At 40.2% G+C, this 139,206-nt stretch overlaps 1 protein-coding gene and 1 long non-coding RNA gene across 5 annotated transcripts; one reads left to right on the plus strand and one right to left on the minus strand.

Annotated features, from left to right (window-relative positions):
• Window positions 1-57,743: 57,743 nt before the first annotated feature.
• On the minus strand, window positions 57,744-72,064 carry LOC106845851 (potassium channel, subfamily K, member 16-like). Of its 4 annotated transcripts, none has more exons than XM_014864287.3 (6): window positions 71,303-72,064; window positions 69,759-69,937; window positions 66,292-66,406; window positions 63,904-64,070; window positions 60,913-61,081; window positions 57,744-58,590 (listed from the first exon to the last, which is right to left on the minus strand). In XM_014864287.3, exons 1-6 carry the CDS (start codon window positions 71,337-71,339, stop codon window positions 58,346-58,348), a joined length of 912 nt encoding a protein of 303 aa, XP_014719773.1. In that variant the 5' UTR covers window positions 71,340-72,064; the 3' UTR covers window positions 57,744-58,345. The 4 variants fall into 4 exon arrangements, 1 of the variants encoding a protein (XP_014719773.1); XR_011504616.1 differs by adding an exon at window positions 65,390-65,499 and having other exon boundaries at window positions 57,745-61,081; XR_011504615.1 differs by adding an exon at window positions 65,195-65,499 and having other exon boundaries at window positions 57,745-61,081.
• Window positions 72,065-111,610: 39,546 nt separating this feature from the next.
• Window positions 111,611-121,250, plus strand: LOC139045695 (uncharacterized). The gene is made up of 4 exons (XR_011504617.1): window positions 111,611-112,629; window positions 113,269-113,405; window positions 117,991-118,146; window positions 119,036-121,250. It is a non-coding gene; the product is annotated as an uncharacterized lncRNA (long non-coding RNA).
• The last annotated feature ends 17,956 nt before the right edge of the window (window positions 121,251-139,206 follow it).

A 139,206-nucleotide genomic window follows, 5' to 3' on the forward strand; every position in this document is an offset into this window, starting at 1 on the left:
AAGCATGAATCTGCTGGGGTTTGTTACAGTTACTGTATATCAAATTAAAATATTTTGTTTCTATTTCTAACTTACAAAATATTTCTCTAAAATTATTTTATTTTACCTCTTTTTGTATTTATTGAAATGGTTAATATACGGGTTTTCATCTTTCTTACATTTTTAATGATTTCCTATTGTTACACATTTATTGCATTCCTTTAGTTATAATGTATTCTTTTACAATTCCACTGGATTTGATTTAATAATATTTCATTTAGAATTTGGAAATCTATATTTACAGGCACTCTATAATTTCTCTCCTTCCTTCCCTCTTCTTCCTCCTTCCTTCCTTCCTTCCTTTCTTATACCTGTGCTAATCATGTCTGCTTTGCATATGTTAGTGTCAGATTCATTCTAGCACTCTGCAAAGAATCAGGAAGCATAGAAAACATCTTTTCATTATTTTGCTCACTGTACCACTTTCCACTCCCATTTTCCTTTCCTCCCGACTCTGTATTTGCAGTTTCTCAGGGGTGTTTAAGGAATAAAGACATCAACGTCTTGAATAGGTCATTACTATTACTGTTTGTTTGTGAAGTTATTTGGCCGAGGTTCTTTTATTCCCAGAATTCCATGTATTGTAGACTTTCCGGAAATTGCTGGCCCTCTCACTAACTCCTTTCTTATTCTCCAGTGATGGGATAAAATTGCTGTGTTCTTCTTCTTTTATCGCACCTCTCTCATGATTTCAGTTTGCTTCAACTGGAGGTCTCCCTGCCGCTGTCTTTGACCCAGATTTGCTAAGTTTTTGAAAATAATTGAACTTTATTAACATTTTAATCATTGTACTATATCTATACACATCATTCTCACAAATTTCCTCAAAAAGTATTGTTATAACCACGTATTCAACCCATGTACAACTTCTAAAAGGGTTGACACCACTATAACAAATAAGGCTGTCCGTTATAAGTTATCAGACTAAGCATTTCTAGTTTACTTGATCCTCAGGCAAATTTACAACTTGACCCAATTAGATGTGGGTTTTGGTTTTAATCCAAATAAGTGGGACTAATTTTCTTTAGTGTTCTCCTTGAAGAAATATAAATTAGACAAGCTCAGACTTCGTTTCTGTTTTTTCTCTTATTTTAATTTATAGATGATGACTTCTCTCATCTTGTCAGGAATACCTCCCCTAGGAAATAAGACTAACGCTCTCCTTTGGACTTTTGGAAGCTCCTTTACAACTTCTCTAACTATCTTATCCACAATAGGTAGGTATTGTGCTTTTTTTTCCCAATTAGGATGTTAAATATTTTATAAATGTTTTGCATAAGGTCCTGTCTACATACTGTTCATACCTGTATGTGGCATCTTAGACTTAATGAAATGAAGTAGTTAGTTCAAAGGGCAGCAGACCTTGTGGAACTGTCTGCTGAGATCAAGGAGGGGAGCTGGCTGGATTCTCGGCTCGCTGTGAAAAGGACAATTTTTCTTTTTCCCTGCACTTGGGTCCCTTAAAATCTTGGCTTGAGAATATGCTCTTTGAACCAGGAAGTGTGGGGAATAAGAAAAGCTTTCCCCTCACTCCATTTCAACAAAAAGTGTCCCAAATCTAGAAAAATGTCCCCAAATAAGTCAAATGGGACTGACTTCTCCTCTCCCACTCCCCAAAAAGCTTCATCACCAACTCTTAGGCATAAAAGGGCCCATGACTGAGGTAAAAAAAATAACTTCTTAGGATAAGGAGCTTCCCAAAGGGCCAGGCTGTAGTTGCGGAACAGAGGCTAATTTTATCATAGAGGGTGATGAAAAAAAAAAAAGAAACCAAAATGTGAAATGACGAAGAGATGAGGGAGAGAGGGAGAAAATAACAGGGAGGGAAAATACTCTCATCATACAATGTCAGGAATCAAGAATTTATAAAGAAAATTTAAACAAAGCTTTAAGAATACTGTTTAAAAGTATAAAGGCAAATACAGAAGAAAGAAAAGTAGCAATATACAGTAAATATCAAACATGGAGAGAAGGAGGAAGAAGGCGATTAAAGGAATTGAATCCCTATCTTCCATATCAAAAACATGACATAAAATTGGTAAATCAACAAATGGACGTATAACCATATTCATCAGTCTAACCCGGAGGACAGCTCTGGGCAGAAATTGCGCCCTGTGTCAGGTCTGGCCCTTTGTATCCCCTGCCGGTCAGCTGTTGGTACTAGCGCCTTCCAGTTTGAGGTGGGGCAAACCGCCAGGTGAGGCAGCTCCGCTGGGCAAAGGACAGTTCTCGAGAGAAGGAGGCAACTGCTTCCTCGGCAGCTGATGCTCATGGCACCTGGGGGTGGGTGTACCAGAGGGGTCAAGGGAAGCTGAGTGAGGGCCCGAGAGCATCCAGTGCCGCGTGCATTCTTAAAATTAGTCCACTCCGAAAGTAAGTGGTCTTCACTTTTTGTTTAACTGCAGGAGTCAAATGTAATAAACGTAGAAAGCTTGGCAAACATGGAAACACATAATTTTTAAACAATTAACCATAATCTCACTGTTCCACACACAATAACTCATAACCTTTTGTCATAGAAAGTTCCTCATATATGTAATGTCATTATGCACTTTTAGACTTCTTTCCCAGAGCAATACATCATTAGTATTTTCTGTCATGCACATCACACTATAATTCTTAAAGCTATCACAGTAATTCATTATATTGATACACCATATTGTACATGTAAAGGAGATCAGTCCCCTTTATTATTGAACATTGATGCTGATTCCAATTTGAAATACTGATACCATGAAAACCCTTTTTATTTTAGCTCACATTTCTTGATTATTTTCTTAGGATAAGATCTGGTTGAGTCCTTGTTTTTTTGTTTTTTAATGCGTGCAGTGTGTGCCAGGGCTCTAAGAATACCAACAACTGAAAATTGGCCCTCAAAGCCTGACGTCAAATGTGCCCCTTATACCAAGGTGCCGTGCTGAGAGGGCTTTGCATTAATCTTTTTTTCTCTTATCAGGTTATGGGACAGTTTTTCCCAGAACTCCTGGTGGGCAGATGTTTTGTGTTGTCTTTGCTGCGATTGGAATCCCTCTAACTATCGTGTTCTTTAAAAACATCGGTAAATTAGTTTCTCTGCCATTTGAAAAACTTGGAAACTGCCTTAAACATAAGGGAATAAGTGAGGTAAGTTCTCTCTCGTTCTCTCGCTGTCTCCACACAATCACACACACAACACACACAAAATCACACACAACACACAAACACATGCACATACCTGGTAGAGAAGTTTTGTTTTTTTAAAAATATATATATTATGTGTATTTACAACCTTAGATTGACTAGGCATAGGACACTTTATAAATACTTATTGAACTCATGTTGAATGAAATTTGTAGGAGTAGAAAAAGCAAGTTGTCCTGTGTTATAAAAACAGAAGTGAGAAAATCCAGTGTTCAAGAGACCACCTAGTTCCTCTTGGGTAATTTGCCTTTAGTCATTTAACTTATCATAAGATGAGCAGAGGTGAGTTGTGTACAACCTGAGCGTTCTCAGAGGTCATTTAGTCAACCCCTTTGTTTTAGAGAACAGGAAAACGTTTCCTAAAGGCTGGCCGGCTTACCCAGGATCACCCAGAGAATCAGCTGCAGTGCTGGCACCACCCCCAGAGATGCCTGGACCAAGGCTTTGTCCACATATCAAGTTGAGTCATGTGTGGTCAACTGAGTAATTAGCACAGGTTTTACACTTTTCAAAAAATTAGAAATATCGTTACTAAAATGATTGAGAGTTTATTACTAAATCGAATTGTAGACATTCTTCAAGAAGCTGTTTTTATTTTCTGTAAAGGAATATAAAGAAGGGGTCCCCTTCAGAGAGCCCATGGGAGCAGGTGGGCAAGGTGAGAATCCCATTAATCGTTGGTGTAAATAAAGTCCTCACCCTGGAGCGGAGCCCTTCACTCTGTGGGGCTCCGCTTTCTGTGTTATTTCTCTGTGTCCTTTTTGGCAGTCTATGATTACTGTAGGATCTACTCTGCTGTTCTAATTAGAGTTTAGTCCAGTGGTTCTCAACCGCAATTACACACTAGAATCACCTGGGGGAGCTTTTAAAAATCCTGATGCCTAGGCCCCACTCCGGACCAATTTGATTCAAATCTTGGAAGGTGGAACCCTCAAGAGCGTTTAAAACTCCCCAAGTGATTCCAATGTGCAAGAAGTTTGACAACCATGGATCTAGACGAATGGTTCTCAAGTGGAGTGATTCTACCTTCCAAGGGGACATGTGGCAATGTCCAGAAGCATATTTGGTTATCACAGTTCAGGAGGAGACTGCTACTGGCGTGTCATGGGTAGAGGCCAGTGATGCTCCTAAACATCCTGTAATGCGTAAGATGACCCCTCACAACAAAGCATTAATAGGTCCCAAACATCAGTAGTGTCAAGGCTGAGAAGCTCTGATCTAGACCAGTGTGCTCAAAGGATGGTCCCAAAATCAGTGTCACCTGGAAGCTGTTAGGAATGCAAATTCTCAACCCCCACCCCTGAGTATAAATCAGAAACTCTGGGGATGGGGCACATCAAGCTGTTTTAACAAGCCCTGCAAATGATTAAGATGCACACTAAAGTTTAAGAAACACCGAGCTAACCAGGGGAAAGGTGGGGTGGGGGTGGGCACAAAGGGTGAAGAGGTGCACCTACAACACGACTGACAAACAATAATGTACAACTGAAATTTCACAAGATTGTAATCTATCATTAACTCAATAAAAATTAAATTAAAAAAAATACAGGGCCAGCCCGGTGGCACAGCAGTTAAGTTCATGCATTCCACTTCGGTGGCCTGGGGTTCACCGATTCGGATCCCGGGTGTGGACATGGCACCGCTTGGCAAGCCATGCTGTGGTAGGTGTCCCACATATAAAGTAGAGGAAGATGGGCACGGATGTTAGCTCAGGGCCAGTCTTCCTCAGCATAAAGAGGACTGGCAGTAGTTAGCTCAGAGCTAATCTTCCTCAAAAACAAAAACAAAAACAAAAACAAACCAGGGGAGAGCGTATATACATGTTGTTTGTACACACACAGAGTACCTCAGAAAAGACACTCAAGAAACTAGAAGCGGTGTTTGGCTCCAGGAAGGAAAACTGGGTGGCTGGAGACAGGGTAGGGAGGGAGGGAGTTTTTACTGTATACGCTTTTGTGCCTTTGGAATTTTGTACCATGTGAATGAATTCCCTATTCATAAAAATAAATAAATAACAATTTAAAAAACAAAAACAAAAACACCAAGCTAAAGCCTAATCAATACTTCAGCAAGATTAAAACTTCACAAAGTTCTGCTCTTTGAAAGAAACTGTTAAAACAAAGAAAAGACTAGCTACAGACTGGAAGAAAATATTTGCAAATTATATATCCAATAAAAGAACTTGCATCCAGAATATTTAAGAACTCTTAAAACTCGATAATCAGAAAATAAACAACTCAATATTTTTAAATGGGTGAAAGGTTTAAACATACCTTTTGCCAATAAAAATATACACAAGGCAAGCAAGCATATTAAAATATACTAAGTATTAGTCGTTAGGAAAACGCAAGATAACACCACCATGAGACACCAATACACGCTTAACATAGTGACTCACAATAAAAACATTGACCACACCAAGTGTTGGTGAGGCTGTGGAGGAAACGGAACTCTCGTATGCTGCTGGTGGGCGTGTAAAATGGTACAATCACTTTGAGAAACAGTTTTTGGCAATTTCTTAAAAAATTAAACATACACCTACCTTGTGATCCGGTCATTTCACTCCTAGATATTTACTCAAAAGAAGTGAAAGCATCTGTCCTTACAAAGACCAGCACATGAATGTTCTTTGCAGCTTTATTTGAAGTAGCTCAAAACTGGAAACAATCCAAATGTCCATGAAGAGGTGAATGAATACACAACCGTGACCTATTTATATATAGGAATATGACTTATCAATAAAGTGAGTGAACTATTGATACACTCCACAACGTGGATGATTTTCAAAGTAATTATTCCAACTGAAAGGAGCCAGACAAAAAAGAGTGCCTAGTGTATGACTGCATTTATAGAAAATTCAGGGAAATGTATGCTAACGTAGAGTAACAGAATGCAGACCTGTTAGTGCTGGAGGTCCGAGATGGGAACAGCGTGAGAGGGAGCATCCAGGGGCATGAGGAAACTTGTAGAGTTGATGGATAAGTTCATTATCTTAATTGTGATAATGGTTTCACAGGTATATACATATGTCAAAACGTATGAAACTGCCCAGAGTTTATTTTTGTCAGTTATACCTCTCTTTAAAAGTGGGAGGAGCTTAAAAAGTACATCGAGTTAAAACAAATAGGCAAGGTAAATTAAAGTGTCTAGGGATCCACATATGGTGCCATAATCAGAAAGCAGTGGTTCTCAGACCTTTTGGTCTCAGGGTCTCTTTCCACTCTTAAAAATGATTGAGGGGCCAGCCCCGGTTGCCTAGTGGTTAGGTTCAGTGTGCTTCACTTCTGGAGGCTGAGTTTGGTTCCCGGGCATAGGACTACACCATTTGCCCACGGCCATGCTGTGGAGGTGTCCCACACACAAAATAGAGGAAGATTGGCACAGATGTTAGCTCAGGGCGACTCTTCCTCAAGCAAAAAGAGGATTACCAGCAGATGTTAGCTCAGGGTGAATCTTCCTCAGCAAAAAAAAAAAAAAAAAAAAACATATTGAGACTCCCCCAAAGGGCTTTTTTCATGATTCTTCTTTAGGAAAACTGCAATACCTCAGTAAGCAGCAGAAGTGCTTTAAGCATACTTTCCCATTTTTTTTCCCCAGAATATTAAATTAGTGTTCAGAAAAATTAATTAATTTTACAGAATATTAAAAATTCGTGTACTTGAGGCTTATGATTTAATAAAATTAATTTTTAACTACTTCATTAAGACATTCTTAAGTGAAGCTGGCTTCTTTTTTAACCGTGAGACCCCGGTGCTCCAGAATATGACGAGTGCTGCTACAGTCAGCTGCCACCGCCTTGATTCCTGGGAAGGTGGCAGCCATTTTACCCACCGTCAGTGCAAATGGCAACATAGTAAAAAAGGCAAATCATGTCTTAGTATTACTATGAAAATACTTTTGATCTTGCAGATATCCATAAAGCTCTCAGGGCTCCTGGGAGTTGTAGATCACACTTTAAGAACCACTGCCATAAAGAAACGCAAGGAAGTCATTCCTGTCTAAGTCAGTTTAGGAGTTACTTTTGGGAGAATGGAGGAAAGGGGCACGTGATTGGGATTCTGACATATTAATACCTTATAATAAATCACTAAGCTTTAAAAAAGTTCATTATATATCTTTCCAGAATTTCCTGTATGGATATACAAAGAAATATATCTACAGGATTTTTTTCCAGCTTTATTAAGATATAATTGAGATATAACACTGCGTTAAGTTTGAAGTGTACACGATGTTGATCTGATATCACATAACAAAATGATTGCCGCTGCAGCCTTTGCTAAAACCTTCCTCACGTCACGTAATTACCATTTCTTCTTTGTGGTGAGAACATTTAAGATCTACTCTCTCAGCAATTTCAAGTATCTAATGCAGTATTATTAATGATAATCATCAGGCTGTATGTTAGATCCCCAGAACTTATTCATCCTGTAACTGGAAGTTTACACCCTTTGACCAACATCTCCCCAGTTCCCCCACCCCCAGTCCCTGGTAACCACCTTTCTACTCTCTTCCTATGAGCTCAACTTTTTTAGATTACACGTGTAAGTAAGATCGTACAGTGTCTGTCTTTCTGTCTGACTTATTCACTTAGCGTAATGCCTTCAACTTCTATCCATGTTGCCACAAATAGCAGGATTTCCTTCTTTCTCATGGCTGAAAAATATATATTTATATATATAATTTATATTTAATTGTAATATTTATGTATATGTACCTCACATCTTTATCCATTCATCTGTCAGTGGACGCTTAGGCTGTTTCCATGTCTTGACAGTTGTGAATATGCTGCAGTGAACATGAGAGTGCAGCTATCTCTTCGAGATCCTGTTTTAATTTCCTTTGGACATACACTCAGAAGAGGCTCACTGCATCATAGGGTAGTTTTATTTGTAATGTTCTGAGGAACCGCCATATTGTTTTCCATAACGGCTGCACCAATTACACATTCCCGCCACCAGTGCACAGGGGTTCGATTTCTCCACACTCTTGTCAGCATTTGTTTTCTCTTGCCTTATTTTTTTTTTATTGAGTTAATGATAAGTTACAATCTTGTGAAATTTCAATTGTACATTAATGTTTGTCATTCATGTTGTAGGTGCACCACTTTACCCTTTGTGCCCACCCCCCACCCCACCTTTCCCCTGGTATCCACTAAACTGTTCTTAGTCCATAATTTTAAATTCCTCATATGAGTGGAGTCATACACAGATTATCCTTCTCTAGCTGGCTTATTTCACTTAACATAATTCCCTCAAGGTCCATCCATGTTATTGCAAATGGAATGATTTTGTTCTGTTTTGCAGCTGAGTAGTATTCCACTATATATATGTACCACATCTTCTTTATCCATTCGTCTGTTCCTGGGCACTTAGGTTGCTTCCATGTCTTGGCTACTGTAAATAATGCTGCAATGAACATTGGGGTGCATAGGACTTTTGGGATTGCTGACTTCAAGCTCTTTGGGTAGATACCCAGTAGTGGGATGGCTGGATCGTATGGTAGTTCTATTTTTAATTTTTTGAGGAATCTCCATACTGTTTTCCATAGTGGCTGCACCAGTTTGCATTCCCACCAGCAGTGTATGAGGGTTCCTTTTTCTCCACAACCTCTCCAACATTTGTTACTATTAGTTTTAGATATTTTTGTCATTCTAATGGGTGTAAGGTGATATCTTAGTGTAGTTTGATTTGCATTTCCCTGATGATCAGCGATGATGAGCATCTTTTCATGTGCCTATTGGCCATCTGTATATCTTCTTTGGAGAAATGTCTGTTCATGTCTCCAGCCCATTTTTTGATTGGGTTGTTTGATTTTTTGTTGTTGAGTTGTGAGAGTTCTTTATATATTATGGATATTAAGCCTTTGTCAGATATATGACTTGCAAATACTTTTTCCCAGTTAGTGGGTTGTTTTTTTGTTTCAATCCTGTTTTCATTTGCCTTGAAGAAGCTCTTTAGTTTGATGAAGTCCCATTTGTTTATTCTTTCTATTGTTTCCCTTCTCTGAGAAGGCGTGGTGTCCAAAAAGATCCTTTTAATATTGATGTCAAAGAGTGTACTGCCTACGTTTTCTTCCAGAAGCCTTATGGTTTCAGGTCTCACCTTTAGGTCTTTGATCCATTTTGAGTTTATTTTGGTGAATGGTGAAAAAGAATGGTCAATTTTCATTCTTTTACATGTGGCTTTCCAGTTTTCCCAGCACCATTTGTTGAAAAGACTTTCTTTTTCTCCATTGTATGCCCTCAGCTCCTTTGTCAAAGATAAGCTGTCCATAGATGTGTGGTTTTATTTCTGGGCTTTCAATTCTATTCCATTGATCTGTGCACCTGTTTTTGTACCAGTACCGTGCTATTTTGATTACTGTAGCTTTGTAGTATGTTTTGAAGTCAGGGATTGTGATGCCTCCCGTTTTGTTCTTTTTTCTCAGGATTGCTTTAGAAATTCGAGGTCTTTTGTTGCCCCATATGAATTTTAGGATTCTTTGTTCTAATTCTGTAAAGAATGTCATTGGGATTCTGATTGGTATGGCGTTGAATCTGTAGATTGCTTTAGGTAGAACGGACATTTTAACTATGTTTATTCTTCCAATCCATGTATATGGAATGTCTTTCCATCTCCTTATGTCGTCATCCAATTCTCTGAGAAAGGCCTTGTAATTTTCACTATATAGGTCCTTCACTTCCTTAGTTAAATTTACCCCAAGGTATTTTATTTTTTTTGTTGCGATTGTGAATGGTATTGTGTTCTTGAGTTCTTTTTCTGTTAGTTCGTTATTGGAGTATAGAAACGCTACTGATTTATGCCAATTGATTTTGTACCCTGCAACTTTGCTGTAGTTGTTGATTACTTCTAAGAGTTTTCCAATGGATTCTTTGGGGTTTTCTATATATAAGATCATGTCATCTGCAAACAGTGAGAGTTTCACTTCTTCCCTCCCTATTTGGATTCCTTTTACTCCTTTTTCTTGCCTGATTGCTCTGGCCAGGACCTCCAGTACTATGTTAAATAAGAGTGGTCGTAGAGGACATCCTTGTCTCGTTCCTGTTTTCAGGAGGATGCGTTCAGTTTTTGCCCATTGAGTATGATGTTGGCTATGGGTTTGTCATATATGGCCTTTCTTATGTTGAGGTAGTTTCCTTCTATGCCCATTTTGTTCAGAGGTTTTATCATAAATGGCTGTTGGATCTTGTCAAATGCCTTCTCTGCATCTATTGAGATGATCATGTGGTTTTTATTCCTCAGCTTGTTGATCTGGTGTATCACGTTGATTGATTTGCAGATGTTGAACCATCCCTGTGTCCCTGGTATGAATCCCACCTGATCATGATGTATGATCCTTTTGATGAATTGCTGAATTCTGGTTGCCAAAATTTTGTTTAGAATTTTTTCATCCAAGTTCATCAGTGATATTGGCCTGTAGTTCTCTTTTTTCGTGGTGTCCTTGTCAGGTTTTGGTATCAGCGTGATGTTGGCCTCATAGAATGTGTTAGGAAGTGTTCCATCTTCCCTAATTTTTTGGAATAGCTTGAAAAGGATAGGTATTAAATCCTCTCTGAAAGTTTGGTAGAATTCCCCAGGAAAGCCATCTGGTCCTGGGGTTTTATTCTTTGGGATGTTTTTGATTGCTGTTTCAATCTCTTTCCTTGTGATTGGTCTGTTCAAATTGTCTGCTTCTTCTTGAGTGAGCTTTGGGAGATTGTAGGAGTCCAAGAATTTATCTGTTTCCTCTAGGTTATCCATTCTGTTGGCATATAGTTTTTCGTAGTATTCTCTTATAATCCGTTGTATTTCTGCAGAGTCTGTTGTTATTTCTCCTCTTTCATCTCTGATTTTGTTTATTTGAGCTTTCTCCCTTTTTGCTTTGTAAGTCTGGCTAGTGGTTTGTCAATTTTATTTATCTTCTCAAAAAACCAGCTCTTTGTGTCATTGATCCTTTCTACTGCCTTTTTCATTTCAATAGTATTTATTTCTGCTCTGATTTTTATTATTTCTCTCCTTCTGCTGACTTTGGGCTTTATTTGTTCCTCTTTCTCTAGTTCAGTTAGGTGTAGTTTAAGATTGCTTATTTGGGATTTTTCTTGTTTGTTAAGACGTGCCTGTATTGCGATGAATTTTCCTCGTAATACAACTTTTGCTGTATCCCATATGAGTTGGTATGGCATGCTATCATTTTCATTTGTTTCCAGGTATTTTTTGATTTCTTCTTTAATTTCTTCAATGATCCATTGCTTGTTCAGTAGTGTGTTGTTTAGTCTCCACATCTTTGTGCCTTTCTCAGCTTTTTTCTTGTAATTAATTTCTAGCCTTATAGCACTATGATTGGAGAAGATGCTTGTTATTATTTCAACTTTTTTAAATTTGTAGAGGCTTGCCTTGTTTCCCAACATATGGTCTATCCTAGAGAATGTTCCATGTGCACTTGAGAAGAATGTGTATTCAGCTCTTTTAGGGTGAAGTGATCTATGTATGTCTATTAAGTCGAATTGTTTTAGTTTTTCATTTAGCTCCACTATTTCCTTGTTGATTTTCTGTCTGGCTGATCTGTCCATTGATGTGAGTGGGGTGTTGAGGTCCCCTACTATTATTGTGTTGTTTTTAACATCTTCCTTTAGGTCTGTTAATAGTTGCTTTATGAGTCTTGGTGTTCCTGTGTTGGGTGCATAGATATTTATAAGCGTTATTTCTTCTTGATGAAGTGTCCCTTTGATCATTATATATTGTCCCTCTGTGTCTCTCTTTACCTGTCTTATTTTGAAATCCACTTTGTCTGATATAAGAATTGCAACACCTGCCTTTTTTTCCTTGCCATTAGCTGAAGTATTGTCCTTCACCCCTTCACCCTGAGTCTGTGTTTGTCCTTGGGGCTGAGGTGTGTTTCTTGGAGGCAACAAATTGTTGGATCTTGTTCTTTAATCCATTTTGCCACTCTGTGTCTTTTTATTGGAGAGTTCAATCCGTTTACATTGAGAGTGATTATTGATGCATGTGGACTTAATGCTGTCAATCTGTCGCTCATCATCTTGTTTTCCTGTGTTTCTTTTCCTGTGTGGTTTAGCCTACCCATTTAATACTGCAGTTTCTTATGCTGGGTTTCTTAGAGTTTTCCTTATTTATGATTTGTGACTCTGTTCTGTATTTTATTTTAGTGTCTACCCTGAAGTTTGTATTTTAGAATCTCATGTATAATATAGTCTGTTCTCTGGTGGTCTCTTACTTACTTGACCAATACTGATTTAGACCCTTTGCTCTTCCCCTCCTAAATAATTATTTTCATTTCTTATTCCAACTCGTCTTATTAATTTGTACTTAGAGTGATAAGATCGTCCTTGCTTTGGTAGTTTCCTTACCTTTACCCTAATGCTATAGTTGAATATTTGCTATTCTGTTCTGGTTCTATCCATCGGTCTCCCTAGTCTGTGGATTGTGACCCCTTTCTCCCTTTTTTCTTTTTTCAGGTATGAGAGCCTTCTTGAGGATTGCTTGTAGTGGAGGGCTTTTAGTTACAAATTCCCTTAACTTTTGTTTGTCTGGAAAAGATTTAATTTCTCCCTCATATCTGAAGGAAATTCTTGCTGGATAGAGTATTCTTGGCTGAAGATTTTTATGTTTTAAAGCTTTGAATATGTCACTCCATTCTCTCCTAGCTTGTAAGGTTTCTGTAGAGAAATCTGCTGAAAGTCTGATAGCGGCTCCTTTATAGGTTATTCTCTTCTTTTTTCTCACTTCCCTGAGTATTCTTTCTTTATCTTTCCTTCTTGCCAATTTTACTGCTATGTGCCTTGCTGTAGGTCTTTTTACATTGACAAATCTAGGAGATCTGAAAGCTTCCTCTACACACATTTCTCCGTCAATCCCTAGATTTGGGAAGTTCTCTTCAATAATTTCATTAAGCACACTTTCTGCTCCATTTTCCTTTTCCACGTTCTCGGGAATTCCTATGATCCTTAAGTTCTTACTCCTCATTGAATCCACTATCTCTCGGAGATTTTCCTCTTTTTTTTAATTCTTAGTTCTCTTTCTTCCTCTGTCTGGAGCCATTCAGCCTATCTATCGTCAGTTATGTTAATTTGCTCTTCTATGGTGTCTACACGGGCATTCAGGGAATCCATGTTCTGTTTTATCTGGTCCATTGTGTTTTTCATCTCTAGTAATTCTGTTTGATTCTTCTTTATGATTTCAATCTCTTTTGTGAAGTAACTCCAGAACTTGGCTTGTTTCTCTATCTTTCTCTCTACGTCATTGAGTTTTTTGATTATAGCTGCTCTGAACTCATTATCACTTAGTTTACCTAATTCCAAGTCCTCAGGACTTAATTCTATGTTTTTATTGTTTTCCTTCTGGTCTGGGGCTTTTATAAATTGCTGGAGGGTAGAGGAGCGGTTTTTTCACATGGTGGTAGAATTCGGTTGCAGTTACAGCCTGTCGCCACTAGATGGTGGTCGAGAGCCGTGTGTTATGAGCTCTCCACCTTCGGGCAAGATGGCTGCGCCCAGTGGCTTTGCCGGGAGGGAGGGGCTGCTATTCTCCCATGCTGATCTGGATTCAGATCAGTTCTGTTCTCTGGTCTCCCGAGGCCCTGGGTTTATGGGGTCCCTGCGGACAGAAGCTTTCCCCCATCAGCAGGTTTCCACTGAATCAGCGGCAGGAGTCCTGGATGATCCCCGGTCGTGTGGCCCCTCCCCTTCTCCTTCCCGACCCCACGCAGCAGCGATTGCAGACTCTAGAGGGGGAGCGACATTGTCTCCTACCGTTCCAGCACCTCCAAGGCTGTAAGCAAGGTTTATGTTCTCCGCCTTCTTGGTATTGTAGGTCTCTAACGTGTTGGCATTAGATTTATTCTCTGAACTTCAGTTTTTCCAATCCTTTGTTGTATTTTGGAGGGGAGAGAATCCCGGGTCAGCTCACCCTGCCATTTTGCTCCGCCCCTTCCCTCTCTTGCCTTTTTTTAAAAAAAATTCTTTATCTAGTAAATTGCAAATCTCTGTGACTTTGAATTTGGCTACCAGGAAATTATTGTGATCCTTTAGCGGTGTCATGTCACCTTGATTGTTCGTGTTCTTTGGAGTTGGCGTCGCTGTCTTTGCATTTGAAGTAGCAGTCACCTCCTCCAGTCTTTGCTGACTGCCTTCAGGATACAGATATGTTCCGTCTGCCCTGCTGGGATTCTGAGGCTGTCTCAGACCTTCTATGTGTACACCGGCTCCATCCTTCTTGCTCTCTCTTCTCAAGCTTGTATGCCTTCTCTGGATCCTCAAGGCATCAGGCCAAGCACTGACACCCTCTCTTGTTTTCCCAAAGGTGGCGCTAAAGCTCAAGTTTGTGGTCTCTCTGGTAGGCATATTTGGCTGACCTTCTGCACTCACTCCTTAGCCAGCTGGCTCCTGCTGCTGTCAAGAGTGCACACAGGGAGCTGGCCCCAGGGTAGGGAGGCATGTGGGTGAGACACACAGAGCACTGGGGGTGCGTGGGCCAGTGAGGCATTCCCAGTAGTTCATGGGTGGGCTTCTTGATGGAATCTGTGAGGCAGTAGGGACTATGACCCTTTAATGTCCCCCAAGAGTGTTCCTGCCACTCTCCCTGCCTCTTCCTGTGCCACAGGCCGCAGTCGTGTGGCTCTCAATCCAGCACTCTGAATGGGGTGAGAGAGAAATGAGCCCCTTTGGCAGCATCCTGTGAAGCTGGGGAAGCTGGGTGCTCACTCACATGCTCTCCCTTCCCCTACGGGACAAATCACAGGTCGAGGAAGAGGTTCCCTGGCCCTAAGCTGTGCCACTTTGGGGGAGGGGTGATGCAGGTAAAGTCAAACTGTCCGTCTCCCCCTCTCCAATGCATCCAAACTTGTATCTGTTTTTTCTCCAACGAAGTGCTAGAATTTCTCCTCTGGAAACCTAGATTTCCACAAAGGCTCTCTCGCCCATGAGTGATTGTCAAAGTCAGTGTTCACCAGGGCCTCTCAGACCGCAGCCAAGAGGGCAGGAGATATTTCTAGGCCACTGCAGGGTCTACAGCCGGGACCAAGTTCTGTCTGCCTACTACCTGACAGCAGGTGGGCAAGGCTCCTCCCGTGGCCTGTAGTGCTGGGTCCCACAGCTCCCTCCACGGCACTGTTGTGCACGGGTGGCTGCTTCAGTTCATGCAGGAATTTCTCCTGTCGGGGGGACAAAAACAAGGGATGCCTCATACCACCATCATGCTGACATCACTTTCTACACAGGATTTTTTAAAATAACAGTTAGGTCATATTATCTCTTTAGCTCCAAAATTATTATGGACACCTCTCTGTGATGGAATTTTAAAGAGCTACCTAATTAAATCTAATGACTTAATTATATTCCATTGTATTTTTCATAATTTACTTATCATGTTTAAACTAGTATCATAATGTATCCTTAATTATCACATCATACTAAATTATACTTATATTAATAATTTAAACCACTCACAAACTTTTAAACAGAACTTCAGTAGTGGTTAAAATAGATTTGTCATGATAATGAAGCATTTTAAAAAGAAAAAACTATGTATATTGCATACAACTTCTAATCACTTTATCCGTTTTGGACATCTAGTAAATCTTTAATGTTATTGGAGGTGCATGTGAATTTTTATTGTCTTTAGCATTCATCAGTTAGTGTTTTTTTATTGCTAGTTTTATGTTATCGTATAAAGAAGTTTTATTCCCCCGTGAGGGGCCAGGGATTCTGCCCTGTGCATATTGTGTATTGCCCCATCCTCAACTGTAATATCTCCCTGGCCTACAGAACACTACTTTAGTCACTGTAAAAGTTAAATATGTAAAAACTGATTTATTGGAATCTTGTTTCATAAATGGGGATACAGGGACACAGCGAGATCAAGAAACTAAGTCTGAACATTTTGAAATAATTGGGTCCGAGAGATGAGACCTCAGCAGACAGCTATAGGACTTGCATCTTTCTTTTGGAGAAGAATACAATATCTGAATTTCTTTAAAAGTCACTATACGAATAAATATTTGTTTGGAGATTTATAGTGTGTAGTTTAGTTTTACAACATCATTGTCTGATCCTTGTGACAACCCCGCAAAGCAGGCGGGGATACCAATACTATCTGAAACTCAGTGGAGAGCAACTGTGAGGGAGCTGGGACCTCTACCATCAGAACCTAAATCTCTCTCACACGGTTCTCTGTACAGTAGGCACAGATACAGGGCTGTGTCTCCTGCCTCTGGAATGAAAAAGTGCTATGTGAATTGCGTTGAGCTTAAGACAAGACATACAATTAAAAAATTGGGGAAAATAAGCCTGCCTGAAGAAACTTATCCATTTTTACTAAAACCACCACTCCATGATGGCTCAGATAGAGCCATGGGGAAGGACCAGGAAAGTGTGTGCTTTATAAAACTTTGAAGTTTTTGGACCAAATGGATGTAGTCTCGTATTGACTCAGGATAGACCAGAAAAAGAACTTTAGTCAAACTTAAATGGCTTCTTTGTTTTCCATTCCCCTGGGCCCACATTCATGTAAAGCTCTGATGAGAGGCAAAGACAAGTTTAGACAAATGCCTGTTAGGGAATGGCAAGCCCCCAAAAGAAGAATGTTTGCCTAAATACTGAGTAGAGAGCTAAGACTTCTCAAGGCAGTGTAGCCTCCAACTCAAGGCAACATCTTCCAGCCGTTGTGTCAGGGAGACACGAAGAGGGAGAGAAGAGCGGGAGAAAAGAGCCTGTATTAGTCTGCTAGGGCTGACGTAGCAAAATACCGTAGACTGAGAGGCTTAAACAACAGAGATTTATTTTCTCACGATTCTGGAGGCTAGAAGTCCAAGGTCGAGGTGACCTCAGATCTGGTTTCTCCTGAAGCCACTTTCCTTGGTTTGCAGATGGCCGCTCCCTTGTGACCTCTTCACATGGTCTTCCTTCTGAGGACGTGGGCCCTGGTGTCTCTCTGTGTGACCTAATCTCTTCCTCTTATAAGGACAGAAGTCAGATTGATTAAGGCCAGCTCTAACGGCATCATTTTAACTTAATCACCTCCTTAAAAGCCTTATCTTCAGGCAGAGTCTCATTCTGAGGTACTCAGGGTTGGGGCTTCAATATATGAATTTTGAGGAGACGCAATTCAGCCCATGCTAGAATGCAGAGAGAGAAACTCCAAAGAGGTAGAAACACTGACCTCACATCTAGCCCTGGATGCTGGAATGTTCCTGAACATGACTCAATGGTAGGGAAGAGGTGGAGTGGGAAGAGCACTTAGCCCTCACTGGAAGCCAGCTTTTCTCAGTGTTTTTGTTTCTTCTGTTAACCCAGTGGACACAAAGGCATAAGGTATGGTCAGTCAGGGATGCTGATGTGCCTCTCAGGGAAATCTGCCGTGACCTCAAGGGACCTCTTCAGCAACCTTTCTCCCTTCTCCCCCAGATCCACCTAGTAACAGAGACGGGCAGGTCCCCACCTTCGAGCCTCTCTGACGTGGTCCTCAGAAACCTTGAAAACAGATCAAGATGGTCCATAATCAATGACAAGACTATGTCACAACAGTGCCAAATCCAACTTATTCTATTTCCCCTCTCAAACAAAGCTCAGCAATCTTGCCCATCCACACTCTCCAGAGAGGCCTATAAACACTGTACTAGGTATTAGCAGAATTCAAATAAGACATTCCCAACCATTTTAAATGCTCAGCTTCTGCCTGAATGTGATTTAATCTAGTAAAATGAGAACATTCTCATTATGCTTACAGAGAAATGAATGCTTCAACACAATTACTCCTTGATTCCACAGAAAAATAAAATTTGCAAAATGTATACCAAATGTCTGTCTGCTGCCCTTTTCTCCTGATTTTCCTTTGTACTATCCAGGAGGGTTTTTTGGGGGGTTCCCAGTTGGGACCTCTCCAGGGTTGATTGATTCCAAAGCCCTGTTCCTCACGTATCCCCCTTTTCTAGTATTCAGGATAATCTACAAATTCTATTAGAATATTGTACTGCCACAAAAGAAAACACAGTATGCCTCAGGCTCTAATGTGACCAGTACAACAAATTACTATCAAAACATAAATCTCCATATGCAATAGTATTTTTAAAAACCACCCCTGTCATTATGTTACTTAGAATTCACAGTCCCTGGTGTTGTGAAGTAAATTATATGTAAATATAAGCAAATGATATTTACACATGTAAATGATAAACACATTTTCTAAATGTTTATTTACTTATCAAAGCTCAGTGAAGGCATCAAATATGTCCTTTATTCCTTTGTTTGCCTTGCATCTCATATAACTCTGGACAGCAGTAAGGGTAAAAGATGCTGGATGAATGATAAATTATAACTTTATAATAAATGAGTAGAGACTTGAATCACATGATAAAAAGAAATTGATAAATAAGAAATTAAATTATGAGATGATGTCTTGATTTTGTGTGAAAATGTAAATATAGTTTGGGGCTCTCTAAACAATAAATGAGATATTTACTGATGCCAATAGTGCCCTATCTTCCAGGTGACAGTTGTCTAACTTACCTTATTATGCAAGCAGACAGGAAGGTGTGGGGCTGTGCCAGATGGGGTATCCTGGGCTAGGCTGGAGGTGTGTGGGCACAGCCCAGAGCAATGGGAGCTGTGGCCTGATATCTAGCCAAGGGCATTCTTAGAAGGAATGGGGGTCTTGAAGGGTCACATGGAAATTAATCTTAAATCATGGTCTAGATTTTGAGAATAGGAAAGAAAGAACAAGAGAGAAGACAAGAGAAGACAGAGCAAAGGATGATAGGAGGTAGAGTGGTAGAGCCTGGGCGTACTCCCAGAGGCAGGATTATTCAAAGGAATGATCCCTTTGTAGGGCTCCAAGCCTCTGAGCAAGGAAGGAGTAAATAACACTAAGCTAGTGGAGCAAACAATAGTTTTTGAATGCTGCTGGTTTATGATATAACTGCTAACATTTTATCTCTTTTTCTAATATATTTTAGAAAAATAGTTCTCTTTCGAAGAATCTGTTTTTCATTATGACTGGAGCACTTTTGTTTCTGGCATTACCACCATTTGTTTTCATGTCATTAGAGAACTGGACTTATATTGAAGGAGTTTATTATTCATTCACCACCATAAGTGCTATTGGTTTTGGAGACTATACAATAGGTGAGTCTTAATAATCTTGAAATAAGATTAGCTATCACAGCAACACGTTGAAACAGGATGTAAAATAAAGGATAAAATAGAAATGTCAACAGATTTCTTTGAGACGTAAGATAAAGGCCAGGCTCTTTTACATAAATCCCGATGGTATAAATAAACCCACCCCATCCACATTCCTCTCTCCTCACACCACGGTGATTGCTGACTATGGGAATAAAATTCCTCTTAAACTAAATATCTCTGCTTGATCACATATTTTTTAAAAAGCATATGTAATCAAAACACTAGGCTTAAGTGATTAAACCTGTATCATGTGCCTTATATAAATTTTCCAAAAGGTATTTCAAATTCCTCCCTGAAATAAAGATAGGAAAGGAGGGGGATAGAGCCATACAGACATTAAATGTTTCCATAAACATCTGTGAACCAAGATTAAAATGGCCCCTACAGCATTTTGGGTATAGATTTCTAAATGTGCAGTTATTTTCTTTCAGTACTTTAAAGCTGAATTCCATTGTCTCTGGCTCCATCATTTCTGATGGTAAGTCAGCTGTTAGTCTTATGCTGCTCCTTTGGGTGAGGAGCCTTTCCCTCACACCCACTGTGACCTGCTTCTAAGCTTTTGTCTTTGTCTTTGGTTCTCCCCAATTTAACTATTATCTACTTCAGTGTGGTTTACTTTGTATTTATTCTGCTTAGGAATCTTAGGTCACAGAGATTATTGAAATGAGGAAGTGAAATTTTTCATTTGTTTTGAAAAGTTCTCAGCTACTAGCTGTTCAAATGTTGATTGTCCCTTGTTCTCTCTCCTGCTTCTGAGAGTCCAATTACACGAATGCAAGGCCAGCTCACAGGGTTTCACATGTTCTAATGTGCTTTCTGTAGTTTCCATTTTTTTCTCTGACTTAACTTAGGATATGTTCTCTTAAGCTGTCTTCTAGTTTACTAATTCTAACTTCTGCTATATGTAAAGTGCTTTTAAATACATTTAATGAGTTCTTAATTTCAATATCATATTTTTTTAGTTCTAAAATCCCCATTTAATCTCCCCCTTTTTTGGTAGATTCCAATTCTCTGATGAAATCCTCATCTGTTTTTCCATATTATCTTATATTTTAAAAACATAATAATCATAGCTATTTTAAAGTTCTTATCTACTACTTACAATATCTGGAACATCTGTGGGTCTATTTTATAGTCTTTTTTTTCTTGTTATTTTTGGCTGTATGGTTCTGTCTCTTTAATGCTTGATAATTTTTATTTGGATGCCAGACACTGTATATTTTAAAAATTATAGATGCTCCAGGTAATATTATTTTCCTCCAGAGAGGTTTTACTTTTTCCTTTGCTAGGCATATAGAGGTAGGAGGGAGTGAGGAGTAGAATTAAACACCTTAATTCAGTCAGGGAATGATCTTATTCGAGACTGGATTGCAGATTTGGTAAGGCTTAGTCTCCCTTTGGTTTCTTTCTGTTTCTAAATCTTGGTTCTTCAAGACCTTCAAATGAAAGCCTGATGTGTTCACAAAGCCATTCCTTAAGCTGGTCTTGAAGTCAATTCTTTGTTTCTTTGTACTCCAATCTACTGAAAACTCTGTTCTGTTCCAAAACCTCTTAAAGGTTTTTGGCTTACCTTTTTTGCCTGCCACCTCGTGCAACTTCAGGATTTGGCAATGTATTCGAGGGTGAAACAAGCCATGGGTTTGAAACCCTCAGATCTCCAATTTTGTCAATCCAACCATGTAGGACTACCAAAAGCTTTGCCAATTTCTCCATTGCTCAGCAGTATCCTTCCGCTTAGACAAAGCCCATACCCATAGCCTCTTGCCTATGCCAAGAATCAGCAAAAGATCCAAGGGAAAGAGCAGCTGCAGAGTCTCTGTCTATCTCTCCTACCTGGAATCTTAATCCTTACAGCCTTCATTACTTTAGCAGCTGTAGTGCCTTTAAACATATGATTTTGTTTTATATTGTTTTTAATTTATCTGAGCTTTCTAGTTGTTCTCAACTGGAGCATTGTTCCATCACAATGGTGCTCCATCCTACCCAGAAATGAAAGTGTCCCTATTATATCTATTTTTAATCTAAATAGCACTAAAAATTAAATCATGAATATTTAGTATATACCTGATAATTTTGAATAAATAAACATATTTTGAGGATATAGGCCTAAAAATCTAAAAACGTTTTTTAAATATCACTCAGAAGAGTTTCTGTTACATTTTTCTGGATTCTCAGAGTAAAGATAGTGGGTGCTTTCTTGGCATTCCTGTAGAAATTTGCTCCTAATTTTATAATAAAACTTTTCATCTTATACTATGAAACTTAGAACTCATCTTTTTTTAAATCACATTCTCTTATCAGTAAAAAGAATGACAAATAAAAACATTTTCAAAGACATAGAAGTTTCCAGTGCTCATTGAAGAAATTTTAGAAAGCATAGCTTGGTGTAAATAAGCATGAAAAAAATCAAAATGTAATTGTAGTAGCTCCTGTTAACATGTTACCTGAATTCCATGCATTTTTTAAAATCTTTACCTGCTTGACATAATTAGCATATGTAATTCTGTATCCTTTTATGTAGCTTTATATCCTCAGGCTTTCCCTAAGTCATTAAAAACTCTCCAAAAATTGAAATGCCTGCTATTTTAAATAAAATTTCAAATTTCATTTACAGCTGATTTAAAGTCCTTATTGGGTAATTTGATATTCTCAATCATTTCAGAGTCTACTTCTATTGATTGATTTTTCTTCTGGAGAGGGATATGTTCCTGCTACTTTGCATGCCTGATGAGATTATCTCTGATTCAAATACACCCTAAAGATATGGCCTGTTGGGATCCCAACTTAGTATAAAGAGTGTTTCTGTTGGAAATTGATTTAAGTTGCTTTCACCACACCACAGGAGGCTGCCAAAATCAATGCCCTAGTGTTTTAGAATAGCGAAATACACTTAAGAAAAAATGACTTAGGTCCTCTGGTGCTTATAATGTTGTCTAGTAGAGTCCCAAATTTTTGTGTTTTCTGATGCCTTTAACATGAATCAAACATTTCTATTAGTTTTCAGCAAGGAAAGTTGGTCCAAATATCCATAGCTGTGAATATCATAAATAGAAGTTTCTTTAAATATTCTCCCTTTTAAAATTGGGGTATAATTTACCTATAGTGAAATACACAGATTATAATTGTTCAGTTCTATGAGATTTGGTTATTGTATGCCTCAGTGAGCCATGTGGACAACAAGATGTAGAATATTTCCATGTTGTGATCACTCTTCAGAGGCAGGATATACCTTGCAACCAAAATTGGTTTGGATGTTGAGATGATGCCACATACACACACACACACCCCCCCCCCCCCCCCCGCCAAGAGTGTAGGTGGGCAGTAGTGGTGTAGTGCGGTATGTAGAGTAGTGTGCAGTAGTGGTGTAAAGACATTTGTTATTTGCATAATGAGGCTTTCTGAGCAGAGCAGGATGACTTTCAAGTAGGTCTGAAAATTTCTTGAGAGAGCAAGAAAGAGTGACTGGATTTGGCTTTTACTGTGGACTGGGGAGCTGGGAAAGGATGAGAGCTCCATGCCTGGACCAGGGCTTGCATGGTTGCATTTCCCACCATCACCAAGGAAGGGAGTATGCGGGATTTCTTATAGATTTGCCCATCTGTGGGACAAGAGGGAAAGAAAGAGGGATAATGCTGAGAAATGCCAACAATGAAGTTACACTTTATTCCATCCCATCCCTCAAAAGTACCCTTGTGATCCTATACAATCCATTCCTGTAGTAAGGTCAGGAGATTCCAGAGCTGATCAAGGAAGAGAATATGACAGTGCAGGAGCATACAGGAATTTTATTTGGGGTATGCTTTGATGAGTTTCCATGGGGGGTAAATCCCTCACAGCATGAGACCATCCAGAGACTACAGCATGGGGGCCTCTACCCAGGAGGAGAGGAGGGCAAGGGACCTTCTGAGGCAGAGAAGAGTCGGAGGTCTCCGGGTCAGAGAGCTCCAGAGAGCAGCAGGCATGCGGAGGCTTTGAGAGCCCCGGGGCTTACCTCATCTACGACTTCCAGAGGTGAGGAGCAGCTTCGCGGGGTGTGCAAAGCTGGCACTTCCAAACGGCTAAAAATCTACTTATTTGGGCCATTTATAAAACAATTAGATATGGAATACTTTGAGTTTGGTGCTGGTGGGCTTTTGAGCCAGTGGCCCAGCCTTCTGTGAGGAAATCAGCAGCACAGGGCCGGTCCGCAGAGGCCATCTTTGGCTCATTTATGCAACAGTTCCCTCCCATTCAAAGAGGCAACCGCTTTCTGATTTCTACCAGCATTGCTATTTTGTGTGTTTAGGACTGCAAAGGAACAGAAGCAGAGAACACGTGTTCTTTTGTGTTTGTCTGCAGTTGCTTGACATCTTTTTGAGATTCATTTGTGTTATTGCTTCCGTGGTTCATGGTTTTTCTATTGTTGTGTAGTATTACGTTGAGTGACAATACCACAATTGTTTCTCCTCTTGATGGACAGTTGAGTCATCTCCAATTTTTGGCTTTTATAAATAAGGCCACTATGAACATTTTCATACAAGTTTTTGTGAATCTATATTTTCATTTCTCTTGAGTAATTAGGCAAGAGTGGAATTATTGGATCATAGGTTGGTGTATATTAGCTTTATAAAATAAAGCTTAAAATGTTCTCCAAAGGAGTTTTGCCATTTTATTCTTTCGTCAGCAATTTATGAGAGTTCCCATTGTTCCACAGACTTACTAACGTTTGATATCATTGTTTTAAATTTGACTGTTACAGTGGCCATAAAATTGTGGGGTTGATGTGCATTTCCCTGATAACTAATAAGGTTGAGTGCATTTTAATGTGCTTATTGGCCATTCACATATCTCCTTACATGAATTCTTTTTCAAATATTTTGCTTATTTTTAGGTATTTCTTCTTTTTTAAATTTACAGACAGTAAGATTCACTTTTTTATGTACAACTCAATGAATTTTGAAAATGTATGGAGTTGTGTAACCATTACTACAAAAAAGATACAGAGTAGTTCCATCACCCCCCTACACACACACACAGACATCCAAATTTCCTTGTGGTAACCTTTTATAATCAAACCGCCCGTCCTCCCATTAACCCCTGGCAACTACTTATTTGTTCTCAGAATGTCATTTAAATGGAATCATATAGTATGTTGAATTTTTAGTTTGGTTTCTTTACTTAGTATAATGCATTCGAGATTCATCCTTATTGTTCCATGTATCAATAATTCATTCTTTTTTATTGCTGAGTAGTTTCCATGGTAGAGTATATACCATTTGTTTATTCAATCCCCAGATGAGAGATATTTGGGTTGTTTCCAGTTTGAGACAATTATGAATAACACTTTTACATTATATAAACATTTTACATTAAATAAACACTTACATATAGGTTTTCATAACAAACATAAGTTTCCATTTATCTTGAATAAATAGCCAGGAGTGAAATTGTTGAGTCATGTGATAAATGACTGTTTTCCAACTGTTTTCCAAGTGGCTGTAACACTTGCATTCCGATTAGCAATGTAGGAGAATTCCAGTCATTGTGCAACCTTGGTATTGTGCCATATTTTTTACTTTAGCATTTTAATAGATTAGTAGAGTATCTGTTAGTAGTTTTAGTTTGTATTTCCTTAGTGGCTATGATGTTGACTGTCTTTTTATGTGCTTATTTGAAATCTGCATCTTTTCCTTTTGAAATGTTGTTCAGAGCTTTTATTCGTTTTCTTGTTGAGTTTTAAGAACTCTTTATATATTCTGGATGCAAGTCCTTTGTAAGATATATGATTTGAAAATATTTTCTTCCAGTCTATAACTTGCCATTTAGTTCTCTCTTCAATCTCTTTTGCAGAGCAAAAGCTTTAATTTTGATCAGATACAACTTATCATTTCCTCTTGATGGATAACGCTTTTCATATCATATCTGAGAACTCCTTGCATAGTCCAAGGTCCCAAAGATTTTCACCTGGAGATCCTGGAAATCCTGTTCTTTTTTATTAAACTCTTTTTTCTTTTTGTATTTAATTACGGATAATTTCTGTTGGACTATCTTCAGTTTTATTGGTGATTTCCTCTGCTCTGGCCAGGCTGAGCCCCTCACATCATTTCTTCACTTCCAATTCTGTATTTTCATTTCTAGCATTTCCGTTTGCTCTCCATTAGTTTCCATCTCTTTGCTGAAATCCCCTCCAACTGTTCCTAATGTTATCCACTGTTTTCACTATATCCTTTATCATATTTGTCATAGTTTATTTTAAATGTCTATTTGATAATTCTAATTCTTTGTCCATCTCTAAGACTATTGACTGCATTTTCTTTTGAGCATGTGCCACATTTTACTTCTTCTTTCCTTAGGTTTTTATTTTATGCCACCCTGTGTGTAAAACAGCAGTGGAGACTGCAATGTTTACCTTCAGAAAAAGGCACGCTCCTTCTTCTTCCCGGCTTCTAGTATGTTCAGGCAGTGTGCGGATGTGATGGTTATTGAATCTTTAGATGTTGAGGATCTGAGCTTTGTTGCAGCTTCAGTTGGATTCCGTTCATCACTGGCTTGGAGTATTTTGAGGGTTGAGCGAAGACAAACCCTTCAGCAGTCTTGAGAGCTGAGTACCGGTGAGCCGCTACACCATCATGGGGTGTTCTTTTTTCAGCTTACAGCCCGGCCACAGCTATTTGGGTTCCTGGAGTGTTCTCTTTGCTCTCCAGTCCCCTACTTCCCCCCTTTGAAGCCGGATGCTCTTCAGGCAGATTCCTCAGCCCTCCTGCCCTGCCTCCAGGCTTCGGTGGACAGTCTCTGCTGCACCTGGGATGCCCACCGTGGGTCTCACTCTACAGGGAAGCAGGTAACCATGAGTATCTTCTCTGCCAGGAAGGGCTGCTCACTTTCTAAAATTTCATTCATTTAGGATTCTTTTTCATGTCCTCTGCTCTCTGACTTTTTAAAAATAAAACTATGATTTTGTATCCTATCATTTTCTTCTCTTGGTGACTGTAGGTATGACAATCTCTTCTGTCTTTCTACGTAATAATGCAGAAGTTCCTTACGTTTGCTTTTTCGTTAGTAACATACACACTCAGATTATGGCAATAGATTGGACTCACAGTCTTAGGTATATTTTGCTTTTATTGATCTGTGCGTGTGTGTGTTTGTGTGTGTATGTGTGCATGTGCCAGTGCACAAGCACATGCTTTTAGGGAGGTGGTGTTTGGAAGAAGGTGCGTCAGACAGCAGTTAACCAAATATCACTTTAAACAAAAGTGCATGTGGCCTTCCAATTAGATGCCTTCAATTTATTCTCTGATAATTATGCTTCGTAAATCTTTGCTGGTTAATTTATGAAATTATAGATGAATATGGAATAATTTAATGTCTGATAATTTAAAATATTTCCTGTTATCTCATACTCTAATAAGCACAGTTAAATTGTGTTCTTGTGATAAATCGCAATGTGTTCACTGTGTTGTCTCTGTTTACTTCTCTTTGACTTCGAAGTTCCTGCTCTTTCAGCTACCCCTCCTCATATGTGTAGATTGCAATCATAAAAAATAAATGACAAGACCTGAAGGGAATGTGAAAGTTATAGTTTGCCATATTTGGATGAATGAATTATGAGTGATTGTCTTTCCCTTCTTCAAAAAGTTCTCGCAAGATTTTTAATGACAAAGGCAATGAATTTATAGAATTTTAAACTCAGAAATACAGACAAGTGGCACAATGAAAAGTACTGTAGTTTTGTCAACAAAATCTGAATCCCGTTTTAAACGGTTTTGTATTATATATTTTTTCTTCCCCCATTTTAAAGGTTTCCTAGCAGTAGTGATGATAAATAAATTACCTCATTGCGAAGTATTGTATTTATTGTGATATTCAAAAGGATAATTTTCAAAGAAGAAGAGAATTTTTCAACCTCCAGATGTGATCTAAAAAATGAAAAGAATCTGAATATTTGGAATTTAAATTATATTTTTTCCTTGAAAGTAGAGATTATTTTAATTTCTAATTTGTTTTCAACATCAGACTCTAAAAGGAGGCATTTTTCTAGGTATCGATGAATGGAAAGAAAACGTTATGGGGAAAAGTCACCATCTGATTATTTGCATGTTATTTGCTTCCTGTCTTTAGTTTCAAACCCAATGAAAGAGAGTCAGAACATTGCTTACTCAATCTTATTATTAATTTGGAATCTCCATGGTCTTGCCTGGATTGCTCTTGTATTTCATTTGATAACCAACGTTTTTCAAGAAATGGAATCAAAGCTAAATAAGAACATATCTGAAATAGAAGTTGAAGCAGAAAGCATGAAGTCAGGCGCTGGAGATCCACACGGTCGGTAGGTTTCCTCGATCCAGACAGCAGAGGGTTTCCACAGAGCCCTTTCAAAGGTGTCAGAACAGGAAGGAAAAACAGAAAAACACCCAGATGTCTCTCCATAAACCTCTTATGTGAGTTACATTTCCTCAGTGAAATTTATTGATTTAATTTTGTATTGTCATTAAGAAAAATAATTTTAAAATATAATGCAAATCTCAACTTTACTTGTTAATTTTCCCCACATCAGCTTTGCCCCATGTGTAGATTAACACTGCATTTGTGTACAATAGTAGCTATTCTGAAAGCTGTGTTCTCATTTTTTTCCACCATGCATTTCAATAAAAGTAGAAATACGCATGTACAAAACTATGGAGCTATTTTTATTGGGTTCTTGTACACATAATTTCTAATTATCAATCCAGTGTTTCTTGAAGTTTTATGCATTTTTTTAGCCCTATCAAACAAAAAGCATTTTAACCCAAAAGTATGGCTTGAGAGATTTGTTTGTTTCATAAGGTATGATTTGTACCTTATAGCGATATCTTTTTTGGACAATGAGGAAATTTAGCCTTTGACATTATGAAATATTTCCCGATGTGACCTTTTTTAAAACCCAAGGTATGAATTCTTTCTATATAGGTATAGATATAGACATAGATGTGGATATGTGTGTGTCTGTAGTTAATAGATAAATGTCAGAGCCAGAGGGCCCCTCTGTACTTACAAAAAGACCCTTATCTCCCACAGTGGACGGTCATAGCTGAACAACAGGCTGGAAACCTCGTTCTTAGAGTCACAGTGCTCTAGAGACCTTTGAATGTTCAGTCAGGGCACGTCTATAACGCGAAAACCAGGGCCCTAGTGGGCATCCTGAAACAGGGGTGGGGAAATCTGGATGGATACTTCTCGGGATATTGACTCTGCATCCTTCACCGGTGGATCCCCTGGGCTGTAGCGATGGCTCATCTCTCCCTGGCAAGAGCGCGCGCTTGTGCCGTGCTGGAAAGTGCTGCAAAAGCCTCTTCCCCACGAGCAGCAGAGGCTCTCCTCAGAAGCAGGCCCTCCCTCCTCTCCTGGCTGCCAGGCCCATAACTAGAGTTAAACCCCTGAACCAGCTTCCAGGGGCCATGTTGGGCCTGATATGGGAGAAAAGATATTGTGCAACAAAGAGCTGGAAGAAGTCATTGGCTGGTGCCAATGAATTGAATTGGGGTTTGTTTGATTGATTGGGGTTGAGTATGGAGGGTACTTGATCAAACTGTACAGAATGTAAAACTGGTCATGCAAGAATCGTTGTTTAGGGACCCTTGTTCATGACTTGGGATTTAACTCTGTATTAGCCTGGGTTTTCCAGAGAAACAAAACCAATTTTTATACAGATTTTCTTCCACTCATGATGGGGTTAGATCCCGATAAACCCATAGTGAGTTGAAAATATCGTAAGTCAAAAATGCACAGAGTGTGTGGGGTGCGCCCTGCCTCTTTAAGCATCAGGGGTTCCTTGAGGCAGCAGAGGTGGCCTGAATTCGTCTTAGTTTTCCTCTGGGCTGGAAGAACCCGGGGCCTTCTGAGACCTGTACTGAACCAGCCTCGTGGGCAGCACAGAAGACTGTGGGGGCTTCTTCAAGCAATTTTGAAATGAAGTTTCCAGTCGTTCTCAGTTTTGGAGTTAGAGGACTTGGAGACTCTGGGCCACAGGGACCGGATGCACAGTCCCAGTCTCTAACGAGGATTGAATTCCCTTCTCCCGAGGACCTCTTGTCCAGTGTCTTCGGGGTGGCTTTCTGCTCTGTGCACTGCCACAGGCCCCTGTGGGGATTCCTGCCCGAACTGCAGCGGATCTTCAAGGCTTGATGGTGGATGAACCTCAGGCCCTTCACCTCTACACCCTCAGGACTGTGAGGTGATTCAGAGTGAATCTGGCCTGGGCTCTAATACTACAGCACTCCGGAGCCCAGGAGGGTGTTTGGGTTCCCTGCGCTGTGCCTGCTCTTCCACTGGGCATCATGCAGACACACAACCATGGCTGTTGGCCTTACTTAAGTGTCACCCTCGCTGCTGACTTCTGTAATCATGGTGCTATGGTCTGAACATTTGCGTCCCCCCCAAATTCATATGCTGAAATCCTAACCTCCAAAGGTGACAGTGTTAGTAGGTGGGACCTTTGGGAGGTGATTAGAGCTCTTGTGAAGGAGACCCCACGGAGATCCCTAGTTCCTTCCGCCGTGTGAGCGCACAGCGAGAAGGCGCCACCATGAGCCTGGAAAAGCAACTGGCACCCGGCCATGCTGGCTCCAAGGTCTTGGACTTCCAGCCTCTAGAACTGTGAGAAGTCAATCTCTGTTGTTTGTAAGCTACCCAGACTGTGGCATTTTGTTATAGCAGCTGGAACGGACTGAAACGCATGGGTCAAATCTGACCAGAATGCCAGTGAGAGACCTGTTTGTCCAAGCAGATGCCCAGGATTGGGGAGGGGGCAAAGAAGAACACTGTGGCCTTCTCCTTTTGTTTTTTTTTGAGGAAGATTAGCCCTGAGCTAACATCCCCCACCAATCCTCCTCTTTTTCCTGAGGAAGACTGGCCCTGAGCTAACATCTGTGCCCATCTTCCTCTACTTTATATGTGGGACGCCTGCCACAGCATGGCTTGACAAGCAGTGCATAGGTCCACACCCAGGATCCGAACTGGCGAACCCTGGGCTGCTGAAGTAACCACTGCGCCACTGGGCTTGCCCTCAATGTTCTTTCTTGCTTTGAGACGTATTTACAGGTAAGATTCAGGGGAACAGAGGCAAGAAGTAACTTCTCTCTATCTTCTGGGTTCAGAAATATTGAATAAAGCCCTATTCTGCCTGCCTCCCTCATCATGATGAGACTGCCACTACACTGCAATGAGCAGATTTGTCTAATGGTGACCCTGGGAATGATTCCAGGTAGCGTGGATGGTAAGATGGTAGGGACTAGGGCATCTCCCCTTCTGCCAGAGCTCCCCATCCCCCATCCCTCACCCCGCCCCCAGGAGGGTATGCAACTTTCCACAAGCCCCACAGCTCCAGGTGTCTGGCAGCTGTCTTTCCCAGACAATTCCCTAAAGGTCACATCTGAAGCCAGAATGCCTGGCACCTAAATACCCTTGCTTCTTTCTACTGATAAAGACAATCTCTTGCCTGACCAATAAGAATTGTGGAAATAAATGAAGACCACTCAACTGAGAAGAAAAAGGCTTGTTTATTTGGAGCTTGCTATAACAACGGAGTCACCCACCATTACTTGCATTTGGCAGAGACTCAAAGGCAGAGAAGTGAAATGGAAAAGCTTTATAGTGAAAAAAAGGGAAGGCTTCAGCTGTGCTCTGATTGGAGATGTCGTCATGGGAAGCCAGAGGCTGGCTAATTAGAAGCAGTGCATCTCTTGTGATTGCCTTGGGGGAACATGTTTGTTTACTCTGAGGGGTCCTGAGTTAGAAGCAGGGGCAAAACTTAGGGAAGCTGGCAGTCATTGACCAGGGCCTGACCGCTCTGGGCAGATGGCTGCAGAGGTTGTGGTTTGGCTTCCTGGACTGGTGCTGCCAAGGTTGTGGGTTACAGTTTTATTGTCACATGTGGTCTGGCCATTGTCTGTTTGTATATTCAGCCTCTCAGAATGGAGATCAGTCATGGGTTGGAGTCCTCAGACCTATAACTATTCACAGACCTAGGAGTGCTGAGCAGTGCCCAGCGTCAGCACTCGTCTTTTGGGAAGACACAAAGACTGAAGGACTTGTGTCTTCTCTTGAGCTAAATCCTCCCACTAAAGCCTATTCGTTAACCAGTGGTTCTCAATTCAGGAGGTGATTTTGCAGCCCAGGGCATGTTTGGCAATGTCTATAGACATTTTTGGTCATCACAAGTGGGGGTGCTACTGGCATTTAATGGGAAGCTGCCAGGGATGCTGCTAAATCTCCTATAAAGCACATGACAGCCCCACACAACAGAATAGACTAGGACTTAGATGAAAATTGTCCTGTTCCAGTTTATCACAGCTCTCAAAAATTTTAATGTTTGACCTCGCAGAGAGAGTTAGATCTGTGTTATTAACAAGTTGTTAAGTGCTAGGCTGAGTCTTCAGGTGGTCTCTCGTACTGCTACATGGTTCTTCTCACATAAGATTCCAGGCGTCAAGCTCATTTGCCTGAACAATCCATACTTGTCAAGCAAGTATCTTATTCTAGACTCGAGGAGAATAAAAGGAATTTCTTTGAGGCTTCCTTCACTCAAGTACCTATGAATCTTCCCTAAGAAATTTGCCTTCTTAATGGAAACAGTTTATTTACACTCTTACGTTGATAAAAGTTCTCTAGAAATCTTTCTGACAATGGGTACATATTCTTCACCTAGAAGCTAGGTTAGGCATTGTACATGACAAATATTACTTCTCTCATTGCTGGATATACATAATGATTTTGATCACTTTGTTGCTGAATATAATCCCATATGGCCCAGGTTTCACCATTGATACTGAGCACGTGATCTGGATGTTAGTAATAGTTTACATCTGCAGTTAGTGTCTCTATATGGCCTCTCCTGCCATGGAAGCCAAAGTCTTGTCCTGGTGATCCCATTTAGCTGGAATTTTTCTTGTTTCCTAAAGAGGAAGTGGTCTTACAGGAAATGACATTATACCTGCATCCGTGAGTAGTGCCAGACGTTTTTAGAAGCAACAGGGTCAAGGGAACCATATTGGGAAAGGGGGAAAAATCCACTGACAGCCTTTAAGTAATTGCTGGGCGATCATTCCTCTTTCCTGGTCCTGTTGAGCTGTGTGTTCAGTGTCCCCACGCCCAAAGCCTCTGAGCCTACAGCTACCCCAAAACGTGCTCTGTTTGGCCTCGGGGACTTTCCACTTTGCTTTAATCCCTTTGGTGAATTGCAATCTTATGGTTCTCTGTCCAGGGTTAGTCAGTGGATTGTCCTAAAATGGATCCCTCTGATTTTGTGAAAGAAAAATGTTTGGGATATTCCCGTCCCAATGAATATTCAATTGCAGTTTTTCATTAGTCGGGATTTTTTCTCAATGAACAATATACTCTTTCTCACGGTTGAGTAAATGAGGCTATTCTACTTTTAATTGAGGTTCAGGGCTCTTTACAGTATAATTACAGAGTTCTTCATGGTGGACGTGACCAAATGTCACCCAGACTGCTCCCTTCTTTATCTTTTTCCATCACATGCAACAGTCAGAGGATCTTGTCCTGATGTCATCTTCCTGAGAAATAATCTGGATAAGTGAACCCAAAATGCTGTGGTATTAGAGCCCAGGCCAGGTTCGCCCCGAATCACCTCACAGTCCTGAGGGTGTAGAGGTCAAGGGCCTGAGGTTCATTCGCCATCAAGCCTTTAAGATCCGCTGCAGCTCAGGCAGGAATCCCCACAGGGGCCTGTGGCAGTGAACAGAGCAGGAGCTCAATGGTGGTGTCCCTTTGGACACAACTGGGGACAAGTGCTTCTGCTGTGGCCAGAAAAGTCAGCGTGGCTTCCCTGAAAGTAGCTTTGGTATAATTTCAAAGAACCAGCTTCTAGTGGCGGGTGTGCTGTCCTATGGCCTTAAGGGAAATGTCTGAGTTCTAGTTCTGATACCAGCCTAGGACAAGGTTGACCTGAGGGAAGTTATATTCTAACTCAGAATGACCTCTGAGTAACTCACCCACACTGTATATGTTTTACCTTGCACCCTAAGAGATAAATAGCTACCCTCCAGGAAATAATCCTGGCTGATGCATGTACTTCCATGCAGTGATAAGTGATAACTTTGTTCTTTTGAGTTTCTTAGGAATATGGTGACATCAGAGAAGAACATCTATGCTGGCATCCATTGTCGATGACAACTGAAAAACCTAGTGTGTCATCTCCAGTCGCTCATGCCAGTTGGTCAATGTTCCTTAGCCCCACCTTTATAGCCTGCTAGTGGCTATATAACTGCTTAAAGTTTGTGCTTATTTAAGATGGTCTTTGGGACATGAGTCCACCATCTTCCAATTTGCTGGCTAATAGAATAAATCCCTTTCTCAACCACTGATGCATTTTGCAATTGATCGGCTTCAGGATTGCAGTGAGCAGAACGAGCTCCTGCTTGGTTACATTTCCAGGGGTAAAACAGGAAGAACCAAGATTAGCCCTTTGGACAGGAAATGCTTCCCAAAGACTTCAGGGTTTATCTGCAGAAGAGCCACCCCAGGGAGGAAAGGGAGCCATTTAAACCACTACTGAGACAGGGCCCTCGACAGTTTGATCAGAACATGGGCAGAAAAGATGTTATTTTGTACTTTCAAGTGGCAAAAAGACATACAGGTTATAAAACTACAGACTAAATTAGCTAAGAACATACTTCAACTCAAACATCCAGGTAAATGTAATAAAAACCACATAAAATGGTGTAATAAAGTTAAGAGTAAATATACTAGGAGGAATAAAATAATTAAAACCAGAATATAAATGGAAAGAAAGTATGAAGGGCATAAGAGGTCAAGACTATGTTAGTAAGCAATAAAAAAACCCTGAAGTACAGATGCTGGGTCTTGTCCCCCTGCCCCTCCACCACAGGAGCAGGTGGTTCCCGGGAGCGTGTCAGTTACCGAAGCTTCGCAGACTTTGTGTCTCATGGTTTGCCCAGGGCAGCCTTTCACTGCAAGGGCTCTGGGGGCCTACAATGAAGATGGGGCCTCCAGGCATACTGTAAACCTCCAGACAGAAACTCACCTTCAGACACTCTTCCACCTGCCTTTTCTTCCTGGCACCAGAAGGTATGCAAAACCAATCCGCAATTCTTTCCCAAGCAGTGTGTTTGGGTAGATGTATGTTTTGTGCTTGCTACTTTCATGTTTTAAATTCTGTTATCATTTTATTTTATTAAAAGAATTCCCAGTTAAGTGACTCATGTGTAATTCTGAGCTTTTATTTTCCCATGCCCTGTGAAATTTTAGCCGGTTAGTCCACAAGGTCAACACTTCGAGAGGTCTCCTTTGTTCTCCTAAGGACAGCGGCCTAAATGGTAGATGTAATCTCTGAAAAGAAATGTGTGTCTGAAGGACAGGCCTTAAAAGTGAGCACTTACAAAGTGGTCACTCATGTCACCCTTGAGTGATTCTCCCTTGCTGCCCATCCTGTTAATGTAGGAAGGAACAGTGCCCTGCAAACTCGCCAAGCTTAGAATGGTGGATTTGGCACTGCTTGTTGGTCATCCTCTCCTTACGCCGTCAAAGGCGCTACTTCTGAGTCATAAATACCCTCAGATCTGCTCAGGGATCTGTGCTCTCACGGGGCAGCCAGAGGGGATGAGTTCTTGAATCCTGGGGTTGAGTTTGAAGATGTTTTTTCCTCATGGCTGTGATGATGTGTTCCACATCCTTCTGGCACCCAGGTGGCGGTCAGAAATCACGTGTCCGTGGGCTTCCCATTGTTTGAGTTTTCTTTAATCCTCTCTCTCTGTCTCCATTCTTCAGATTTTCTTTATTTTTTTTTCCTGAAGTGTCACAGTAATGATCCAATGTGTGGGACTTTCATTTATCCACTGTGTCAGGCCCTGGGTGGCCCTTTCAAGGGGAAGAGGTTGCGTTCCTCTCTGGGAAAGTCTGCAATACTATTTTTTCACGTTGGAATTCCCGTTCCTGGGACGATAGGCTTCCTGGACAGATCCCATAGACCTCATATTTGCTCTCAAAAAATGTCAACCACTGTCTTTTTGCTCTACTTTATGGAATATTTTCTTGGCTTTATCTTCCAACGCTCTGTTGATTGTTTTGGGTTTGGATGTAATCGTTTTCATGCCCAAAGACTTTGAAAAAAGAAGTGCCAATTCCTTGTTTTCCTGTCGTCCAGTTCTCGTTTCACCTCTGCGGAGACTCATCGGGGTCTCTTCTGTCCCCTGCTCCCTCTTGATTTCCTTTGGGCCCGTTTGTTTCCCGCTTGCTTATTTTGGTCTCTCATTTTGGGGACTAACTTCAATAGTGCTGTAGTCTTTGAGAATGCACACGGATAAAACCATAGCAACTGGTGGGTGTTGCTTTTAGATGGCCAGAAGGGGATCTATCGATTATGCCGGGAGGTCTCTAAATGCCCGAATGTAGAAGTCTTGGCTTGTGGGGCACTGAATTTCTTTAGAGAAATATCCTCCAGTTTGGGGTTTGCGAAATACAGTGACTATGAAGTGTTGGATTGGAGAAAGCATTGGAGTATTAACAGTTCCTCACACAGACTTTTAAAAAAAAAATTTATTGAGGTCATATTAGCTTTTAAAGTTGTATAAATTTGAGGTGTACACTGTCATATTTCAGTTTCTGTATAGATTGCATCACGTTCACCACCAATAGTCTAGCTTTTATTCATCACCATACTCATGTGCCCGTTTCCCCCTTTCCCCTTCTCACTCACTCCCTTTTCCTCTGGTAAACACTAATGTGTTCTCCTTATCTATGTGTTTGTTTATCTTCCACATATGAGTGGAACCATAAGCTATTTGTCTTTCTGTCTGACTTATTTTGCTTAGCCTAACACCCTCAAGGTCCATCCATGTTTTCACAAATCGCACAATTTTGTCTTTTTATGGCTGAGTAGTATTCCATTGTATATATAAACCACATCTTCTTTATCCATCCATCTGTTGATGGGCACTTGGGTTACTTTCACGTCTTGGCTATTGCGAATAATGCTGTGATGAACAGAGGAGTGCATAAATCTTTTTGAATGGTTGATATCATATTCTTTGGATAAATGCCTGTGTTTTTAGCTCCACATGCCACTCTCACCCTGCAGTTTCCAAGCCTTGAGACTCTTTGGGGCTGAGGCCATGATTTTCTTTGTGTACTAGGCTCTGGCTTCTTCTTGCTGCTCCACCAGGCATCACTCCTCTATTTACTTTCTGTCTTCTAGAAATTTGTTGTCTGCTGATGGCCTTCTCCCCTTTTCCTCATCAATTGGGTTTACCTGAATAGAGTATCATCTTAAAGTCAAAGAAAGGGGATCTTGGTGAGTTGGAAACGCCTGGGAAAACCTGATTCTGGTCAAGTTAGAGGACATGATTCTGTGAATCCGTGGGTTGTACATATGTAGTAAAAGACGAGGGCCAGGACTAGGATGATACAGATGAGGCTCTCATTCATCGCCTCGGGTACAAAATTTAAGGGGTCATGAGCCAAAAAACTCAATAAAAAGAGTCAAAATTGTTAGAAGTATCAACATTTTAAATAAAGACAGGATTAGTAACAGTGCCCTTCTGAGCCATATTGAAGTCTGAAGCAATAGGAAAAAATACTGATCCTGTCTTTATTTAAAAATTTGACATTTTGTTCATCATAGATTTTTTGCGTAATTTTTATTTTTAAAAATATTTCACTAACATATGATGCATCTTAATTAGTGAGATTTTTGGTACTCCCTTAAATTTTGTGCAAGCTGGTGAGATTTGAAAGAGCTGGAAAATTTAATAAGCACAGAGAACAACTTACAGAAGTAAGTGTTTGCAAAGTATACAAAGAAAGTTTTTATGTGCAAGCCAGTTAAGCCATGACTCCATAATAAGACAAAAGACAATATTTCTCATATGATAGTCTCAACAGAATAAATCAGGGGTGACACAGCCTCCAGGCTCCTAGGTTGTTGCTCTGCCATCTCCTAAAATGTTTCCCTCACTCATAAGGTTAAAGATGGTCGACTACACGATGGCAGGAGTTTACCTAATTGCCTCCCTGCCAGCTAGTTAATCTACCACTGCTTGGGACTGAGGGTGGGAAAAGTAAAAAACACACAATACAGCATCTGAAATATAACTGGAGGTAAAATGCAAAATAAATGAATGAATAAGTACTTATGGTGTTCATACCACCACCAACAGTGTATAAATAAGACTCCCACATATAAACATAGACAGAAAATGAAAAATTATGAGACACGTGAAAAGAAGTTCAAAAACTTGCTTAAACTTCTTTTAAGCACACTGGTTAAGAATTATTGCCAGTTCTATGGGGAGGAAGAACTGGATACTGATATCAAAACTGTCTGTAAACATTTTTTCTTAGTTATATATTTTTATAGTATAAAAATATAGTATAGTATAGTATGCTGTATAAAATTCTCGTTAAAATTTTATAAAGCTCAGAGAAGTAACAAAGCTGACATATAAATGGCCACCACTGAAATAAAATTGATGAGGAAACAGAAAAGTGGTTTAATGATTTGAACTTATTCTTTAATTTGAAAGCAGAAAATGCGATCAGGCAAAAAGAAAAGTCACTCAAAATATTAAAAATAAAAAGGCTAGCAGTATTAAACACTCAATAGAAATGACAAATACTAAATAGACACCGATGAAAATGTAAATTAGAAGAATATCAGGAAAAATTCATCCAGCATTCAGAGAAAAAAAGAAATATAGAATTAAAATGACAAATATAGATGACAAAGAACATACGCTAGAGAAGAAAAAGACTCTGCAAACATTTTCAAAACTGGTCATCCGCCAAATGCTATGTGCTAAAATTCAGTATCTATTTCTGAGAAAATACTTCATAAGCTAGAAAGAGATGGAAAATCTCTTTTTGATAGATGGTGTCTTTCAGAAGGTTTTCATAGCAACCAAAAACAAGCGAAAAATTAAGTCAAGTAAGAATCAACCATAACAGTGCCATGTGATAAAAATAAATATACAAAATCTAACAAATTTTTTATATACTAAAAAAGATTTTAAAAATATAATGATAGGCATAGAAAATGTTCATATCTCATCTTTTGTAATACTCTTTCCAGGTAAACCAGATTGATGATGAAAGGAAGGGGGAGGACGTCAGCAGGCAAGAGATTTCAAGACAAATCTGAAAGAAAATTTCTAGACGCTAACACAGAAAAAATCTAGGTGACCTTGGATTTTGTGATGAGTTTTTACATACACACCACCAAAAGCACAATCTATGAAAGAAGGTGTTTGATAAGTTGGATTTCCTGAAAATTAAAAACTTCTACTCTGGCAAAGACAGTGTTAAGAGAATGAAAAGGAAAGCCACAGACTGGGAGAAAACATTTGCAAATCCCGTATCCAATATGGGACTTGTGTCCAAAATATACAGAGAACTCCTAAAACTCAACATTGAAAAATGGGCAAAAAATACACACCTCATCAAAAAAGATATACAGATGGCAAATAAGGAAAAGATGGTCAACATTAAATGCTATCAGGAAACTGAAAATTAAAACAATAATTAGATAAAACTACACACCCATTAGGATGGCTAAAATCTAAAACACTGACCACATCAGCATGCTGGTGAGGCTGTAAAGCAACGGGCACTCTCATTTATTGAGGGAGGGATGCGAAAGGATACAATCACTTTGGAACACAGTCTGGCAGTTACTCACAAAGGTCACCATAGTCTTACCACACAATCCAGCATTTGCACTCGTTGGTTTTACCTAAATGAGTCGAAAATGTATGTCCACACAAAAACCTGCACACAAATGTTTGTAACAGCTTTTTCATAAATGTCAAGAGGTGAATGAGTAAAGAAACTAATACATCCACACATGGAATATTATTCAGCAATAAAATTAAATGAGCTATCAAGCCATGAAAAGGCATAGAGGAACCTAAAATGCACATTGCTAAGTGAAAGAAGTCAGACTCAAAAGATGACACACATATTGTATGATTCCAATTATAAGACATTCTGGAAAAGGCAAAACTAACAGACAGAAAAGATGAGTGATTGTGAGGGGCTCAGGGGAAGAGAGGAAGAGATGAGTAGGGTTAGGGTTAGGGGATTTCAGAGCACTGTTCCGTCAGATACTGTAACAGTGGCTGGATTATATCATGCATTGTCAAAACCCATAGAACTGTGCAACACAAAGAGTGAAACAATGTAAACGAAGGACTCTAGTTAATAGTAATGTATCAATATTGGTTCATCAATTGTAACAAAGGTACCACCCTAATACAAGATCTTAATAATAGAGGAAACCGCTTTGGAGAGGAGAGAGAGGAGAGGTTTATGGGAATTCTCTGTGTTTTCTGCTCCATTTTTCCATTAACCTAAAACCACTCTTTTTATAAAGTCTATTAATTAAAAAAAACTGAATTGGTATTTCTGAGATAAGTGTGGTATTAAAAAGAAAATCTAGGATTCCTAGAAATCTAGGATTCCTAGAAATCTGGTCCCAATATTTTTGCCAGGGACAGAACAAACTTGCATTTTGTCTCTCCCATAAAAATCACTGTGCTCTATGGATATTTTGTGCTGACATTTTTTCTGACCCTTCTTTTTGCACTATTATGAAATGAAAGGTTATTTTCTCTAAACTTCAACTATAATCTACTCCCAAGAAGCTATCCATTAGCATAAAAAGATTATGGGGGCTTGCTGGTTAGTTAGTTGGTTGATTGGTTTTTAGAGTGGATTCTAAGTTAAAACAGCTTCATCCCTAACCTGGCAGACCTTGCCAGGAACCAGAAGCATCCAACGATCTTCACTTGAACATCAACCTGCCTCAATCCGTTGAGTTCATACTGACATCTGGAGGCCGAGTTTGGTACTACATGAGGGTTACACTATCAGAGCAGTTAGTCACTCCAACCCTCTTTAAAATAAGTAAAACATAAAAAATATGAAAAAGCAGTTTAAAAAAGAGAGTTTGTTTTGAATGTTTTTTGTATCTTCTACATAGAAATCTGTTCCTTGGGAAATTGGAGTGTAATTCTGGGGAAAGAGTCACAATCACCACGGCTAGCATTCACTGAGTTTTGGTACCCAACTAGACGTCAGGCGGCACTGGTCCTTCACCTGCAGCCACTCATTTCATCCTCAGATCTCCCTGTGAAACAGGGGCTGTTCTATCCCCATTTTACAGTTGAGATGCAGCCTCACAGTGGTTGGTAATTTCTCAAGGTCACTTAGTCTTGGGTTCAAGAGCAGAACTTGAACCCAAACTGTTTGATCCCAGAATCCAGTTGACACTGTTGCAGAGGTTCTGCAGGAAGGATGTATTGTGGGATCAAAAGAAATTCCTATGAAGAACAAAGCGCTCTGGGTCATTCCCAAGAGGAACTGAGTTCTAGAACTTCCTAGTCATAAACATTCAAAATACAGCACCAAAAAAAAAATATGTCTTAGGAGGAGAATTGACTGGAGTAGGCAGAAGTATCTTAGAAAAAAATATAGTCATTTGCCAACTACATCCAAGGTCCATTTGAGAAGTATTTTCTTGGGTCAAGTGAGTTGGGTCCATCCCTATCCTAATGGGGGCTGGAGATACCATCTGTTTGAGGCCCACATTTGTGAAGGGCCTCAAATGTGGATCTCCAAATTGGATCTACCGAACGCATTGAAAGATGATGACTTTCATCATACAATTTTATGCTTGCGTCCCATTCAATGATAGTCCAACCCCATCATGTGTCACGAATACATAACTTTGCAAGTGTAATTATTTTCTAAATAGCGTAATTATGTTATGCTATATTTCTTCATTGAAAGTAGTAATTTATTAAGTGTAGACATGCTATACTTCAAGTATTGTAACTATTTTGGCATTTTAAAAATGTTTTTAATAAACTAAGAGCTTCCAAAGATGGAAAGAGCCCACGTCTCCATCGCCCTTATAAATGCCCAGAAGCACAGCTCTGTGATTCCGCAACGGTACTTGGAACATTTAGCCAAGAAAGGGCTAATCTCTGCCTTAAGGACACTCTTCCCAAACTCAGCTTCCCTTTCTAGTAGTTTCTCTAAGGTATTGGAGGCCTTTGCTGGTAAATCAAAACACCTCAAAAGCTAAAGGCATGGATGAAGATAATTTCCAAGAAATTAAAAGAAGATACTTTGCTTTTGGAAGCTGGCTAAGTGATAAATTTCTCAGAGCATTTTGGCGAGTGTGGTTCTTGTACTTGGCTAAAGGGACTTAGCTGACTTCTGTGTCTCTCAGTGATTTAATACTCCCAATAATGAGGATATGCTTTTTGTAGAAAGAGAAAAAATTTTTGTTATATTAAGGTGGTAACAACTAATGAACATCTCAAAAGAGAGAAAGGTAATGAATTTTTTAATCAAAATTCATTGTAGGACTGGCAAATGCCAGTAGGCACAATGTGCTTCCTCCTCCTGACCTTAGCCATATGCCCAGAGATCATAAAGGAGGGCATACTTCTCACACCACATCCCTGTATGTTTCCCTCTGTTACAAACCCGCCAATGCAGTGTGTTGATGATAACAGTCTGGCAAGAGCCAGTATCTGTCTACCAGCTTGGGAGAGAAAGGAGGATCTGTTAGGACTAAGTCTGTCTGCTGCTCATTATTGCACTATATATGGTTTCTGTGAACCAATTAAAGACGCTCATTTCAACATGCTTCATGACTCCTGTCCTGGGAAAATGTAATCTGCTATTATCTTTATTACTCATGTGAGAGTCAAGTGTACTAACACGGGTAGTTTGGGTAGAAGATGTCCAATCTGGAAACCTCAGTCATCCTTGACTCCTTGCCTTCCTTTGTACATACCCACCCAACCTCTCCCACCAAAAAAATACGTATATGATTATTGACCATCTAGTCTTTCTGATTCTTCTTCCTAAAAGCCCTAAAATCATTCCAGGATCTCCATTCACACTGTCACAGGCTTGTAATTGTCTTTCTGCCTCCACTACACAACCCCTCGAGTGTGCCTTCACACGAGAGTTAGAGTGATGTGGTTAAGGGTGGCATCTCCTAGGTTAAATAGACTGGAGTTTGAACCACAACCCTGTCTTTTGACTAGTTGGATAACCTCGGGCAAGCTATTTACCCTCAATTTCCACATCAGTAAAATGAGCATAATAATTATATTTAGTTCATAAAGTGTCTGAGCACATTCCCATATGACAAATAGAGGCTTCTATACACCATCATGGAAATGTTAAGGGTCTCTAGAAATGAATTGACCTTTTAATAGGTCGTTTTCTGATGAAAATTGTGGTGGTTAATTATACACGTCAGCTTGACTGGGACACAGGTACCCAGATATCTAGTTAAACATTATTCTAGGTATGTCTATGTGGGTGTTTCCAAGTGAGATTAACGTCTGAATGGGTACCTGGGTAAAGAAGATTGCCCTCCCCAGTGTGGGTGGGCCTCGTCCAGTCTGTTGGAGACCTGAATAGAGCAAAAGGCAGGATCTGCTCTGTTTGACTGCTCTTGAACTAGGACATTTGTTCTCCAGCTTCTCAGACCCTCAAACTCAGGCTGGAACTACACCACTGGCATTCCTGGGTCTCCAGCTTGCAGACAGCAGATCACGGAACTTCTCAGCCTCCACAATCGTGTGAGACAACCTGTTCTAATAAGTCTGTTTACGTATATAGGTTCTTTATCTCTGCATTTATACATAGATTCTCTCTATATATTCTGTTTCTCTGGAGAACTCTGATTAATACAGAAACCAAGCTAGAAACTACACTAACTTGAGTAAAATATTCTAAATGTTTATAGTTAATGAGCAATTCCAAATGAATTAATGTTTCTAAGCATTATAATTTATTAAAACTATGTCAGTAGAAAGACACATGAAACATTATTTTTTGCCTGTTCAGGGAAAATCTTCCTCAGGAAAAAAAAAAAATCAGCTGACCACCACAGAGCATACAACACAAAGAGTGAACCCTAATGTAAACCATAAACTTTAGTTAATAGTAAATATCAATATTGGCTCATCAGTTGTAACAATTGTACCACACCAATGAAGATGTTAATAATAGGGAAAACTGTGCAGCAAGATGACAGATATCTGGAAACTCTCTGTACTCTCTGCCCAATTTTTCTGTAAACCTAAAACTGCTCTAAAAAAGTTGTGTGTTTTTTTTAATCCATTCACCATAGATGTAGGGCTTTATTTCTCCACTCATACTTCTACTCCATTGATCTATATGTCTATCCTTATGTGAATACCACACTGTTTTTACTGCCTTTGTGTTGTAATTTTTTAATGCAGGAAGTGTGATATTTAGTCGCGTACATGGGTTCCCTTTTCTCCACATGCTCTCCAACACTTGTTATTTCTTGTCTTTTTAATAATAGCCATTCCAATGGGTGTGAGGTGATATCTCATTGTAGTTTTGATTTGCATTTCCCTAATAATTAGTAATGTTAAACATCTTTGCAAGAGCCTGTTGGCCATCTTTGTATCTTCTTTAGAAAAATGTCTGTTCAGATCCTCTACCCATTTTTTGATCAGATTGTTTGTTATTTTGTTGTTGAGTTGTATGAGTTCTTTATACATTTTGGGTATTAACCCTTTATCGGATATTTTCAAATATCTTCTCCCAATTTTTAGAGTGTCTTTTCATTTTGTTGATGGTTTCCTTTGCCCTGCAGAAGCCTTTTAGTTTGATGTGGTCCTATTTGTTTATTTTTCTTTTTGTTTCCTTTGCCTGAGGAGACAGATTCAAAAAGATGCTGCTAATACTGATGTCAAAGAACATACTGCCTATATTTTCTCCTAGAAGTTTTATGGTTTAAGGTCTTACATTCCAGTCTTTAATCCATTTTGAGTTAATTTTTGTGTATGGTGTAAGATAATGGTCTCCTTTCATTCCTTTGCATGTGGCTGCCCAGTTTTCCCAACACCATTTACTGAAGAGACTTTCCTATCTCCATTGTATGTTCTTGGCTCCTTTGTTGAAAATTAGCTGTCCAAAGATGTGAGTTTATTTCTGGGCTCTCAATTCTGTCCCATTGATCTTTGTGTCTGTTTTTCTACCAGTACCATGCTGTTTTGATTACTATAGCTTTGTAGTATATTTTGAAAGCAGGGAATGTGATACCTAAAGCTTTGTTCTTTTTCCTCAGGATTCCTTTGGCTAGTCACAGTCTTTTGTTGTTCCATATACATTTTAGGATTCTTTATTCTATTCTGTGAAAAATGTCATTGAGATTCTGATTGGGATTGCCGTGAATCTGTAGATTGCTTTAGGTAACATGGACATTTCAATTATGTTAATTCTTCCAATCCATGCGCATGGACTATCTTCCCATTTCTTTATGTCTTCTTCAGTTTCTTTCAACAATGTCTTACAGGTATCAGTGTACAGGTCTTTCAACTCCTTGATTAAATTTATTCCTGGATATTTTATTCTTTTTGTTGCATGATTATAAATGGGATTGTATTCTCTATTTCTCTTTATGCTAGGTGGTTTTCAGTATATAGAAACACAGCTGGTTTTTGTAAGTAGATTTTGTACCCTGCCACTTTACTGTATTTGTTAACTATTTCTAACAGTTTTTTGGTGGATTCTTTAGGGTTTTCTATATATAAAATCATGTCATCTGCAAATAGTGACAGCTATACTTCTTCCTTTTCATTTTGGTTACCCTTTTTTTTTTCTTGCCTAATTGCTCTGGCTAGGTCTTCCAATACTATGTTGGATAAGAGTGGCAAGAGTGGGCATCCTCTTCTTGTTCCTGTTCTTACAGAGATACCTTTCAGTTTTTCACCACTGAATTTGATGTTAGCTATGGGTTTGTTGTATATGGCCTTTATTATGTTGAGGTACTTAAACCCACTTGGTCATGGTGTATGAAACTTTTAATGTGTTATATTCAATTTGCTGATATTTTGTTGAGGATTTTTACATCTGCATTCATCAATGACATTGGCCTGTAATTTTTCCTTTTGGTATTGTCCCTGTCTGGTTTTGGTAACAGGGTAATGTTGGCCTTGTAAAATGAATTAGGAAGCATCCTATCTTGTTCAAATTTTTAGAAGAATTTGAGAAGGATAGGTATTAAATCTTCTTTGCGTGTTTGGTAGAATTCACCAGAGAAGCCGTCTGGTCCTGGACTTTTGCTTTTTGGGAGGTTTTTGGTTACTGTTTCAATCTCTTTACTAGTGATTGTTCTACTCAGATTCTCTATTTCTTCTTTTTTTATTATTTTATTGAGATCACATTGGTTTATAACATTGTGTAAATTTCAGGTGTACATCATTATATTTCACCTTCTGTTCTATTTCTTCTTGATTCAGTTTTGGAAAGTTGCACGAGTCTAAGAATTTCCCTATTTCTTCTAGACTATCCAATTTGTTGGCATATAGCTTTTCATAGTATTCTCTTATAATCTTTTGTATTTTTGTGGTATCCATTGTAGTTTCTCCTCTTTCATTTCTGATTTTATTTATTTGAGACTTCTCTCTTTTTTTCTTAGTGAATCTAGCTAAGGATTTGTCAATTTTGTTTAGTTTTTCGAAGAACCAGCTCTTAGTTTCATTGATGATTTCTGTTGTCTGTTTAGTCTCTATTTCATTTATTTTGGCTCTGATTTTTATTATTTCCTTCCTTCTACTGACTTTGGGCTTCATTTGTTGTTCTTTTTCTAGTTCTTTTAGGTGTAGTGTTCAATACTTTATTTGATATTTTTCTTATTTCTTGAGGCAGGCCTGTATTCTTATAAACTTTCCTCTTAGTACCACCTCTGCTGCATCCTATAGATTTTGGTATGTTGTGTTTTCATTTTCATTTGTCTCCAGGTATTTTCTTATTTATCCTTTGATTTCTTGATTGATTGAACAGTTGTTCAGTAGCCTGTTGTTTAGTCTCCACATATTTGTGAATTTCCAGCTTTTTTCTTGTAGTTGATTTCTAGTTTCATATCATTGTGGTTGAAAAAGATGCTCGATATGATTTAAATCTTCTTAAATTTATTGAGACCTATTTTGTTTCCCAACATATGGTCTATCTTTGAGAGTGTGCTTTGTGCACTTGAGAAGAATGTATATTCCACTGCTTTTGGATGGAATGTTCTATATATATCTATTAAGTCCATCTGGTCTAGTGTTTCATTTAAGATCAATATTTTCTTGCTGACTTTCTGTCTGGATGATCTATCCATTGATGTTACTGGGGTATTAAAGTCCCCTACGAGTATTGTGTTGCTGTCAATTTCTCCCTTTAGGTTTGTTAGTAGTTGCCTTTGGTAGTAGTATACTTTGGTGGTTCTACGTTAGATGCATATATATTTGTAAGTGTTGTGTCTTCTTGGTGAATTGTCCCCTTTATCATTACATAATGTCAATTTTTGTCTCATTATATTTTTTCACTTGAAGTCTATTTTGTCTGATGCAAGTCTGGCTATAGCCACTTTCTTTTGGTTACCATTTACTTGAAATATCATCTTCCATCACTTCATTTTGAACCTATGTTTGTCTTTAGAGCTAAGATGGATCTCCTGGAGGCAGCATATTTTTGGGTCTTGTTTTTTAACCCATCTAGCCAATATGTGTCCTTTAACTGGTGAATTCAACCTATTTACATTTTGGGTGATCATTGATATGTGAGGACTTAATATTGCCATTTTATCTTTTGTTTCCTGGTTGCTCTGTATTTCCATTGTTTCTTTTTCCTTGTGTTTCTGTCTGCCATTTCAGTTTGGTGGTTTTCTGTGATGTGTTTCTCAGTTTTCTCTTTTTTTATTTTTTGTGACGCTGCTCTGAATCTTTGTTTTGTGGCTACCTTGACAATTATATAAAAGATATCATGGATGGGATAGGCCTTTTTCTGCTGCTAGCATCTTGTCTCCATTTGCCCATGCAGGTTTTGTCCTTCTCCTTTTCCCTTTGTATGTTTTTGTTGTCACACATTGTCCCTTTTTGTATTGTGAGTTTGTTATTAAATTGAAGTGGTTATACTTATTTTTAGTGCTTTTTTTTCCCTTTTACTTTTATGTTTTTGTATACTTTTGCCTTTTTGTTTCCAGTAAGAGAGCTCTTTTCAAGACTTCTTGTAAGGCAGATCTAGTGGTCATGAACTCCCTCAGCTTTTGTTTGTCTGGGAAACCCTTTCTTTCTCCTTCATATTTGAAAGATATCTTTGCTGGATAGAGTATTCTCAGCTGACAGCTTTTATCTTTCAATATTTTCTTTTTCTTTTTTTTTGAGGAAGTTTAGCCCTGAGCTAACATCTGCTGCCAATCCTCCTCTTTTTGCTGAGGAAGACTGGCCCTGAGCTAATGTCCATGCCCATCTTCCTCTGCTTTATATGTGGGGCGCCTACCACAGCATGGCTTGCCAAGCAGTGCCATGTCTGCACCTGGGATCCAAACCAGTGAACCCTAGGCTGCAGAAGTGGAATGTGCGCACTTAACCACTGCACCACCAGGACGGACCCATCTTTCAATATTTTGAATATATCATTCCACTCCCTCCTAGCCTATAGAGTTTCTGCTGAGAAATCTGCTGACAGCCTAATGGGGATTCCTTTGTAGGTTATTATTTTCTTCTCTCTGGTCACCCTTAATATTCTTTCTTTGTCATTGACTTTTTTTTTTTTTTGCTTTTTCTCCCCAAATCCCCCCAGTACATAGTTGTATATTTTAGGTGTGGGTCCTTCTGGTTGTGGCACATGGGACACTGCCTCAGCGTGGCCCAATGGGTGGTGCCATGTCCACATCCAGGATCCAAACAGGCAAAATCCTGGGCCGCTGAAGCAGAGTGCGTGAACTTAACCACTAGGCCACGGGGCTGGCCCCTGTCATTGCCTTTCGACAGTTTTAATATAATGTGCCTGGGGAAGGTCTTTTGCATTGAGATCATTAGGTGTTTTATTAGCTTCATGTACTTATATATCCAGTTCTTTCCCCAAGTTTAGGAAGTTCTCAGCTATTAATTTTTCAAATAAGCTTTCTGCTACTTTCTCCCTATCTTCTTCTTCTGAGATACTCATTATCCTTATGTTGCTTTTCCTAACTAAGTTGGATATTTTTCATAGAATTTCTCCATTTTTAAAAAATCATAGTTCTCTCTCCTCTTCCACCTTAATCATTTCTAGCTTTCTATCTTCAAGCTTGCTAATTCTTTCAAATGGTCTGCTCCACTCCCAGTGCTTTCAAGTTTATGCTTCATCTCATTGTGTTCTTCATCTCCAGAATTTCTGTTTGTTTTTTTCCCAGAGTTTCAGTCTCATTGGTGAGGTACTCCTTTGGTTCATTAATTTTTCTCCTGAGCTCATTGAACTGTCTTTCTGACTTTTCTTGTAATTCATTGAGTTTCTTCATGATAGCTATTTTGAATTCTCTGTCAGTTAGATTGCAGTCTTCTGTGACTTAAAGTTTGGTTTCTGGAGAAATCATTTTCTTTTTGTGATACCATGTTGCTGTAGTTTTTCATGGCACTTGATGAGTTGTTCCTCTGCTGGGGCATTTGTGGTGGCAAATCCTTTTCTATTTGGGTAAGTCTTTGTTTAGTTTGGCTCTGAGCTGCTCTGGTTGTATTTGAGAGCCTGCACTTTCCACCCTCCACTGCCTCTGCAGAGGTGTCGTCAGTGCTTTTGTTGCAGTGCTTGTGTCTCTGAGGTTACTGATGCTTTGCTGCTTATGATGTCACTGCAGTCACAGGTGTCACCACAGGGTCACCAGGCTGGCACATACCTCTGCTGTTTCCCAGGCTTCCCAGGGCCTGGGTTCCCCCAGTGTAGCAGGGGGTGGGGTAGAGTGGGGCAGGAGCTGGAGTCACAGGCCCCTCTTTCATGTCTGGGTTTGTTGGGTCTGCAGGTGCCATTACTATGGGTAGGGTGGATGAAGTTGCTGGTGCTGCTGTAGCTGGAGTGGGGATTGGGGTCATAGGCTCCACAGTTACCATTACCTGGCTCTCTGCAAGCTCTCTATGGGCTTGGATGCTGCTGCAGCATCCGCCTCCTGCACTGCTGCTCCTGGGTTTTATAGGTGTGCTGGCACCACCACTGCTGGAGATGCTGGGTTTGCAGGTGTCACTGCAGCTGCCACATGGGCTTGGATTGTAGGCTACACCACCACCACCCTGAGAGGAGGGGTACCCCAGTCACAGTTACTTCCAGGGTTCCTGAAACCTCTGGTACTAGGCATTTGTATGGTTCCTGGAACCTCAGGTCATGGGCACTGCTGCCACTGCCAGGGGCTATCAGGGTCTTGGATGCAACTTCCACTGCTGTGATGACCTAGGTCAAAGGCACCACTGCCAGGAGAGAAGGAGCGGGCTGGGTCAGGTATCATCGCAGTTCCCAGACATCCGATCACCTGCCTGCAGCAGTTTCTGGCTCCCCCAGGATTGTGGGCTGCCTGGGTTCCTGGGGCCTCTATTCACAGGCATTACACAGTCCCTGCGGCCTTTGGTCTCAGAAGCTCCCACTACTGCTCCCCTAGTTCCATTGCCTCCAGGCGGTCCAGTCCACCCACCTTCAGATGTTCAGATGTACGGATCTCTCAGGTCTTCTGGTGTGCTGTGCAGGGAGTCCTTTGTTGGTCTGTGGGTAACTTGGAAGGGAGAAGCAAGGGGAACAACTCACTCTGCCATGATGCTCCTCCTTGAGGTCTATTTTTTTGCAGTGTTAAGAACACTTAACACGAGATCTACTCTTAACAAAAGCCTAAGTGTCAAATACAGTATTATTAAATACAGGCACACTGTTGTCCAGCAAATCTTTAGAACTTAATCATATTGCGTAACTGAAACTTTATACCTATTGACTAGCAACTCACCATTTCCCCCTCCAGCCTCTGGCAACCACCATTCTATTCTACTCTCTGCTTCAATGTGTTTGACTACTTTAGATAGCTCATACAAGTAGAATCATGCTGTATTTGTCCTTCTGTGACTGGCTAATTTCACTCAACATAATGTCTTCAAGGTTCATCCATGTTGTCACATATGGTAGGATTTCCTTGTTTTTTAAGTCTGAATAATATTCTAAAATTCTATTGTGTATATATATAGTATATATATAGTATATATACTATATATATATTGTATATGTATTCACATATAAATGAACCATATTCTATTGTATATGTATATATGTTCACATATATGAATAATATACTATTGTATATATATGTATATACATATATATATGAAATACATTTTCTTCATCTAGTCATCTATCAATGAACATTTAGCTTGATTCCACATCTTGGCTATTGTGTACTCACAATTATTATGCTGCACAATTATTATTATTGACAATTCACGTTATTATGCTGCAATTAACCTATCAGTTCAGAACAGTGAAAATATCTCTCCAAGATCCTGATTTCACTTCTTTTGGATAGATACCCTGAAGTGGGATTACTGAATCATGTGGTATTTCTATTTTTATTTTGGGGGAACCTGCATATTGTTTCCCCCAGAGTCTACAATATTTCACACTTCTAATAGTGTAGAAAGGTTCCAATCTCTCCACATCCTGGCTAACATTTATTATCTTTTTAATTTAATTTAATTTTATTATTTTTCCTTATTCTCCCCCAAGTCCCCTCAGTACACAGCTGTGTATTTTACTTGTGGGTCCTTCTAGTTGTGGCATGTGGGATGCTGCCTCAGCATGGCCTGACGAGCAGTGCCATGTCCACATCTAGGATCCAAACTGGCGAAGCCCTGGCCCGACAAAGCAGAGAGCATGAACTTAACCACTTGGCCATGGGGCCAGTCCATCTTTTTTTTTTTTTTATAATAGCCATCCTAACAGGTGTGAGGTGGTATCTCATTGTGGTTTTGATTTGCATTTAGTGATGTTGAGCATCTTTTCAAATACCTGTTGGTCATTTGACTTCTTTAAAGAAATATCCATCCAAGTCCTTTGCCCGTTTTTAAAAATAAGGTTATTTGTTTATTTATTGCTGTTGAGTTGAAGGAATTTCTAACATATTTGAGGTTCTAACCACTTATCAAATATATGATTTGTGGGGGCCAGTCCCATGACTGAGTGGTTAAGTTTGTGCACTCTGGTTCAGCGGTCTGGGGCTCACCAGTTCAGATCCTGGGTGCAGACCTACACACCACTCAACAAACCATGCTGTGCCAGCATCCCACACAGAAGAACTAGAATGACCTACAACTAGGATATACAACTAGGTACTGGATCTCTGGGGAGAAAAGAAAAAAGAGGAAGATTGGCAACAGATAGCTCAGGGCCAATCTTCCTCATACACACGCACAAAATATATATATATATATACATATGTGTATACATATATATGATTTGTAAATATTTTCTCCCATTCTGATCTGTATTTTGAAATCATGACATGTGATGTCTCCAGTTTCATTCTTTCTTAAGATTGTTTTGGCTATTTGGAGGTCCTCTGTGGTTCTTTATGAATTTTAGAATTTTTTTTTCTATTTCTATAAAAAATGCCATTGGGATTTTGATAGAGATTGCATTGGATCTGTAGATCATTTTGGATAGTACGAACATTTTAACATTATTGTCTTCCAACCTATAAACATGAGATGTCTTTCCATTTGTGTTCTTTAATTTCTTTCATCAGTGTTTTGTAGTTTTCAGTGTATAAGTCTTTCACCTCCTTATTTAAGTTTATTTCTAAGTATTTTATTCTTTTTGATGCAATTGTAAATGGGATTGTTCTCTTAATTTACGTTTTAGATAATCCTTCATTAGTATGTGTAAATGCAACAGATATTTGTGTATTGATTTTTTTATCCTGCAACTTTACTGAATTTGTTTATTGGTTCTAAAAGTTTTCTGTGGAATCTTGAGGATTTTCAATATATAATATCACAGCAGCTGGAAACAGATAATTTTGTTTCTTCTTTTCTGTTTGAATGCCTTTTCTTTCTTTTCCTTGCCTAATTGCTCTGGCTAGCACTTCCAGTACTGTGTTGAGTAGAAATGGCAAGAATGGGCATCTATGCCTTGTCCTTGCTCTTAGAGGAAAATCTTTTGGTTTTTCACCATTGAGTATGATGTTAGCTGTGGGCTTTTCATATATGACCTTTATGATGCTGAGGTAATTTCCTTTCATCCTAGTTTGTTGAGAGTTTTTGTCATGAAAGGGTGTTGAATTTTGTCAAATAATTTTTCTGCATCTATTGAGATGACTATGTGGTTTTTAATGTTCATTCTGTTAATGTGTTATATCACATTAATTGATTTTGATATGTTTGACCATCATTGCATCCCGGGGATAAATCTCACTTGGTCATGGTATATGATCCTTTTAACATGCTGTTGAATTTAGTTTGCTAAACTCAACAAGGAGGATGTTTGCATCTGTGTTCATCAGGCATATTGGCCTGTAGTTTTCTTTACTTGTTGTGTCTTCGTCTGGCTTTGGTGTCAGGGTAATGCTGGCCTCATAAAAATGAATTTAGAGGTATTCCCTCCTGTTCAATTTTTTGGAAAAAATTGGGAAGGATTAGTATTAACTATTCTTTAGATGTTTGGTAGAATTCACTCATGAAGCCATCTGGTCCTGGGCTTTACTTTGTAAGGAATCTTTTGATTACCACGTCAATCTCCTTACTCACATAGATCTGTTCATATCTTCTAGTTTCTTAATGATTTTCTTGGTAGGTTGTATGTTTGTAGGAAATTGTCTGTTTCTTCTAAGTTACCCAATTTGTTGGCGTATAATTGTTCACAGTAGTCCGTTACGAAGCTTTTCATTTCCGTGGCATCAGTTGTAATGTCTCTTCTTTCATTTCCCATTATAATTATTTGAGTCTTCTGTCTTTTTTCTAAGTTAGTTTAACTGAAGTTTTGCCAATTTTTTAAAATCTTTTTTCAAAAGTCAACTCAATTTCTATTTTTGTATCCTTTATTTACTTATGTTCTAATCTGTATTATTTCTTTCCTTTTTCTAACTTTGGGCTTAGTTCTACTTTTTCTAGTTCCTTGAAGTATAAAGTTGGGTTGTTTATTGGAGATCATTCTTTTTTTGAGGTAGACACTTATTATAAACTTCCTTCTTAGTACTATTTTGCAACTTCTCATAAGATTTGGTGTGTTGTGTTTTAGTTTTTCATTTGTTTCAAGATATTTTCTAATTTCCTTTTGATTTCTTCTTTGACCCATTGGTTGTTCAGGAGTGTGTTATTCAATTTCTATGTATTTGTGAATTTTCCAGCTTTCTTTCTGCTATTGATTTCTGGTTTCATTCCACTATGGTTGGAAAATATACTTGGTATGATTTTAATTTTCTTAAATTTATTAAGACTTGTTTCATGACCTAACACATGATCTGTCCTAGAGACTGTTCCACATGTGCTTGAGAAGAATATGTAGTCTGTTGGATGGAATGTTCTGTTTATATCTTTTAGGCTCATTTGGCCTATAGTGTTGTTCAAGTCCACTGTTTCCATATTGATTTTCAGTTTGGATGGTCTATCCATTATTGACTGTGGTGTTTTGAAGTCTCCTGCTATGATTGTATTGATATCTGTTTCTCCCTTCAGTTCTGTCAATGCTTGCTTTATCTAAAGTGAGTCTCTTGTAGACAGGATATACAGCCATGTGTTTCTTAACAACAAGGATACATTCTGAGAAATGAGTCATTAGGCAATTTCATCACTTTGCAAACATCATAGAATGTACTCATACAAACCTAGATGGTATAGCCTACTACACACCTAGCCTATATAGTACTGATCTTATGGGACCACCATCATATATGCAGTCCATCATTGACCAAAATGTCATTATGGGGCACATGACTGTACTTAAATATCTTTTGGGTTTTTTTTATCCATTTAGTTGTCTATGTCTTCTGATTGAGGAGTATAATCCATTTACCTTTAAAATAATTATAGACAGGGAGTAACTTCCTATTGCCTTTTTTGTTAACTGTTTTCTTTCCGTCTCATAGTTCTTTTGTTACTCTTTTCCTCTTGCTGTCTTCTTTTGTGTTTTGCTGATCTGTTGCATTAATATGCTTTGATTTCTTTCTCTTTTTCTTTTGTGCATCTTCTATAGGTATTTTCTTTGTAGTTATCACAGGGTTTACATAAAACAACTTATGGTTATAGTATGGGGATGACAATTTCACTTCAGTTGCACACAAAAACTCTACACTTTTACTTACCCCCAACACACTTTGTTATTGATATCACAATTTACATTTTTTTTTTGCTGTGTATCCATTAGCACATTTTTATAGTTATAGTTATTAATACCTAGGTCTTTTAACTTTTTTTTTGGAGAGGAAGTTTGGCCCTGAGCTGACATCTGTTGCCAATCTTCCTATTTTTGCTTGAGGAAGATTGTTGCTGAGCTAACATCTGTGCCAATCTTCTTCTATTTTGTATGTGGGACACCACCACAGCATGGCTTGATGAGCGGTGTGTAGGTCTACACCTGGGATCTGAACCCGTGAACCCTGGGCTGCCAAAGCAGAGTGCACAAACTTAATCACTATGTCACCAGGCTGGCTCTTCTTTTAACTTCTATACTGAAATTAAAAGTGATTTATCCACCACCATTACAATATTACATTATTCTGTCTTTGTCTTTTATTTACCTTTATCAGCAAGTTTTGTACTTTCATATGCTTTTGTGTTACTGTTTAGAATCCTTTCATTTCTACTTGAAGAACTTCCTTTAGCATTTCTTGTAAGGCAGATCTAGTGGTGATGAACTCCCTCAGCTTTTGTTTGCCTGGGAAAGATTTTTATCTGTCATTTTTGAAGGATGGTTTTGCCAAGTATAGTATTCTTGGTTGGTAGTTTTTTTCTTTCAGCACTTTGAATACATCCTCCCACTCTCTTTGGCCTGCATTGCTTCTGCTGAGAAATCTGCTGATGGTCTCATAGGGTTAAACTTGTCTGTGACAAGTTGCTTTACTCTTGCTGCTTCCAAAATTCTCTCTTTGAGGGTAGATCTTAGTTGTTATCATCACAGAAAAAAAATGATTATGGACATATTAAGCATGAATTTTACTAAATTAAAAGGGGTGAGATAAACTAAAATGCATTTTTCTTTATATAGAGCCCTGCTCTTGAATCTCTCTTGCCCATCCTTCCAAATAGCATTCATCAACTTCTTTCACACATTTCTAAGATGTATGTCAGTGGTAATGTCTTTATTAAATAATAATTGTTAAATAATTTTTAAAAATTTCTTTAACTTTTGATAATTTGATTATAATGTGTCTAGATGCGAATTTCTTTGGAGTCTTCATATTAGATACTGTTTGGCTTCCTAGGTCTGAATATCCATTTCCTTCCCCAAATTTGGGAAGTTTTCAGTCATTATTTCTTTAATGAGATTTCTGCCCCTTTTTCTCTCACTCTTCTCCCCTGGAACTTCCATAATGCATATATTGATCTCCTTGATGGTGTCCCATATGTTCCTTAAGCTTTCTTCAGTATTTTTCATTCTTTTTTCTTTTTTCTTCTCTGACTGGATAATTTCCAATGACTGATCTTCAAGTTTTCTGAGCCTTTCTTCTGCTTGTTTTAGTATGGTGAACCTCTCCAGTGAACTTTTTATTTCAGTTATTGCTCCATGATTTCTGTTTGGTACTTTTTCATATTTTCTATCTCTGTTGAAGTTGTCACTTTATTCATGCATTGTTCTCCTGATCATGAAGAGCATCTTTATAATAGTTATCTTGAATTCTCTGTCAGATAAATCTTATATCTCCATTTCACTAAAGTCAGTTTCTGGAGATTTATCTTGTAATTTTGTTTGGGAGGTGTTTCCTTGTTTCTTTGTTTTCTTGACTCTTTGCATTGATATCTGTGCATTAAGCAAAACAGCCACCTCTCTCAGTCTTCACAGACTGTGTGAGAACTTTCCAAGTTATTCATGACACCATGCTGAAGCTGTCCCCTGCCCAATGAGGAAAAACCCAAAACCATGGTAGATGTTATCTGGCCAGATCTCTCACTCAAGCAGTTATACCAAAAGATGAAGGCCTTGGCTTCTTCTCCAGCACAATACTGGGCAATGACTCATTCATCTTTAAGAACTTCACCTGAGTGGACTTTTTGAGCCTGTCTAAATTTTTACCCACTCCACAGTTCCATTTGGAACCTTATGAATGACTAGTTCTTGCTCCCCATTATTACCACATCCATCCAGTGGCCAACACCAAGAAACTGTCCTTGTGATTAACAGACTCTGAGCATCACAAAACCTTCAGAGTTTTTCTTCTCTCCTGAACTCTTTCAGCTCAGTCTTATCCCATCCACGCTCTTCAGTCCCCCATGAATCCTCTTTGTACCCAAGATGCAGCTCCATTCTGTAGCCATCAAACCTCCTTGTGTTCTCAACCTCATGTCTTGCCCTACTGCTCTCTTCTCAGTCTTCCCTTTTCTAGGCACTATCAAGCCTTAGGCCTTTGCCTCCAACCTTCCCAGCCTTCTCCACCTACTAGACTCTTCTTCAGCCATCCTGACTCAGCTCACTGTCACCTTCTTGTTGATGCTGACTCTGATTCTCTTTAGCTATAACCTAGGCTTCTCCTTCTTTGATCCACATGTACTTTGATCCTAATTATGGTATTCATTTATTTATATAAATGGCATGTGAACACTAGAAGACATAAATCTGTGCTCTGTACCTAGGTCTTCAAAATGTAAATGCTAAATTTATTTGGATTATTTCATATTTTTCTTACAGTATATAAAAGATGAGTTGGGGACATTGCTATGCTTGAATGAACTATGTTCACTATCAGACTTTCTGAGTGACTTCGGCAAATTATCATAGATCTATTGCTTCATTTGTAAAATGGTATTATTTTCCTACTTCTAAGGTTATTGTGAGGATTAGATAAAATGATAAATGCAAAATACTTAGCATATAAGTGCTCAATACATTTTAGTTTTTAATACATTTACCTCAGTGACTAGCACACAAAAGGCATTCATTTTCTGTATCTAATATTAGTCAGTGTTTAATTACCATTAAGGCAGTGACTATATCTTCATTTCATATTCCTCACAGTGCTTAGGGAAGACACATACACAGGTTAGGTCCTCAATTAATTTGGTTAAGTACATTAATCAGAAAATAGCTTTGTCACCTTGGGTTGTGGAAGGATTTCTAAAACAAGATGGAAAAAGTAGTCATTATAAAAGAAAAGATGAACTACATTCTAATTAAGTGCTTCTGTTTATCAAAAGCTACCATAAAGATGGGACAGATGAGTCACAAACTGGATATGATATCTACAATAAATATAACTGAAAGTGGATTCATATTCAGAATTTATTAAAAAGAAAATAACTCCTACAAATTACTAAATAGAAGACAAATAACTGAGTAGAAAAAATGGGCAAAATTCATGAAGAGGGAATTCACACAAAACAAATAAATGAATAAGAATAGCCAGAAACACAAGGTGCTCACCCTCTATAGTAAACAAGAATAACCAAAGCAAAACTACAGTGAGATAGCATTTTATACCCATTACACAGACAAAAATTTTAAATCTGACAACATCAAGTTAAAGTGAAAACATGGAATGATAGAAAGTCAAATGCCCTTCTGGTGTGAGCAGAAGTAGAGTAACTATTTTAAAAAATAACTTGGTAATGATGCACTAACAACATGGATGGATATGACTGTTGCCTCTGGGGAGCCAGGAGGATGGACTGGGGATGTGCACAGAGTTAGCTTCAATTATATTGTCGTTACTTCTGCTTCACAAGTTGTTTGGTGGGTTCATGGGATTTTATTGCTCTTTTTAACATGCGATTGCATAAATTATTTTTATTGTATCAAATATTACGTAAAGAAAGGTTTTGAAATGAAAGGTCCAATGATGACAGTTGGGCTTTTGTATTTTTAATTAGTTATTTATTATAATTCAAAATAAAATATGAATTACAAACTTCACTGTGGATGTGACCCAGATGGCAGGTTAATGAAGAAAACACATTTATTCTCTTCTGCATCATCATGTCCCTTTTTTTATTTCACAAGAGAAGTTTGAGACTCTCTCTCTGATTGTTCACTCAAAGCCCAGAAAAATGAAGTTTTCGTAGACGACGTTTCTTCTGTTTGACTTAACGTATTGCAAGTGAGGGTTTTTTTAGTTTTTTCCAAAATTTTTGAAAACAAATCAAACATAAGAGTAATCCAAGTAAGACCAAAGGTATACCAAAGTATTATTATTGCTGGGTAAAGTCGTGTATGTTTCTGAGGGGGATACGTATCTAAAGGCAAAAAGTAAATCACGTTTAAATCATTGGAAGATAACTTTTGCCTCTGATATTCTCTTCTCCCTCATAAACTATACCAGACCAGTGGAAACTCATAAAAATGTCTACATTTAGAGTCTAATCACTGTTTATTAAATGCCAACCAGAAATTAAGAAGCAGTACTTCCGAAATGACTATCATATTGAATGAGAATATGGGATTATAGTTACAAAATTTTGTTTACATTAAGCTTTTTTGTAACATATCTATTATGTGAAGGGAAAAAAGCTCTATTTCTATGTATGATTTCAAAAGTATCTATGCAAATCTATTGAGCTGAATTCTGAACATCTTACAGCATGAGCTGGAGTCAAGATGTGCCATAAAACTTTGAGACATACGTTAATGTGACCATTTCTTTGCTTTCATTGCTGCTAAGGATTTACTAACATAAAATATAAAAACCTTTTTTAAAAAAAGAGCCTTTTAAAAGAAACTCAAATTTTGTTTTTTAAAAAATGATGTGGGGCCCGCCCCGTGGCCAAGCGGTTAAGGTCGTGCGCTGCACTTTGGCGGCCCAGGGTTTTGCTGGTTCAGATCCTGGGCATGGACATTGCACCGCTTGTCAGGCCATGCTGAGGCGGCGTCCCACATAGCACAACCAGAGGCACTCACAACTAGAATATACAGCTATGTACTGGGGGGCTTTGGGGAGAAGAAGAAAAAAAATAGAAGATTGGCAACAGTTGTTAGCTCAGGTGCCAATCTTTAAAAAAGAAGAAGGAAAAAAATGATGTAGCCATCCACAAATATACATTCCCACTCTGCCACTGATTTGTTCTTTATGGCTACAAACATGCCAGATTTTTTTTAACTTTTTATTGTAAAAAGTAATTTGAAATAATAACTAGAAACACAAAGAAAAAATACCCATAATCCCGACAACCATCTCACACTACATTGAAACTCAATGAACATTGGCTTCATTCTCTCAATCTTTACACTATTTTTGCCTCAAATATCCTTAAAACTAACACTGTGTATCAAAAGGTAAATAATCATAAGAACTCTAGTCACATTCTGGCATTTGCTAATAAAGACTATATATCCTTCAGTGAAGACTTGCCAAGGAGCACAGGATAAACTATAGGTATCCAGCAAAAGCACACGTTTTAATTGCATTTAACATTATATTTATTATATATATTTTATTTATTTATATATATTATATATATTTATTAATATATTTAACATTATATTATTATCATTTATGGCTTATCGCAGCCTGAATTGTAATTATCTATTTATATGTCTAAATCCTACCCACTCCAATGTGTACTCCTTATAGACAGGAGCCAAGTTTTAGTCAATGTTGATTCCCCAGCACAAATCACTCAAGACTTTCATATGGTAAGAAAGGCTCAAGAAATACTCATCGCTAGAGTGGTTGAGTGGCTAGTTGATTGGGAGAAAAAAATCAACTAGTTCAAAGTTTCCCTCATCTCAGCTATTTTATATTAGATCAAATTGAATCCTACTGGTCAAGTAGCTTGTCCAAGTTGACCCGCATAGATCGTAGTAGATGAAACATCAATGATCAGCTTCTTAGCTCTGTGCTTATGGTGGTAGAAAACTGATTCTTCTACGTAGGTGTGAGGTGTGTGCATGTATGCACAATGGGGTGCTATGCCTATGTTCTTTGGGCTAATTTTTAAAAAATATGTTAATGGTAAGAATAATGCCTGATATTATGATGTTAATTCGAGGCAGAAATGAATCAAGATCAGTGGAAAAGTTTTCCAAAATGTATAGCCTGGAAATTTGCTTTATTCCTTTAAAGAACCTACCAATACAAAAAGGCCTTATAGAAATAATCCTTCTTACAAGACTTCTTGGATATTTTCCTGTTGAATTTAGGTATATACATGAACACTTAATGTCTGAGGGTCTTTATTTCCTCCTGATGTGTATTTATTCCAAGGTGAAAGTGGACTGAAAGCACATGTTGCATGGGATTCACCCTTTGTACTCACTATTTTCATCTCACATGAACTTTGAATACCTGTATGAGTAAGTGGTGACATGCTTTGAAAAGAATTCCTCTGTTCCATTTTCCTATAATCAGTTTACTCTGTGGCCTGAACAAAGGAGAACGTTGATGGAAAGGAATTATTTTGGATTCTTTCGTGGATTGTCAGGTGACTGGAGTTTTGACCTCTACCCTAACTCCTATAGATAAATGCTATATTTTGGGTTATACTTTACTTCCAATCCTGTTGATTCTGTGACTATTAATGCTAATACAATTCTAAGATTAATAATATCAGTTGACTTACCTATTACATAGTCACCAAACCCAATGGTACTTAAGGAAATGAATGCAAAATATAATCCTTCCTCATAAGTCCAACCCTCTGTATGCGTGAAAATTAGTGGTGGTAGCAGGATGAAAATGAGGAGCCCAGTTACCAAGAAGAAGACGAGCATGCAAATTTTAACTTGTCCCTAAAAAAATGAAAAAAAGTGAGAAAGGAAAGAAGGAAGGAAAGAAAGAAGGAATGGGAGGGAAGGTAGGGGAGAGAAAGAAAGGGGAAGGGAAGGGAGAGGGGGGAAGGGAAGAGGAAGGAAGGAAGAAAAGAAAGAAGGAAGATGTTAATATCAATCCAACAGCCACCAGAGAGCTATGGTCGACTAAGCTACCATTTGCCCCTTTCAGCTCCTTTCCTGACCAAGGGCTTGCGTGCTGAATCCTACCATACTCTGACTTGCAGACTTCCTCTGCATCTAGGAGTATTTCCCAGCTCTGTCAACTGAACCATCTTCTTCCTTATGAATCTCTGTTGTTGACCCTTTATTTCAGTTTTCTCTCTTCGTGCATTTTGTTGCACTTTGCATAGTTTTAATGTAAAACAATTTACATTCCTGCCATGCCTAGGTCTCCGACTACAATGTTCATTTGCTCTGTGACCTGCTCACTCCCACTTCCAGCTCTGGGTCCCACTGGCTGTGCAAAAGGGTAGGATAGACGGTCACCATCTGGAAGTTCAGGACATTAACTTTTTGAGGCAAATAAAAGAATCATATTTTGTTAAAAGACATTTCAGCACCTCAAACTACAACAAAAAATAAATGTATTTTCCCATCTAAAAACTGGATATTCCATTTACAATTCTGTATCATATTAATTGATTAAATGCTTGTGGTGGTATAATTCAAATTCATTCAACAAGTGTTTACTGAGTTTTTCCCATTAGTAAGTACCATGGGAAGTACTCAAGGTACAAAGTAAAAATAAGACAGTTTGTTCACACAGAGATTACAGTTTTGTTGGGGGGAGGAGGAGAGACAGACAGGTAAACCAATATTAGAAATAACATGTTTTAAACTTTCACTTATAGAGTACCTCATATGGGACAGACACTATGCTAAGGGCTATACATATTTTTTTGACTTATTATGGTAAAGGGATCTCAGAAATATTTCCTTAAATTTTAGCATTTATATAATATGCTGATTCAATGATTACATTGTATTGTGGGATTTGCAGTACTTTCTAAATTTGGTGGGCTATGGAGCTGATGTTATAGAATTTTTATATATCTTGTTTCTCCAGAGATTTGGGAACAGAGACTTCTTATCAACTTTGCAGATCAACTTTGCAGATGCTTCTTATCAACCTATATAACACACCCAGAGCAGGAGAGAGGAGAATTAGAGGAGAGTGGAAGAAACAGGTAGAGGATTTCCAGTTTATATTTTGGAACTGCTAAGGAGATTTGGGAACAAGAGGAAATTTATATTGAGGATTTTCTTTTCTGTGGGAACCACTGTTAATAGCTCCTTTTGTTTAACTTTGTATGGTGGTGGCAAGCTCAGAGCATTCTATATCACTGACAAAATTTTATTTGGGTCATGCTATTATCTGGTGAACTTGAGTGACCCTGTCTGATGAGGTTGTTTAGACATCTTTATAAGCATGTAATAAGGTACAACCTCGGCCTTGTGCTGGCTTTAGAAGGCAAAGTCCAAGAGATCTTAAGTTTCTGAAATGACCAAATCTTTAATACCAGAGATAATTGCAAGGATTGATAACGTGGCCCCAGGAGAACAAAATGGACAAAATCTTTTTAGATGCTATGTGATCTCCTTCCTTGAAGGAGAAAGAAACTTCTCTGGTTGAACTATTTCACAGAGGATTTTTGGTCCCTAAGGAATGCTCAAAGATTTTGCCCCTCTTTCCACCTCTCCCAGAATCCACCTGCAAGAGAGAATTGCTGGTAGGAATGGGTCAAGTACAAGAGCATTCACTAACCACCATCATGGAGTAACTGGTGAAATAATCTCCCAGGACTTTCTTTCTCCTGACTTCACTTCCTTGAGAGTGGGTAAGTGGCACCAGCCAGGATCTGCTGTTACTCAGCACTGCTCTTTCCTGAGAAGGCCTGGGGCAGCTGGCTTAGACTAAGCTGTTTAGACATTGAGCTGGCCTCATAGTTATTACTCTTAAGCTAGTGAGTGTGAATCCAAAGAGGAATTCCTGAGGAGCACCCTGCCTCAGTCATCTATTTAAACTGGATGAGCTAGGCCTGCAGGGTTATTACTAAAATTCAGCCTGCTTCACAAGATTACCTCATGCAAACCCTCCTGGTAATAAAAGCAAATATCTTCCGGTCTTGTCATCTCTGCATATCTCTTTCTGGGATGCCTGGAATATTAGGAATGGATGATCCATCCGTGTCATCTATCCTTATTTTGCTTTGCCCCAACTCGACACATTTGTCTAACAGTTTTCCAAATACCCTCTCCTAATTATATACTTCTGTAATCTGTAGCCTTAAATAATTTCTTGCCCTTAGCATGTCAAGAAAGGAATTGTGAGATAAAAGAGCTCAGACTCTAGCATCATAAGAATTGAATTCAAGTTGATAACTTCCTCTAGAAAATCTAGATGTTAGGTTTTACCATACTTACCTCATAGAGCGGTTCAGGGAATCAAATAAAATCACACCTGTGCAACTGCATTTATACCATAATATTCTATAAGAATTCTTTGAAATAATACTCCTATTCTCCAAAGAAGAAAAATAAAGCACTGTAGTTATTTTGGTATTATTACTCTTTTCTCGATCTAGAAGTTCCACTAAAAATAGGGCAAGCATACCAAATACGTGTGTGTGTGTATACATGTACGTATACGTATAATAATGCAGATTATTTTTAGCTTGTATTTAACAAGAATTTATTAAGTGTTGTGTACTTATTCTTTGTAAGATTATGAATCCAAGCGTATGTAAGAAAATTTTAAAATACCATTTAGTAAACATTACCTCTTTGATTCCCATATTCTGAAGGTATTTCCCAAGTCCGGAAAGTGGTTGTGAGATTGCTTTACTCACAAGTTCCAGGAAGATGATAGTGAGAGGGATCCCCAGTAAAGCATAGAAGACACAGAACAGCTGGCCCATGGGGGTTCTGGGGGCAATTGTCCCGTAACCTGATGGATGAAGAGAGGCGAATTTAATATCCACTCAACATTACTACTCTCTGGAACACGCACTTTTGATGTTTTATTGTTGACAATATTTATTATGAAAGCCCCGGCAGTACACATAGTTTTTAAAAGAAAACGTATTATTGAGTCATTTAACATTCAGAAATTTCTCCTAAGGAGATGATCAGAAAAGTTAGAAGTGTGTAAAAATATCACCAAAGCATTATTTAAGTGAAAAATGGGAACTAACATAAATGGCTAACATTAGAAGAGATATGCTGAGTAAAATGGTCCAATAAAATATCTTGCAGTCTTTAAGAATTACGTCGTGCAAGCATATTCAGTGATATGGAAAATTAATCATATATTGCTGGGGGAAAAAAGAGATTTTTTGTAGATTTTGCTATAATCATTCATAATGGGTGTATTTATGGGATAAAGAAAAGAAAAATGGAGAAATTTGCTACTTTGCATATAGTCAAGCTTGAATAAGCCAATCTCTATTACTGAATCTTATTTTAATTTATACATGTTGGTATTTGCTGCCTTATGTATAGAACAAAATTTAACAACATCTCATTTCTCTAAGTTGTGGATTTGGGATTGCTTTTGTGAAAACATGTTACACAGACTCACACACACTCACACACACACACATAATTGATGACCTGAATAGTTTTATTCCTTCTGTGCTCATGACTCTTAAGTTTAATTTTTATTTTCAATGATATAAAAGAATAAGAATGCAATATCACCGTAAAAAGGTGGAGGAGAAGAATGCTATACCAAAGTTTCACAGTTTTTCATGGAGTTTACAAAAAAAACTCCCTCGGCTGCCTGTGGTGATATTTTAAACAGCCTGGCAATGTTAAAGCTATTACAACAAACGAGGAGTTCATGCCCATTTAAAGTCATGCCTGAACTCATATGAATTCATAGTTTTCCTTAACTCACGTGTTTAAAAGAATTTGTTTTAACAACCAAGACAAAGCAGGCTAATTGACAGTTTTCAGGACTGAGATATCAGCACTACCTCCATTCCGCAGACAAGATGATACTTTGATTCCATCTCAACAAGATAAAAATGTCAGAACACCAGATGACAGAAAACGGTCAAGTGGGCTCACCTCCTTTAATTCCCTGTGAAACAGAGCCATTGGGCGCTGTTGAACTGCCTGAAGCTAAGATTATTTCTCTACAGTGGCTCAGAGCTGGAGTGGCTCACTGGGCTTGGGGTCAGATGACAAAAGGCATGCCCACCATTCAGCTGGCCTCTGTGGGCACTACCAAGCCGTGCACCAAGGTAGGAAGGACATTCAGACCTCTGCTGTTATTCTCCTCAGGGCAGAATCCATGGGTTATGGTGACATCTGTTCCCAACACTCTGACCTCATGTGGATCCCTGAAATCCAAGATTCTCCCAATTTTTTCACTGAAATACAATAAACAAGTGAGACTGGTTTCTAAACAAATATGGTCATCTGGCTGGGAATTTGCAGGCATTACATTCTTCGTCACTGTGAACATGCATCCTATTTTCAGTAAAGGAAAATAGACCTGAGCAGGCCATACTTGAGAATAACAGCCTTCGCTTATTAACCATCTCCAGTGCCACGAGAAGAAACATTCCACGGCAGTGCCAGCCGTCTGTGGCAGTCTACAGTGGCATTTCCCAGGACTCTCCGAGCATCTTTGACAACAGCTATCTTAAGGTACGTTTATGCCTTTTGGAAACACTAAAAGCCCTTGGTTGATAATAAAATATCTTAGAAGTGTCTAAAGTTTAGCAGAAACCTATGGTAACTGTTTGTTTTTAAATCACAAAATTCTCCAGCTAAGTTCTAGCCGAATTCCAAGGAGACTTATAGACTTCTTAGTTCTATCAGGAGTCCTAGAAAATCTGGCTGGTTCAGGCTTTGCTACTTATCTCACCAGTATGTTGGAAGACTAGATGGAAATACCATGGCCAAGATGACCCACTAAAGAGAAAAGGCACACAGAATTTGCTAACGAAGAGACAAATGATCTAAAAATTCAAAATAAAGGGGAAGCTGCATGTATTGATGAAACATCCTCTTAAAAAAAAGAAAGCTGTTCTAAATTTGCAGGTTGAAGGGTTATGGCTCATGTAGACAAAGCTCCCTGCTATGATAAAATTTTAAATGATTGGCACCCTAATAAGAAATAAAAATAAATTACACTAAAAATAAAGTACTATACTCACCTATTGTGGTTAATGTGTATGCCACAAATGAAATAGAGTTCTTAAAATTCCAACTTAGATAAAGAGTCCCATTTTTTAAGGGGATTATTCCATTTTTTACAGAAAAAGTCAGTGTCTACAAGTTAAAACAAAAAGAAGTAAGGATTAATTTGATGAAATATATGACCTTTCCCTTAAAGCAATATAGGAAAAAATCCACGTATGTGGAATTTAGATTCTGGCAGGGGGAAATAAACATAAGCATTAGATAATATATTAGGAGGTGATCAGAGACAAGTAGGGCAGAGTAAGGTGGAACAGCAGTTTTGGGAGGGGGATAGTCAGGGAAAGTCTCGTTGAGAAGATACGATTTGAGCAAGGACTCGAAGGCAGTGAGAAAGTTAGCCAAACAAGTATTTGCGGAAAGAACACTACAAGCAAAGGAAACACCTAGATCACAGGTAAGAGTCTGGACTATTCTAGAGCAAAGTTGAGGACAGAGTGAAAGAAGAGGAAGTAAGAGAGGAAATAGAGGAGTAGCAGATCACGTAAGATCAAAGAACTTCAGCTTTCAGTCTGAGTGAAATGGAGAGGGTCACTGAAGGTTTTGAGCAGAGAAGTTGACTTACAAACCAAAAGGAGACCAAAAGGGTCACTTCGGCTGCTGTAGTTAGAAGAGAATGCAGAGAGCAAAGTCAAAGCCAGGAGATTGTTAGGAGAATGTTGCAGAACTCCAGAAGCTCCAGAAGAGACTAGATGGTGGTCCAGTGAGATGGGGAGGCAACAGTGTTGGTGACAAGAAGCAGTGAGACTCTGATAGGTTTTGAAGGTCCAGCTAGCAGGATTTCCTGAGAGATTCAAACTGAGTCTAAGAGGAGGAGCATAGTCAAGGATGACTCCAAGACTTTTCATGGGAGCAACTAAAAGAATGGAATTGCCATCAAGTGAGGTGAGGAAGGCTGTGGTGGTTGAGGGTGGGTGGAAAAATGTCCTTTTTAAAGGGAAAGAGCAGGTGTTCATTTCTGGAAATCATGAATCTGAGTAGTTTGTTAGACATCCAAGTGGAGGTTTTAAATAGGCAAGTGGATAGACAATCTGGAATTTGTGAGAAAGACCTCAGCCCAAGATATAAATTTGGGAGTTGTCGGCATGTTAAAAGGCCATGAGATAGATGAACCACAAAGGAAATGAGCATAAAGAGAAAAGTTCTGAGGACTGAGCCCAGGAGCCCTTCAATATTAAGAGATTATTGAGAAGAATGGAACAACTGGCAAAATAGGAGGAAAATCAGAATTAGAATGTGGTGTCTTGGAAGCTGTGTGAAGAAAGCCAATGCTGCTAACAGGTTACATGCGAGGAGGACAGATTGTAAGCAAATTTTAATTATGGCCACTTTCTTGAGTGAATCTAGGAGGGGTGTGTGTAGACTGCTGATTGAAATGGTGGACACCATAATCATTTGTAAATAGCACACAAAGAATGACATAAAGATGACATTAGGGCTACCTGTGATTTAAAGGAGTGGGATGGGCTCTTTTTTTCTTGCCTGTTCCCCTAAAATTCCATTAAAATAACACTAAAAGTACATAAAACAAAATAGCAAAACACAGTATTGAAAAGCAAGAATCATAGGTAAATCTGAATTGTGAAGAATTTCTAAAAGATGTAAAAGAAATGAAATTGATTGCTAAAGAAAGAGACAAAAAGTCCAAAACTGAAAAGAAAAATAGGAGCAATGTGCTATGCAAATGAATGCTGCTTTTCACATAAAAATCCCAACGGCACTTCAAGCTCAGCATCATTCATTAGACATGGGCCAGGTAGATGCACATAATAGCTATTAAAGGAAGGAAGGGAGGAAAGGATGAAGGAAGGAAGAAAAGGAGGAAGGGATGGAGGTGGGAGGGAGGGAGGTTTTGCTCCCAATGCTCTATAAGATTTATGCAGGTCTCCTATCAAAACTAAGCAAAAATAGCATAAAATGATGATTGCACAACTCTAATATACTAAAAACCATTGAATTGAAAACTTTAAGTGAATTGTAGCATGTGAATAATACCTCCATAAAGCTGTCATGTTTAAAAAGCACATAATGATTTATGTGATCACCACCACAATCAAGAATACAGAGCTATTCTATCAACGAAACACGAAGATGTTTTATAGTCACGTTTCGCCGCCTCCACCCTCCGTCGCTGACCTCTGGTAACCACTGATCTGTTTTCCAGCACTATAATGTTAGTTTAATGCTTTTTAAAGAATTCCAGACATTTACTGAAATTCTCTATCCTCTATTAGATTTTCTTAAACTATTAACCACACTTATTTTAAAGTTTTTAGATGATAACTCCGCATCAAATTGTTAGTGAGTCTCTTTCTAGTGTCTGTGATTTCACCTAGTTTCCAGTCAACTGTCTCTACTTTTAATCACACTTCCTAACTTTTAATTGGGCGCGGCCATAGTACATGAAAATTTGTAGAGATTCTGGTTGATGTTATTTCTTTAAAGAGGGGACGGGGTTTTATTTGACAGGCAGATGGAATAGAGGGAGAGCACCTTGATCCTGCTTAAAATTAATTTTATACTTTTTTAGAGCTTCCTCTGTTTTCAATTTTATTTCTAGATGTGGCATTTCTAGGATCTCAATGGAAAGCCTATGGTGTTTACCAAGTCCCTCTAACCTGGTGAGCCTTGACCTCCAGTTTTAGTCTCCCTGGCACCAGACAGCTCTATATAGCTCTTTGCAATCACAGATGCTGCTTTCATGTGCTTTCCTGAGGGCGTACTCTGCACACACGATTTCGGAGTTGGCCAACAGCTGGAGCGGGATTCGTAACAGGTTTGGAATTTGAGGACTTTCTCACTCTGAGGATTCCTCCTCTTAGGATTTTCTCCCCAAATTCCAACCACTGTTGGAGCCCCCAAGTTCTGACTTTTTGTCTCCTCAGCCCAGTAAGACTGCTGCTTTCTGCTTGGGCTCATTGCCCGGTACAAGCAGGGTTAACTGGAAAGTGCCCACAGAGGAAAAGACAGGTGGATGTGGAACTCAGCTCATGTGCTTTCTTTAAATGGTCACCCCCTTTTGGGTCCTGCCTGCTTTGCTTATACTCCTGTGTTTTCAGACAGTTCTTTTCAAATATTTGTTTTACTCTATAATTGTTATCAGTGGGAGAGTGAGTCCAATCCTGGCTGTTCTTCCGACCCTCGCACAGGATACCTCTGAGAGTCCAGATGCCCGTGCAATGTCTGCTCTGTCATTTCCCCTCTGACTGTATTGTCCCACCCTTCACATTCTCATACGGTTGTCTTCATATCTCCTTCCACTACGAAGGCTTATCTTTTTCTCCATCTCTCTTCAGATGACAGAAAACTAGTGCTAGTTCAGGTAAAACACATAGGAAGGCATTCTATAAAACCTATCTTTGGCTCTCTTCCACACAATTGGCACATTTATAACTCTCAAAAACAAAGCACCTTTATCTCTTACCTGAAGAAAGATTTCAAGTTCATCTGAAGTTATGTGGGCGTAGTTCTTCATTAAAGCTGCTTTGGCCTCCAAAAAGGAATTTCTCAACTCCTCCTGCTTGTCTGTCTCCAGAACCTGAAATATCTTTGCCCCCATCAAGTAGTAGCCCACAACGGCAATCAACAGTATGCACCTAGAGACTTGAGAAGCAACCACCTCTATTAGAAAACTAAAGACCAGAGGAATGAGAGGCACAGGAGGTCAGACTGCCGTAACGGAAAATAGCTCCTCCCCAAAACAGAAAACAGACAACAAAAAAGATCTCCTCCTCATAAGGAAAAATAGCAATCTTATATTTAAACAAATATACAAAAGTAAACAATCCCAAAATATGCATGGCAAAATTAAATTTGAACTCCAATTGTATTCTGATATGAAATATCCTGAACTGTGAAAATTCAGGGGAATAAACTCTGTTTCTGGGGAATGTTAGTCAACTTAAGAGGAGAGGAGGGGACTTCGTCAAATACTGCTATTTAAGGATTCATAGACTGGCATTTAGAGGCAGATGAGTCCAGTATAGTTTATTCTTGGAGAAATGTTTTTGTAGGTTCAAAAATATGTCTTATTAGTTAGCTTGCCCAATTCAGATGAATTTGGTTGGATTATCTAAGCTAAGGTCTCTTTTTCTATCTTCATTTCTGGTTCCTCTCTGTGCTGCTCAGCATGAAAGAATAAAAACTACCTATTGAGTAGAAACATAACTATTATCTTACTACCTACTGAGTAGAATAATAACCATTATCTTGCTGAGACCTGACTCTGATGTGAGACCTGACAAGGCAGCCCAATGATTGTCTCAATTCCCATAGAAATTCTTTGGAGATATACTAGATTTTTATATGGCTGCCCCACCAAATCACACCTACATCCCTATCAATCTCTTCCATCAGAAACTGACTCAGACCTCAGTAGCACAGGCCCCAGGCACTATGGAATCACTTTGTTATTGTGTGATTTACAAACTGAAAAATATACTTTGGAAATGTCATAGAACAATTAGAAACACTTCTTCAAGTTGGTACATATTAAAGTCAATATACCAATTGGATTAAATACTTTAAAATATCAAATGCACCAACATAGAAATGATAGATTCTTCAAAGGACAATAAATTTAATCTTTCTGTATACAGATAGTTCAACTTACGTTAAAACAATAAAAGTGGTAACTAATTTTTTTCCAGATTTGCAGTATGATTACATTGTTTGCTAGTCTATGTTTAAACTGAAGAGTAATATTAGATTCCAAAAAGAAAGAGACCGGAGTAAAGCAGAATCTATCAGATTCATTGTTATTTTTATTGTACTCTATGAATAAGGAGAAAAATTAAAATTCTAAGATTCACCATCAGAGTATGAAAAAGGAAAATGCATTCAGTGATCTGTCAAGAAACACTTATTATGGTTTTAAAAACAACCCCCTGGAAAGTCTTCACCCAAGACTAGGCCAGAGCTTCTCAGGCTAAGCTTCCACTCACACAGAACATCTTAAAGCAGTCCTACCTTTAGAGGAAGATTTGTCTTTATCTTTCTTTCCCATGGTGGGCTCAGGCAACAGCCCTGCAGCATCTGAGCGGTGATGTAGATTCTGGGTGATCTCATAGCAACATCACAATTATTCCTGGAACCTGGGGAGTGGCTGGTTCTACAGACAGTGCCCCTCCCTTTAGTTACAATGGATTCGTTTCCCAGGGCTGCTGTAATAAATTACCACAGCCTTAGTGGCTTAGAACAACACAAATTTTGATTACAATTCTAGAGGTCATATATTCAAAGTGGGTCTCACTGAGCTACAGTCAAGGTGTCTGCAGGGCTGCCCTCCTTCTGGAGGCACTAGGGGAGTATCTGTTTCCTTACCTTTTCCAATTTATAGAGGCCATCTGCATTCCTTGGCTCATATCTCTTCCTCCACCTTCAAAGTCAGCAGTGCAGCATCTTCAAACTTCCTCTGATGCTGACTCTCCTGCCTCCCTCTTTTGTTGATAAGGACCCTCATGAATACCTTGTTCCCACCCTGATAATCCAGAGTAATCATCCCATCTCAAGGTCAGCTGATTGGGGACCTTAATTTCTCCCTTGCCAAATAAAAGAACATATATATTAAACAAAATAATAAAATTAAAAATCTTGGCTGAAATTAAGGGTTCAATAAGGTGTGACTATTTTTAGTACCATGTAAATGACTAGCATAGGGACTGATGTAGAGTAGCTGGCCACTAAATTCAAATTATAACTATTAATAAGTGGTAACTACTATTAAATTTAACATGGGTCATGCATCCTATTCATTGGGTTATTTCTCACAATAATTTCACAGTGATATATAGAGATTTATATTATTTTATATATTATATATAGATATGCAATATATGTCTGCTATATGGATTTGTCAGGATTCATTTGGTTAAAAGTGATAAAACCCAACTCAAATTTTCTTGAATAAAAGTAAGAAATTTATCAGCTTACATACCTGAGAAATCTAGGCATGGATGATGCCTGGAGCAGACAGTATTGGTACTTGCCCCGATACCTACCTCTCCATAGTGGAGATCCAAGAACTCTTATCCGGCTTTGGGAGCAGGGCCAGCCATCACACTGGGTAAGGCAGAAAGGTCAAAGGGTTAATGTCCCTGAAAGCAGTCACAAACCAATGATGGGAGCTGGTGAAAAACTTCTCCAGCTTCCGCCCAGGGCTGCCTCAGAGAGGAAGACACGTCTCAGGACCTCCCCTAGACTCTCTCCCCAGTTCCTCACTGGGGTTGAGCCGCAGAGGCCCACAGTATTAACATGCTTGAAAATGCATCCTTTATGGCCTTCCTCCACTTTTCAATCTCATTCCCCCACCTCCTTACCAGTATTTCTTGGGTTCTCCTCTCAAATAAATTGCTGGTACTCAACTTCATAGCCATGCCTGAACACTTGGACAGCAACTGTAAACCCACCAGGTATTCCCTCCAGATAGTGTCACAACTAATCTTAGTATGGCATTCTACCTGGTAAGTGTGACAGTGATGAGGAGTGAACTCAGAGGGTTGAGCTTCGTGCCCAGTCAAAGTTGGAGGAGTACAGGGATTTAGAGAATCAGCGAATGATGGAATTCATCCTAGTTATTTCTTAGTCCCTTAACCTTGTTAGTCATTCCTAGTTTTTGGGGGAGGTGGATAACCGATTTAATTGCAGTGTCCTTCTGAGACTAGCCTATTAGGAATCCTGGAAGAGTTGAAAGAAGAATGTTGGAGGGGTGGGAGTGGAGATCTTCCCCCAGGGCTGGGGGAGAGGTTGTCTTCCTGGGAACATGTAGAATTCTGCAGCCAGGGCCATCGCATACAGCCTGGAAGGCTGTGCATGACCCTATTCCAGAGCCCACCATCTCCTGAGATGCCAGCGTGTATGGTCACCCCTGGAGCTGTCCTGCGCCACATCTGCATCTCTACAGAGCGCCTATCCATAGCTCTCTCAAATCCGGAACTAAGAGCTAAAGCTTGCGAAGGAGTGGTCTCACCATGAGCACTGTTAACAGTAATGAGAAATTAAAATAGCCTAATCAATAAAGCATTGGTTAGTAAATAGAATCTTCAGCTGAGTTTTAAAAATGTGTTAAATCTATATAAGACGTAGAAAGAGATACGGATATGTAAAATAGGAAAGGAACGGTATAAAAATTGTGCTGATTTTATATTTACATTTGTATGCAAATGCATCAGTAAGTATGCTCTGGTGTTGATTCAAAGGGACTATGTCTAACAGAAGGACAGCAAGACAGAATTCTCATTGCTACATCTCCTGACGCCAGCCTCCAAGGTCAGAGGCCCTTTCAAACCTTTAGTGTAGGCTTTCCATGCAACACTGCCTGTCACCTGTCTAAGTCAGGTCCATCCAGGATCATGCTACCTATGTTTGTTTTTGTTTTTAAAGATTGACACCTGAGCTAACATCTGTTGCCAATCTTCTTTTTTCCTTCTTCTTCTCCTCAAAGCCCCCCAGTACAAAGTTGTATATTCTAGTTGCAGGTCCTTCTGGTTGTGCTATGTGGGATGCTGCCTCAGCATGGCCTGATGAGCGGCGCCATGTCCACGTCCAGGGACTGAACAGGCAAAACCCTGGGCTGCCGAAGCGGAGCACGAGAACTTAACCACTCAGCCATAGGGCCGTCCCCACTACCCATGTTTTTATAACCAGATCTGCTAGACACAGTCTTAGAAAAGATAAATACGGTGGTTAAGATGAAATATAAATGCAAAATCTTGAGTGTATGTTACTACGTGAAACGAGCCAATTCTGCTCTGTGAAGTCAGCTAGGAATTAGGATCCCATTTGCACAATAACAGATGCAGAGTTTCTGAATTCTCCAGAGCCGTGTACCTGTCTCCCAGCCCTGACTCACCTTCTCAAGCGGACCTGGTGACTAGAAATGATGCCCTAGGTAAGGACTTGGTCTATACACAGTGGAATCCTTGACAAAGGTCTCATTTTGATTGTCTTCTTTCTATGTTTGAATTGGTGACACACACACTCATTGCACCCAACCCCTGGCCAAGCAAGCTGCAAGTTTACTTTGAATCATCTGCCAGAATGTGTCTTTCTACTTCTTATGGATGGGAGGTACCCATCCATATTTCAGCATACTTGATGTACCTGTAACGGTATGGACCCTCAGAAATAAAATTTGATGAGTCAATGATAATGTTGTTTGTTTATTTTTAGGGATGAACTTGAGATTCAAGGAAGCAAGTAACTGAAATTCAGTGGATTTCTTATTTTTACTCTATGAGAAAACAACAAAACCCTTGAAAAAACTCTCAGCTGAGAAGTTGTAGGGTCTCTCCATTGAATCTAAAAGATTGGCAAAGTTCTTAGGCAAAATAGTGAAGCTGACCCAACCTGACGGCAAACAGCTGCTTTCAGTGTACAATTAGAAGAATTCAGTTTGTTTGAGATAGAAAAAAAAAGACGGATTTTTAAATTTCAAAATTAAGGTGGAAAAGTTCCCTACTTTCATTAGTTACATGTATGATATCATTTTAAATAATTTATACTTAACGTGTACGTTAATGTTTGCTTTTAAAAATAATTTCTTGAGCTTTCTAAGAGAACTTTAAACTTAGAACTCTGAATTTGTAAATTTAATGTAAACCATTTGGGTTTTTAAATGGTGTTTGACAATCTCTGTGCTTTAAAAAATGTTTCTGTTTGGAAAAGATACCTTCTGAGCAACCAATTAAAATACTTGAGAACATAAACTTTCCATTTATAAAAGGAGTAAAAACAAACATTTTTTCAAACTTCTTTTCATTTTTTCATATTCTTTTGAAAGAATATGTATAACTGTTTTTGCATTAAAAATGGAATCAAAATGAAAAAGTACATATAACATTTCTCAGTTTCAAGATAAATTCTGAATCCATTTGTCTAAAATGTTTGTATAAGTTAAACTGTGTTTTAACTAACACTTCTGTTTCTTGACAAAAATTTATGTAAAAATATAAATTTAATTCCTGTGCATTTCAGAACTATAGCATGGCAAAACACACTAAGATATAATCTTATATGTGTAAATTGGAATATAGTTTTAGTTGTATATGACAAGGTCCAAAATAAGTGTCTTGAATAAGTTAGTTAGAAGTTTATTTTTCTCTCATTTACCAGGCTGGAAATACACAGTGCAATGTTGGTTTAAAGGATCTGCTCCATGAGGTCGTTCAGGGACCCAGACTCCTTCTATATTGTTGTACCTTCTCTAGGATGCTCACTTGCTTTCATGGTCCATAATGGCTCACCACCTCATCCACAGTTGAGGCAAGGTAGGAAAAAAGGGCAGAATAGAGCACACCTCTACTGTAAAGGTGCGAGCCTGAATTGGTACACAACACCACCATTTATATATGTTGACCAGAACCTAGTCTCATGACCACATCTAGGTGCAAGGGAGACTGGGACTCGGGGAAAATTCAAAACCTGTCTTATTATAGAGAACAAAGAGAAGGGTATGGGGCAGCTAGCAAGCAGTCTCCTTCACAGACTGCCTCTTAAGCCATCCAAATATCCAAGTGCACATGGCTTATCTTCCCTTTTCCCACAGTAGATGCTCTCAAAGTCATATCCAGTTATATTATGAAGTTCAAAGTCCAGGATCTCTTGGTGATGGGCGCTTCTCTCCATTACGTGGCTCCTTTTGCTCTGATCACCTACAGTCTAAGAGAAAGGTTTTTTTTCCCCACCAACAAAGATAGATTTGGAACAGAAAAGGGAAAAGGAAGAAACACCATAGTCGTTTCCATAGCAGTAGTCACGTCCTTCTGTTAGGACTGGGAAGATCCCCTGTCCTGGTGATAGAGCAAGTCCCTGATTGAGCTCTCAGAGAGGAACGCCCTTGCTTCCTTGACCTCCAGCTCTGGGAGTTAATTCCTTGCCCATTGGCCCCTGTTCCACATCTGAAGCACCCTAGAGAGCAAACTTGGGGACCACACAGCTTGTTTGTGCAACCCACTTCCTGTTGGAGCGTGTTTACAAATCCAGAGGTTTCTTAGAGAGACAAATCTAACATATATGAAATCATAAGTTCCTACTAATACTTCCAATTCCAATCATACACCACAGGATTCTTCACCTCCTGTTCATTCTATGTTTGCACCACCTTAACCTCTCAGTAAGAGCCTGTTTCCCAACAATATCAATATCTATCTGTCCTCACTTGCTCAATTCTAAAATGTGCACAAATAATTTCAGAATTACTACATCAATGCCTCTACTAACAACAAATCTACTAAGTAGTGTTTACTATTTCTTTAAAGTCCTTTTTGTCCTTGGAATATATTCCATTAAGGGTGTACATCAAAGTACTATATTCAAAAGTCACTTAGATTAATTATTTTTGTTCTGTGTGGTTATGTTATCATTTGGTATACGTTGAGGTTTATTTGTTTCTGTTTGTATTTGATTTCTGAGTTTTTCCCATACTTTCTGACTTATCAGTTACTTTTGGCCAATAGAAATACCAATAAAGACTCATCCCCAAAAAGGAGATTATAAGGAAAATGGTGATTTCCTTGGTGTGTAAGGTGCACTTCTACACCAAGAAAGACGAAGACATAAACACAAATTCACCAAAAAAATTATAAATGGCCAATATATGAATTAATAGGACCTACCCCACTGTACTATCCTGAGAAGAAAATAAGATGCATGATTATCTTAGTGGTTGGCCACACAGTGAGTTCCTAAATAGATACTAGGGATGATGATCGTGATCATTGCTCTCAGAGTAATCTGAAAAAACACAATGATGTACTATTTTTCACATTTCAGATTAGACAAGTTTTTAAAAATTATTTTTAGGGGCCAGCCTGGTGGCATAGTGGTTGGGTTCACGCACTCCACTTTGGTGGCCCAGGGTATGTGGGTTCAGATCCTGGGTGCGAGCCTATACACCACTCATCAAGCCTTGCTGTGGTGGCATCCCACATAAAAAATAGAGGAAGATTGGCACAGACGTTAGTTCAGGGACAATCTTCCACAAGCAAAAAGAGGAAGATTGACAACAGATGTTAGCTCAGGGCCAATCTTCCTCACACACACATAAAAAATTATTTTTAATATAGTAGTAATAGGTAGTGTTGGTGACAGTATTAAGAAAACAACTATTCTATATACTTTTGTGGAAATATAAATTGTTATTAACATTTTGGAGGGCAACTTAACCAGATGTACCAAAAACTTTAAAGTTTTACAAACTCTTACTCAGTAATCGCATTTTAAGGCAATTATAAAGGTATAATCAAATAAATGTGGCAAGATATTTGTGATGCTTGCAGGCCAAGAAACAAAAAAGAGCAGGAAATAACTAAAGGTCTACCCCTAAAGAACTGACTAAATGAATTATGATGCATCCAGCCTGCTCTGATTTTCTTTAGATCCACTAAATAGTTCAACTGTTTTAAAATCTTTTTACCACCAGACATTTAAAAAGAAAACATTCTAATTACTGGATGTAAAAAGAAAATGAGAGCTGTAGCTGTTGTCAATAACATCCACCCAAACCCTCTCACCCTCATCCAGTGAAAGACTTTCATGGGTCAAGGTATGTTTCCCTTCAGAATGGATGTGTTTTACTCTTCCTGGGTCATAGGTCATCTACATGAGTCCACAGCCCTTCCAACTTAGAATGATCCTGAAGGGAAAGTTTGGGCAGGGTTTCATTCAGGCAGGATAGAGGTAATAGTGGTTGCAATAGCCCCAGAGTATCCAGAGCTCACAGCATTTATAGTGTCTCTCCAGATTGCTGTCCACCGGGGAAGAAAGCTCTTTATCCCAGTCTATGGCTATTATATCAGAAGGGACAGGGGCAGCCTCTCTCTTTGGTATGTATTTCACTTTAAGACTCAAGAAGAGAGAGCAGGTCAAACTAACATTGGCTCAACTGTTTTATCTAACTTAGAGAGTCAAGTCTAATAAATCAGAATATTCTTCTGCCTGGGTCCTGCTGACCTTCACAAACTTATCTTTTAATTCATGAGAATTCTTATTACCCAAATCTGAATACAAGTATGGCCTTGGTTGCTGTGTTTTCACAATAAGAGGAAAAACATCTATAGAGCAAAGTACCCACTTACAGACAGAAGCCTGTTCAGCATCATAATCCCAACCCCCAAGTTAGCCCACCACGGTCAGAATGTTAACATTTGCCAAGACGCCATAAAACGGAATCCTACACAGCAATTAAGAGACATGATGTGATCTGTATTTGTGGATGTACAGATGTACATCTGGCAAATTTTTAAGTTAAACAAGTTCCCAACAAACTATGTTTGTTGTGTGTTGTATGTATGTATGTATGTTTACATACAAACAACTATGTATGGTGTTATGCCATTTTTATGGAGAATCTCAAAGGATATACAACAAAACTTTAACAATATTTTGGAATATTCCTTAAGTTAATTATTTTTATTTCTATTCATGTAATCTCAATATTTTGAATCTGGTTGTTTTATTTTTACAATCATTGGGAGGTTTGTCTAATCTTAATCATTCTTGATTTTTATTATACAATTTCATCTCATTTTATAGCACTTTATTTCAACATCTTGTTTGTGCTCTTAGTTAATTTTATCCCTTTATTTGTAAAAATGACAACTGTTAGGTCACATTTTACCAGCTTGGAGATACAAAATAAGTTCACATCTCCTTTTAAGGTCTCAACCAAATGGTTTGAGTGTACATCTTCCCTTAGCACAGACTGCCCCTTTGGCCCTAACACCGTATGTCCCTGGGATGCTGTTTTTGGTCTAAGGCATCGTGCCAGAGCTGGAAGCTATCCTGTGGGGCAGAACGGGTTCCTGTCTTCACCCCACCAGCCCCAACACATCAGTCCTCTTTGACAACCATTTCTATCCTTGTGATGATTTCGTGTTTAGGGGTTATTGCTCTTCCCTATTACTGAGTCCAGGTGAGAGCCATCCAGCCCAACCACCAGTTTCAATTCATTATCAACAGATATTCAATCACTCTGACTGTCAGGAAGCAGGGACTGAGACCTGGGTCTCCTCCCCTCGTGACGCTCTGGGAATTCTCAGGCAAATTACCCACCTCCTCCCAGAGACTCCAAGTTCCTTTACCAACAGATTTTGTTACAGAAAAAAGTATGTCAGCTTCTGCCTGGACAAGTACCTCACTACATAATTAGCTTTTTTTTTTCTGATTCTAAAAATAATGCGTTCTTTTAATAAGGAATGTATGCAATAAAGAAAGGTCCAGAGGGAAAAAAATTATTGTTAATTCCAGCACAAAGATAAATGCTATTAATATTTAGATGACTTTCCTTATTGTCCTTTTATGCTTATATCGGCACGTTTTTTTAGCATATAGGGATTAAACTCCACGTACATTTACTCAACATTTGCATTAAATTAACTTTATAGTAATATTTAATATATACTCACTTAACATTTATGTTCAAATTTTATAAAATCATTTGTCTTCAGAAGTATAATTTTAAAGGGCTGCACAATATTCTGATATGTGAATGCACCACAATTTATTTAACTAAATTCTTTTTGCTGGATATTTAAGTAGTTTTCCATTTTTCTTCATTATAAATAAAGCTGAGACATTCTTGTACATAAATCTTTTTTTCATCTCTAAATATTTTTTAAGATATGTTCCCACAAAGGAATTTGCTGGACAACTCTATTCATAAAACATTTAACATCCTCCTTTGTAGGAACAGATCAAAGGGGAATGTACCTTTTTATAACCCAACGAACAAAGATGTTGCTTTAGTTTTGACTGTTTTTTTAAATTTGTGGCGTAGCAATTTGCCCTGGGATCCATTAGTAGCTAGAAATTCATTTTTAAAGTGTCTTTTTCAATCCCAAACATATTCCTTTTACATCTGAGAACAAAGCATATAAATTGATATTTTCTTTCGTTAAGACAAAACCTTTGCAAAGAGCAGTCATCCTGGAGTAGTAATCTACAAGTCAAGTAAACTGGATTCTGTCGTAAACCTGACAGTGGACCTAGCCATAAAGAGTGCCGCAGGTTCTATACCACGTTTTAGCTGATTTCAAGTGACACGCCACAGTCGCCTCTTTAGAGAGAACATTCAAGCAAGACCACCATTGCTGGTGTTCAGTGTGGACGGGATCTGGGAGTTCAGAAAGATGTCATGAGGACTTTCAGTGCGGACAGAGGAAGGTTTCCCCACCTGTGACCTGCTTTTCCAAACACCATTGCTGCCATTGTCATTCAGGTCCTCCGAGCTTGCGCCCCTTGGATTTACACACTGCTAACCTTGGCTCATCTCCATGGGCCTTAAGAAGTACTAATGCCCTTTTTGAGAACGCATTTAACAATGGTTGACTTTAACTACGTCCGTTTTTTAGCACAATGGTCTGTACAAACTGTTTTCAAGCGCATTTTTAAGCAGTGAAAATCTTTTCTTCCTCTGACAGGGAAGATTTACATGAAACTCCAACATACAAAAAAGATGAAAGCTGCTCTGGTTGAAACCAGGCAGGACTTTCTCCCCTAAAACTTTTCTCCTCCCTACTCCCAAGACAAGCGACCTCCGAATCATTTCAGGCAACCTGTAAGTTTAAAAAACTTGAGGCAGAAAACCAGCCAAGTACAGGTTGTGCCAAACGAAAATTTGGCTCACTGGAAAAGGAACTGAGGGCAACCACGGAGTACTCAATGCATACTTGAAGCACGCTCAGACAATTTAACTGTAAAAAAAAAGGTCCTAAAACTTTCATCGGTTCCATTTACGCAACCGAAGCTAATAAGCCAGCGGCATACCTACATTGCATATGCTCGCATCCAGTCCAGCACAGATTTCACTGAGCATGTTCTCTGAGCTAATTAGCAGATCCTGTCTTGTTCTGAGCGTTAGATACTAGTCTGTCCTGTCCCATGAAGTCACGATGCAGCTTTATTTGGAATACAGAGGAATACTAAAATAAACATCTTTGTTTTACACTTGCGTCGTCTAGAATTTAGACAGAATTAGGTTATCCTGAAAGGCAACACGATATTTAGCCAGTGCCCCTGACTTGTGGGGTCGCCTGCCTTGTCCCAGGTCTCTTCTGGGAACAAATGGTAACACGGTCAGCCCATCTAGGCCTGGAAGCGTTGCTCCTGCTCACTACTATTATCCTAATCATCAGAGATTTCAGATTGTGGTACATTACGGTCTTGCTTTTATCAACATTTATAACAAACCATATTGCCTGTAATTATTAACATGGTGTATACAGGTTTAACTCAACTCAGTTTAGAACTTAGGGCCAAACCACAAGACATGGAAACACAGTCTACTAGACAAGCTAAACAGATTATCTCACACAAACGGCAGTGCGCTGGGATTTTCCCTTGGGTACTAGGACGGAAAGAGGCGCTCTTCACTTTGCATGGTCTTTTTGGTTATCTCAGAGGATTTTAAGGCCATCATCACCTCATCCTCATAAACCCTTAATATGAGTGTAAGAACTGAGAAACATAGAAACCCTGGAGTCCGTGTGATTCAAACCTACGCCCTCTTCAGACAATGAACATGAAGTTGTCACAGCTGGATGAAGGATGGACCAGCAGAAAAATTCCAACAGACCCAGTTAAAGCACAAGAAGTGTTTTGAATGGCGCAGCGTACAGCAACGTGTGCAGGTGGTTGCACAAAGCCCGAGACAGTGCATGTGGCTTGCTGTTGAACGGGGCTGTGGCTTCCCAGACTCCCACAGGATTGTCACCCACGCTGACTGAGGATTCCCCCAGGCAGGAGAGTTTCTGTCTTTCTCACGGAAGACTTTGCACCCTTCCACTCATGCCACCTCTGCTGGCCCCGTTCCTGCCATACTTTCCTACCTGCTGCCAACTGTTCTGAGCACTAACTGCTCACCAGGTGCGAGTGACACATACAAAACCACCCCAGCACTGCTGGCCGTCTGCGGGGAGACTGGGGAAGCGGGAGGTCAGATCGCAGACACAGCCTTCCTTTGCAGACCCAGGCTGTAGGCCCACCGGAAGTTTACTCCTGCAACATGGTCATTGTTGTTGGTGGTGGTGGTAGTGCTGTTGATTCTGACTTCTAGAGACCCTGCGTACACAAAACAGTGCCCTGCCGGGTAGGCGCTCTATCAGACAGTGCCCCACTGCTCTTCATAGGGTTCTCGTGGCCAGCTTTTTTGGAAGTGGGTGACCAGGTCCTTCTTCCTAGTCTGTCTGGTCTGGAAGCTCCACTGAAACCTATCCATCATGAGTGACCCAGCTAATATTTGAAACACTGGTGGCATAGCTTTTAGCATCACAGCAACACGCAGCTGCCACAGCGTGACAACCAACAGACAGGTGGTGTGGTTCCTGACTGGGAAATGAACCCAGGCTGTGGCAGTAGCACGGAATCTTAACCACTAGACCACTCGGGCTGGCTAACATATTCATGCAGACAGAATAAAATGGTTTTTAAGATAAAAGCCAAAAAAAGTTAACCAGGGAACGTAGAAGGAGACAGGCGATCTCACCTGAGTTGTTTTGAGGATAGTGAAATTCTCGTTGGATAGGTTCCCTAAGTTAACGGCTCGCCAACTGTTTGGGGGTGATCATCATTTTATGTCTTTAATTTTGGAATGCGTTTCAGCCCTGCCTGCAGTATATGATGAACAATACAACCAGGGTCACAGAGTCTGCTCTGTGCTTGTTTTGGAATCTATTCATAAAAGCAAGACTTCATAAAAAGAGACTGCATAAATGACAGAAAGGGGAAGAATAATTTGAAGGTTTTATAAAGGTATGCAAGTTGCCCTTGACCAGATAATTAAAGGCACAATTTGAAAGTAAGAAAAAGTCACACTTTTCTTGGATTGGTCACAGATATTGATTTGAAGGACAGATTAAAAATAAAATATAGGGCTGGCCCAGTGGCACAGCAGTTAAATTCACACGTTCCGCTTCAGTGGCCCTGGGTTCGCCGGTTCGGATCCTGGGTCCAGACATGGCACTGCTTGACAAGCCATGCTGTGGTAGGCGTCCCACATATAAAGTAGAGGAAGATGGGCACGGATGTGAACTCAGGGCCAGTTTTCCTCAGCAAAAAGAGGAGGACTGGCAGCAGATGTTAGCTCAGGGCTAATCTTCCTCAAAATTAATTAATTAATTAATTAAATATAATTTCTTTCTTTCTTTCATTTTATTTTGTGTGTGTGTAAGGAAAATTCTCCCTAAGCTAACATCCATTGCCAATTCTCCTCTTTATTTTTTTGCTAAGGAAGATTTGCCCTGAGCTAACATCTGTGCCAATCTTCCTCTAGTTTTTGTATGTTGGATGCTTCCACAGCATGGCTGATGAGTGGAGCAGTTCTGCAGCCAGTATCTGAACTCACAAACCTAGGCTGCCGCAGTGGAGCATGCGGAACCCAACCACTTGGCCATGGGGCCAGCCCCCAAAAATCTAATTTCTTAATTTAGGATGGACTATGGTGAGACTCTGCATTAAAAGGAGGTAAGAATCCAACTTGGGACACAAAGGTGCAATGTGGGGATGGAAGATTGTTAGAGAGCAGTGCCAGGGAGGGAAAACCTCAAATGACCAAAAGGTTCCTAGAACCTAGAGCACTGTGTAACACATAAATACTTGATTGCTTGGGGCCGACCCCGTGCTGTGGTGTTTAAGTTCGGTGCATTCTGCTTCACGAGCCCAGTTCCCAGGTTTGGATCCCAGGTGCAGACCTACACCACTCGTCAGCCACTCTGTGGCAGCAGCCCACATATAAAGCAGAGGAAGGTTGGCACAGATGTTAGCTCAGGACAATCTTCCTCAAGCAAAATAAGAGGAAGATTGGCAACAGATGTTAGCTCAGGTTTCATCTTCCTCAGTGGAAAAAAAATTTGATGGTTTGTCCAGCTGGTTATTTTATTAGCTAGGTCCTTTGCTGCTGTGAACAAGCATTGGGCAGCATATAGAAATAAATGGTTTATAATATGTTTTGAAGACAGTAAGGTCTTCCCCTAACCAGACTTTCTTGGAATTCACTTTATTTGGGAGATGTTGGCAATCCCAAGATAGTTGAAATCCAATGTTTCAGTAATAAATAACTATAGTAATGCAAAATTTTCTCTTTCTTCCTCTTTTCCCCCAAGTAAATGAAGTGTTTGTTTTGTACTTTGTCTCCAAATACTATTCACAAAACTTGATCTCTGTGCTCTATGACTCATATTTTTTTTAATTAATATCACCTGTTCTTGTTCTAATTTTTATTATTGCCTAGTTCAATTTTGGGAAATTAGTTTTCAGTCATTAGCATAGTAAACTTAAATGATGGGTTTTGGTTGAAACAGGAGCAGCACTGGTCAGAAATCTGCAAAGATTATGAAATCATCATGCCACCCAGCAGGACAGAAGAGTGACAAAGTCTCCCAAGAAAACGTGACATTTTTATGATATAATACATAATGCCAGGACAGGAACGGCACATTCCAGAAGGGCTGGCATTTCCTGGGCTCTGCTGCATCATTCATCCCACTTAAAGGGCAGCCTGGATCGCCCTCCCTGCATTTTTGTCTCTATCAATTTTCAAGTATATAAATGGCTTGAGAAACAAAACTGTGTACCATTTCAAGTCAAATGATCACTTCACAAAGAAAAACTAAAAACAGCTGATAGGATAACACTCTAAAAAAAATGGGCCTCCCATGAATTCTCCAGTGTGGCTTAATCTACATGCAGCCAAAGGAAGTGCACGGACCCCAAAATGTGACCAAAAAACAGCACTTATTAAACAAAGTTTCAAAAAAATTAACATAAAATAGTTGTCCTTGTCATTCTTCTAGGGTCCTTTCAGCTGGTATGTGACTGTGACTGAAGAATGCGGCTTGTTCTGGGTCAGCTTTCCAAGAGAAGATAAAAATCCGATTTTTTTGCACGTAGCCTCAAATAGTTGTTTTTTTGGAATGAGAAGTCAATCCTGGCTTTATTTCCTCAGTAGGAAACTTTCTATAATATCAAATGCAGGCACGAAGGAAAAGAGAATCTTTTTATACAATAGTTCCCTCTCCCTTTTTTTAAACAAATACTACATGCCAACTTGCAAACGAAGCTTTGAAAGCCTTAATTTTCCTCTGTGAAGCTTCCGCTGCCAAGCGTGGCATTGGCGAGGATAGATCTCATTTCGCAAACCTACCCAGCCCCGTTTCCTCTCAATTGCTGGTAGCATCTGGTATCCCTCTAGGATCTATTTAAGATCCATAATTATTTCTTTACCATGTTAATGATTAAATATCTCTTTCCCACTATCCTGCTTCTTCCAGACATTTCTTTCTTTACGGTTGACACACTATTGTGAGAAAAGTGAATGAGACAGTCCCTAATTCCATGGTTGAGATCTCTGCCTCACAAAATGATAATCACCAGCAGGAAGAGTGGTTCAGAAATAATGATCTGAACCAAGTGATTCTAATACCAAATGTAAGATAATTGCTTTTCTTAGAAACCATCAATCTATGTTTCTATTTTCACTATTCCATGTGGATCCAAGACCCCTCTCTCCAGGGACATATTTGGCTTTCATGTTGTGAGGGAAAATTTTTTGACAATGCCAGTAATTTGGAAAAAGACCACCCACTCTTAGTTTGCTTTCTTTCCATGTTTTGTCTTTCTTTTGGCAGGGAAGCCAGATTTTTAAACCAACATCTCACATCGGCCTGGGAAGATACTTAACCATACTGGATCTGCCAAGTCCTGCGTATAAAAGAGTTCCTTTAACCAACTGGACACATTCAAGCAGAAACAGGAAGGACACTCCTTGTACATGAAGAGTCATCTGCTTCATGAGCACTGGCAAATCACCAGTAGCCTTTTTACTAAGCTGTAGGGGGATTCTAAATTCAAGTCTAAGGTCTAAGGAAATACGCCAAAAGTCAACATTTACATGCATTAGCAATAATAATAACAAAATACAAATTTTAGGATGGAAAAATTCTGAGATCTTACTGTGCCTAAGACTAGGGTGTATAGGATCCTGCCTGACATCTAGGGACCACCCTTCCTTAATTACCTAGTGTGCCGAGATACTCCAGAGTATCCTGGGGAGTTTGTGACGGACCACTTCTCCTCCAAGAGTGATCCAGGAGCTGTGCCCGCCTAAGTGCTCTGTGACTCTTCCCTTCTCGTGACCTATAATTAATTTGAGACAAGAGCCTGGTACACATTAAAGAGTAAGAGCTGTCATTCTCTCTCCTCCCGGCCCCCACAGAATGTGAGCACGCAGAGGGTGGGGTCCTTGTCCCTGTGTACACGGTAGCTTCCCAGTGCCACACTCAGCATGAGTTCAGAAAGGATCTGTTGAACAAGCGAATGAGGGAAGACTTTAGGACAATGGATCATCAAGTGATTCTCTGTGTGGGGCAACGTGTCAGTGTGGCAGGAGTTCTGAGGATGAGCAGAATAAGTGGACCAAGAGTGGACGGAACAAACTTTGCAGAGAAGATAGGACTTGAACCAGCCATGAAGGCAGAGCAAGATTTCAGCAAGTAGAAGGCTCTCTGCAGAATGGGAGTGGGTCGGGGATAAGAGCCAGGGCCCGGAGTGAAAGAGGACCTGCCGGGAGCTCCTCTCTATCTTTACCTTCTCCACAACCTGTCCCGACAGTGGAGGGTGTTTAAGCCTTGGCCCACCGTCTGGGGCCTACCTCCTTCAGTGCACCATGCAGCCACCCCCATTTAGGGCCATTTCCCTGGACCACTTCTTGGAAGCTGGACATCAGTCCTCTTGCAACTCCATCCCACAGGTGGGCAGATAGGAATGTGCAGGATCCCCGGCCCTTCATCCCTTCCCAATCCCCAGTAATCTCTCCTATATGATTCCCCCTTGCTCTCTCCAGAACCTTCTCTCCGGACACCCAGCATCATCTTATCAACAGGCTTGAACTTTTGTGAAAGATAAAAGCTTCTGGTGCTTGTGCTTTCCTTACTACAAAGATTCCTGAGGTCGACTTCCAGTAGGTCCAGGTAATCTTAGCAAATCGAGGAGAGGGGAAAATTCAGGAAGAAAACATGTATAAACACAGTCATGTGCCACATACTGACATTTTGGTCAATGGACTGCATATACAACCGTGGTCCCAGAATATTTGTACCACATAGCCTGGGTACCATCTAGGTTTGTGTGGGTACACTCTATGACACTCGAAGAAGGATGAAATCACCCAAAGACGCATTTCTCAGAAAGTGTGCCTACTGCTGGTGGCACATAACTGTATTTCAATAAATTAAGCTTCCACAATTTCTGCCAGTGGCTAAAGGACATCTTTCCACTTTCACAAAGCACTTTAGGTATAATTAAATAAATATAAAATTTGCCGAAATAAAGAGTTAGAAAGCAACTCAAAATGCTGGGTTCAAACCTGATCTGTGTCCTCTGGGGAACTGAGAATCCAACAGAAACGCTGTAGCACAGCTGCAGCCTTTCTCGTCGGTGACCCTGTTAATGAACTGGCACGGCAGGGGCTGGTCTGGAGTAGGGCTACATGTGACGGAGATAATTAACCTGAGGGAAATGCAAACCGAACTGAAGCAAAGAGACTTGATTTCCTGCGTGAGTCATCCAAAGACAGTGGTGATTCGCCTATTTGAGAGATGAGATTAAACAACTCAGAAAATCAAGCGACACGTGGAAATTCAAGACCAGGGATTTTCTCTCTGCAGCCTGCTGTGTAGTTTCCTGAAACTCCTCAACGTCCTAGAAACAGATAAATCGTGCACGGGCTACAACAGTGCTAAGCTGAAGACGAGAAATACCGTGTTTGATTTGTACAAGAAAGCCACAACTAGCTGAAGTGCTTGGAGAACAGAATACCACGGTTGCCTCAGTGTTACCTAGAGAATGAGAGATATATATAAAAAATAACTTTATAAAGAAAGCTGGAGAATGCTTTACAAAATCATTTGACTCAGCGAGCCCACTCTGCTTCAATAAGCAGAGCATGGTGAATATAATTAAGTACTTTTTTAATTATAGGAATCTAATATTATGATATAATAATATATAAAGGAATTTAATATAATTATAAAAATAACAGTAATTCTAAAACTTACGCTGCCTCTGCGTCGTGTTTAAGTGCACTAAAGTGACTAGTCTGGCCCTGCCGCTTCTGCTCTCTCCCAGCAGAATCCAGAAAGTTCTCTGAAGAGGCATGTTGAGAACAAGGGGATTCGTGCCTCCCGATTCCAACACACAGAAATATGATGCACAGCCATCTACTAATTTACACTAAGCAGTTTCTCACTTACCTAGAAATGTTTTTTTAATGCTCATATCCATATGTCAGTGGCTCTTTTGTAGTTTTTCGAGAACTGCAGAAAAATTACCCGATTAAGTGAGAGCTCTAATTATTCGAGCTTCAGTTGACTGGGGTGTTCCAGTTTACCAGGCCTCTCCATTCTCTCCATACGGCAGCACTTTGTAGAACAAGACGAAGTGGGCAGCTTCTCCAAACTGCGGTCTGGTCGGAAGGGAGTACCAGGAGGGGAGCATGCCTCAACTTTAGGAAAGAATTACTCACACTTTGGTTCCGAGATCAATCAATCACCATCTGTTGGCATATGTGCCACTGGGTATTCTAGGGAGCTGCTGTTCTACAGTAAGACTTGGGATCACTGATACTTCTATTTAACTTGTTCTCATGGTTGTTGCTGTGTGTGTGTGTGTGTCTGGATGTCTGTGTGTGTGCATATGTGTCTGTGTGTGTGTGTGTCCACTGTGAGCCTCTGAACAGTACTGAGGTCAGCATGGAGTAGGCGTGGAGGCTGCTGCTGGTGGACAGAACAGAGTTGCCAACTGTCCATCTCTGACGTGGGTGGGCCTGGTGCTCTTCTGGGTATTTGATGGGAACGAAGTGAATCTCACATGGAGGTTGAGAAAAGTGGAGGTGATCACTGACGTCCTGCTGTCTCCTCAAGTGGCACCAAACTTATCTGGTTGGTACCCATCTCCCAGTTTCCCTATGGTGCTTCCTCCCTCAGGCTGTCATTCCTAAACCTTGATCCCCATTCCCCTCAGCCACTCTCTTGCCCCAACCGTTCAAAGTGCTTGTTGTCCTGCCGCTTTCTCAGAGGAGCCTGCTCTCAGCGAGTTACCCTGTGGAATGGGATTTGCTAAGGCTAATTCATACTAAGCTTTTAGAGGTTGTTAACAACTTACCATGTAACTTCTCCCACATGACAAATTCAAATGTAAACCACCACTCTTCAAACAGTGTTTCAGCCTCCCTTAAAGTCCCACATGTCAGCAGCTGATGGTGGACTTTTGGAACTCTCAATAGGGGAGAAGTTTGAAGGGAACGTGGAACTTTCCTGACATCCCTCTGTTGTCACCATGAAAGCGCCTGCCTCCTTCTGTGAGCAAGGCGGGGCCTGCGCAGCATCCCCCATGTCCAGCAGCAGCTGCCGTTGTTCTAGGATCTATGGTCCATTTGGCTAGCTGCTTTCCAGGGCCCCTACTAGAGTCTCAGGGGCAGGAGTAGTGAAGATGTCAGCTGAGCAGAACCCGCTGTAGAAGAGGTGGCGGCCAGAATGCTGGGAGCAGACCCTCGTGCTCATCTTTCCCCCCGGCTGGCAGCCCGGGATGACCATGCTTGTTGCGCTGTTTACTCACCAGAGTGGGTCACCAGAAGTGAGATCCACACCTCAGCTGGCCTGAGCCAAGCTAGGGTGACAGGGGATCTGTTTATTTTAATTTATTTTAAAATGACTCAAGCCCAGTTTACTGTCTCTGTTTATGTTGCTTAGAAACCTCATAATTCTGACTTGAATCCAAGTAACAAATGGAACATTTGGAAAACTATGGAAAAATGTTCTTGGAACTCTATCATCCTTCAGGAAACTTGTTTCCATGTTAACTCGGCATATCTCTTATACATATATACAACTTCATGAGTATGACTTAAAACTGTCTATCTGGGGTTGTTAGTCCATGTATCACAAAGGAGGAAACATTTTCCTCTTTTCCCTGAGCTCCTGCCTCAGATGATAAGAGAGACCCTTCCACTAAACTGGTTGTGTTGGAAAGAAACCTTTCACCCTCCTTCCCTCCATTCATTCTCCCCAGAGAGGAAGAGAGATCAAAACTAGTTAGTAGACCTGCCAGCAACCACTGCCCACATGTGGCCTCTCCCTCTCTCTCTGGCCTCCTCTCTCCAGAGAGATGGCCCCCCCGCAGCAGCGTCTGCCTTCTTCTCCTCCACGCTGTATGTCTGCCCGGCAACGGGGTGCCCCTGCAGGGAAAGGCCGATGCTCGTCCAGATGCTTTGCCAGGGCCGGGTTGGCAAATGCAATTCAAGGCACAATGACTAGGAAGGAGCTCTTGGAGCTTCATCTGGGCTACGTTCTCCAGTCCAGCTTTACCAATAGTCATGCTGTTATCTTGGTTTCTTGTTCCTACATCTATTTCTCAATGTTCCCAGAACTTGAGAGAAGTGTGTGATTCCCTTAAAGCCAACAGATTGGTATAGTGAAATCACACACGGGATTCTTGAAGTCTTCACACACCTGTCAGACACACTGATCTTTGCCACGACTAAGTACCCTTACTGTCATGAAGGAACCTGTAGGCTTAATATCAAGGCATACTGGTCCAACAACGTGGCATATTCTAGTATTTTAAAGTGTGTCATCTCATCATCTAACACTTCTCCCTCTGTAACAGATTAGTCAATAAACGTTGAAATATGCTGGAATCTCTGTCATCTTCAAAACAAACATAAACAAGCAGACAAAAATGTTCCCTCCATTCCACATTATGCCTCTATCACCCTATCTTCTCAGAAGAGAGGCGTGCCCTCATTTCTTCAGCTCCCTTCACTCCTTAACTCCCACCTACTTGTTCCCCCATCTGCCCCTTACTAAGCTCACCAGCGAGTGTTCCCTTCTCTTCTCATCTTACTTGGTCTCTCAGCAGTATCCATCCCAGCAGACCATTCCTTCCATCCTGAAACATGAAGATAACACTGTCCACTCCACGTTTTCTTCGTAATCCCCAGGCCGTCTCTCAGTCTGTTTCACTGCGTGGTTTTAGTGGGCGCTGTGATTACCTCCGCAGTTGTCCGGATATTCGAGCCTCAGGCCTCCACTCACAGCTTATGAGCAACAAAGGACTTGACTTCCCTCTCCACATTTATGTGGGTTGTGCGTGGTTCAGATCGATCATCCTAATCCCATTCTGAGGTTTACAGTGTTGGTTCAGACGTGGGCCTGGGACCCACTTCTAGCCAAGGGAAGGAGAGCTGTCAGTAGGGACTTCAGAGGGAGAAGCCTCTCTCTTCTCCGAAGAAGCATCAGCCCGCTCTGCTTTCTCAGGTGGAGAAGGGAGCGTGTAGCCCTGGGAATCGTGGGCAGCCACCCTGCAGCTACAGAAAGGAGTCGGCTGTAGAAGGAAGCCAGCACCACACAAGGCAGTGCCCAGAAATGGAAAGAAGTTGAGAATTTGACAGCATAACTAGCCAGTTGAATCTAATCGATCCTGAAGCCCACGTTGCCACTGGGCTTTCTCGTTTTGTAACCGTTTATTGTTCGAGTGGGTCTGAGTTGATCTAATTATTTGCGACCAAACTCATTGTTTCTGATTAACTGACTGGCCTTTAATCTTTGGGTTTCCTCTAGGGTCTGGTCATTTTTCTCTTCCAATTTTTACCCACCTGCATGGCTCCAGTAACCATTTACGTGTTGACAATCAAAATTGTATCTCCAGACCAGACCTCTCCTCTGAATAGTAGACATTTATATTTAACTGCTGACTACGTGTCTCCTCCTGGATAGCTCACAGGTAACTTAAACTCACTGAGTCCCAAACTAAAGTTGTTTCTCCTCCCACCACTCCCCCAGGCACTCACAACCTGTTTCTCCTACAGGGTTCCCTGGCCTAGTAAAAATGCGCCCAGCCTGAACTTTAGTAGTTATCTATATCTCTTCCCTCTTCCTCACCTCTCATATTCAATCAATTATCACATCCTACCAGTTCTACCTCCTAAAAACTCTAATCCATGTATTTCCCTCCATCTTTACTGTCTCTACCTTAGTCCAAACCTCCAACATCTTTGCCTGAAATATGCAATAGCCTCTCCTATCTGCTCTCGCTGCCTCTAATGTGCCTCTCTTAATGCCTTATCCACTGTGCAACCAGGAGAAACTTCCTAAAATGGAAATCTGCTTAAGCTCTTAGAGAGTCCAAAATCATCATAGTTAATATCGTCGTCACATTAATTCTGCCCCCAAACAAGAATACAATAGCAACTATAATAGACTTTATTTCGTTTACTCGAGTCATTTATCAAACTCCTAAGTTCTTTGCAATTTTTCATTTACTCTTCCCAGGAACCCCCTGAAGGAACACTGTGGAACGCTACGTTGCCATTCCTTTATAAGACAGGAAACTGAGGTTTAGAGAGGAGATTAAGTAAATTTCCCAAGGTCTCCCAGTTGGAAATAAGAGAATTAGGTTTTGAACCCAGATTTGCTCGATTCCAGAGACTGAGTTCTTAGCTGGTACTTAGTACAACCACAAGCCCCTGTATGAACTGATCCCTCTTCACCTTTCTAGCTTCATCTCAAGAAACTTCCCTAAGTGAATAATCCAGCCACACCAATCTTCTTCCTGTTCCTCAGATATGTGGCCCTTCCCAACCAGTTCCCTCTGTCTGGAACATTCTTTCTCTCTCTGTTTCTCTGAGACAAGCCAACTATCAATACTTGCTGATGCAGCGTCTCACAGACGTCATCAAACACCCAAGTTCTTCATGTTCTCTGCTGTGCTATCCACAATCTCTGCTTCATCTTCTGGGCCATGAAATAGTATACATAGTACTTGGGCATGCTGCAGAAAGAAACTAGCTTGGTTCATTTATTGGATTTCCTAGGTCTGATTTTTCTCACAATGATTTGGGCCATTTGTCCTCGAGATAGCTTGGCACTTTTGGGCCAGTGGATACAGTCTAAATTCCTAGAGTATATGTTTGACAGACCATACAGTAGAACCCTGGAGGCCGATGCTGACAAAATTGGACTACAGCTTGCTGCAAAGGCCCATTTGGATGTGAGAGCCAGTTCAGTGTTTTGGCAGCAGGTGGAAGCTGCAGACAGCTTCCACAGTCATCCCAAGTGGCCAGAATGCTTATCTATGCACCCTTCTCCTGGAAATTGAGCTGAGCACATGGATAGACTCATATCTCAGGCTCTCAAAATTAGAGAGATCTGTAATTGCCCACCACTTGCTGGACCAGACTCTCGATTACTGTTCAAACTCAGCATGAAGCACTTTCTTGAAGAATCAGAGAAAGAAGACCTAAATATCACTACTAAGAAACAGAAAATGAATACTCTTCCCATTCAAAAAACAGGAGCATATACCACTAACATATGTAGTTGAGAAAAGAATAGGCAATTAAATTAAAATTTGTAAGACATAGGATATGTGAAGAATGCAGCAATCCTTATAATTTTTATTAACTTTTTAAAAAATGATGTTTGAAATGAAAAAAAGGATATTCCAGGCCAAATCACAGATATCATCTAAATTCTTCTACTGGTATTTATTTTTCATGAAATATTGATGTATTTTAATCTATTTAAAATCTATAAATAAGGAAAATGGCACAGAATAAATTTATATTACACATTTTAAAAAATGCTATGAATTCTCATGGGTATAAGATGGCTGCCGGTATGATGTGGCAACATCCCCCTCTTTCACATCTGGCCGAAGAGAGAGCAAATGTTTTCCCCCAGCATTGGAACATTTCTTCCCCTCGATATGATTGGGCCAATTTGGGTCATGGGTTCTCTACTGCTGAACAAATAATTGTCACTAGAGGCATGCCATATGTGACACAGCGCATGGGATTACTACTGTGGCTTAGACCAATTAATATGTATCCTGGAGGCAGAGAGCAATTCCCCAAACTGTATGGTTGCGACGCAATGGCCAAGGAAGTGGAATAAATATTGGTGTGTCAGCCATGATATTCTCAACGTCAACCCTTTGCCAAGCTATGTGTCAATATTTCAAGTCTCAGTTTAAAAGCCCCCAATTAACTCACTCCGTACGTATTTTTTGGATGCCAGACACAAGGCTAGGCACTGGGTTTACAATGGTGAACAAAACAGCAGGATGCTACGGAGTTTACAGCTTAGTGGGAGGGACGCGGGTATCCAAACACAAACAAGTGGGCAACGACAATGTGTGGTCGGTGCTCTATGGGACACCAGGTTACCACGAGAGCAGGGGTCAACATTAAGATTTGGGGTTAGAAATGGCCATCCTGAAGAAATGCAGTTCAGCTCAGACCTGAAAGATGAATACAAAATAGCCAGGCAATGGGTGAAAGAAACAGCAAGTAGAAACAAGTAGAAGAAACAGCCCAAGGTTGCTGACAAACAATCCAGTCTCTTCACTTCATCAATCATTTGCCTTTACTTTCCCAAATGACGTGAACATCTGTGGAGACTTGTGACATCATATACATTTTTAAAACCTATATGTTATCAGCGTAAAGGCATCACTTCCAGCAGGTGAATGCGGAAGTGGGGAGGGAGGGTTGTGGATGGTGGGGTAGCTGATGTCCCATCCGTATAGAGAAGGCTTGACATACTGACTAAACTGACAGGACTAGAAATAAAAGTATGAAAATGTTATTTAAATTTTTTTAAAAAGATAAACTTCAGATTTAAGATAAACTAGGCACAAGCTTTGGCTTTCTGTCCCTTTCAAGCACCAGTGAAGTAAAAACACAGAAGTCCTAAGACGAAGAAAATCACAAGAGAGCAGGGAACAAAAGAGGGAGAGAGACCCTGTCCCAGGACTTCAGGCCACTAGAAACCACAGTTAATGTGAAAATGTTAGTTGTTCCTAAGAGAACATCTTGTAAGCTCTATTAACAGAAGTTTCCCTGCTTTCTGTCAAGTTAAAGCAAATACTTTTTTAAAAAGAGTGTTCTTTTCAATTATTCCTGGTTTTTTTTTAAAAGCAATAATGCCTAGACCCAAAGCCAGATAGGACAATCCTAATCATGTGCTCCTTCTAATAGTGCCTGTGTCGCATTATCACAAGAGTCTGCCTCCATCACTAAAGGAAAGAACCACAGGCGTTTCCTGTAAAGACTTCAGAAATGTCTGAATATTTTGTTAGCTCCATTTGAAAGTTAATTATTTGAAATTATATGCTGAAATCATATTGTTTTGCAAACAATATGTTAAGAAATAATGTACTTTAAGTAGTAGTGGCAGAAATTCAGTGAGTCACTGGAACCTGATCATTTAAAGATTGGTTCTGTTTTGGAAGAAATCTGAGAAGTTCTTCAAGGTTGGCAACTGGGTTTGCCCCTCACCTACCTGGCAACAAAAGTTAGGCATGACAGCATGAGTCACACATTTGGCAACAGCTATGAGATAAATCACGTCCTTGTGAGGAAATTTAGAAGTACCATCCACGGAAAACCTGAGAGAAGAAAGACCTTCCGGCAGGAAGCTCGGCTCTCTAAAGCTCTGTGCTACCCCTGCTGTGGGCCAGTTTCAAGTCCCTGCCATTTTCAGTTTAAAGTGAGCCTAGCGCAATTGCTTTCAGAAGTGTCAGCAAACAGAATCAAAAGAGTATTAGATTTATAACCCAAGGGGGGAAATGGGCAAGGTCTATTTTAAACAGTTAATATTACCGGATATTTCATGCACCAAAATATCCAGAGGGCAGGCAATCCAGCAGGACAGGTCTGAGTTTCATGTACATAGAAGTTATCCAACTCGTGTCTTGTAAAAGCACAGATTTAGGCTCTGAAAACCTGGGATCCAAACCCAGCTCTGAAAACTTTCTAGCTTTCAATCACAAAAATAGAGAAAATGCCTATGGCGCAGAGTTGAGTTGAGGATCATCTGAGATAATGTGAACACTTTGTAAGCCCTGGTACACTGTGCAGAGTGTCCTCCATCCCCACTTACCTGGTTCTGGATCCTATCCCTTCCACCACCTCTAGGCTTCTGTTCTGTAAAGAATCCGCAGCACACACAGAGGATTCCACGTGAAGACGGAGGCAGGGATTGAAGTGATGCATCCACGAGCCAAGGAATGCCAAGGATTGCTGGCAACCACCAGGAGCTTAGGGGAGAGGCATGGAACAGACTTTTCCTCAGAGTTTCTAGAAGAAATCAACCTTGCTGACTCCTTGATTTCAGGTCTCCAAAACTGAGAGAATAAATTTGTGTTGTTTTACACCAGTAAATTTGTGGTCATTTGTTACAACAGCTCTAGGAAACAAATACAACCTTTCATCTGAAATCTGAACACTCAAATTCCTTGACACTCAGCAATCTCTTTCCTAGGAATATGTCCAAATAAACTTGTGCACATGAACACCTTATTCATAAAACGATCCACATTGTTCACAAAATGGTGCAACTTGTTCCACCATTGATTGAATAATGTGATATAGTCACAAAATGAAATATTTATACCGTAATCAAAATGAATGAACTACAGCTACATGCAACAACACAGAGAAATCTTGGGAATTTAATGTTAAGTGAAAAAGTGAGTCCCAGAAGACTACACACAGTGAGATTTTATTTTTATAGAACACAAATACTAGCAAGATTAAGCAAAATATTAAGCATACATATATTTGTGATTAAGCAGTTTCTTAAAAAACTGAATATATGCTTACCATATGATTCAGCAATTCACTTTTGGGCAGTTATCCCAGAGAAATTAACACTTAGGTTCACACCAAACCTGTACATAAGTGTTCATAGCAACTTTATTTGTGATAGCTGAAACCCAGAAACAAAGTAAATACCTCCAACAGGTGAATAAACAAACTGTGGTACATCTATACCATGGAGCACTACTCAGCAATGAAAAATAGACTATTGATAAACATCACAACTTGGATAGATCTCAAGAGAATTACACAGTGTGAAAAAAATCCAATCTCAAAAATTTACGTACTGTATGATTCCATTAATATGGAATTCTTGAAATGACAAAATGATAGAGATGGAGAAAAGATTAGTGGTTACCAATGGTTAGAAAGGCATAAGGGAGGGAAGAAAATGTCTGTGGCTATGAAAGGATGGCACGAGGGATCCTTGTGATGGAACTATTCTGTGTCTTCATCGTGGTGGTGGCCACACAAATCTATACATGTGATAAAATTGTATAGAACTAAACATATACACACACAAATGAGAGCATGTAAAACTAGTCAAATCAGAATAAAGTGGATGGAATGTATCAATGTTAAAAAGATAATGAATTCCCTCTTTCTCCTGTAACTTCAGCCTCTCCATTCATTTACTGATTCATTTGTTCATTCAACAAATATTTGCTGAGTATACTGTGTACCAGCTACTACGCCATTAAAGTAATTCATCAAAGTTGTGAGATATGCTACAATGGAAAAATGTCCAATGCCTTGAGAGTGTAAAACAGGGTGACCTCACCTTGTCATTTGGGTCAGTGAAGGCTTTGCCAAAGGAGCATTGCTTAAGCTAAAACTTAATGGATGAGTAAGCAGAAGCTAGGTAAACAGCTGGGATCTTGGTGTTGAGAGGAGGAAGTGTTTCAGGTGAAAAGAATCTATGTGTTCCCTCAAGTGTTGCCTGGAGATGGGAAGCAACGTGGCTTAGAGGAGCTGAAGGATGTTCAACAAGACTGGAGCAAAGAGAGTGTGGGGGAGAGAGCCACAAGATGCAGGTGAGGAGGTACAGGAGCTGGATGGCCAAAGCAGAGTCCGGCAGGCAGGACTGTGGGAGCGGGTGGCTGAGGAGGAGTGAATGAAAAGGTCACTGGAGATGAGGGTGTCAAGGAACTAAGACATCAAGGAGTCCTATGGGCCATGCATATGAACAATGATTGCAGGAGTGAGGTCAGAGAGGAGACAGGTGCCAAAGTCTTCATCAGATGATAAGAAGTTTCAATTGTGGCACCAGAAGTGGCTGGAGAAATTTTGTCTCCCACTATAATCTCCATTAACCCCTCAAAATCACCCAAATAATGGTAGTAGTTGTAGTAGAATTACTGATACCGGCAAGAGATCAATTGCTGTGTGAAGGGATGAGAAGTTGGGTGTCTTATCTGCTAGATCAGGTTGATGCCTGGGGTAAGGATTCAACCCTTTTGATAGAACTCTCCTGTCTCCAGCTTCTCCCTCTCTATTGGATTCTTCCAGTTTGCAAATAAATTCAAATCTTCCTCATTGTAATATTCTCCTTTAACCTTCACCCACTCTGTCAACTGCTCATTGTTCACAGCTAAGCTTGCTGACAGGCTGATGGCAGCCTGATGGTATCAGAGCTGTCCCTGAGGACAGGAGAAGGACCTTGGCTGCTGAGGTCACCCCATCACTGTCTCTCAACTCCCACTGCCACATAAGGCTGTGGGGTCCACTGAGATGAGAGAAGATTCCTTACCTTTTAGCCTGGCTTATGAAGAGAGAAAAAAAGCTAGGAAAGACAAAAGGCCACTTGTTGCAAAAAGGCAGAGAAGAAACTTTCTGAAGGCGTGAGTTGGGTAGCCTTATCTATCTAGTTACAAAGGAGTAGCCACAGGAGTCCACTACTGCTTATCCACGGGACATGAGACAGGGCAACGCAGAAAAAAGGTAGGCAATGTAGAAAATGTAGAAAAAAGATTAAAGCCCAAGCAGAACACGAATAAGCTGAGAGCTGCCTGACAGCCGACATGAGCCTTCTGCAAGGGATGTTGACTGCTGAGGCCACTCCTCTCACAGCACAGCCTTCAGTGGAGAAAAGCAGAAATTCAGAGTGTTCGTGACAGGAACCTAAGTGCATGACCATTTTTACGCCAGAAAAAGAAAAATTCAACAGATCCGTGTATTGGATGCAAAGCCCCCAAAGATAGCAAAGCAATAAAAGAGAAGAACGGGCAACTCAAATTGCAGTTCTAGAGGATGTGGAGTTCCTTGCGGCTGACAGTGAAGGAGGGAAGAAAGCCAGCAAACCACCAACAGCTGAAAAGTTCAGTCTTCAGTAAGGTCCAGGAGAAGAGAGCCTGGTTGTAGATGGTGACCCTGCAGCGGGATCAGAGCCTTGGGGCCTCTTCCACATTTGGGCACAGCCACAACCTTTTCAATGGTACTGAGATGGAAGTTTGCAGAAAACACACAGAAAGTCACAGACTTTCAGTGTCCAATCTTCCTCCCACAAACTTTCCATTTCCAGAACTTGCTCTCCCAGAACTCTCTAATCGCATTCAGAGAAAATTAGAATAATTAAAAAGGAAGCCACAGGAGGAGTACAGATTCAGATAGCACAGCAAAAAAAAGAAAAGAAAAAGCAAATCTGTATGATCCGTGGACTATCATGAGATGGTTCCCTGGGAGGAGAGGGTTGCCACGTTTAGAAGACGGTCCTGTGACATTTATAGCACAAATGAGTAAGTGACTAGAATTAACTAGCAGACTAAACTCCCAGGGGTTCAGTCTCTCCTGATGAGAATTAAAAGTTACCTGGAAAAACAATTTTAAGCAACTATTATTTGTCTTTTCTTAACTTCAGAACTATAATGTACAAGTTTAATCAAAGTATGCTGTATGTAATATTAATCTATAAGAGCATGAAAAATAATGCAAACTCTAGTTAATATGAAAGTCTGAGGCTGCGTTCTCTATTTGAAACACAGCTTTTCCCATGTATGACTGAATACACTTTGATTTACGTATTTTGCTAATCCATTTACAGTGTGTGAGTTACACACCTCTCTAAATGAAATGTTATGTGTAACACTTTGTACTTTTCTTAACACAGTGATACCTTCATACTCTCAGGAGAAACTTCAAATTTCCACTTTACGAAATAAGAGACCAAATTATTCTTGTTTTTAAAAAAATTATGAACATACATATCAATTAGAGTGTATTGAAGCTTCAACATTTTATTTGTTTATTTATAGAAAGTATTATGCACCTCTTGTCAATGACTAAGGGTTTATACTTTAGTTTATAGTGGTATGTGAATGGAAGTTTGTAGTATTTGATTGCAGGAAATCAATGAGATCAACATATGCTGTGATAACTTATTGAACATCACCTACCCCTGCTGACAGCCCCTTCAGTTGATGGCAATGCGACCTTTCCTTCCTTTGGTAAATCCAAGTGGTACTTATTTGCAACCTCATTATTTTAAATTCTCTAGAGCACTTGATCACTCCTTATGATACTCTCACACACCCATCGCCCTTCCAGACACCATATCTTTCTGGTTCCCCATCTACTGCTGTAATTCTTTCTTCTAAATCTGCTCTGTGGACTTATTTTTTCCTCCTCAGTTCAACCTTCAAATATTTGTTTGAAGGATTCCATCCTCAATTCAATTCAACATTTTTGAACACCAACTAATGCACTAGGCGTGATGATCAATGCTGTAGATGCAAAGATGAATAGACATGCAAATCACGAGAGAAGCATATAAATAAACAAGCATACTCTAATCTATACTTAAGTGCTACCATAAAAATGTGCACAGGTGATGCACCCACAGGGCCTCTGAGGAAAAGATAGTGAGCTCTGTCCTCTTCTCTCTTTACCTCCTCTTCTGGGTGTCTTAATTGGGCCCCTTCAATGACAAGACATAGACATTCACGCAAGCGGATTCGAACAAGGAAGAGTTTATGGTAATGACAGCTGTGGGGCAATAAAGGACAAAAGGATCTCACTGGAATGAAAGAAGGGGCTGTGCTCCACTTTCCTCTGCCACATCACTTGTGCTACATTATACTTTCTGCTTCCCCACAACTTCGGTTTGCACACAGACCGTAATGGTTCTTCCTCTATCTTGTAGTATCTTCTAAGTGTCAGCATCCACTATCAATTGCCATATTTTCTCAATGTTTATCAGCACGAACTCCTAAAGGAGAGAACCCTGATTGGTCTGGATAATCTTTTTTGCACTAGGCCTTGTCAGCCTAGGAATGGTCCCACTCCCCATCCAACCCACTGCGACTGGGAGAGGGATGGACACTCCCCTGCTTACGAATCCTCAGAGGCTAAAAAAGAACTCTTCTCTTTACCCTAACAAGGCCCCCCGTGACCTGGCCTTGCCTGCCTCTCCAACGTCGTTTCATGATGAAGTTCCTAAACCACATCAGCATTTTTTCTGCCTAAGGGTGACTGCATATGTTGTTCCTGCTGCCAGTATCATGAACTAGAATGTGAGGTTGTCTGTCTTGTTCACCAGATGATCACTACTGTCTGGCACAATGCCTACGACAGGGGGACTCAAAAGTGTTTGTCAAGTGAATGTTAAATTAATGGTAGAAACATAGCTGCTTAAAGCTTACCTCGACAGCAGACACCGTGGATGGGAAAATATAATTACTGAAGCCCAGTTCACTGGCTGAGCATATCTCCTCCTACGTTTTCTATTGCTGACATTTTCCACTGACTATGTATCATCAGAGTTCCATTCCCAGTTTCAGATCTGCATTTCCAACTTCCTCTGAATATTGCTCAACTGGACACTCCTCCACGATGTCAGGCTTATACTGGTCTCTCAAACACACACCTCCTTCCATATTCCTTCTTTCTTTGGTTTCTCTATTTAGCTACTCACCAAAATAAAAAACTTGATAATCATCTTTTCTATCTGCCCCTTATTCACCTCTTAAATCAAATCTTTTATAAAATTCTTTTTACTTTCCCTTTTTAAATCACTTTCAAATCTGTCCTCCCTCCCAGCCTCAGAGCTGACCCCTCCTCCCTCTCTTGCCCCATTTCTCTCTCTTCTCTCCTGCCCTTGACACAGTTCTCCAGTGACAGCAAGGGCCTTGCTCTTTCAAACTTGCTCATGTTCTGTGCATCCTGTTTCCTCTATTTGGAATGCCCTTCCCACCCATCTCCCTTTAGTCTTAAACTCCCAGGAGAACGTGTCAACCTTTGAACGCTAAATGGACACACCCTCTCTTTTGGAAAGAACAATGAAGAAAGTTGAAAAAGAAAAAAAAATAAGGTTCCTGCTATGCTTGAAGACCTTAGGAAAAAGTAAAAGAACTTTGAAGACATGAAGCTCAAGGGTTTGAGCATTTTTCCCAGAGGATGCTCCTAAAAGCAAGGGGGGAGATGACTACAAAAATAGTAAGCACTATCACAAAAAACCTAGTAGATGAAATTACAATGACTAAAATGTCAAGAAAAACTAGTAACTACTATGTTCCTGTGTTAAAAGTTCCAAATTAACATTTGTCATTGGGATAGGATGTACCCATAATGTGATCCTTTAGGTCTGAAAGACATTGCAGCTGTCACCAAATCTTTGGTGGCTGATCTGTTAAGCTCAACCCAAGCCTGAAGTAAGTGAATGAACTGGTCTTCAGTACAGTTATGACAAAATCAAGAAGCAAACTGTCCTGATGCATAATCTCTTATCGCACACTTGCTCAGTAATTCCAATGCTGTCTGCATAAAGGATCTGATTTATGATATGTATACAGTTGGAAAACATTTCAAAGAGGGAAACAACTTATCACGGCCTTTAAATTATTTCCTCCATGAGGTGGAATGAAGAAAGAGACTGTCCATGTTTTTAAGAAGGGCATGCTGTTAACAGGGAGAACGAGACCATTTTAGATCATATTAAAAGAATGAACCAAAGGGTGTGCCAGTGACACAGATGTCACCTCTTCTGTCAACCTTTTCATTACTCTCTGCTTTGAGATAGAATTAATGCTCCTGGGACCCTCTTCTGCATCTCATAAATATTTATATTCTTGCACACATCTCACTCTTGTAGGTATGTGCTCGTGTTCCTGTCTCCCCTTCTGGACTGTAAGCTACTTAAGGACAGAGACACTTTGCACCATCTGTACTCGCTGTGTCTGCTCAGGCTTGACCCTACAGCCTCCTGATGCACTAACTGTGCTAAACTTAACTCAAAAAGGACTCTATGAGTCCTCACAGAGAACATTACCGGCATGGGAATACTATAAGCTAACGTAAAGAATAGGCACATATTTTATTGACTGGAACTCTGATGCCTAAGCAGGAGCAATGCCCAAAACAAAGCCACGTATTCGGACAGGACTTTAAGCCAAGTGTTCTCTGTCTTTGAGAATCTACCCCAACCTCTTGCTGCCTTTGTCCAGTAACTCTTGGTGATGGCTTAATGTTCTCCAGCTGTTTTCACTTCCAAGATTTTAACTTTTCTTTCACTCACCAAAAGGCACCGAACAGCTTAAAAGGAAATAGTATTTTTAATGGAATTATTTCGTATATTCACCTCCCAGTTTTGTGCCAGTGCCTAATACCATCCACTCCAAACATAATCTAGCCACTCTCACACAGTCCATCCATTAGTTGTCTGTGAATTCCATCACCTTAGGTTCCAATGTCATCCAGAATTCCCCTCTATGCACTGGCTCAGCACATCCATCCATCCCAAGGCTTGTAGGCAATGTAGTTTCTACTCTGCCTTCCTTTATACATGCTGCACATCATTGGCCAATCTATGAATTTGAATTTGTCTGTGAAAATACCACTGAAGTAGCATAATCCATTGGTCATTATACAGAAAAGCTACTAGAAGAAATTGCCTAAGGATGACTTTGTTCAAGTCCCAATGGCCCAATAGAAAGCATTCCTTCCCCATGATAGAATGTCTAACTATCCTGATAAAATCATGTTCTTTTTGCATATTATTTGCCTGGGATGTTTAGCCAAGCGTCAATGCCAGAAGAAAAGAGCAGAGGGCTAGAAGTTCTGAGTCGAGGTTTCTAGACTCAGCTTGGAACCAGCTCTGTGATCTTGGTCAATTCACCTACTTCTTTCGGTTATCACTGTTGGTTTCACCAGACAAGCACTTGAGCTAAGCAAAAAAATAAAGTGTACTGAACCTGTACTAAAGTTGCTTTTATATAGTATCAAGAACTGTGAAGGGTCTGAGATTGAATCCTACTTGAAATTTAACAAGTTGGCCTGCCACAATTTCGTGGATGCTGACAAAAAACATGAGATTCCCAGGTCATCTATTAAGGACTTTATTATCATGGCACAACAAGCAGCACGAGCATCAGTATATTTTCATCAGTTCTCCTTGCTCCCAAGATGCACGGGTATGACACAGATGGGTCCAGAAGGAAGCCTGCACATGGTTGGTTGCATTTCAGGACAGGAACCCTGAGTTTAGGAACCCCAAACCTTTTATCATGTGCAATAAGCACACTTGCCTTTGCTCCAGAGGAAGGCGCTCTGCTTCCCTAGACGGTTTGCTATGCAAACAGCCTGGAAAAGATAGACCAGAACAAAAGGCAACGCCTAGCTCACAGACATGCAGAAATGTGAGAGACCCATGGAGAATATCTCCCAGCATTTAGCAACCTTTATATAAAGGAAATATAACATACTTACCTATCACTTTTGGAAAGCTATCTCCAGAAAATATACTTAATTGTGATCTTTTTTTAAAATTCAGATTTAACGCAAATGATAACATGCTTTTTCTATAAGCATCTCACTTTATAGAAGCCTTATTCTCCCAAATACCAAATAATAGTACTATGCAGATTTAATGGGATTTCATGTTGAGTTACTAACATCTACCATTTTCAGGCTCTATTATGGACCAGACACTGTGGTAGGTCTGTGCTTGACTTATATTATCTCATTTTATCTTCAAAAAGTGCTGGAAGGTAGATATTATATTATAGATGTTAGAAATTAAAGCTAGATAAATGGTCAAGATTTAGGTACTTCTGCTTCCTAAAGCTGTGCTTTGCCACTAACCTGCGTGGTTGGTTTAGTAGCCACTAAATACCATGTGGAGGTTGAGGTGACCCCATGTCTGAGGCATAGTCCCTGACAAAGTCAAGTGCTGCCTGAACATAGTCATTCTCTTTGTCTGAGCCAGTGCATCAGTCTTTAGAGTGCATGAGAAACATCTGGGGAGATGTGGAGACGCAGATTCTCGGGTCTCAACTCAAGATACTCTGCTTCAACCGATCTTGGTTGTGGCCCAATAATCTCTATTTTAAACAAACTCTTCAAAGTGTTTTAATGCAAGTGGTCCTTGAAGCTCATCTGAGAAATAGACGGGACCCCAAGCTATAAAGAGATAAAGCAGATTACAGTTTTACAAATGTGAGAGTGCTGGTTAATTTGAAGAGTTACTAAGAACCTAATCAGGAGGAAACATGCAAATAATAATAATAATATGTAGAAGAATAAAACAAACAATGTTTTCAACCAGATGTGGGATTTGGCTATGAAAAAATATAGGAAAAGATAATATCCAAAATATATAAATACAGAGGTGATCAGATTGATTATTTTACAACCTAAATTAAGGATTCTAGATCCTGGTCTATTCATAAGGAAGATTTAGTTCTTACTTCCCAAAAGTTTTTGGAGAAATAGTGAAGACTGCCAAGCAGAAAAATGCTGTGAAATTTGCAGCCTTCCTGAGTGTCAGCAAAACGGAAATTTGTAAGTCAGGTTCTTAGGGTTGCTATAAAGATTAAAAGTATTTTTCAAGCGCCTAGTATAGTGTCTACTAAAGTTTAGTGTACTTTTCAAGTGTGTCTCTAATAGATCTGATACAAAACACTGATATTTTATTTCATAATTTCATATGTTTTTTAAATATAACAGTAGATGTAATTCTAGAGAAAAGAGACAAGTATTTTATTGTAAATGAAGGATATAGAGAGGAAATAACAAAATGTAAAAGTTGTGATATATTTCAGGTCAATGTTTAAAGCTGATTTGTCATTCCCTGCCTAAGAACTGTGCTGTACAATCCATTTGCTTTCTCCTTTTCACTGTTCAAATCGTGTCTTCAATACTGTAAGCAAAACAATTCCTTTCATGCCCTCTACTGGATATTTGAAGTTAAACATCAATAAAACTGCAAAGTAACCAAAATAATAATATACATGATCTTCGAAACCTTTTATAGCTCTTTATTTTATTTTTTTAAAGTCTCCAGAGATGAGGCCAAATGTAGTTATCATCATTAACTTTTTTTTTTTTTTGCTGGGGAAGATTCACCCTGAGTTAACATCTGTTACCAACCTTCCTCTTTTTTTTTCATGTGAGCCACCTCCACAGCATGGCTACTGAAAGATGAGTGGTGTGGTTGTGTGCCCAGAAACCAAACTTGGGCCCCCAAAGAAGAGCACACCAAAATTTAACCACTTGGCCATCATGGCTGTCCCTATAGCTTGTTTTTTCTTTTAAGTTTTTTTTTTTTTTGGAGGAAGATTAGCCCTGAGCTAACTACTACCAATCCTCCTCTTTTTGCTGAGGAAAACTGATCCTGAACTAACATCCATGCCCAACTTCCTCTATTTTATACATGGGAATGCCTACCACAGCATGGCTTGCCAAGCAGTGCCATGTCTGCACCCAGAATCTGAACTGGCACACTCCAGGCCACCGAAGCAGAACATGCACAGTTAACAAGTGCACCAACGTGCCAGCCCCTATAGCTTTTTAAAATTTAAATTCAGCTACATTGGTTCACTGGTGTCAGAATTCCTTTTTCTGAGCCTAAATGCAAATGTCAGAGTTAGCGCTTCCTATTCCATAGAAACTATTGGTTGGGGAAGGGAGCGACTAGGAGCGGTTCCCAGCACTGTGACCTTTGAGGTGTCCCTACACTAGAGTGGCTGTGCCCTGTGATATTTAAGAAGCCTCTATTTTTTTGCTGTCCTGGCTCAATAGCAATATCTACTGGCAGGTGAAACTCGTATTAGAAGGGTGAGCCAGCCCATGACTGGAGAACTTCTCCATGTCAACTGCTCCATCACGCACGTAGAATCCACCAGAAGGAGGGCAAAGGAGCACTTTACTTGACCATCTGTTGCCTGTGGCCATCCCTACAGAATACCTTGGGGGGGGCCTGGGAAGATGCCCCCCAACCCCAATTCAGCTCATCCACCTTCTCTCAGGCCTGATTTGTACTCAGCAGAGCCATACCAGTACTAAATATTAAAATACTCCCATAGCAGTTGGTACATGGCCACTGCCCTTGGCTATCGCCACTCACCACATCCTGCTCTCTGGGCTCTACCCCGGGATTCCTTGAACTTCCTCAAAATCAAGAATTTGAAAGGTTAAAGCCTGGTCTACTCACTCCTGGAAATGGTCTGATCCAGTCCACCCAGCCCCCTAATCCTTTAGGCCCTGTGCAGCCCACATGGGTGCAGTCCTGTCTGAGTTAACCAGGACCTTCAAACATCACTCCCATAGTGTTGCTGCACAGCTGCAAGTCAGCAGGGCCAAGGAGGAAAGCAGGGCTTCCAGCTCTCAGTCTGTGATTTTCTCTCTACGTTGCAGTAATAGGTAAGATTTATAGAGCACTTATGTGCCAAGCACAATGTGCTTTATTTCATTCACTCTTAACAACAGCCTTATTTTACAGATAAGTAAACCAGAAACATCTAGCAACTTCCACAAGATCTCACGGCTAGTGCACAGGAGAACTAGAATTTGAAGCAAATCTGACCTATACCAAAGCCAGTTATCTAGTGAAATTCACCCAGTGCTGCAAACCCAGGGACAGTCCAAAGACTACGCAGTGGGCTCTGAAGGCACTGCCAGCAGAGGAGCTCCAGAAGCAGTTTACACAGGGGCAGGATCACTGGGATGAAGACAGCGCTACTCCATGAGAGAGACCCCAGTGGGAAGTGGACAGTCTCCTACAGTTGTTATCACATAATCGCAGTCACTCTCAGTCGCACCCTGTACTTCAAAGAGGACAAGGGAACTAAATTTTGGATTACCTGTGATGCCACTCCCATAGAAACCAAACTCCTCAGAGGCCCCAGATTCCTCCTTCAACTTGCTCTTTAATTTTCGTGTTAAAGGGACTTAAATTTAAAAACTACAATTGTGACTCTCATACAAATATAAAACAAATGTGTCAAAGCTTTCATTTAACTCATTAATTAAAGGAGGGAACCAGTAAAATGAGGGCTTCAGATAACTCCACAGAGAAGCCCATCAGAGGACAATTGTTTGGTGGTTGAGAGAGTAAGGGTCCACTAACAACCAGTCCAAAGGAGAAGGTGAAAAGCAGAGACATCTATAAATCAGGAATACTGAAATGAATTTGCTAATGGAAACACAACTGGTGTTTCTGCAGGGAAGGTGGGGAAGAAAGTCAATTAACCCTCCACTGGACCAAATTTATTTGTATGTCTGTTGATACATTTGTATTGCTCTCAGTTTTCTACAAGATAACTTTGATCTCTCCAGAATTATAAAATACTCCAGTGCAAATGACTCTAGGCAGATAATCCCCAGTGATCACAGCATTCTCTTGAAAAGATTCCAATCTTGCTTGCTTATTCCAGTGTCTCTGGGGTTTCTTTACATGGATCAAGTGGAAGAAAAATGAATAGGATTGACCCATGAGAACTTTCCTTTCCTTAGGAGCAGTTGCCATTGGGTTTGGATTGGGGAATCGTTAAGAAAGACTAGGAAAATTAACCATGTACTCTTCAGCACCAGTTGCAGCAGAGTATTTAGAGCTGAATAATAAAAGTAAACCATGAATCTACATGGGTTTCCAGGGAACTACTCAAGTAACTGTAACTGGAAACATTTAACCCACAATAAGGTGAGCTACTGTGTCTGAAAACACAATGTGGAAAATCCTGTTCGCCTGTTTACCACTTAGGCCAGTTGTCTGCCCAGCTTGCCCCCCCATTTTTTTCATGACTGATACAACTTGTCTGTGAATTTTTCACCATACTCTCCCTCTGCCCACTCCCAACATCCCCAGGCCAAATGCCAGAACATTCTTGATCACGTTAAAGGTCTATTAGAATGCCCCAGTAAAGTAGTAGTTCTTTTTTTTTTTTTTTTTAAAGATTTTATTTTTCCTTTTTCTCCCCAAAGCCCCCCAGTACATAGTTGTATATTCTTCGTTGAGGGTCCTTCTAGTTGTGGCATGTGGGACGCTGCCTCAGCGTGGTTTGATGAGCAGTGCCATGTCCGCGCCCAGGATTCGAACCAACGAAACACTGGGCCGCCTGCAGCGGAGCGCGCGAACTTAACCACTCGGCCACCGGGCCAGCCCCTAAAGTAGTAGTTCTTAAAACTGACATCAAGGTGGACCTCAGGTAAGATTTTCTTTGATAGCAAAATCACACGCCTTTCCCAAAAAAGCACAAGTCAAAGGCCTTATTTCTAGGCCTTTGATCTTCAGCCATATTACCTAAGATATTATTTAGATTTGATTTCAAGTTTGCAAAACTTGAAAGCAAATTCGATTTGTACTGATGGAAACACAGGCTGTGAAAGGGCCAGAGCGCTGTTCATGGGTTGGCAGAAAGATGAGACATTTCTACCAGAAGGTGGCAGTGTTCCTTCTCCAAACATCTCAGACGGGAGAGGTTCTTGAATAAGAGAGAAACTCGGGGAAGCTATTTCTTGACTTTTCCTACATTTGATTCCTACATATCCTTTACAGAAAAGAATGTGATTTAGCTCTACTCCAAAGTTCACCGTCGTAATAATACTCGAAATATACACAGAGGAGAAATATACTAAGAATATTAAGTACAACGAGTCCATAGACATGGGTTGAACCAGCACCATGTAGACGGTTCCCTCATGAAGTTCTGTGAGGGAGGCAGAGGGAAGAAAAGGACCTCAAGCCCTGAGAAATTTCGAATATACTTGGGAAGAAGAACAATATTCATAAAATCATCAGAATGTCTCTTTTAAAGAAATTTAAAATTTTCTGGCCCCAATCTAAGTATATGCTCCTAGATCTTCTACCTCAGAGACACCAAACTGGCTGCTTTCTGTCTAACCATCGGGTCTTTCTTCATCCTTAGCCTATCATCACCATGGCTGTGTTTTCTTTATCGCTTTCACTTGTTTGACTAGAAATATCTCAGCTCTTTACATTTTTGGTGCTGGAAGGCAAAGAAAATAAGTCTTGGCGTAGCCCCTTCCCAGTGGAAATAAAGGGACAATCTCAACACTGCTCCCCAGACGGCCACACAGCTCCGCCCCCCCGAGATCCTGGACGGCGCCTGATGTCAGCCTTGCCGTCCTCCCAGGCCAGCACGAGATTTCCCACAGAAACCTCAACAGCTGCCCACACTGGACAAAACGTTAGTAGCCAAGAACTTAAAAAGAAGAGAAAGGCTTATATTCCCAACTTTTAACTATTTCACAAACTACATTTCAGGATGTTTACTAATAATGTTATGACAGAGAAGAAATAATCAGAAGCTCCCCAGCTTGCTTAAACAACAACAGTAATAGCAGTTAAGAGCCTGTTGTGGCTCTTTCTCTCTATCGTGCGAAAGCTCTTCCTTGAAATGAAAGTCACTGTATGAACACCGCATCTGTGTTACTAGGCTGTGACTCAGAAAGCTCATTAGTCTCGGTGAGTGTCTCTGGCACAACTTTGCATAACTCCAGAGTTCACACAGCTGGGGTAGAAGGAGCGATTAGTTGTGTGTTAGTTTATTTTACCTTGTTTACAGACAAAAGAAATAATATAGTCAACTTACACTCCATCCCTGAACATCTGCTGTTCCCTCTTCTCTCCACCACCTCTCAGGTTTGAGGTTGTTTTCTAATTAAAGCTCATTGATGAGAACACAACGGCTGATGCTACTGAGGAGGAAATGCCAGGTCAGCATCAGAACTGCTCCATACGTGCCTGCTCCATAAATGCCCATTTTTCATCTTTAGTATGCCTCAAAGTTAAATAGCTAAGACAGACAATGCAAAGGAAAATATGACCGCAGCAAAAGACAGAACCCACAGTATGGCTAAAATTAAGTCTGCATACCATCATGCATTTTTAACACGAACGTTTATGGAAATCGTCTCCTGATATTTACAGTGTTTTCCTTCATTGGTTGTTTATGATGCTTTGAGCTGGAAACATGAGCTAAAAGGGAGAGCAGAGAATGGGACTTACTTAACAAATGACAACCTTGTCCTCATAAATAAAAAGAAGAAACTACTTATTACTGTTAAAGGCACCATCACTTCCATATCATCCCTGAACACCTACTGTTCTCTCATCTCTTCAAGTTGCATCGTGATAAATAAACTTAAGAAGAAAAAGCTACCAGAATTCGTCACATCTTTTTTCCTTCCCAACCTGGAATTCTCTTATACATAGTGTCTGATTGGTTTCTTTTCTCTGCTAGGGGTTCTTGGCCATGTTGTTTAGTTTAATTGTGCCATTTTGCTATTTGGAAAGTGAACACAGAAGAAAAATTTTTCCATAAAATTGAAGAGATAATAATTAAATGACTTCAGCCAAGTGAAAATAGCTTGGGAGAGAGGGAAGGTGCTGCTGGAACGTAACATAAAATTAGATCCGAGAGGAGTAAAAGCGGGGGGCTTGAGAGCCCCAGGGGTGAACCTGGCCCCTGGTCTGTTCGGTTCCTTGGTGCTGATGTCCCGCCTCTCGAGTGTGGTCTTTCTCTCCAAATGTGAGTGGGATTCCCTAGGAGAATATTCAAGGTCTGCCGTGGATCAAGCTTCTGCAAACAAATTCTCCCCCAAAAAACAAGCAACTGAGCCCACGTGCTGAGACTCAAGGCTGGACCATCTTTTATTTAATTGTGTATCTCTCAAATTAAGATACATGTCCTAAACAGCCAGCCAAGGACTTCCGCCATCTTCAGGGGAACTGAGACTGATGCTCAGCTCAGAGTCCTGAGAGAACGCATCAATGCCCACTTCACACAGAACGATCGCTGGAAATGTTGTACAGACTTAGGATGCCTGGAATATATAGGAAGCTGGGACCCACCGGAGGGAGCTGGTGAGGCAGCTTATTTCTGCTTCAAGAGGAGATCCCGTGAGTCACTCATGACCATTCCCATGTCTAAAGGAGCCCTTCCAAGTTCTGTTGTTACAAAGCCAAGAGATTTTTACACCCGTGGTAAGCAAAATGCAGCAAACAAGACATAATAACGGCCTTCGGTGGTCTATCAGCCAGTTTCCCACCAGGAACGAGGACTTCCCTCCTGCGGACTGCGTCCTGACCCCAAATCTCACAGCAGATCTGTGATAAAGGTGAACTTCACTTAGCCCAGATCTGACAGACCGTGGGCTCTGCTGATCTCTACCTTTTGTTGAGTTCATTCTTAAAATACTACCTTCCTGCCTGGGCACCGTCTGAGGTGATGCATAATGCTGGAAGAGAGCTAGGGAAGAGGGGGTGAAGCAGTTAATGAAACCGACAGGTGCTGTCATGCCCGCTGAAAAGGCTCCAGACTGAGGATTAGTCGGGCTGGCCCAACAAGCTGGCTAATTGGCAAGACTGAGACATTTGGATCACTGCAGATCACCTTGCTGTGTAGACAAAAGGGTAAGGACTTCCATTTCTGGGAGCATTTTCATTTCTAGAAGCATTCTATGGTTGTGCACATAGACCCGGTGCCGACCACCTGTGGGTCAACACAGGTGACACCAGCATTTTTTAAAATTAAATTAAATTAAAAAGTCAACTATTTCTTATTTTGAGTTGTGTTACATGAGAGTGTTCACTTTGTGAAAAATTTTTAAGCTGTCCACTTAAAATTGTGTACATTTCCATATAATTCAACAAAAATTTTACTTGAAAGAAAAGGCAGAGGATTGTTCTAGATACGGAGTCAGCAAATTATGGTTGGCGGCCAAATCCTACCACGTACTGTTTTTCACAACCTGTGAGCTAAAAATAGTTTGTGTATTTTTAAACGGTTGAAAAGAACAAAAGAAAAATAATATTTTGTGACATGTGAAAATTATACAAATTCTAAATTTCAGTGTCTATAAAGTTTTATTGAAACAGCTAAATCCATCCTTTACATATTATCTATGGCTGTTTTTGTGCTATAACAACAAAATCTAGTAGTCGTGAAAGACAAGTATGACCTGTGAAGCCTAAAATATTTACATCTATATTATTTTATTGTAATATATTATTTACATAATATATAAATATTTGTATTTATATCTGGTCCAGAGAATGCTTGCTGATGCCTGTTCCGGATTTAAGGAGACAAAGAACATAGGATAACCAAATATAATACATGATTCTTGATTAGACCTAGATCAGAAAAAAATTGCTATAAAGGACATTTTGGAAACAATTTGGCAAATGTAAGTACGTTCTGTGTAATCAGATAATATTTTTATAACTATGTTAAATTTCCTAGTGTGACAACAGCACTGTGGTTATGTGGGAGAATGTCCTTGCTCTTAAGAGACACATACTGCTGCCACTTACTTGTAAAAGGTTGGGGGAGATGTCTGCAAAGAGCATACAAATTTATCACAAACGTGATAAGATGTTCACAAGTGAATCCGGGTGAAGGATGTTGATCCTACTGTTTATCCTAGTGTTTTTCCTACTGTTCTTTCAACACTTCTGTAGATTTGAAAGTTCTCAGAACAAAAAGTTGGGGAAAATAATAAATACAAACCTAAAAACAACAAGAATTTAAAAAGAAGTCATCAGGGAGCCTATAAATGATGGATCGGCAGCCCAGGCTGGGGGTCAATAAGTTAATTCGATTGGTTTGAGGTTTGCACATAAACCTCTTCGGCAGCTATACGTTGACAGCTGTCCTCTGTCAGCCCACGGCTCTCATCCTTGTGGCTTTTCTGAATTCTCCTTTCTGTTTTTTCTGAGCCTACTCCAAACTGCAAGGGGTTTACCAAAGATTTACTTGTTATTCGATCTCCACATTCGAAGTAAAAATGATAGTCAGTGTTTATCCTGTCTTTCGAGAAACTAAAAAATTACCTCCCACGTAAATGTACTTTTTCCTTTTTCCTAGTGGGACATGGAAATCCATCGTTAACTGTTACTTTGCCTTTTAAGAACTATTTAATTCCTTGAAGATTTATTATCTCTTTAATCAGAGCAAACTCTTAACGCACCAGTAACGATCAGTAATGTACCAGTAATTATACACCATTTTCAACCCATATTTCATCTGTGTATTTTTACAGGAGTTTCTTTTCTAAATTATGCTTTTGTCTGTGGGCAGTAATTTTGAGGTTTAGGAACCAGCTGAGGTATAGATTATCTTGAAAGGTTGCATATGGATCTGCAAAGGCTTGGAAATTCCATGCAGAAGCACTTGCAGCCAGGGGCCTCGAAGCATTTGTGGCTCTGGAATGCAGTAAATCTAATTGTTACTCTTCAGGACCAGTCCCTTGGCTCCTGTCTCGGGTTGACTCATTGTAAGACAAAGTCTATTTTATCGCAATGCATTTTGTCTCAGATTGTCAGGCAGACACTGCAGATTGTGGGTTCTCAAGGAAAGGGAAACAGCAGTGGTTTTATTAACAGAGTCAATGGTCGCTTCAAAGCAAAATCGTGAATCAGAAACAAATTATTTTTTCCCACTGGCTGAGATTTAAAACAACTCCTTACAGAAAGAAACTAGATTTAATTCAATGTAAAATGCATCAACCAGTTTCTAAAAATAAAATTGGAAGCACTTTCGTTGTTACAACCTTCATTCCAGGAAAGTGAGTTATATGAGTGCCTCATATTGTTTTGTGGAACTTGGAGATTAAAATGACTTTTGGTAGACATCGTTCGGTTTCCTATTTGAATCAGTCCAGAACGAAGCTGAATAGAATTATAGGAAAAAAATGAATGACCGTTACTGGCAGTGAAACAACCAGGCATTGCCAATAACATTTTAAGCACATACATACACACTTACACTCTGTTCAAATTTTTTAGTGGTTCTGTCCACATACACTGAAGTTTCTACACCAGTGGTACCTCTCAGAGCTGATTCCCCATGATTCAAACTGTTTCATGGCATGATCCACTCCCAAGTTTGGAGGCAGCGGACAGTAGACAGCTCTTTGTGGCCCCATATCTCCAAGTTCTGTTCAAGGCCAGCAACAGGAAGCACTGTGCTCCAGTTCCAAGGTGATGGAGCTCCAATGGATACAAAATTTTTGGTGAGTCCTGCAAAAGGCTTTTGCAAAACGAAGTACAAAAGTTAAACAATCAGACATATGTAGCGGAAAGAATATTTTTTCTCTCTCCTTCTTGGTAATTTCTTTTTATTCTGCAATTCATCTATCGCTTGTACTGAACCTTAAGGCTGAGGTTTATTGCCCCAGTGAAGAGAGGATACTAGAATCCCAGGAGGAGCAAAAGAATGAAACGGGAGACTCAAAAGCCTATGCTGAATTTCAAAATACGGTCTTAAACCAATGGCAGAGCCAGGTTCAAAAGGAAGAGAAAGGTTTCCTGAGCTTCAGAAGGAAAAGCACATGAAGTGCTCAGAATACAGTGTTTATATGGTAAAGTCCAGCATCTGACTGCAAAAGTAGTTTTCCTGAAACACAGAGAGAAGATAACACTGAGGGAGGGAGAGACGTGGGAGCGTGAAAAGACTTCAAGGGAGTTAATGGTGAGGGTCATTGTGAAAGGGCCTCTCACACTGCTGGGTTCAAATCCCTAGGAGGGAAGGGGTAATGGAAACCCTCAGAAAGATGTGGGAAGACAAGACAGGAGGGGGGACTTGTGCCCTGCATCCTGTTTGGAACGCTGGGAGGAAACGGCCTTCCAGGGCACCCCACGCAAACATGGAGGATGGGGCAGGTGCAGGAGAGACCACATCACACAGACACCGCCTTGAGTCTCCCTCTGCACCTGCAGTACCTGACGGGGCCCGAGAGTGATCAGGGCACAGAAAACTAAAGTGCCAGATTGCAGAGGAGGGAGAGGGCCTCCCACAGTAGAGGCTGCAGGGTGGGCAGCCAGAGTTGGAGATGAGATGGAAAATGTTGCTGAGTTTCAGAAGCTCAGCAGCCACCAGCCAGAGTTGAGTCAGGAACCCCGTCAACAGGGGAGAAGGCTGAACTCAGGAGAGCAAGTGCCCTGAGGCGAGCCTGGTGCTAGAGGAGGCTTTGAGTAACATCAACAGTGGAGGCCAGCAGAGAAGTGATTGCATCCCAAAGCTTTCTCTGTCAGTGCCAATGATGCCTCTGACTGCTTCTAGGGAGCTGAGAAGGAGGAGGGAGAAGAGGCGAAACAGGAAATGACTATACACCTCCAAAGAGACTGAGTTGAAGCTAAACACAGTGTTCCCAGCCAGGGACAGCTTTGCCACTCCAGGCATATTCAAGAATGTCTGGAGGTGTCTTTTTACTTGGTACAACATGGGAAGGAAGGTGGCTCCTAGTATCTGTTTGGCATGAGCCAGGGATGCTGCCAAACATCCTGCAACGCACAGGACAGCCCTCCCAACAAAGAATCATCCTGTCCCAAATGTGAATAGTATTGAGGGTAAGAAGCCCTGAGTCAACGTGATTGAGTTACCACCATCAGCAGAAATGAACACATGAGAAATGTTAAAAAAAAAAGTTGTATTTTTGCACACCTGTTTTCCTATAACTGAATAAACACACACACACTACAATACAAAGATGGAGATTTGAAGAAAATAGTGAGCGGAATATAAAATAGTAGGCATAGACTTGAAAAAGTTCAACATTTAAAGGTTAGGTAGGACAAACCAGTAAAGAAGACTTGGGGTGGGGCAGCAAGGTACAAGAGAAACCAAGAGAGTGTATAGTATCTCAGAAGCTGAGGGAAGAGCGGCTCCAGAAGGACAGAGCAGCCAATTGTGTACAACACTCTGAGACATCAAGGTCACTAGTAAAAAAAGTGTCAATTGAATTCAGCCTCCTGCCTGTTAGAGGATCCAGAGGACACGTGAGAGGATCAGCTTTAGGGAGAAGAGCATCCTCCCCCGCTGCTACAGGAGGGGAGAAGAGAATGCCAGGTACAGGTGGGTTTGTAAATTTCACTACAAATAAATTGTGAATTTCCTACATCAGAAGCAAACTAGTCTGCTGAAACTAAGAGGGCAAGAGAAGAGAAGCCAAAGTGTGTGGAAGCTTTGAAATGGTAATCATGGAGAGTGGGTGGGTCAGTCAATTAAAGAAACTTGGTAGGACGCATGGGCACTGTTGAGAGCCCAGTTGAGGCTGGTGATCATGAAATAGCAGTGATAATGATCAGCATGTGTTATGTGATATTTCCCCAGCACTTCTCAGCTGCCCAGTGCAATCACAGAGAAGACAGATGAGCTGGCATAGGGTTTTAGTAGAAGGAGTGGTTCTTAACCAGGGTTTGTGTGGGAATCACATTGGAATTTTTTGAAAGCACTCACACATGCATAGACTATATCCCAGCGTTCTGGCTCTGTAAACCTGAGGGCCGGTCTTGTTCGGAGGAAGTTCCTCAGTGATGTGCGGCCCCTAGTTAGCAACCACTCATCCATTTAGGTGCAACCAAAGCCCGACTGCCAAGGGGGTTAGCCAGGGAGGACTTGAACGATGGTCAGTAAATCTAAACCAGATTAAGGAAAGAAGTAAAGACACAGGGTCTCAGAGACAGGGGCAGCACAGAGATCTGTGGGCGGGAGATCCCAGTACAGTCAGATCACACATCCTACGCAGCAAGAGTGCTGAGAGCAGCTTTCAGATTAGCAGATTTAGGGTACATTTTCATTCTCACCATAAACTTTTACAGAGAAGAAAAAAATAACCTGGAATCTCTCATAAAGCTGTGTTTTCTTGTAAATGGTGGCCAGAAATGCTTGTCATTTCTTTGATACTAATTAAACATTGAAGTTTCCATAGACCAAGGATGTCAAATGATGCTGCCCACAGGGGTTATAGCATTTCCCCCCATTATTCTCAGGTGTCTTCCCACAGTGGATGAAGAAGAAAGAGATGAATGCACTTGAAGCATTGAAAGAGGAGGCCCATGATGAGAAGGGCTGTCCCTACACTGACCACTGGAGCTGCGTGGCCCTTCAATCATTTCATCATGAGCCAAGTTCCTGCCATCCAAACTGTAAGATAGAAACACTACATAAGAGGAAAAGTTGGGACTTTCGTACACAATTCATACTTTGCCATTTTCCTATAAAGTTACCTTTATAATTCTTCTAGAGTAAATAAAGTGATTGCTAAAAAAAAAAGAACATTATTTTAGGATGGAGGGAGAAAGAAGACTTTGAATAATGAGGGCCTTAGGAAATGAATTTAGAAGAATTTTTATCTCTGGTCAGTAAATTATTTAGACAGATCATCTCTCTAAGACCAATGAATCTTTAAAATTGTCTGCTTCTAATTTCAAGAATATTGGCCAGGGGCCGGCCCAGTGGTGCAGCGGTTAAGTGAGCACGTTCCGCTTTGGTGGCCTGGGGTTTGCTGGTTCGGATCCCAGGTGCAGACGTGGGACCGATTGGCAAGCCATGCTGTGGTAGGCGTCCCACATATAAAGTAGAGGAAGATGGGCATGGATGTTAGCTCAGAGCCAGCCTTCCTCAGCAAAAAAGAGGAGGATTGGCAGCAGTTAGCTCAGGGCTAATCTTCCTCTAAAAAACAACAAAAAAATTAATATTGGCCATTATCACTGACATTCTCATCCCCCAGCAACCTTTCTGCCCAACTCTATCAACAAGGGAGATTACTCACTGGACAGGTTCAGTGTCTGACTCAGCTCCTCCAGGAGGGAACTGAGCTGGGCTCTGGCCCGGGCAGCTGAGCAAAGTCTGTAAAGAGCAGGAAACACTCTCCGAAAACTGGCCTCCTGGCCTAACCTAAGCGTGACTTTGCCTAACACGCTTTATGGGGTTCTCCAACACTGAAGGAGTGGCTCCTTCTTGTAGCATTCTTTCAAGGACAAGGTATTATTGAGTGGCTCATCAAACTTTGGTTTTCATTTTTTGTATTTCCAGGATTTGGTCCAAACTCATTGGAGTGGCAAAGAAGGCTCTTCATGATCCAGCTGCTGGCTCCACCTTCTGCCCCGCCTCCTATCACTTTCCTACCTCTTTCTCTGAAGCCTGACGCAAGCCACACCAAGTGACGGCATTTCTTGAGGATAAGATGCTCTTGTGACTGTGTCTTACACTTCTAGGAACAACCCTCCCTCCCCCAAACCTTCAGGTTGGGAGATGGATACCCTGATTCTCCGTCCAGTTTTGCCATCAATCCTACAGGTGGCCTCAGTTTCTTCCTTTACAAAATAAGGGGATTAGAGACTTAGCAGTTGCCAAGTTGTGGCCCATGGGTCAAATACATACTTTGTATTTGACTGGCCCCATACAAACTTTGACAAGCATAGTGTTTGTGTGTTTGTGTGAGTCTATTCCACTCCCCAAGGCAGCTCAGGCCACCACTCTCTCTTCACCTATGCCCAGCAGCATACACACTTACATTAGTACGTGGCCTCTGGGTGCACATGAATTGGCCACCAAGAGGCCTGGTGATCTCTAAGGTTTCCTCCAGTTCTAATGACATGTGAAATAAATTAACTCCAAAAACACAGGCTCAAGCAGATGGTAAATGTGCAAGAAACACACAAAAGACCTCAGCCTCAGGTACCAGAGACCCTATCAAATAGTCCTGGATTGACACCAAGACCTTTACAAAACAGATTCCCTTGACTGATCCCATATGGCTAATGAATTTGCTTTCTTTTACCATGCGGCTTAGCAGGTATTATCACCACCGCTCCCAGGATGGTCTGTTTTCCACACAAAGCCAAACCGATTTCTTTACAGAGCACCTGTTCCTTTTGAAGCTGTAACCCAATGATCAGTAATCTTTATTTTTCTTCCTGAATAATAACTTATACGAGAGAAAAGGAAGACCCTAATATTTCTCATTTTAGCACTGACTAGCATCTGCAGGCTTCAGCTGCAGTGGAGGAAATCCGGAGCCATTTCTCCCCGCCAATAGCTTTTGACAGGATTGTTAACCACTGGCTTCCAGCCCACCCAGGGGAAGCGTGTTGTTCCGACTCTGTGGTATATGCTCACCTGCTCCCCACATCCATTTCCTTTGATTAGAGAGTATGACCTTTTCTTTGACCAAAGCCCATCTCATCTTAAGCTAGTTTGAATCTTTCTTACATGAAACTCATGCTGCTCAGGTGTGGTAAAAACAACTAAATCATCCAATTTTCCCCAAAGAGAAAAGGCTATGACACCTGCTAAAGGGCTGGATCAGATGGTCTCTTCAGACTCTTCTAGTCTGCTATTTTCTGATTCTGCTATTTTCTGATTATGCCAGAACTGTGGATACTCACAATATCTTATGAATAAAAATTACTGAAAAAGAAATGTGATTGGCCTACATTAAGAAATTCCTCTCCAAAAATGAAAACAACGAATCATTGAGGATGTATATGCAAAACACCAACTTCTGGACCTCGAAGAGGTCAAAGCAATGCAGAGCTGGAACATGCAGGGTGGCACCCAGAGATCTGAGGATTGTATTCAGCTGATGATCCACAGCTACGGAGAGTCAGTCCTGGGATACTGGGAAGGATTTGTGACTGCAGAGCTGCGGACCAGAAATTTATTTGGAAACGGAGTAAAAACAGATGAGCTAGTATCTCAATAAATGCTTTCAATCCTCTGAGAAATAGCTAAGCTCTTTTAAAGGTTATAACCAAATATATGAACATTACTAACCTTGATCAGCCTTTTGGAATTCAGCACATACTATGACTGAAAACTCAGGGTGGCATCCATGCAACCAGAATTATCCCAGCTTTCAATTAACTGCATTCATTTGGAAATTATCTTTTACTTTCAAAACTCATTTGGCTATGCAGTGCCTAAACTAAAGCTTAGAGACTGTGAAAATTAATCAACAGAAATTTCATTTAAAATGGAGTGGAGAGGCCAGAAGAGAAAGTTCTCACGCACATGCCACTCAATGCACACTACAGACCCCAACAGAAAGAGATGTACCTTGCGTCTTCAACAGGAAGTGATACCACTTTATACCACAGCAGAAGGAAGGAAGAAATTCCTCCTTGTCCAGCAACAGCTCAGCCAATGAGAGACTGCCATAACTCAGCCAATGAAAAGCCGCTACACTTTGAACTCCCAGTCTGCTCCAATGGACTCTTTGTTTACAACAGCACCACCCCCCCACACACACACACACCCCCTCACCCCACCTCCCACCCCGCCAACTTCTTGAAGGAAGTTTCTCTCCTTTGTTTCTCCAGATTTGCTCGTGGTTGCACTTCTTTGCAGTTAATAAACCCATTCTACTGGTAAAATAACTATTTGTTTTAGGTAAACATTATTCGGTGGCACATACAGGCATCCAGACAAGAACCCCAACAACTCTGAGTTTGGAGGGCAAATAGGTGCGGTACCCACAGAGCCCACTGAGCTCACTGCTTCCTCCTTGACTCTGGAGTTTGAAGTAAGTTTTCTCCTGGATCTTGAGCTCTGCTCTCTTTGCATCTTGAACCTCTCTGGGCCTCATTCCGGACCTGTGCTTTCTATTAAAGGCTTTTGCCATTTGTGCAAGTATTCGTTTGGCCTTTGGTCTGATTCCTCTTGGACAGGGGCTATTCCTACTGGAACTATGCCGTTCAGCCTTTGGCCTGACTTCTTTGGAATTGGGCTGTTCCTATTGGCACGGTGCTAGCCTTCGGTCCACTTCCTTTGGAGCTGGGCTGTTCCCACGGGCACTGTAGAGGCCTTTGGTTTGATTCCTCTTGGAACTGGCTATTCTGTTGCAACTGTGCTGGTATTTGGCCTATCGGCTATTTAGGAATTTTTCTTTTGCTGTAGAGAAAATGGGATCTCGGTCATCAAAATGTTTTAAAGGCAGATTGCTTCAGAGACCCCAGCTGGTTTTATGTTTACAGACCGTGGTCCCTCCTCATGCACATTTCTAACTAAATGGATTGACTTAACCAAAAATAATTTAGAACACCCATGGCCATTATGGGGAACTTTTGAACTCCCCAAAGTTACTTTCCTTAAAACCAAAGTGGACAGCCATAGCTTTGAAATTGCCCAAACTGAATGGAACACCTATTTTGATGGGTATTTTGAAGCTTCCAAACATTACCAGGAGTCTAATATTGCCTCTCTGCAAAATGAAATTTTAAGATTAACTGAGGCAAACAAACAATTACAGACAAAATGGCTTCCAAATCACCTCATTCCCCTCCCCCATCTCCTTTGTCTCTGGACGGGCATCCTGGGCAGCCACCTCGTGCTCCGGCTCCGCCTCTGGTGTCATCTTCCTCCTTCCCTTTAGTACCGCCTACGCCTCGTCTATACCCTGTGTTTTCCCATTCTAATTCTCTCATCGAATTTCCCTTTTTCCCTTCACTCTCTCATCCTCTGAACCTATCAGAACCTGCCCCTTTAAAGTGAAGTCCTTGGAGCATCAAAACAAACTCAAATCTCTTATGTTCCCTGCACTAAGGCCAAATTCTGAGCCATAGTTAGAGTGTTTCCTAAAGCAACTGAGGACCCCTATCGGTTTGCTGAAGGATTTAATATAGTTACTCAAACTTACCAACCTGGTTTTTCAGACCTGTATCAGCTACTCCACACGCTTGTTGGTGAGGGTCAAGTCAAACATTGGAGGAAACTGGCCTGATGGGAAAATATTGAAAGAGAGTTAGAAAAACAAACCCCTAACTTTTGGCAAGAGGCTAGACCACTCACTGGGAAACTCGACCAAGCAATTACAGTAGCTTTTCCTAAACCTGTTGATAGGAACAAAATTCAGGCTTGCACACAAAAATCTGATAAACCTGTTTATACTGCTATAATCAACTTCAGATTGTTTTCAAAGAAAATTCTGGTCTTCCTTCAGATTTTAAATCTACTTATGTAGGTTTTAACTTTATTAATGGACTGAACCGGGACCTTTCTCTTGTAGTTAAAACGACTAGAGTGGGATGGAAAACTGTGTCTACTCCGGATTTAGCTAATTTGGCAAATGAGCTTCTTGCACCCTAGATGAGTCACCTAAAAGAAAGACTGCCGACAGTCTTAATCTTCACCTTCAGCAAATGAGGTTCCCTACACAAAACCAAAAACTTCCTGGTTTCTGCTAGTGTTGCAAAAAACCATGACCTTGGAAAAGAGATTGTTACCAACTTAAGCACTTCAGGCTCCTTCAGCCCTCTTATCGGCCTTTCCAACGTCCTCCAAATTACCAGTGACAGGGCTCTGAGGAACTACAGGGGCTCTTCCCAATCCTCCCTCTCAGTCTGCTCAGAGAAACAATTCTCCAGATTGGGAATGAACCTCCTACTGTCCTAATTGATCCTGGAGCCCCCTTCTTGGTGCTCAAGCCCACTACTGTAAAGCAGCATTTGCACTGGAGTACCAGAACAGTTCAAATACTGGGCATCTCTAGTAAACCTCAAAAGCTTCCTGTCTCTGAACCTAATTGCTTTTATTTAGGCCCTTTGAGAGACACATACCCTTTTCTCCTTGCTGTTCCACCCCTATTCATTAACTAGGCTGAAACTTCTTAGAAAAATATCATGCTGGTATCTCTTACTCCCAAAAGGGGGAAATAATTCTAGAATGTGACAGTAACACTCAAAATAGCCAACCAAGTGAATTAAATGACCCTTCAACATCTTTTATTTGGTCTGTCTCTGATGGTAATACACTGATCCCTTGCCCCTGTTGAATTAACTACCACCCTTCTTATGGGCAAAATCTTCAACTGATTTTGGCAAAATTCACAGCGCACCTCTCACCAAGATTCAAATCAATCTTTCAAACCCTCTCCCCAGAATTAATCAATGCTTTGTAAGTAAAGAAGCCCTTCAAGGTATAAAGCCCATAATAGGGGATTACAAGGTTCAGGGCCTCATCGTCCCTTGTACCGTCCCTGTAATGCTCCTATTTTACCTGTGAGAAAAGGCAACGGCCGAGGGTGGAGGTTTGTCCCGGACCTCCGAGCAGTAACAACATGGTTATCCCTCAACAGCCTGTTGTTCCTAACCGTCATATGCCACTAACGTCCATTCCCACTGAAAGTCATTTCTTTACTGCAATTGATTTATGCAGTTCATTCTTCAGTATTCCAGCTGAAGAAGCTCATCAGTACCTTTTGCTTTCACTTGGGAAGGAAAACAATTCACCTGGACAGTAATCTTTCTTATTTCTCACAAACCCTGAAAGCTGATCCGGGTGATATAAAGTTTCCTACGGGCTCTACTTTGTTGCAATATGTGGACTATTTGCTTCTTTGCTCTCCCTCCCAAGCCTCCTAGCAGGAAGACAGCATCCGCTTGCTAAAGTTTTTAGCCTTAAAGGGATGCAAGATCACCAAGGAAAAACGGCAGTTTATGCAAACCCAGGGTTGATATTTAGGGTGTCTGATTATCAGAACAAGGGATACAGCTAGATCCAGATGGGCTTTATGACTTCCTGAGTTTCCCAAAAGCCCAAATTGTGTCAACTGCGAGGTTTTCTTGGGCTAGATGATTATTCTTGAAAGTGGATTCTAAATTTCTTTCTTATGACCAAGCCTCTGTATGTTTTATTAAAGAACAGCAACCTTGACCCAATTTTCTGGGAACAGCAGGAAGTTGTAGCCTTTAAAGCCTTAAAGGAGGGCTAATGAACTCCCCTGCCCTTGGGCATTCCAATTATCAGCTTCCCTTTTTCCTTCTTGTGTATGAAAAGGAAGGGAATGCCCTGGGGGACCACCATCAACTCTTAGGGTATTATAGCCAGCAACTGGCATCTGTGACACAAGGATACCCGCCCCCCTTGCCCTAGAGGCTTTCCTGCTACTGCCCTTTTGGTTAAGGTCACTCAGAAAATCATTGTGGGATCCCCTTCAACCATCTTTGTACTTCATGCTAGAAGCCCTCCTGAATTGTCACCACACTCAACATTTGTCAGTCAGCCGCCTCACCTCCTGTGAAATCCTGTTGCTAACTGCTCCACACCTAACTCTTTCACACTGTAATAACCTTAACCCTGCTACTCTTCTCACCTCTGTTACCCACACAGCCCCTCATGACTGCTTGACACTGGCAGATCGCTTCCCAACCCCTCATGATGATCTGCAGGGAACTCCTTTGAGTAACATCAACTTAGCGTGGTTCACTGAAAGGGTAAATTTGGGGCCGGATGTGCGATATCGACACCCTTTCATGTAACCGAAGAGGCACCATTGCCTTTGGCTACTGCAGCCCAACAAACCAAATTATATGTGTTCAACAGGCCTGCATCCCAACCAAAGGCAAAACTGCCAACATTTATACTGATAGTAGACAGCTTTCAAAGTGGCTCATGATTTTAGAATGTTGTGGAAGCAATGTGGCTTCCTTACATTCAGTGGAGAGAATATTAAAAATGGCCCTTATGTTCAGGAATTATCAGATGCTATATTTTACCTGCTGCTTTAGCTATTATTAAGATCCTGGGGCATTCTAAACATGACTCTCTGGAAGCTAAAGGAAATCACCTCACTGACACTTCCACAAAGAATGTTGCTCTTAAAGGAACCAATAGCAGCCAAACCTCTGTCGTGGTCCACAAGGATATTTCCTCCAGTGATAACTTAGGAAAACTGGCTAGAGAAGCCCAATAATCAGCCTCAGAAAAGGAAAAACAAAGTTGGGAATTCAACAGTTGTTGGTTTGATTAAAAAAAGAAAGTTCTAGATCAGGCCAAATAACAACCAGTCCTACCCAAGACTCTAAAATTCCCACTCCTAACCACTGTGCATGCATCAAACCATTGGTCCACTGACAAAATTATAGTATTTGTGAATCAATGTTGGCGAGGAAATATTAATAAGGTCACAAAAAGCACCTACCTCACTTGTCCTACCTACGCAAAATACAATCCAGGGAAGCCTGTTCACACCTCACCCAGACATTTTAAATTGCCTAATGGGACGTTCAGGTCTTGGCAAATGGATTTCCTACAGTTGCTCTCATCTCATGGATGTCAACAGGTTTTAGTCACGGTCTGTATGATTTCTCACTGGACTGAAGCCTTCTCTTATAGGCAGGCTACTGCCTCTTCTGCGGCTAACATCTTTTTGGAAAAGCTTATCCCCACCTGGGGACTCCTCTCAAACTTCATCGTGATTGAGGAACCCATTTTACTGGTCAGGTGCTCCAACAAGTCTGTGCTGTTTGGCCAGTTTTACACTTTCACTGCACTCACCACCCTCAATCTTCTGGTTTAGCTGAAATGCACTAACAGCATTAGTAAGATTCAACTGGCAAAATTTGTAGAGACCCTTAAATACCTTGGCCAAAAGCACTGCGGTTGTTCCTTCTAAATCTCAGATCCACTCACTTTGGAACTCACAAACTTTCACCCTTTGAGATAGTCACAGGACACCCAATGCACCTGCCTTCTGCCTCTTTTGGTCTGCAGCTGATAAGAAGAGACATACTTCAATATTGCAAAGGCCTAATTGCTTCTATCAAAAAAACTACATTTTAGTACAGCAATCTTTTCACAGTACGCTCCAGGGAGATGAAAACCTTAATTATCATACCTTGCAACTTAGAGATTTCGTCTGTTGGAAAAGACATCTCCAGGAAGACTTTCTTCAACTTCTCTGGAAAGGCCCATCAGGTGCTGCTAACTAATCCTTGTGCCACCAGACTCCAGGGAATAGACTCTTGGATTCACATGACAGCATCTAAAGAAAGCACCAAATACTGACTGTACCTGCACGTGACCTGGTACCCTGGAGGTAAAGAATTCCAGGAATTGAAGCAGATGACATCTGATGACACAGCTTTCCCAAGATGTCCAGACCAGGCCTAATAGAAGGATACAGAATTAGATGGGAAATACCTGAGAGATCTCCCTCCTACTCTTCCTTGTACTACTCTCATTTGAGTAAGTGAGACTTCAATAGATTTCCAATCTGTTCACTTTCCCTCCAATGTGGACAAGACACCCAGGAAATGTCCTTCCTGGCATCAAGGAACAAAAGGCCACCAAATCTGGAAAAACTTGACTCTTCATCAGCAATGCTTTCAGAGAAAGATCTTGATCAAAAGAGAGAAATGTAAAAATTAATAAAAATAATAAACAGAAATTTCATTCAAAATAGGGTTGGGAGACCAGAAGAGAGAACTTTTGTGCATGTGCCACTCAACACAAGCTACAGATCCCAACAGGAAGAGACTGCCCCCAATAGGAAGTAACATTACTTACAACCCCAGCAGAAGGAAGGAAGAAATTCCTCTTTGCCCAACAACAGCTCAGCCAATGAAAGACTGCTATAACTCAGCCAATGAAAACCCATTACACTTTGAACTCCCAGTCTCCTCCAATGGACTCTTTGTTTACAACAGCCCCTCCACCAACTTCATAGAAGAACATTTCTCTCCTTTGTTTCTCCAGACTTGCATGTAGTTCACCACAGATCGGGTGTCCTGAGTTGCAATTCTTTGCCATTCCTAAATAAATTCATTCTGCTGGTAAAATAACTGGCTGTTTATTTGTTATAGTCAACAAGACATTGCCCAAGGTTACTCATATAATAAAAAACTCTTGAGTCAAACCATGCCTGACTCTTGAGTCTAGACTCTTAATCATTTTGCAGTATTAACTTTCTATTAAAGAAATCTATTGTTTGTTCATTCAATCACTTCTTTTGATCAGAGAGCCAATGGAGGTTTTAAAGCATGATCAGACTTCTTTTTTAGAAAGTTCTGGCAGTGGAGTGGAGATGACCTATGTGGAGGAAGACACTGGTGGCAGTGATGCAGTTCAGGGTGCTATTGCAGTATTCTGAGCAAGATATTCCAGTTATTTAGAAACCAAACTTAAAATACAGTTTTATAATAACTGTGGATGAAAAACTGAATAGTGAAGGCTGAGGGAGAAAGAGTTGTTGAGGATGACTCTGTCTTCTAGCTTGGACCCTGAGTGATGACATTGATGGAAGAGGAAATACAGGAAGATAAAAAGGCCAACAACAAGTTGATGAGGACAGTGGAGATGATGAATTCAGTTTGAGTTCCTCACTTTATTCAATTAGGTGTGCAGAGCTAAAGATAGCCTTAGGTAGGAGTCATGACCATATAGATAGAGGGTAAAGTCAAGAGAACAGGTGAAATCACTCAGGGAATGTTTATAGAGTTACAAGATTGTAAGATCAATAGCTGGAACCCTGTGAAACAGCAGCATTTAAGCCATGGGTACAAAAAGAGGAAGGGGCACAAGATACCCAGAAACAGAGTGCTGAGTGGTAAGAGAACTGTAGAGAGCTGTATTTAGGAAGCAAAGAAAGGATTTTCAAGAAGAAAATGATATAGGAAAGACAAGCAAAAGAGGCCCAAATATAGATCTTTGGATTTAGCCATTAAAAAGCTATTACAACAGTATAAATTGAGTAGTGTAAGTCAAGGTCTTTGTAGAGTCATCAGAGCCTGTTTGGGATTAGGAGTAAACTACTTTCCTGGTGGAAGAAGGTTTGGGGAGTCTTATTATGACTTTTAAAAAGTATAAGCCAGGGAGGTTGACGTCAGTGACATGGTATAGTGAGCAGTTTTCTTTGTCTCTCCTCCTTCAAACTACAACTAATTGGACATTCATTGGTCAACAAAGGATATCCACACAGCATCTCAGGACGCCTGAGAGACCCATGCTGCTATACATCAGAAGGTGGATGAACTTCCCTCTGGGAGGAGGTGGAGACAGGTGAAAACACTCCGACCCCCAGACAGTCTAGTACCTGCAAATGACTTTCTTCTAGCAGACACACTCATAGCATCACCATGCACCAAGGGCGGGCCTGTGTGCACATTGGTGGAGCGACAGTGGAAACAGGTGACTACAACCCTACCTAAGCCCCCCAAGATTGCCCCTAAGCCCAGTGGGAAAATCCATGCTCCAAGAGCAGCTGCAGGGAAAGCCTCTACTTGGCATTAGCAGAGAGGCCCCTCCCAGCATTCAGAATGCTGGGAGGCTCTGGGTCAGGAGGATCCCAGGCAGTGCAGCAGCCCACCAGCTGCCTCTGACTCATGGACTCCTGCTGTGTCCCCGAGGGGGCAAGGGAGACCAAGTGAGTCCATGTGAGTGGGCAGTGACAGGTTGGAGTCCCAGCAAGTGTGTTTCATGGGCCAGAGGGAAAATCCACAGTCCCACAGCAGCCACAGCAAAAGCATATGTGCAGTGTTAGTGGAGAGGCCCTGCCTAGCAATCGCAAGGCTAGAAGGCCCTGAGGCAGAGGTAGGACAGCTGGGTGAGCTGACCACAGACTGCAGTAGATACCCATAGCTCCGCTGTGGCCCATAGTGGATAAGTGAGATCTTGCGGGCCCTGAGAGTGACAGAGCTGCAATTCTAGGTGAACCTGCTCCTGGCTGCTGTGAAAGCCCATAATACCACTGCAGACCCTAAGGAGGGAGTGTGTCTAGGTGGTCTCTGGCAGTAGACACCAGCAACCTGAGGCCCTCTTGCTATTGTCCCCACAGCTGACAAGAGACCCCACAGGACCACTGTGACCACGAGGAGGGGCCCAGTTCTGGTCAGCAACAGCTTACAGGAATCCTGGTCAGTGCAGATTAAACAGCTCCCTCCCCGCAACTCCAGTAAAAGCAAGTGGCAGCAGTAACTAAACTCTATCTCTATGCGGAAGCACAAATCCATGCCATTAAGCAGTATGAAAAAATACATTAAATCTCTAGAAGAGAAGGAAAATGACAAGTTCCCAGAGACACTGAAATCTATAACCTAAATGACAATGAATTCGAAATAGCCATCATTAAAAAACTCAATGAGTTTAAAGAGAATACAGATACACAACTCAACGAGTTCAGGAGCTATGTCACAAAAGAGCTTGATACTATAAAGAAGAAGTAATCAGAAATACTGGAGATGAAGAACACAATGGAGGAGATTGAGAAAAATCTAGACTCTCTGAACAGTAGAGTCGATAATCTGGAGGACAGAATTAGCAATTTCGAGGATAGGAATATAGAAATGCTGCAGATAGAGGAGGAGAGAGAACTAAGACTAAAAAGAAATGAAGAAACTCTCCAAGAAATATCCGACTCAATTAGGAAATGCAACATAAGGGTTATAGGTATCCCAGAAGGAGAAGAGAAGGAGAAGGAGGCAGTAAGCCTGTTCAAAGAAATAATGGCTGAGAATTTCCCAAACCTGGGGAGAGAGATGGAACTCCATGTGACAGGAGCTAATTGATCTCCAAACTTTATCAATGTAAAAAGACCAACCCCAAGGCATATAGTAGTGAAGCTTGCAAAAGTCAATGATAAAGAGAAAATATTAAGGAGAGCAAGGCAGAAGAAACTAACCTACAAAGGAACTCCCATAAGGCTGTCAGAAGATTTCTCAGCAGATACCTTACAGGCTAGAAGAGAGTGGAATGATATATTCAAAACTCTGAGGGACAAAACTTGCAGCCAAGAATGCTCTATCCAATGAAAATATCCTTCAAATATGATGGAGAAATAAAAACTTTCCCAGATAAGCAAAAGTTAAGGGAGTTCATTGCCACAAGACCTCCTCTACAAGAAAAGCTCAGGAAAACCCTCATACCTGAAAAATCAAAAAAAGGAAAGGGGTTACAAAACCCAGAGCAAAGGAGATAAATAGAAAGACAAAATCAGAAAGCTGCAGCTCTCCATCAGAAAGGTTAGGAAAAGTTAAATATAAGACTAAAGATAAAAGGAAAGGAAACACCAAGAATAAATATAATCTTGTCATTTTAACCACGAACTCACAACACAAGAAGGAAGAAAAAAAAAATCTGACAATAACAACCTAGAAGGGGAAGAGGCAAGGGATGGAACGTCTTAATCTAAAGAAATAAGAGGCTATCAGAAAATGGACTATGTCATCTATGATAAGTTTTATACAAACCACATGGTAGCCACTAAAAAAATAACAAGAATAAAGACACAAATTACAAATAAGTAGAAAGCCAATATAGAAATCTACCTACCTGAATTAGTAGTCCCAAAATCATGGGACGAGAAACAAAGGAAATGCAAGAGAACTGGAAAACAAGTGACAAAATGGCAGCGTTAGGCCCCCACATTTCAATAATCACTCTAAATGTAAATGGATTGAACTCTCCAATCAAAAGACACAGAGTGGCTAGATGGATTAAAGAACAAGACCCAACAATATGCTGCCTCCAGGAAACACACCTCAGCCCCAAAGACAAACACAGACTCAGAGTGAAGGGATGGAAGACGATACTCTAAGCTAATAATGAACATAAGGAATCAGGTGTTACCATGCTTACATAAGACAAAGTAGACTTCAAAGCAAAACAGATAAAGAAAGACAAAAAGGGACAGTTTATAATGATAAAAGGGAAACTCCACCAAGATGACATAACACTTATATGGGCACCAACACAGGAGCACGAAAATTTGTAAAGCAACTATTAACAGAACTAAAAGGAGACATCAACAACAATATAATAATAGTAAGGGACCTCAACACCCCATTAACACCAATGGATAGATCATCCAGACAGAAAGTCAACAAGGAAATTATAGAATTAAATGAAAAATTAGACCAGATGGACTTAATAGATATATATAGAACACTCCATCCACAAACAGCAGGTTACACATTCTTCTCAAGTGTGCATGGAACATTTTCAAGGATAGACCATATCTTGGGAAACAAAGCAAGCCTCAACAAATTCAAGAGGGTTGAAATAATATCAAGCATATTTTATGACCATAATGCTATGAAACTGGAAATCAACTACAAGAATAAAGCTGGGAAAGGGGCAAAAATGTGGAGACTAAACAACATGCTACTGAACAAACAATGGATTATTGAAGAAATTAAAGAAGAAATCAAATATTATCTGGAGACAAGTGAAAATGAAAACATGCCATACCAACTCATTTGGGATGCAGCAGAAGCGGTCCTAAGAGGGAAATTCATTGCAATACAGGCTCACCAAAATAAACAAGAAAAATCTCAGATAAGCAATCTCAAACAACACCTAACAGAATTAGAAAAAGAAGAACAAATAAAGCCCAAAGTCAGCAGAAGAGGGAAACAATAAAAATTAAAGCAGAAATAAACGATATTGAAACAAAAAAGACAGTGGAAAGGATCAATGAAACAAAGAGTTGGTTCTTCGAAAAAATAAACAAAATTGACAAACCCTTAACCAGACTCACTAAGAAAAAAAGAGAGAGGCCTCAAATAAATAAAATTAGAAATGAGACAGGAGAAATCACAATGGATACCACAGAAATACAAAGGATCATAAGAGAATACTATGAAAAACTATATGCCAACAAATTGGACCACCTAGAAGAAATGGATAAATTCTTAGACTCTTACAACCTCCCAAAACTGAAGCAGGAAGAAATAGAGAATCTGAATAGACCAATCACAAGCAAAGAAATCGAAACAGTAATCAAAAACCTCCCCCAAAATAAAAGTCCGGCACCAGACGACTTATCTGGAGAATTCTACCAAACATTCAAAGAAGATTTAATACCTATCCTTCTCAAACTATTCCAGAAAATTGAGGAAGATGGAGCACTCCCTAGCACATTCTATGAAGCCAACATCACTCTGAATCCCAAAACCTTCCAAAGCCAACACAAAGAAGGAAAACTACAGGCCAATATCACTGATGAACATAGATGCAAAAATCCTCAACAAAATTTTGGCAAACTGAATACAGCAATACATCAAAAAGATTATACACCATGATCAAGTGGGATTTATACGAGGGACGCAGGGATGGTTCCATATCCACAAGTCAATCAACATGATACACTACATTAACAAGATGATAAACAAAAACCACATGATCATCTCAATAGATGCAGAAAAAGCATTCAACAAGATCCAACATCCATTTATGATAAAAACTCTCAATAAAATGGGTATAGAAGGAAAGTACCTCAACATAATAAAGGCCATATATGACAAACCCACAGCCAACATCATACTCAATGGGCCAAAACTGAAAGCCATCCCTCTGAGAACAAGAAGAAGACAAGAGTGTCCACTCTCACCACTCTTTTTCAACATAGTACTGGAGGTTTTGGCCAGAGCAATTCAGCAGGAAAAAGAAATAAAAGGAATCCAAATAGGCAAAGAAGAAGTGATACTCTCGCTGTTTGCATATGACATGATCTTATTTATAGAAAACCCCAAAGAATCCATAGGAAAACTATTAGAAATAATGAACAGCTAAAGCAAAGTTGCAGGGTATAAAATCAACATACATAAATCAATAGCATTTCTATACTCTAACAATGAACTAACAGAAAAAGAACTCAAGAACTCAATCCCATTCACAATCACAACAAAAAGAATAAAATGCCTTGGGGTAAATTTAACCAAGGAAGTGAAAGACCTATACAACAAAAACTACAGGACTTTCCTGAAAGAAATTGATGACAACATAAAGAGATGGAAAGACATTCCACACACATAGATTGGAAGAATAAACATAGTTAAAATGTCCATACTACCTAAAGCAATCTACAGATTCAATGCAATCCCAATCAGAACCCCAATGACATTCTTTCCAGAAATAGAACAAAGAATCCTAAAATTCATATGTGGCAACAAAAGACCCCAAATAGCTAAAGCAATCCTGAGAAAAAAGAACAAAGCTGGAGGCATCACAATCCCTGACTGCAAAATATACTACAAAGTAATCAAAGTATAGTAATCAAAACAGCATGGTACTGGTACAAAAACAGACACACAGATCAATGGAACAGAATTGGGAGCCCGGCAATAAAACCACACATCTACGGACTGATAATCTTCAACAGAGGAGCTAAGAACATACAATGGAGAAAAGTCTCTTCAATAAATGGTCTTGGGAAAACTTGACAGCCACATACAAAAGAATGAATGTAGATCATTATCTTTTGCCACATACAAAAATTAACTCAAAATGGATCAAACACTTGAAGGTAAGACCTGAAACCATAAAAGTCCTAGAAGAAAATATCGGCAGTACACTCTTTGACATTGGTCTTAGAAGGATTTTTTTGAACACCGTATATACTTGGGCTGGGGAAATGAAAGAAAAAATAAACAAATGGGACTTCCTCAGACTAAAGCGCTTCTGCACGGCAAAGGAAATCATGAACAAAATGAAAAGACAACCCACCAACTGGCAGGAAATATTTGCAAATCATATATCTAACAAGGGATTAATATCCAAAATCTATAAAGAACTCATACAACTCAACAACAACAAAAAAAACAACCCAATCAAAAAATGGGCAGAGGATATGAACAGACATTTTTCTAAAGAAGATATAGGGATGGCCAACAGGCACATGAAAAGATGTTCAACATCACTAATCATCAGGGAAATGCAATTCAAAACTACAATGAGATTCACCTTATGCCTACTGGAATGGCTGTAATTACCAAGACAAAAAACGGCAAATGTTGGAGAGGATGTGGAGAAAAGGGAACCCTCCTACACCAATGGTGGGAATGCAAACTGGTACAGCCACTATGGAAAACAGTATGGAGATTTCTCAAAAAGTTAAAAATAGAAATACCATACAAGCCAGCTATTCTACTACTGGGTATTCATCCAAAGAACTTGAAATCAACAATTCAAAGAGACTTATGCATCCCTATGTTCATTGCAGTATTAGCCAAGATGTGGAAACAACCCACGTGCCTGTCGACTGATGAATGGATAAAGAAGATGTGATATATATACATATATATACAAGCGAATACTACTCAGCCACAAAAAAGACAAAATTGTGCCATTTGCAACATGGATGGAACTTGAGGGTATTATGTTAAGTGAAATAAGCCAGATAGAGAAAGAGAAACACCGTATGACTTCACTCATATGTGGAAGATAAACAAACACCTGGACAAAAAGAACACATGAGAGGTTACCAGAGGGGAAGGGAGTTGGGGGGTGGACACAGCAGGTAAAGGGGCACACATATGTGGTGAGTGACAAATAATAATGAACAACTGAAATTTCACAATGTTATAAACTATTATGACATCAATAAAAAAAGAAAACTTTACTTTTATTTTCATGTTGTACTATTTTAATACAGATTATTCAAATTCACATAAAATATACCCACACTGTTTATATTAAATAATGTTACTTTATATATTAAATACTAAGTGGGCTTTTTAGAAGCTACTATTTGACAAATTTAACTATGAATACATTTTTACTTGACCATGCTACTTTGTAAACAAGTTCTATACAAATGTAAAGTACACTAGTATTATCTTTAATCAAACATTAAAGTAATTTAATAGCATTTTACTATTTGATATACTTCTTTAAGAAGCTGATGGAATTTGTAAGGTGTTTGTGTCACTTTGAACTAATCTCCACTTTGAGCAGACCGCCTAGCCCAACCCGGTGCTTTATGTGAAGGGCATAAATTATTCTGTTTTACAGTTGAGACACTGGGTCTCTGAGAAAGTAAAGAAAACAACTTGAGTTATGGGCAAGTTGGAGATTAAATCAGACAAAGAATGGTTAGATTTCCGTGCTTCCAGGCCTATCCTTTCCTTCTTTGTTACACCAAGAATAGGCTGCCTCTATACTGATAACCAGCTCCACCAATTCCATGGAACTAATCACATTGTTTGAATTAAAAAAGAAAAAAGTCCTTGTTTTGCCATTTTCTTTTGTAGTAACTGGTAAGATAACAATCCCACAATATCTAGAACTAGAAGTATCTCTTACCCCAAAATTACAAATGCCAATGATAAATAATATATAATAGGTCAGTATTAACATGTTAACAAAGTTAACATTGATGTTGGCTGGGAAATAATGGCTACGTGAAGTATTGTCCAGCTGCAAACATCTCATAGTCACAGAAAATAGGAGGGTCTTTTTGAAGTTGGAAAGCCATTTAGTTTTGGAGGCCCCAGAGGAGTAGACTTTGACAACGGCAGCTGAAACAAAAGAAGAACAAAAACTTTTCATTCAGGACCCAATTCTGCAAAGACTGAATGCTAAGTGATTAGAGGGCATGTGACAGCCAAGTGGGTTTGAACAATGGAACAGAGTGCGGTGGTGAAGGGATTTCAGTTCGGAGCTAGGAAACCGAAGTCTCGAATTTTCTTTAAGGTCTTGCCGATGACTTGCAGGCTGACTTTACCCTGGTTATTTACGATCCCTCTTTCCCTGCACTGTTTCAATGTCTTTGTTTACAGAAGTAATTTGTAGCATGCTTTGTACCATACACGCTGAAGTAACAAAGTGTGGTAAAGAATGCTGCTCAGTCCTAGCTGGAGAGGGCAGCTAGGCTGGACCACCCAGAGAGAGCTCAGAACATGGGTAAATTTTTAAGAAGCAAGTATCTTCTTTCCCTGTTTTGCATTCCAATGTGAAAAGCATTGCAAAGAACAGAAAAACAAAAATAATTGAAATTCATCCATAAATCCAGAAATCATCACTGTTCACGTTTGGTGTATTTCCTTTCAGTCTTGTGTGCTTGTGACACACTGTTGATACACACACTATTAAAGAGAAACAAGTGTTCTTAGTAAATTATAATCATACTAAATATAGTGCTTTGTAGCCTGCATTTTTTACTGAATAAATAATATCAATATTTTTTAAAATAATCTTTGAGGAGTTTTGGTGGCTCCCGTATTGTTCTATTGAATGTACTTAATATTACTTAACCAATCCCATCTTGTTAGATATTTATGTTATTTTCAACTTTTTGCCTTTAGAAAACATGCTGCACTAAAGACCTTTAAACATGAATCTTTGTAGCTAACTGATTATATGATTAAGATAAATTTTCAGTAATAAAATCATTGAGTAAAAGGATATGAACACTCCGGGCTTTTGATATGTATTCCCTAGTGGCTTTCCAGAAAGGTTATACTAAATTGCCATTTGTTCAGTATTGTCTGAGTGTACATTTATCTGAAATTTTTTTCTTTCATCTTTAATATTTAATCGTTTTTAAAAGAGTACTTTGCTTATTTTAGTTTTTTTTGATTATTAATGAGCAATCCTAATTGAATCTCTTATTTTTCAACATAGAGGACACAATCTACCATCTCATCAAAAGAATGTCTAGAAGAGCAAACTTTCAGCTTACGGTCAAGGAGAAAGTAGGAACTGAAAGTTCCAGAGGGTTCTCAGATATCTGCCAATAATCTAGAACAGGGATGGAAAACTTATGCAAATAAGTGGTGGCTTTGTTCTCCCCCTCTCCCTTCCCATTCATTGGCAAACATCACTAATTGACCATGGTACTGTTTTCTCAATGAGCCTAGATATGCTCTCAGAGTTCTCAATGCCAACTACTCTCATTCTGAGCTATCATCCTTCTTAACTGATACTTAAGATGAAACCTATTTGCCTCCATGGGCCAGAATGTAGCCTACAATTCCACTGGAAAAGATAAAGGCAGGGAACCTACGATGTTACATGGCTGCTGGACTTTTCCTCTGCTCTATTCCTCCCCCAAATATAGATCATAGAAATGCAGTATTAGCTACACACAAATTTTCCTGCTGTATATACTCCATTAATACACACAATGCACTTGTGGAAGTTCTCACCCCCCTTTCCATTGTCCTCTTTAGTTTCCAGAACAGTACTCTTTGAATATACTCAGTAAATACCTGTTAGCTGTCTAACAATGTAATCGTCAGGATTTTCCCTGGGTCTCTTCAAGCTCAGTATAAATTCATCCTCCAAAGTTTGTCTTCACTGTCCAATATTCAGTTATGCTTCTTCTCCCTTTCTATCCCTTTCTATTTTAATGTCCCTTCTTAATGCAGCTGTTACCATTCCCTAAAGAGACACCAGTTCATGGGATCCTGGACGGCCATGTCCATTCAATAAGCATGTAAGAAGGTGACTGCTGTGTGGCATCTTTAGACATCAACAATACCATTCTTATGTAGACCATCCATCTTGGGGAAACGGTTCCCTTTTACTCTGCTGCAAAAGAAGGAAGCAGCTGGTGAAGAGTTGATAATAAGAGCCGTGCTTTCAATGAGCAGCAGGAAGGACCAGGCCAGAGGAAATGATTATGAATGACTAGTCAGCGTTTCCTAGAATGGAGCTTAGGTTGGCTCCCAGTCTCTGCATCTCTCCTCACCAACAGCTTGGGCCACTTGTGACCCATTCTGACCTTAGACAGGAAGGATTTTAAGATGTTCTAGTCCCGTTTGAGATTCAGTTCATTTGACTCTAACCTCAGGCACAAGAATTGATCATGGAACTTCCTAAATATTCAATCAGTCATTCACTTATTCAACATTTTTGAGCACCTCTTATGTGCCAGACACAGTAACAAACAAGACAGGCGTGATGCCTGCCACAGGCAATACAAGGAATAGCTTGGGAGGCTTTAGACAACCCACAATCTCCACTAGCCCCGCCACCCTAAACAAAGTCCTAGTCCTTCTTATAACCAGATTGCCACTCCAATCCTCCCCTGTGGGAATTTTGGAGCCACCACATGTCTGATCCCTGCCCTCATGGAACTTACATTAGTGGGTCAAAGCACCAGTAAGGAAGCAGCCAATGGCAACCCAATACTACAAGTGCTCTGTTGCAGGCACTTACTGGTGCTGTGGACACTCAGGAAGGACATGGAACCCAACAGAAATGACATCCAAGATGAGACCTAAAGCATGATATGACTTAGGTAGCAAAAGAGGCAGAGGATAGAGTCCCAGGCAGAGGATTCAGTATCTACAGGGGCCAGAGGAAAGAAAACACGACATAGTGTAGGAACTGTTCATTTTGGAGGGTAGAATGTGAGTGGGGGAAGGGCAAGGGAAACGGTAAGTCACAAGATGTGAGGGTGGGGAAGTGGGCAGGGCCCAATGAGAGAGGGCTGTAAGCCACGGGGTTCAGATTCTATCCCGAAAGAAATGGGGGGCCAACACATTTGAAGCAAGCAAACGAACTGATTGGTTTGTGTTGAGAAAGACCACTCTTGGCCACAGGGTGGAGAATGGAGAGGAGAGAAGCAAAGCTCAAGGGGAGGGCTTCATGCAGGCTCCAGATGGTCAGGTGGCTGCAGCCAGGGTAGCGGCGACAGGAATGGGAAGGAGTGTGAGGGTTGTACACTTCCTAGGGCTGCTGTAACAAGGTGCCATGAACTGGGT

This window comes from Equus asinus, chromosome 7 (genome assembly GCF_041296235.1).
Source record: "Equus asinus isolate D_3611 breed Donkey chromosome 7, EquAss-T2T_v2, whole genome shotgun sequence".
Taxonomy (NCBI): Eukaryota; Metazoa; Chordata; class Mammalia; order Perissodactyla; family Equidae; genus Equus; species Equus asinus.

What these genes read in the sequence shown, in the direction of transcription:
- LOC106845851 (XM_014864287.3), bottom strand. Translation starts at nt 71,339, where the DNA reads ATGGGAAAGAAAGATAAAGACAAATCTTCCTCTAAAG. An exon ending in AACTTGAAATCTTTCTTCAG is followed by an intron (nt 66,407 to 69,758) that starts GTAAGAGATAAA and finishes TTTAACTTGTAG; the next exon opens with ACACTGACTTTTTCTGTAAA. An exon ending in ATACACATTAACCACAATAG is followed by an intron (nt 64,071 to 66,291) that starts GTGAGTATAGTA and finishes TTCATCCATCAG; the next exon opens with GTTACGGGACAATTGCCCCC.